Source organism: Schistocerca nitens, chromosome 2, assembly GCF_023898315.1.
Source record: "Schistocerca nitens isolate TAMUIC-IGC-003100 chromosome 2, iqSchNite1.1, whole genome shotgun sequence".
NCBI lineage: Eukaryota > Metazoa > Arthropoda > Insecta > Orthoptera > Acrididae > Schistocerca > Schistocerca nitens.
The window spans coordinates 202691013-202835191 of NC_064615.1; the positions used below are offsets into that span (position 1 = coordinate 202691013).

At 40.0% G+C, this 144179-nt stretch overlaps 2 protein-coding genes across 3 annotated transcripts; one reads left to right on the plus strand and one right to left on the minus strand.

Moving 5' to 3' along the window:
• The first annotated feature begins 3368 nt into the window (after window positions 1-3368).
• On the plus strand, window positions 3369-68208 carry LOC126235905 (protein OSCP1). Of its 2 annotated transcripts, none has more exons than XM_049944852.1 (6): window positions 3369-3538; window positions 12584-12903; window positions 16236-16395; window positions 45187-45340; window positions 61722-61958; window positions 66621-68208. In XM_049944852.1, the coding sequence occupies exons 1-6, from the start codon at window positions 3424-3426 to the stop codon at window positions 66781-66783; spliced, it is 1149 nt and encodes a 382-aa protein (XP_049800809.1). In that variant the 5' UTR covers window positions 3369-3423; the 3' UTR covers window positions 66784-68208. The 2 variants fall into 2 exon arrangements, with proteins under 2 accessions (XP_049800809.1, XP_049800810.1); XM_049944853.1 differs by lacking the exon at window positions 3369-3538 and adding an exon at window positions 6467-6619.
• Window positions 68209-84903: 16695 nt separating this feature from the next.
• LOC126235906 (enoyl-[acyl-carrier-protein] reductase, mitochondrial) lies at window positions 84904-103400 on the minus strand. The gene is made up of 4 exons (XM_049944854.1): window positions 103145-103400; window positions 102813-103049; window positions 99569-99843; window positions 84904-85864 (listed from the first exon to the last, which is right to left on the minus strand). The coding sequence occupies exons 1-4, from the start codon at window positions 103346-103348 to the stop codon at window positions 85459-85461; spliced, it is 1122 nt and encodes a 373-aa protein (XP_049800811.1). The 5' UTR covers window positions 103349-103400; the 3' UTR covers window positions 84904-85458.
• Between the last annotated feature and the right edge of the window lie 40779 nt (window positions 103401-144179).

Consider the following 144179-nt stretch of genomic DNA (forward strand, 5'->3'; position numbering starts at 1 on the left):
GAACTCTGTGTTCCTGTTTTCATCTGCTTCCTTGACTATAGAAAAGCCTTTGACTGTGTTGTCTGGGAAAAGTTGAGGCAGGTGCTTGCAGAGTTCGGTGTCCCACCACACTTGATAGCATTGATTAAAAGTCTAAACAATAATCACTTCAGAGTTGTAAAGACAAGTGGTGGCACATCTGATTCCCTCAGAGTATAGAAAGGAGTGAGACAGGGTTGTATCCTATCCCCACAACTGTACAACGTCTATGCAGAACATGTAATTAGAAAAGCTCTTGATGGTTGGATCAAAGGTATCTCAATTGGTGGGTGAACTATCAGCAACTTCCGTTTTGCTAATGACCTGTGCTTTTAGCCAACAGTGAAGATGAAATTGCTGAGCCTCTAACAAGAATAAAGGACGTTAGTCTAGTATATGGATTAGACATCAACATCAGCAAGTCCAAACTCATAATAATTGATCGAGAAGAACAGATCCAGCTAACAGGTCGATTAAAGGAACTGGAATCGTGCATTCCTTCATCTATCTTGGGTCAGCCATCTGCAGCATGGGAAGTTGTGAAAATGAGATAAGAAGACAGATCACGCTAGGGCGAGTAACTATGAAGAAGCTCACCAAGATCTGGTAGAGCAGAGCCATAACAATTAGCACAAAGATCCGGCTAGTTGAAACAGTTGTGTTTTCTGTCTTCTTTTATGGTTGCGAAACACGGACACTCAAGGCCAGAGACAAACAGTGCATTGATGAGTTTGAGCTTTGGTGCTGGCGTAGGTTGCTACGCATAAAATGGACCAAAAGAAGAACAAATGTGTCCATTACTGAACAACTCGATATCTCCAGGCGCCTTTCTCTTCGAGTCACGAAAAATTCTTCAGTGCTTTGGCCATATTGTGAGAAGAGATGGAGAAAATATAGAAAAATAATTTTGCAAGAAAAGATCGAGGGCACAAGACCAAGAGGAAGAGCAGAGAGCAGATGGATAGATCAAATCAAGAAGATCTCCGGTCTACCTCTTCAGCAGGCACTAAGAGAAGCTGACAACCGTCCGGGATGGAGACACTTGGTTCATGGGGTCACGACGCTCAGCAATGAGCACAACGACTTATGATGATGACTATATCCCCTTAATGCACACAATTAAGAACATTCAGTTCCGCTGCCTTATAAAATTTTACAATATTTGAATGATATTTGTCTATAAGCCACAGCAGGCTCATATTTTTAAGCCAAACCGAATCTGCTCACATCTATAACTCACATAGAGAGATGGACGTCTACTAACGATACCAATATTTCGGCAAAGAAATCGGTGATCGTCCTATTTTCTAAAACCAATTAATGTTCAGGCAGATGACCAAATTCAGTTTGGGAGCTACACCTCCACAATTCAATCTCATGATGGATTCCTGTATGGGATTTTTGACACCAGTAGATCTGGGGCCCTCATGTTCGACTTTGATTATTAAATACATAGAAGGTATAAATATAACTCGCTCACTCGCCTGTGTCTCCTTCAGAATACGTACTCAGGCATTATTAGATCTTGGACTGATTATGACTGTGTGCTACAGCACACTGTTGCACAGATTCTCCTACAATTCACAGCCTTCGTACTTGCCTTGGAGCTATATGATATACACTTAGAAATGCGCTGTTAGTGCAGGGCAGTATTAGTCCAGGGTGGGGGGGGGGGTGGAGCAGGGGGAGGGGGACGCCCCTTAAAATTCTACAATAAATGCTTGCTGACAAATTTTATATTCAAAGCATGGCATTTACGTACAGCTCAGCCTATAACAATTAGGAAAGCTTTCAACATATTAGGACAGCTTCTAACAGAAGAATTAAAAATCCAGTCATGTGCTCTAATTTCAACACATGGTATCTAATCACTTCAGACATTAAACATTCCAATCTTTTACCAGTGTTTGAGTACGATCTAGATGTACTCAGCTTTCAAGTACCAGTATGTTATTTTTAACTGATTGCTTGGGATAATACATTTAATAAACTCAGCTTTAACTTCTACATTACAAAAAAGGCCAGAATTTATTTATCTTTATACTGTAGGATCAGAAAGTTCGCAGGTGGATTATACTGGACGTGCTTCCCAGCTTCAAGTGCAAGAGATAAACAAATTTCCAAAGACAGCTTCTCTATTCGTGGCGGAGGTGGTGGCAATTTTAGAGGCCCTCGAATTTATATTTTCAGCTTCACTCTCTAAGATTTTAATTGTATCGCATTACTGCTTAAGAAGATCGAGAATCGGTGCTAGAATAAATAAACTAACTTATATATTCTGGATGTGATTAAGGAAATTAATCGATGTTATAAGAAAGGACAAATTATTAACCTTCTGGGGGTCCATTCTCATGAAGGTTGAAAATACAACGAGGAAGTGGATATCTTAGGTAAACAAGTGATATCAACAAGCAATATTCTTGACTAAAAACATCGTATACGGTTTATATGCATGACGTCAACCATCTTACCCTACTCCAGTTGCAAGAGAAGTGGAATGAATCAGCACCAGAAAGGTTGTTATTACTCATTGCTACAACCTGAAGTCACCTGCATAACGTGCTCCAGAAGGGCTAAATTGAACCGTTTCACGACATCAACCATAATTTGTCTTCGATTCGACCATGCTTCCTTCCCACTTCAAGTAAAACGAATTGACATTTACAGCTCTCTTGCATGTGATTGTACCGAGCGAGGTGGCGCAGTGGTTAAACACTGGACTCGCACTCGGGAGGACGACGGTTCAATCCCGCGTCCGGCCATCCTCATTTAGGTTTTCCGTGATTTCCTTAAATCGCTCCAGGCAAAAGCCGGGATGGTTCCTTCCAAAGGGCACGGCCGACTTCCTTCCCCGTCCTTCTCTAATCCGATGAGACCGATGACCTCGCTGTCTGGTCTCCTTCCCCAAAACAACCCAACCCCCCAACCATGTGATTGTATCTCTGAGACAATCATGGATGTAAATCACATCTTCTTTTCTTGTACCAGATATGACAACGAATGGAAGGAGTTTATTAAATCGATACAGTCATTGGGTATCAGCTTCCTCTATCAACTGTTCGGGTGTTATCTCCTGAAGACATTCGTCTACATAAAGTAATGGTAATTTCATTTAGAAAATTGGAATAAGTCAATGTGACTGGAATACGTTGAAGTAAACTTTACTTCATATTACTGATATGATCCTTTATATTTTATTAAACACTCGATATTGTTGATTCTTTTCTAAAAATTGTAAATTTGGGCTAAATAGTGAAGATTCTCTGTTGGAAGTTTCCTATCGACTTTTGTTATCGAACTGCAGTACTGTTTACAAACAATAGCCGTGACAGGAAAGGCATTGATAAGGTTGTAGCTGTCGGACTGCGAACGTGAAGAGTGTCCGTGCCTACTAGTTATTTAAAAATGTCCAATATTCATGCACTTCCTCTCTTATTTCTAAATTTAGGAGGAGAAATGATTTACATACTGGAACAGCGACTACATGCTCAACAAATTCCGCAAGACAAATCAGTTAAAGGCGAGTTCCATAGTTTTAAATTTTTCACAGTGATACAAAAGTGTTTGTTGACGTATTCAGCTTGGCAGCTCTGAGACAAAAATCAGAACTTCGGCACAAATTTAGAGGGAGATTTTATAACAAAGGGAATATGTAGTGCTACTGATCTATGTGTTAATAATGTAATATCTTGCTCTGGTCTGTTTGACTATTGGCATCAGGGTATCAGTACATATATTTGTGGCTGATGTAAGAATATTATCCAAAGCGCTGTCAGACTATATCTCTGGAGTTTACACACCACTTTTAAGTGCATGACATCGGGTACTTCTCATTATACGATCTACTGGCGTTTGTTCCCGTTCTATTCGCGTTTGGAATGCAGAAATAATGCCTCTGTGCATGCTGTAATTGGTCTAAATCTTTTTTTCGTGGTCCTTGTATGAGTGAAACATGAAGGATTGTAGTATATTCCTAGATTCCTCACTTAATGGTGATTCTTAAGAGTTTGTGAATAATCTTCTCCAGATAATTTGTATCTGTCTTCAAGCATATGGCAGTTTAGGATTTTCATTATTTCTGAGAAGTTCATCCTTGACTCAAACAAAACTGTGACCATTCATGCTCCCCTTCAATGTGTACAAGATATGTAGTGGACCCTTCCATCCCCCTAGCATTTTTCAGTACGCTGCGCACGTCTTCGTTACAGTCAATTTGTTACCACAACCAGATTTTTCCGCTTTAAAATTCGTTGGCTTTGCCAATTTGTAACTATATTGCCACCTTCCAACCTAACCTAGACCTCGCTTTGTGCTACAGGTCAGTCTGTCACCACAGCCAAGATGTGGATGGGAGGGGGCGTGTCCAGTACATAACTTGACCCACTTTTGTCACCAGAACCAGTATTTCATGGGGTAGGAGAGTTCAGTACATAATTTTAATCTCAGTCAGAGTCTCCTGTAAGTTCTGTTTGGTGTGTGTCCCACTCACTTACACAATATTATAAGATGGGACACAAGAGTGTTTTGTGAGAAGACAGTGAAGGAGCATTTTCCCCAGTATCCTACTAACACCAGCAGCTACACTTGCATCTCAGCATCTGTAATCATTCTATTTGATGTTCCTACAAATTGTTATATTCATGTAATTGTGTGGTTCCAACAACTACGTGATATTGAAGTCATAGGATATCTTTTTTCATTTTGTGATGTGTACAAGTTTAAATTTTGAACATTTAAACCAAGCTGCCAATCTTTGCCCCACTTTGAAATGTCATCAGACCTGTTCATTTTTCCAGCTTTTGAGAACGCCTTTTTTTTCTTTTCTTTTTCCTTCCAAGGGGTGTAAGATATATTATGCTAGCTAATTCTTTCACTATTCTGCACAGAATCTGGCAGGGTTTCCATTCGGCCTTGGAGTTTTCTTTAGCTAATTTTAGTGATTTGAACTGTTTCTCAATGCCATATGATGGCCGCTTAAGCAAGCATTTCTCATGCCTCTTGCATTTAGATGTTAATTGTGGCAATTCAACTACACTGAATTTGAAGCCCTTATAACTTCTCTTAGTGTCAAGAAACTGTAATGTAGCTAACAGCCTCTCCCTGCAGCTTACAGATTCTCTCAAGACTGTATCCTGTTTTTCTTTTTCATTTTTTTTTTTTTTCAAATAAGGAGTGATGATGCTCCACATCTCTGAAAAGTATGTTTCACCCATTATTAGAAAATTCCAAAAATCATTAAATGCTCCTTAAGGAGCAGAAAGTGGGCAAATTTTTTGTCTTTGCATCAACCACTTCTTTGACTGTAGCTTCTTCTCAGTGTATTTTTTTTATGTGCTGCCACCTTGTTAACTCTAAAACAGCCAAGGAAAAACTCAGTTTGTGTGTCTGTGAAATACTAAGTGGCATCTCGAAGTGCAGCCCCAGTGAATGTAAGATAAACAATTTGCGGGCAGCGGTACAAATGGGCTGCCACTGTAATAGATGAATGCTGTTAGTCAGGCAGTGTGGAGGCTGCCATGAAACTGATTGATCAGCTGATAAATCAATGCATGTGTAGGGCCCTTTATTATTGCACTAAATAACAGAGATTGTCTCGACAAAGAACCTCCCATCTTCTCATGGTTGCTGGCTGGTAGTTTGTGGACTGCAAAGATCCACATAAAGTGAAAAAGATGATACCATGTTGCCACAATACCCATTAGCTCAACATTAAACAAATAATGAGATACATTTGTGTAAATATATTGAAGCATAATTATCATACATACAGCCTTCCTTTTTCTTGTGCCTTAGTGCCACACCTATGTGGGGTTGGCATGGTTAGTATTGGATTTGACGTGGTTAATTTAAGGGGTAGCTGGATGCCCTTCCAGTTGCCACCCCATCTGCATGTAGTGGTATTTATGTGAAAGAGTGTGAACAGGTTCTAAGTAATTTCCGAATCATGTAACTGAAGCGAGACTTGGGTACCAACCTGTTATTCACCTACTGGGATGTTGGAAACCACCTAAAAACCACATCCAGGCTGGCCAGGAAATTTGGCCCTCGTCGTTGATGTGCCGGGCAGATTCAGTCTGGATCCAGCAGACAGGCCCAAATCCTGGAAGCAGTGTGCTAAAATATGTGGCCATTCAGTCTGGCAATTATCATATGTGCTAAAAAATATAAAAATGTATGTATTTACCTGTCATCACCCAAGTGTAAATGACAGTATTGTTATTGGCAGTATACTACATAGATATGCAAAATCTCAGAACGAATGTATTCACAGTCAGAATAATTTAGTTCCTTTCACCACACAAGACCTCTAAAATTTGATGGATTCGTATAGTGCATATGGACAACTCACAGTTAACCAAGGAAATCTTTGTATCATAAATGGCACGTAAAAACTGAAGTTTGATGGCTAGCCAATGCACAAAAGGATCACACCGAAGTTGCTGTTGTCCCATGGGTGACTATATGGACTACATACAGGCAGAAGATCAATTCTCATAAGTTCCAAGTCAAACTGCTGACCGAAAGGAGCCTGAAATTCAGAAACACTTGGGAATTAGAAAGGTGAATGACCATAGTGAAAGGAGAGAGAAAGTTTGGGAAGGTAATAACAACAAGCAGACTAAAGCTAACTAATGGCTCTTGATGCTCATTAAAGACTGAAACAAAATAATAATAATTATGTACCTACCCATGTTCTTCATGCAATTATAAGTGTGTCTTGATGGGCATTACATTTTGTTGATACACATCATGATCGTCATCAGATGAGACTGATGCACTGAACTGTCATGGGAACTGCTGCTTTATTTATCCTGCCCCATATCCCCACCTCATGCCCCCATGTGGTCAAGCTGGTGGAGCTCCATCATTCTGTGACTCTTTGTGGTTGAATTACCAATGTCTGATGTCTCCTTTGTCGCCAGAGAGTGCATCAAAGAAGTGTTACTTTTATTTTTATGGTCGCAAGTTCTGTTCCCTGTGTGCAGATGCCATTATTCCTATAGTGATTTGAGCATAGGGCCCCCATGGCTTACTTGTTTGATAAACAGTGCCCTGTTGATCAGGTTTCTCCCAGCTTGATTGTAGTCACCTCTTTAATAATACTTTCCCAAACCCTTGTAGTCTGCTCCAGGATTTCATCTCACCACACTTCACAGAGTGTTTGTATTCCGGACGGTGTTCAGCTACTGCAGGTTTACTGAGTTGTCCCAGCCTAGTGTGGCACTGGCGTTTCACACATCAAACTTCCACTGTTCTGGTTATTTGGCCAATGTATGACACGACACATTCACTAAAGATGATGTTGATGCCTGGCTTTTGTAAGCCTAGGTTGTCCTTTATACTCATAAGTAGACTGCTTGTCTTGGTGACTGGGGATGCCACACATTTTGATGCCAAACTTATTTAGTGTTGTATTGATCTTTGGAGAAACTGTCCCTACATAGGGCATGTACGGAAAATTTTTTTGTTTGTCCTCTTCTGTTTCTTCTTTTTGCTTGGGAACGGACTGACATTGTGCACATTACATTTGGGTCATGGAGTAGCCACTTTTTCGGAAGACCTCCCAGGAGTGTTGAGATATACAGGCCAGACTTGCTTCATCTGATAGGGTACATGTCCTATGTATCAAGGTATTCAACACAACTCTTTTTTTCCATCTTTCTCCAGTTTCATGGTGAATTTGGTGTTAGGGTGGTGTGAGTTCACATGAAGAAGAACTTGTTGAGCTTCCCCACTTCAGGGAGCCATATCACAAACATTTTATCCACATATTGAAAGAAACAGGGTCATTTGTAAGTGGATAAAACCTAGGCAGTTGCCTCAAATCATTTTCTAAACAGTTTTGCCACCAGTGGGGCTAGTGAAAGACCCGTGTTTGTTCATAATATTATCCTTTGCACAAGAAGTAGGTAGATGTTAATACAAGCCGGAACAAATCCGTCACCATAGGGCCAAGTTTCTGCTTATTAGTTCTATCAAATCTTTTAGTGTAACTCTGGTGAACAAAGAAACTATACCATAACTGACCATTATGGCAATATCCAAAAGTTTTTGGTCCTGGAAAACAAGCACGCCATGAAATATGACGAGGTGAAAATACTCGCACCACCTCTTGTGTTCTGGGACAGTCAAGGAGGCAACTAAAAGCAAGCTTGGGGGTTAGGGGGGACCTCATCAATAGAAGAGATGCTGTCTGGCAACTCAGCAAGGCATAGGACCTCACGCTTAAAGCACTGAAGAGTCAATGATTCCTGCATGCAGTGAACAAAGTCTGCGACAATGAAGGTGGCACTTCCTTGGCATATTCCCTTGTGATGGAGATGTGTGCTTGGGTGCAGACCTGGGCACAGGCAACACACAGGAGCCATAGTGGCTGGACCACAGGGGGTAAGTGATGGAGTTATGGGGCAGGTATAAAGGGTGGAGCAGCTCCTGCAGCAGCTCAGTATCTCAGGAGCACCTGGTAATATCCAGGAGGTATTTCAGTAAAATATTGTGCCACCCAGACATGACCATTTGGTGAAAAATCTGGGAAGATTCAAATCATCAATAATTAGTGTGTTCAAAGTTTACGAATTGACTCAGTATTTGTCTGTGAGTGATGGCTTATGTACATACAAAAATGTTGGGTTCTTAACAGAAGTGTAGCTTTTTTCATTATAGCATTATGGGAGGACTTGTTTATTGTCCCTCTCAAATTCATGTGATTGCTTTTATTTTTTGACAATATTATGAAAAGGATAAATTACTATTCATCGTATAATGGGGATACTGAGTCGCAGATAGGCACAATAAAAGACTGTCAAATAAGTAAGCTTTTGGTGCGCGCGCGCGCGCGCACACACACACACACACACACACACACACACACACACACACACACACACACACACACACGAACGACCAGCGACCACATTACACACACACACACACACACACGAACGACCAGCGACCACATTGTCTCCACTATATAATGAGTAGTAATCTGCCCATTTTAAAATATTGTCATTATTCCATCCTGGATTTTCCATTGTTGGTTTTTTATTTTTCCTTTTCTTAGTAAGATACTCTAACTATCATCACTCATAACATCTTTCTACTCCATTTTTATCTTCTGAATAATTAAATGAATGACATCAGTCTTTTTAACAGCAGATTATCCAGGGTTAATATTGATGGTGGCTAGGAGGCTTGGCTGTCTGCTTAGGGTAGCCTTAGGAGGTTGCCTTTCTTATTCTCCTAAGTACAGACATTGCCAAGTATGATAAAAGACCACTGATGTGTGACAATTGTGTCATACTATAACAATTTTAATTGCCGTTCATCATATTTGTCTTCCGTGTCTCACTGTGGGCATCTCCATGATGACAAGAAAGACTGTAGGTTGACCCGAACATCTGAAAGAAGCTGGGCAGGCAACATGGCAGTGATATGGAAGATCAGCTCTCACTGAAAGGCACCTCTCTTCCGCCTTCTAGATGTTGGGATTTCCATATGTGGGAATAGCCACACTATTATTGCTTGTGAGAAAAGGCTTCTTCGTTCAGTTTAATAAATGCACACACTATTCATCAGTCATCATTACCGAATTAAGGTAACAGATTTCACCTTAAGAAGCAGTACTGGACATTGTTATAATGCAATGACAAAAGTTGAAAATTTGTGCCAGACTGGGACTCAAACCCATATCTACCGCCTCGGCTGCTTCGGCCATCCGGATACCATCCCCAACTGGTTCAAATATTCAACTTACCGCACACTGGAATCCAGTGTCTCTCGTCCATTAAACAGTCTACTTGCATATCCTGATTGCTGTAGGAGTTCAGATGACATTTATGCATACACACTGAAACTCCTACAGGAATGAAGATTTCCCAGTAGAGAGTTCAATAGATGAGGGACATTTCATTGCAGTATATGATAGGTTGGAAATTTGAGTCGGTCAGGGTCTGTGTCCGGATAGCTGAAGTTGTTAAGGCAACCACTCGTGAAAAGTGGAAGTCCTGGTTCAATTCTCGACCTGACAAATTTTCAACTTTCGCTATTGCATATCCACAATGCCCTGTGTAGAGAACTGTTATTATTTCCCACCTATCCTTTTCCTTTCCTTCTCTTTCCGCTTCCTACATTCCATGTTTACATTGTATAATTTATCTTGCAAATCTGAGCATTGTGACACTAACAAGAATAGTTTAATCATTTCAGCAACATATTAAATAACTTAAGTGAAAACTACCTTCTTAAAATTAATTTTTTCTCTACCTGCAATTTTCTTCTTCACGTCAATGAGTAGGCTCCTTGCCTGTTTTGATTTCTGTCCAGTCTGCTTCTCCAGTGTCTTTCGGGATCTCATATTCCTTGTGATTTGTGGTTCAATACTTGTTTTGTTACTCATCCTTCCGGTGTGCTATCAGTACATTCTAGTCATTTTGTTTTATTAATTCAGTAACTGAATAAATTCCCAACTTGGCTCTGGTGTCTTCATTTTTTATCTGAGCTCTCAGACTGCAACCTTTTGTGCCTCTTATAAATTTTATTTCAGTAGCCTTTATACATTTTTATTCTTGGTTTCATATTATCCACGACTCTGAGCCATTGCCAAAGCAGGTGTAGCCATTACTTTATAAAATATTATTTTTATTACTTTCCACATTTTGATGTGTAGTATTGTGTGTATTTTATCTGATAGTTATTTAAATTTAATTATTTACTTAAAATATCTAACTGGAAATTGTGCTGAATTAATTGTTAATTAAGAAGAAATTTCACGCACTATAATTTTATATATTGCTGAAATCCCAACGGGTGTTCATTGTTTCTTTGTTTTCAAATCCATAACTTATATTGTATTAGTGAATGAGTGGCCAGTATGTCAACTTCTCACATCCCACTTTATGAGGTCATTCCGAATGAGATCAGAGGTAAATAAGTTTTATCAGAAAAAACAAGCCTGTGACATACATTATTGAACCAGATCAGAGTACCTCAAAGTACTATGCAGAATTTTCACTGTATTACATCACAATATTGGTGCATTTTAATGTTACACATACAATGTAATTTGTTACTTCATTAACTCATTTCTGTGACCTCAACAGAAACTTAATTAACATGCAGAACAGCTGAACACAGAACCTAAGAGCCATATATACTCCAAATATCTATTGCTGTCTATTACATCCATGAATCTCTATTCTCTGAAGGAAGTGTACTTTATCTGAGGAAGCTATTCCAAATAGGACTAACAGGCGATACTAATACACACAGAGAATGGCAGCACACATGGTCACATGTTTGAGAAAAGCATATTTGTACTATCAGCTGTACAATTGTATGTTTATTCTCTGCTGATTTTGATTATTATGATAACCCCCACAGGAGAAAAATAGTGTACATCAATAGCTCAAACATTCTCATTGTATATGAGCCAACCAAATGTGAAACATGTGCGATTGTCATAATAGTCTATCATAACGCTGTCCATACAAACATGCTGTGCCTTGACACAGTTACAGTAAGGCACACTTGGTGATAACTCCACAGTTAATTATCATTATTATTATTATTATTATGCAAATTATCTGACAGATGTAAACAGTCACGTACGAAAAGGTCACAGGTTTGTCTGACCCTTGGGAAAACATCACAGAGATGCCAAAACCTGAACTGGCAGGCACTTCAAGAAAGATACCAATACACCACTAAAGCCTACTTAGAAAATTCCACGAACAAATATTAACTGACGAATCTACCAACATATTTCAATCCTCTGTGTATCACTCCCATGGGTACCACAAAGACAAGTTTAGATGAAAATCTAAGTAGATGTGAGAGATGCATAAATTTGAAAATATTATTTAAAAATTTCTTCTTGACACTGCTCTTGAAAATTTATTCCCCAAGTGCCTGGCCAAGTATTTGGATTTGCTGAACAATGCTATCTCGAAACCTGAATTTATTTTCAACTGAATTTAAGTATCTGTGGCTTTTTTTCTGCAGTTATTTTCAGTGATTAAATTTATGACTGTAGTCAGTAAATTCAAACGAATTTTTTTTTGCTATTTTCAGTGTAGACCATTATGGTACTTGCTGCAATTGCTAATTATGCTCAATATGTAAGATATGTGCATATTTTTTACATTGAATTAATAGTTGTCCCTTCACCTTGTTTTATCCCTGTTCTATTCTGCAATCGTTAAAAATGTTTGATTTAAATATAACAGTCAAGAACTGCTTTAAATAATACACAAATACTGATATCATTTGGCCACTTTGCCTGCCTCTTGTCTTTATAAATGCTCTTTAAGGCTACTTGATGTAATAAATTATGCTGAGGCTCTTGGGCAGTTCTTTGTATGCTGTTACTGAAACTTCACAATATTTCAAGCACTTGGCAGTGATCTTCTGCCAGCGCTGAAAATTGTCACTTGAAGGTGTTGAACACGTACTTTCTGCCAGATTATTGTGGAGTTTCAGGCTTGCCACCTGAGTCTCAGCAGCAAATCTCTCATGCTGAGGAAAAAAATAACACATCTCTTTGAAACTTGGGGTTTTTCTTTTTCAGTTCTGACTGACATTGTAAGTGTGATGCTGAATGAAAGGTTTCTGCAAGAACTCTTCAAGCCACAGGAAATTTATAACAAGCAAGCATTAAAGAAACTATTTGAAGACCTTGCTCATGCTTCAATAATGCGTTTAAATACAGCGAGCATGGATAAATTGTATGATTTAATGACAATGGTGTTCAAGTACCAAGTTTTTATGGCATCTCATCCTCATGACCTAATTCTTATCACACTTAATCATTTAGATGCCATATGGAACTATGTTAGAGTGCCGTCAGTGCATAAGCAGATTGTTATTGTTCATAAAATGATAATGCAAGTTAGTTGAATTATTTTTCAGTATTATTTTTATGCTGCACAGTTCACCATATGTAAAACAATTTTTATGCACTGCTTCTTCCGCACTTGTTTCAGTTTCACCATAATCACAATGTTCCAGTAACTGGAAAATTTAAAGGTATGTAAAATCTTCAGATAAGGGACAGGGATGAGACTATAGATGTGAGTTATGTGACTTATTCTAGTTCTTTTTTTCTCACTGTAAATGAGTGCTGTTTTTTATTGCCCATTGTTTGGAAATCTGCAAGAGTAAAAGTGCAAAAACAACAATTAAAAACAAAGTAACAGAAGAGACACAGCTGACAATTAGAGCAAACTGAAGGAAACTGATGAATATCTGTCTTTCGGAATCTTTGACAAATGAGAGAATTCTGGAATCTGTATGCCAGGAAAGCCATTGACCGACGTTGTTCTTGCAGATATTGGTTAACAATAATAATACCATTCATTAAAGTTGTGCCATGCAGAAAATTCAGCCATCCTATTGGGTTAATGGGGTAATAATTAAAACATTATATTGGTGTTCTGAAATTGTGCTGACATTCTAGGATTAGGCTTTCCATGTGATCTACCAACTAAGTTGGAACCACTGTGTCACTTTGTACATGGGCATGATAGCTAACACGCTGTCTGTCTGCACAACTGTCCCCTTTCCTACTCCCTCTCGAGTACTATGCACATCTATCCTGCCAACAGACTTACCAGTCCTTTCCCTTCTGCCCTCCCCCCCATTTCACTAGCACAGGCTGGTGACAATGCACCTAACAGCCCTATCCAAGTCTTTGCACACTCTGCCTCCTTTTTACTGTCATCACCCATTCCAGCAGATTGCTGCTCCATCAGACACAGTCACAGTTGGACTATTGCACACCGAGAGAGTGACCAAGTCTGTGTAAATTGTGCTTGTGTGAATATATGTGTGTTTTCTATTGCAGGAGAAGAACTTTATCTGAAAGCTTTAATATTTAAGCAGTGTTTTTCATTGTGCCTATTTGCGACTCAACATCTTCTCTGCATGTTAAGTAGCAATCTTTCCTTTCCCTATTGTTATTGTGACATCATGGACTTTTTATTGTTAGATTAAACAGTGAAATTTCATGTAATTGAGGGAATAGTAACTATCTACTAATTTTATTATGTTCTTTTTAATTTGTGTTAGCACAAATATGGTTATAGCACTTTAGAGCTATGTAGTTGTTAATAGAATGTGTAGAAATGGTTTGTGACTGCTGCCATCATTTAGAAATGTATAACTTGACTTGTTCCACAACCGTGAAGGTTCCTCTTCTGATGGGGACTACAGAACATGATGACTGATGGAGTGATAGCACCTCTTCCCAACTAGCTTCACAGTGCGACAATAGTTTCACAGAACTCTGTGCTCTAAATTCACATCCAGTTGACACAATTTCATTGGTTGTTGCTGAGGTTTGCCTAATCGTCCAGAAATCTAAGTGATGACACTTTTCCATCTTCAGTTCCTTATATAATTGAGCTCAGAATATCGGAATGCCAGTCAGTAATTATTTGATTTAATCACAGGTAGTTATGCCACAGTAACTGCTCAACACTTCGTAAGGCCAATGGGCATAGAGTACTGCATACTTATTATTTTGATCGAGGTGGATAATTCCATGGAAAACGAAGGTTTTATTATGTCTGTAACACTTCTTTTTTCTTTGTTTAGTGGCAAATCAATACAGCTGGCATCATGAAACCTTTATTGTATACTTTTTGTATTTAGATCTGTCTGATTTTTTCTTTTTAACACTTCAGTGTAAATTGTACAAATCGTACATCTGTAACCCTAGAATGAATCTTTTATATATTTTTGTGCTAAGAATGGTGGTGGTGGTGGTTAGTGTTTAACGTCCCGTCGACAACGAGGTCATTAGAGACGGAGCACAAGCTCGGGTTAGGTAAGGATTGGGAAGGAAATCGGCCGTGCCCTTTCAAAGGAACCATCCCGGCATTTGCCTGAAGCGATTTAGGGAAATCACGGAAAACCTAAATCAGGATGGCCGGAGACGGGATTGAACCGTCGTCCTCCCGAATGCGAGTCCAGTGTGCTAACCACTGCGCCACCTCGCTCGGTGCTAAGAATGGACTACCACATTAACCATAGTGCCAACATAACATAGTGCTGCTCACAACTACTGCAGTTACACCCATAATTTTGTGAGTGGTTTCCCCATTTGTTTTTCTATAGCCTATTATTTCCTATCTTCCATCAGTGCAATAAGACATGCTCCTTTCATGTAGAGAAACTTGCTGTATCTTGAGGTCAGTTTCGAGTTACTGTTTTGCGTATGTTAGGTCCATGTTTGTTTTATTTTTTGCTGGTCTATTTAACTTAAAAAAAAGCAGTAGTAAATATGCCTATCAAGATTTTATTCACCATGCCTGCAAGACATCAAGAAACAATTTGTGTTTCCAGAATGAGATTTTCACTCTGCAGCAGAGTGTGTGCTGATATGAAACTTCCTGGCAGATTAAAACTGTGTGCCGGACCGAGACTCGAACTCGGGACCTTTGCCTGTGGGCAAGTGCTCTACCAACTGAGCTACCCAAGCACGACTCACGCCCTGTCCTCACAGCCTTACTTCTGCCAGTACCTTGTCCCCAACCTTCCAAACTTTACAGAAGCTCTCCTGCGAACCTTACAGAACTAGCACTCCTGAAAGAAAGGATATTGTGGAGACATGGCTTTGCCACAGTCTGGGTGGATGTTTCCAGAATGAGATTTTCACTCTGCAGCAGAGTGTGCGCAATATCCTTTCTTTCAGGAGTCCTAGTTCTGCAAGGTTCACAGGAGAGCTTCAGTAAAGTTTGGAAGGTTGGAGATGAGGTACTGGCAGAAGTAAGGCTGTGAGGACGGGGCGTGCGTCATGCTTGGGTAGCTCAGTTGGTAGAGCACTTGCCCGCGAAAGGCAAATGTCCCGAGTTCGAGTCTCGGTCCGGCACACAGTTTTAATCTGCCAGGAAGTTTCAACAATTTGTGTGTCTGATGTGTGGGTCTATTATCAAAGTGAGCACAAAACTTTATATGTAGAGGGAAAAGTAGTGAAGCAAAAAATCTGTATGCCACAGGAAAATGTTATCACCAAATGTCACATGATATACATAGTTTTCCCTACATAGATTATCTGCATTCCAGCCCTAGAAAGAGGTGGAGCTTTGCCATTTCTGTGTATTTTCTTGTGTGATACAATATGGGCTGTTCAGTATTTGTTCATATAAATTTTGTTTTTGTTGACAATTATATGCTACAACATTTGAATGACAGATTTCTTTACTTTCTTCACCGTCTAGCTGTATGGCCAAATGTCTGTTGGTGAGCTGCTAGATGTAAGGAAAAGCATACTTAATTTCTTTCAAGATCTTAAAATACGCGTGTCTGTGTTTATGAGACAGAAACTGCAAAACAGTGATGGAAAATTTGTAATTGATCCATCAGGATTAGTACCACCAGGTGAGTACAGATATTACATAAATATAACTGAAGGCATCAGATAATAAATTACTTACTCTAGTAGACAGATTTAAGAAACAGAAATATAACTTTTTTAATATTAGTTTAATATAATTTGTTAATTAGTGGCTGTTCATGTTTTGACACACCAGTCCAGGCACATCTTATATTTAAGAAAATACTGTCTGAATCAAGTGGTTCAGTGTTTAAAACACTAGTCTTGAATTCAAGATGAATCAGATTCAAATCCCTGACTCACGATTCTGATTTGGGTGTTTCATGGTTTCACTACATCACTCGAGAGCTGGTTCCATGAATTTCCTTCAACATTATTGTTCAGTGAAAGCTTCTGCTGTGTCTTTAGAGATATTTTCATCATTAGGGTCTTGAAATTAACTACATTTAATTTTTCTCCCAGAGAAATATCATTGTGCTGCAGTCTTCACACATCATAGGTGCAGGCAGTTATCATAATTGAGCATGTGATTATATGCCACTGAATTTATATCAAAGAGATAAACGAGGAAGAAAAAATCAAATTAAAAACTATGGTTAGTGGGGTTGCAGGAACCACTAGGAATTCTAGTGGCATGTAAAGAGCATGAAGGAGTAGAGGGAAAACATAGCTGCAACTAATACCCAAGGATACAGTACTTCCAAAAGATGGGAAAGAATGAGAGAAGCATTTTATTTTTAGGAAATATAGCCAAAAATGTTGTGTGGGACTGACATGTGAGCTATTCTCTTAATTTTGTGTTGTCAATATCATAGTAACCTAAGTCTCTTATTCTACATTTTCTACCAATTTTTTATTTCTTGAGATTTCCTTCTGACAGCATGTTGTCAGCCTTGTTTTGCTTCGTTTGATCCTCTCTTTATGTGACTATTTATTTTTCAGTACTCTAGTGAGAATTTATTGACTTTGAATGTCTATATTTCCAAATTATTGGTCATGCTGGTGAAGTGGACGGCTCTTATGACCAAATCAGCAAAACATCATCATAAGGAGGGTGTCACAAGACACCTCAGTAACTAGGCACTCTGGCACAAGAACTTGTATTCAACAAGCTGATATCGTGGAAGTCATTGCCCAGGGCTTCTGAAAGGAAAAGATCCATCACCATTACAATACTGCAAGGATTGTGAAATTGATGATGTAATGGGAAAAGTCAAGCAATGATGTCATGGGTGCTCAGTGGTTGACCCTCACACTTTGACTTGGAGGGCAAAATTGCCAGCTGTTCAAATAATTTATGAGAATGCAGCTGGGTGCTATTGCTACTTGCTACAGCAACTGTACAAGGGAATTTAAAACCTCAGTTTTCAGAGAAATTCTGGTAAGATAACACACACACACACACACACACACACACACACACACACACACACACCACTCTCTCTCTCTCTCTCTCTCTCTGTCAGCCTGTGTGTGTGTGTGTGTGTGTGTGTGTGTGTGTGTGTGTGTGTGTGTGTGTAAACACTAGCAACTACAGACCGAAGATGACCAACATCAGAAGTTATTGATAGTGCATTTAATAATCTATGGGTGAGGGAGCATTAACTCTACTCTGCCCCTCTGTTTTATGATAAGGGAGGGAGCAGGATTCCATGTGGAATTTAAAGAAAAACTGCCATTTCTATTTATAAGATTACTCGCTAATTTAATTTCAACAGCTTTCTTAATAATACTGTCGCAATAGTTGAAAGTGCATGCCAGAATATCCATGTTGTTATATTCCATAGGATGACCAGTACCAAGACAATGTTCTACAATGGCCAACTGTTGTAAGTGTGTATGCCACTTACGCTCAGTAGACTGGTCCTCCACAGTCATGATAGTCTGACCAACTACAAGGAATATGGTAGACACCCATCTTATGCCCTCTAAGATCATCCTTTATGGAACCTAAATGGACCTTGATATTAGATGGTGGTCATAGACTTTGGAGCCACCATGATTGTAGACTTCTCTGTCACGTCAGTATTATCATCACTCTCTCAGTGCACAGTTGGTCGATAGCGCAACTACATCTGATCTGTCTTTTACTATAGCCGTTGTGACAAGAGGTGACTTTGAGATGGGCCAACTCAGCTGGGTCCGAAATGACACGGGCCCATCATGTTGAGCCTTCAGATACAAGTCAGTGTGAGGAGTATTCCTATAAACAGCATGTTCCAATGTACCATCAACCCACCTCTTGACCAACACATCAAGGAAGGGAAGAGACATATTTTTCTAACTCTGTAATGAAACAAATATTCGGGTGGATTAAATTCAGTTGTTCTAAAAAGTCATTCAGATCCTCTGTGCCATGAGGCCAAACAACAAAAGTATCATCCACGTATCTGGGGGGGGGAATGCAGGTTTCAAAGCTGCTGACTCCAAGGCACATTCCTTGAAGCCATCCATACAGAAATTGGCAATAGTAGGTGACAATGGGTTTCCATCGCAACTCCATCTGTCTGCTCATAGTACTGGTCATTAAATAAAAAGAAAGTGGAAGTCAACACATGTTGAAATAGATTAATTTATTCAGCACTGAACCTAACCTCCATCAGCCGTAACAAACCAGACAGAGGAATACAAGTGAAGAGAGAGACCACATCAAAACTTACTAGAATATCGGAATCCCGCAAATGCATTCCCTGTAATTGACATAATAAATCTGCCGAGCACTTAATGTGGTGCTCATACTGACCTACTTTAGGGCTCAACAAAGTGGCAATATGTTTTGCTTAATGATATGTCTAAGCACCAATTTTACTCACAATTGAGTGAAGAGCAACCCATTCTTGTCTACCTTAGGGAGGCAATATAACCTGAATGGAACAGCACAATAAGAATTAAGACTCTTGATAGTCTCCTGCGACAGGGAACTTTTCATCAGGAGGCTGTTAGTCTTTCTCTCAACATTTTTTGTGGGGTCAGCACCAATCCTGCAATACACTGAATCATACAGTAAACCGTGTGTGTGTGTGTGTGTTCTCTTTCTGGAGTTTCTCTGAGAGTCATTTTAAATTCCCTGACACAGTGCTTATTTGCTGCAGTTATGTCTTGAAAATGACAGGGTGTGATCCTGCCAAAATATCGGCGGTTGTTGAAGACGTCACCCAGCTGCATTCCTGTACTTTGTTTGAACATGCTGGGAGAAACTCGGGTCTCAAAATTGCTACTGTTTCAGGCTAGTATATATACCATCAAATTTAGGTACGCAGTCTGTCATTGCCAGTGGCTAATCATGAGGGGAAGTCAGCACTAGTCTTCAAGCTGAGACGAGTCAACAAGCTGCCACCACCAGATGCTGTCTTCACCATCCACAGGCCACAGCCTGTGCTAAGTCTGGATGCTGCCAATGTGGCATATTTCCACTGACAGGTCCTCCCACTGGTGACTGACATCTGCTGCCTACCACCTTCCCAGTGGACTTGCACATGAAGCGACTTAAACTTTCTCTCATTGGTGGTCACACAGCCCCAGCAGTCTCTTCAAAAGCAAAGGCCTCGTACAATGCACAAAGCATGATCCAAACGTATTTCCTTCCCTGGCCACACTGTGGGAGGGACACACAATTCTGCCCCGAATACCTGGTCTGTACCAGGCTGAAGGGTACACCATTTTGGCCATGAAGCCTTTATTTTTTTTTTTGTGGTAAACATTGAAGATGAATACAGGGAAGTTTCAGCCATCTCTAAGATGATGAGTGATTCCCTCCTCATTAAAACATCATCTCCTGCCAGTCACAGGCACTGCTCTCTTGTGAAAAGCTGGTTGACATACCTGTGACTGTCACTCCCCTCAAGAGTCTCAGTGTGGTCTAGGGTAGGGGTCGGCAATCTTTTGAGTCGGAAGAGTCAGAAATTACAATTTATAAAATTTCAAAGTTTTTAAAGAGCCACAAACATTTTTCTTGCCAACAATAAATAGTACTTGCATTAATAAAGCTTTTTGACGAAAAAAGCTAATCTATTCATTCACAAGAAAAATATATATTTTTTCATATACTATAAGTAGTGTTTTTCACAACAAATTAGACAATATATATATATATGGTATTATAACATAATCACTTATTATTCAAGCAAAATATTAAAAAGATTAAACATTCGCTTACAACACTAACTTGTACTTCAATAACAAACAATTGAGCAAGCGAATTCAATGGGAGTGATGGCTTTGCATGGTTATTCAAGTAGAAAATTTGAACTTTACTAAACAATGTAACATGTACTTAAAAATGATAACATACATTCGAGCGAACAAATTCAATGGGAGCGTTGGATTTGCATGGTTTTAGAAAGTTTGGATAAATTTGACTCATAACTTGTTGTTATAAGTTTCAAACACGACTCTAAATTTTCATTTGTTAGTTGGCTCCTTACTTTACTTTTAATTATATTCATGCAAGAGAACACTTGCTCGCATGAATATGTCGATCCGAAGATAGTCAGCACTCCAAATGCCAACTTCTTCACGTCACTGTAGCAATCTGGAAGACTATTCCATGCGTCGAATATAAGTGCCTCAACTCGCGGCATTTCATTTAAAGCTGTCCACTTTTGTTGCATTACGTATGTACATTTCTGGACTGCCAACTCTTCCAATTTGCTTTTCAACTCTGTGGATTTTCCACACCACAAAGCTTTACTTTTTAAATCGATCAATTGAGTTTCTAGAGATCTACTATCAAGTCCAAATGGCTCAATGTGGATTTCGTTACTATTTGTGTTGAGAGGATTTATTATGAATGCTAGAATGAATTTGTTGGCTTTGAATTGCTCAAATCTGTCAGCAAATTCTTCTTTCATTTTTTTAACAACTGTGCTGAAGTAACTTGAGTCAACAGTTGCACTGGTTTTATCGCAATATTGCTTTAGAAATTGAAAATGAAGTAATTTGCTGCTCTGAATATCTTCTGCAAAAATAATTATTATTTTTTTTTTTTTTTTTCCGAAACAAACCAATTCTTCTACCAAAACATAGGCTGGATTTCCCTTTCCTGGCAGTTTTAGATTCATCTCATTTAATTTCGCTGTCATATCCACCATAAAGTAAAATTTTTGCAGCCATTTGCTGTTCTCTAATTCAGGGTGATTAATGCCTTTTTCATTGAGGAACGTATTTACTTCATTCAAGCACAAAGCAAAACATTTCAACACCTTACCTTTGGAAAGCCATCGCACTTTATTGTGAAGGAAGAGGTCAGAATACTGAGTCTCCATTTCGTTTAAGAATTCTTTAAACTGACGATGGTAGAGTGCTTTTGACAAGATGCTGTTAACAATCTTGAGTACCAAATTCATGACCTCAACTATTTCGGCCGGAAATGTTTGCGCACAAAGCGCTTCTCGGTGTGTTATGCAGTGAAACGTAAGAATTCCGTGGTTTATTTTGCTCTGAAGAATCGTTGTTGTCCCTTTTTTTCTGTCATACTTCTGGCTCCATCAGTTGCTATTGAAACAATTTTATTTGAATCAATCTTATTATCGTCGAGGCATTTCTGCATGGCACTCGCTATGTGTTCCCCTCTAGTTTGTCCCAAGAGTGGTACCAATCCTAGAAGTTCTTCTTTCGGACCTTGGGAAGACATATAACTCACAAAAAGGGCAACTTGTGCCATGTCTTTTATATGACAAGACTCATTGACAGCAAGTGATAAGGCAGAAGCCAGTTGAATGTCTTTCACCTGAAAATGCGTTACATTTGAAGACATTTTACTTATTCTATCTTGTACTGTTTTAGCGGATAGTGGCAGATCTTCGATTTTTTTTTTTTTCAAGATTTCTGGTTTATTTTTGAAATCACGAAATAGTTCTTCAGATGCACATATGAAGCAATCTTTAACATACTCGCCATCTGTGAATGGTTTGCCTTTTTTTTTCAATTTCTGGTGATACCACGAAGCTTGCCAGATTAACATTACTTGTAGATTGCATCCAGTTACTTAACATGTCACTTGATTGCTGTAGTTGTTTATGGAGCTCGTCGACAGCTTTTTTTTTGTTCTTCGCCACCTGGATATTTACTAGCAAACTATGTATGTTTTGTAGTGAAGTGTCTCTCTAAATTTGATTTCTAATTGTGTGCGAGTTTTTCATGGCAAATGAGACAAGTCGGAAGGCCATATGAGTTGCATATGAAAGCGAACGACTCCTTCCAATCCTGATTGAATTCTCGATGTTCTTCAGTTTTTTGTTTTGTTTTGTAGATGCCATGCTTGCGGTGGAGCTGTGATAAAGAATTTTTAAAATCATTATTCAGGTATCCAAAACAGCAGATGACAAGTTTTGCAATTATTTACTATGTCAACGTATACCTACGTAAATGCATATGAAAAGCTGGGCTTTAAAATATAATCTATCAAAAAACATTTTACATTTATATTTCCCAATTAAAAAAACTTAAATTGTTAGAATAAATAATTCTCCAATAATTGAATTATTAAAATGAGTAATTCAGACACAAAACACTGTTTGTCTCACTCTGTGGTCGCCTCCCATGTGCGGTGATCGCCAACCGGCATGCACGGACTTGTGAGAACTCAGAACGTGCGGGGAGGGGTGCGGTGAAAAACGAGAACAATGGGCTGATTGTGAGTGATAGAAGTGGTGCCTAATCCTCATTAATTGATTCAGAACGATTAAATTTTTTTTTCTTATAAAACAAGTAATATCTGTGTATGGAGCTAAAGAGCCACAGCTTCACATCCAAAGAGCTGCATGTCGCTCGCGAGCCGCAGGTTGCCGACCTCGGGTCTAGGGCATCATATTTCACCATGATCTTCTGCAATCTGACGATGAACTGTGGGCCAACTTAGAGCGACAAGGTGTGCACTTTATCTGTCGTGTCCATAGGGGACCAAGGGAAAACAGAGTTGTTGCTGTGGCCTTCATCTTGGCTTTCAAGGGTGATATGTTGCCTGACAAAACAAGGTGATGGTCTACCTGTGTGACATAAAGCCCGATGTTCCTCCTCCTATGAGATGCTTCAGGCGAATGAAGTTTGGACATATGTGTTCCTGTTGCACTACTACCCCTGCCTGCTGGGATTGTGGACATCTGTTGCATGCGAACATTTCTTGCACCCCTCCCCCCACTTGTGTAAACTGCAGCAAGCTCCAATCTCTCTGCTCACCAGACTGCTCAGTTTTTAAGTGTGAGAAGAAAATCCAGGAGTATAAGGCCTTGAACAAGCCCACGTATCAAGAGGCCAGAAAAAAAGTGTGAACATCTTAATTCCAGACAAATGACACAATCTTTCACTACAGTTGCAGCATCATTGCCTCTCTGCCGATGGTGCCTTCCTCTGTTGCACCAGTTACAATGGGCCCTCAGAGCCGCCCGCTGATACCTGCCCCCATCCCCCCCCACCCCCCAGGCAGTTGGGATCCCTTCTGGTGCTTTCACCGCACCCACTTCAGTAACATTGGCTTCTCACCTGCCGGCGACACCAGTATCCATCCCCCAGCTGGAGGCATCTCACCCTCCTCCAGCTTCTCTTCCTTCCTCAGTATCTGCTGGTCCACAACCAGACACCAGCTGATGACTGAAGGAACCACAGGCTGCTGGCTGTTGGACTTCTCATTCTTCCTCTGTGAAATCAATTCAAGGAAACCTCCTCAGTCCTTGTCTTCTGAGGAGGAGGAGGAGGAGGAGGAGGAGGAAGAGGACAGAAAGAAGCCCTCTAAGAGACAGGAAACTCTGGTGGTCCCCACGTCACTTCAGAACGATTAAATTTTTTTTTCTTATAAAATAAGTAATATCTGTGTACGGAGCTAAAGAGCCACAGCTTCACATCCAAAGAGCTGCATGTCGCTCGCGAGCCGCAGGTTGCCGACCTCGGGTCTAGGGCAAGGTGGAGATCCTGGTGGCACCCTGAGGCACCAGATCTCCCCAGGCATTGCAAAGTATGACAGTACATGACCCTGGGTCATAACCTGCTCCCCCCCCCCCCCCCCTTCAGTACTCAGATAGTCTTATCCTCGAGTGGAATTGTAATGGATTTTCCACCATCTGGCTGAGCTAATGAGCTAAGGCGGGTTCTAAGCACATACCTTGCGTTCTGTATTGCCATCCAGGAAACATGGTTTCCAGAAACTTGGGCCTCGGCCCTTCATGGCTACTGAGGTTATTTTAAGAATCTTACCAAATTTGAGAGAGTATCTGATGGAGTTTGTAAGTATGTGTTGGACTCTGTATACAGTGACTTTGTGCCTCTTGATACACCATTGGAGGCTGTGGTTGTTACGGTATGGGCATGTCAAGATTTTACCATCTGTAATGTTTATCTCCCTCCCGATGATGTTGTGTCCCAGAATGTACTGTCTGCATTACTCTCTCCACTCTCCCCACCTTTCCTAGTCTTCGGTGACTTCCTGTAACCCTTTGTGGGGTTGTACAATGATCACTGACCATCGATCGGAAAGACATCGAAACTTTACTGCTACAGCTTGATCTTTGCCTCATGAACTCTGGTGCCCCCAAACACTTCAATGTGGCACACGGAACTTATTCGGCCATTGATCTCTCCTTTTGCAGTCCTGGTCTTCTGCCATCTATTCACTGGAAGGTCCATGATGACCTGTGTGGTAGTGACCACGTCGCAATCTTCCTGTCCCTCCCTCAGCGTTACTCCCCTGGATACCTGCCCAGATGGGTTCTCCTTAATGCTGACTGGGATGGTTCAAAGACAGTACCCTGGTGGACCCCAGATATCGCTGCTGGCTATTAGAGGTCATAGGCAGGGTCTCCAACACCATAAGCAGCACCCTTCACTGAGGCACCTAATCACCTTTAAATGGCTCCATGCCTGCATCCGCTACCTCATCAAATGATGAAAGCAAGAATCCTGGGAATGGTTTGTTTCCACCATTGGATCACGTACCTCTCCATCACAGGTATGGGCAAAGCTCAGACAACTCTACAGCTTCCAATCCCCTGCGTGTGTACCAAGTATTTCCTTAGATGGTGCCATTTATACTGATCCAGTCACTGTTGCTGAGCATTTTTCTGAGAATTATGCTCACGCATCTGCATCCGAAAATTACCACCCCACCTTTTGGCTCATAAAACAGCAGGAAGAGCGAATTCACTTATCTTTTACTGCCCACCACCTGGAGTCATATAACGCTCCATTCAGTGAATGGGAACTTTCCAGAGCCCTCGTCCAGTGTCATGATTTGGCCCCAGGGCCTGAACATATCCACAACCAAATGCTGAAACATCTCTCAGTGGATACTCAGCGTCACATCCTTGCCCTCTTTAATCATATCTTGAACGGGGGTGAGTTTCCAACTGAGTGGCGAGTAAGTGTGATAGTACCAGTACCGAAACAGGGTAAGAACCCCCTCAAGATGGACAGTTATCACCCAATCAGCCTTACCGATGTTCTCTGTAAGTTGCTTGAATGCATGGTGAGCAAATGGCTATGTTGGATCCTTGAGCCTCAGGGCCTTTTGGCTACATCTCAGGGCAGTTTTCTCAAAGGTCACTCCACTGGTGATAATTTGGTTCACCTGGAGTCACCATGTGGATGGCCTTTGCATGTTTCAGCACCTAATGACTGACTGTTTTTACCTACAGAAGGCTTATGGCATGACATGGCATCACCACATCCTTACTGTCTTACATGAGTGGGGCCGGTCCACTCCCAGTTTTTGTAAAGAACTTCCTGTCGCACCATGTGTTCCAAGTTCAAGAGGGTTCTTCACTCAGTACCCCCCTTATCCAAGAGAATGGGGTCCCACAGGTCTTTTACTCAGCATCCCCCTCTTTCTGGTAGCCATCAATGGTCTGGCAGCTGTGGGGTCTTTGGTATCACCATCTTTGTGTGCTGATGATTTTTGCTTTAATTATTGCTCCTCTAGTGTGGTCGTTGTTGAGCAATGCCTACAAGGCACCATATGAAAGGCACAAGCATGGGCTCTTACCCATGGATTTTGGTTTTCAGCCACCAAGACTTGTGTTGTGCACTTCTATCACCATTGTAGTGCCGACCCCCACACCCAGAGCTTTACCTAGACGATCAGTTAATTCTTGTACTTGAGACACACAGCTTTCTGGGACTAGTCTCCGATTCCTGCCTGATGTGGCTTCCCTACCTTCGCCAGCTTAAGCGAAAGTGCTGGAGACATCTGAAAACACTTCACTGCCTCATTAACACTATCTGGGGTGCAGGTCACTCTACCCTTCTGTGGCTATATAAAGCTCTGATTCAGTCTTATCTTGATTATGGCAGTCTTGCATATGATTCAGCATCACCCACAGCATTGTGGATACTGGACTCCATTCATCATCCGCAGTGGTTAGACACTGGACTCGCATTTGGGAGGATGATGGTTCAATCCCGCGTCCGGCCATCCTGATTTAGGTTTTCCGTGATTTCCCTAAGTCGCTCCAGGCAAATGCCAGGATGGTTCCTCTGAAAAAGCATGGCCGACTTCCTTCCCCATCCTTCCCTAATTCGATGAGACCGATGACCTCGCTGTCTGGTCTCCTTCTCCAAAACAACCCAACCCAACCTCCATTCATCATCACGACAGGAGCCTTCCAAACTAGCCCTGTGAACAGCCTATTAGTCAAGGCTGGAGTACCTCTGTTTCCCATCAGCTGCTGAATTATGCTATACACGTTTGTAGTTTCCCTGAACATCCCAACTACATGCCCTTTTCCGTGGAAGGAAGCTCCACCTCCCACAGCAGCGTCCCAGAACTGGGTTTACAGTTGGTGCATGCCTCCAGTGTCTCTGTTTGGAACTGCAACTTCCTCCACTGTCACCTCTGGTCAGGGAGACATCACATCTGCCGCTATGGCTTGTGCCCTAACCTGAGATTTACCTCAAAGTCTCCTTTGGCCCAAAAGATTCTGTTGCTGCACGATTTTTCACCACCTGTTCTTGGCTGTCTGAGAAGTATCTGAATTCAGAAGCGGTATTCATCAATGGCTCAACAATCGACAGATGACTTTGCATGCACACATGCACAGTGGATTGAACTCCAGTCTCTGCTAAATGGCTGCAGTGTCTTCACTGCTGAATTGATGACCATTAAATTAGTCTGTAACGGTGTTCATTCTTGCACTGCAAGAGTATCTTAATCTGTAGTGACTCTCTTAGCAGCCTTTAGGCTGTAGACAAATGCTACTCTCCTCACCCACTAGTTATGGCTATCCAGGATCTTGTCTCAGACCTCCATCGCGCTGGGCGACCAGTTGTTTTTCTTTGGGCCCCAGATCATGTTGGGATTTTGAGGAATGAATGAGCTGACTGGTTGGCCAACCTGGCCTCCAGGATGCCAGTTCTAGAAATGGGGATCTCAGAAACGCCATCAGTTGCTGGAAGTCTAGAATTCAGAATGGCCTGCTCTGATTACTCAGTGAGGACAATTAAAGAGACCACAGCCACCTGGCAGTCTTTCCTGCATGCTTCTCGCAAGGAATCCACTGCCCTGTGCATTTACCACACTTGGCTGACCCATTGCCACATTCTCAGACATTAGGATTCCCCTCACTGCTTATGTGGAGCTTGTCTGATGGTGGTCTGCATACTCATAGACTGACCTAATTTGGATGCTTTGAGGCGGCATCTTAATCTTCCTGATGCTAACTCTGGTGCTAGCATACAATGCCATCTTGGCTGACCTGGTGTTAAATTTAGCTCACGAAGGTGGTTTCTGTTCATCCCTGTAAGGTAGATTGTCTCTTTTCGCCCCCCCCCCCCCCCTGCTGTCGCCAGGGGTCCCTTGGCGGCCCTTGGTGGGTGGCCCAGCTTGTCCTCTATCTTTTCCACTATTTTAATTCTCTTTATTCTGTTTCATTTCTCAGTTTTAATGGTTTGTCTTGACTGATCTTTTAATGGCTTGTCTTTGTTGTCTTTTTTCTGGGCTTTTCAGGATTTTCCTTTCTCCTCCCTTTGACAACTACTCCTGGTTTGCCATTTAATGCATGAAGGGGCTAATGATTGCAGTTTAGTCTGTTTTACTCCAAACCAACTAACCCAGTGGACTGGGGTTCATGCCTAGACTGTCCGGTCGTCACTGCACAAGTGGGCAAAAACTATTGCTTTTCATTGCCCCGTGCAGATTCATGCTGTCACTGTTCACCATCGCTCTGTGTTGGTACATGCCCCTGTCTTCATCCATGCCAGGGGCCTCTGTTTGATCCCGCCTGGGCTGGTATACTTTGTTGTGATTCAGCATTACAGCTGCCATGCCAATGGCATTACCTTGCTGGCTGCAACTTGTCTGAGCAGTGGCAGCGTTCTCAGTACTGAGTTCACTGCTGTAACTTGTTATGAAATAAAAGGGTTGTCTTCAAAGAATACTGTTTCCATGACCACTTGCCACCACTGCATTGCAGCCATGCCCAAGTTGGTGAATTGCAGACATCCTGATTTATCACAGCCAACCTTACTACTCATCGTAGCAGTCTCTCATACAGGCTGCTAAAAGCGGTATCAGAAGTTTGTAGCTATTACGGATGGCTGGATTTTGGATTTTATTGTCAGCCCCAGCTTGAAGCTTCAACAAACAAATGTGCTGGCACTGTGGTCACTTTACTGAGCAGTGTATAGAATCAAGGTGATTTATAATCAGATGAAAAAATTAACACATTGTGATACTATTACACTTGCATGTTTTGTTCGGGCAAAGATTCTGCAATGTCAGAGTTACGGTGTTTCCTCACAAGATGTGATTCAATGCTTGGTAGATACCTTGAAGCAGATAACTCACAGATGCATAAACAATTAGATGCTATCTCCAGTTTTATCGCTCCTTCATTAGACCCAACTACTGCCAGTATAGTTAACCCCTTTCTGGAAAACACACCAGAGGATGTTTTGGCATTGACAGGTCGTAGTGGTTTGTCTACTTTTGTTTCTTCGTTGATTGTCCTCTGTGTCAACATATTGTGTAGATACACTGGCTGAAAAATGGGGTTTGTAATTTGGACACTGACTACTGTAAATGATGTAGCCGACAGATGCACAGTTGCGTCTCAGGTCTAAGTCTTTATTTTTCACTGTTCACCCCCCCCCCCCCCCAATAATACACAGTTATATGGCCAGTGCACTATTCATTAACCTTCAATAAGCCTCATTAGTAGGTTTCAGGTGAACTTCCACATACTGCTACAATAGTTTACTGTTGAACATCTACAAGCTGTAAAAACCTAACCACACAGTTCACAGCCTTTCAAATAAATTGAACCGTCACTGTCATTGTTTTAACACATGGCCTATTGATGTAACACTTGTTTCACTGTTAAGTTGATGCATTGTTGTCACTCTAACCAACACAGGTTCCTCTTCTGAAACTCTGCCATGGACTGACTGTCTCGTGGCCAAAAATCGGGCCCTTATATGTCATCACAATAATAGGCCCTGAAACTACACATTGTTTGATGTTTAATTTACAGAAATCACAATTAAAACTTAACTCATTAAATTAACTGAATACATAAAAAATTGGTTCCTTTGAACAGTTTCTTCTACTACAAGAGTTAGGCCGAATTATTTGTTTAAATCATGAAAGTAACATATATCATTATGCAAACAGTACTTTTGACAAAACTGCTAATTACATTGGAATTAATTAAGGGCTGGCTTTGCTAACATGTTTTTGAATAGAGCCAAATCAATACTTCAAGAATGCTAGTGTTTTGTCTTCCAAATGTTTATAATTATTATAGAATTTATATTTGTCTATAAGTCAACAGTAGAATTTAAGTTATGAAACAATTACTGATTTCACCCTATAACAAGGATACTAACTAGTAATAGCCAAAATAAATTAGAAAATCAATTACTTACATAAAATTAAGCACAAAATTAGATCTGGTGTTATGTTCTTTAAAACTGAAGGCTAACCTTTCTCTTTTATGAGAATGCAAATTATATTGACATATGTTAGTGGTACTTAATTCAAAAATGAAAAAATGAATTTTAAGGAGGCAGATGGCAAAACAAGAGGGGAAGTAAAATATCCCAGCTTGCTTTGTCAAAAGGTAACCTAGAAGCAACTGCAGGGCTGGGTTTCTGGATAGACAAACAGCTGTTACAGATGACCAAGTTGTGCTTAACAGGTAAAGTAATGGCATATGTGATATATCACGAGGAGTTGAAGATGGCACATACATTCCAGCAGGGTAAGGAAGGGCTTGTGTAGCACAATAAGGAACAGAACAGTAAGAGGTTCTTTTGCAAGCAGCTGAATGGAATGTCATAGAGACAAAATAGATCAGTGGAAAGTTTTCTTTGTCAGATAAGAATGATAAATGCGTGTATTGATGGGGAATGACATGACACACAAGTTAATGTGTCAGGAAACAGAACATAGAGCACTGGATGCTTTCCTAAGAGGGCTCCTACATAATATTTGAAGGGAGGGTGCATACAGAAAACCCCAAAGACCTTCCTGCACCCATGAGGAGAGCCACAGGGGCACAAGATAAAAGGTGTATCTTCTATGCAGACATGGGCATGTGGGCCGCATTCAGAAGCAGTGTCACCAACCAAAATGTAATAAGTGTGGAGTGGCTAGGTACCATGAACAGAATTATAACAGTAAAAAGTGAAATGGGTAAGGGCGAAGTAATCAGTCATTAAACACCATGGGAACTCTATATTCACTGGAAGGCATTTCCAGTATGTTTCATTGCTATGAAGGCATATGCATAGGTGGAATTTTGCTTAATTGGTATAAAAAATAGTAGAGAGCATAAGATAATATTGGACACGGACTCACGTGTCTTTGGTAAGTATGGACCTCTTTGGTAAGAGGGAGTGGAAGCTTCTGCATTATAGGTTATGTAGGATAGTAAATAATAATATGGCATTGCTAGGTTCAGCAATACTGGAGTTTTTTTAGTATCTGACAGTGGTTTGGATTCCTTACCTGGCACGAATATTGGTAGGGAGAACATGTCAGAGGTACAAACAAACCTGTTGGAGTAACATACACAACTGAACATTATAGTAGAGATTGAAAATACTGCTTCAGATGTAAGGTTTTCCACTATTTTGTCAAACACTGACATTTTGAGCCCGCGGCTGTGTACAAAATATTGGTTGACTCTTACATAGAAGATTACAGCAACTTCTTAGTGTGTGAGTAGTGCTTTACATTATAAAAGAGTGCATCATACGGTTTTTGTTACTGCAAGATCATAAGCAGTCTGCACTGGAACATAATGGTGTGTATTCTTCATTGGCACCACTACCCTAAGGAAATTTCGTCAATTGGGCAAACAAAAGGCGAAAGCAAATGTGAAATGTGAACTAGCCATCTGAAGATGAACCCGTCAGTTTGGAACCGGTAACAGCGCTGTTTAAATAGATAAATAGCATTGTAAAAAGTGGCTAGTTGTTGTAATCTTCTATGTAAGAGTCAGCATATAAGGTTTTATATTTTTCAATGCTTAGACCAGTTTCAAACTGTTACATACTCATTATCAGACGTTATACTGAAAATAAACAAGAGACTGAAGCGAATAGTAACTTTCACACAAATTAGGACACATAAGAAAACAAAAAAGAAGTACCTTATGACATTTTAGAAAACAGTGGCTGGGCTAGATGTGGTAAAAGTAAGTCAATGCCAGAATGACAACAGACAATGGAATGGACGACTGTCCGGGTAAAGAAGAATGGAATGAGCACCAGGACACTTACACTTTGTGCTGTGATCCTGAGAGCATGAAGTAGCATACACGGAGAGGATAGTAAACTGGTGAACTAGCCTAGTCGTTCACAATTTGAATTAATAATTTACATGCAAAGGGGAAAAAAAAAGAATTTCAAAAGAGATGTATGAAAAGCGTACGTTATGAGTGAAAAAGGAACATATTGAAACTGGAACAGTACAGAACTGTAGTAAAACTCCGGATTAGGAGCTACTTAAAGCTTATGCATAATCCACAAAAATAAATGAATTTTTTTCCCCTTTTCCATGAGAGGCATACAATTTTTTTTGGGCAGGGGGGAGGGGGGGGGGGCTATATAAGGCGATATGGAATAATGCGCCATTGTTATGAGCTAACAGAAGATAGTTATGTGCCACTCCTATTAAAAAAAAAAAAAAAAAGAATCTTGCTACTAAGCAAAATGGAAGATTGCTGAACTTTAAAGTCCTCACTGTCAAAAGTTCGTATACTGTGTAATAGCTAGCAGCAATAGCAGTAAAGGGACACATTGAAAATAGGAGCAATACAGCAAGGTAATAAATCTGACAGCCAAAAGCCGGTAATTCAACAAGGCCTCCGTAAGATAAGACATAAGACAATTAAATTGTACATCATGAATGAGAGGCAAATTTTAATTTCAGGTATGCAGGACAGAAACTGGAAGGACCTTGAAGTTCTCATTATGGGAATAGGCATGTGCCATTTAGTGGGTATCCCTAATTAAGGGACACTAAAGCATTGGCAGAAAGACTGACCCAGTTAAGAAGAATACATGTTGTAATTTCGATTTCCTCTAAAATATTTAAAATAGACCTCTTACGTTGTATATGTAAAATGCTGCCATCAGTGTTTATAACTGAGCTGGAATTATTATTGTCTTTCAGGTGATTAGTGAGGACAGATTTAGAATTGATAAGTTCCTGATGCTCTCTGAACCATATGCTAAAGGAACAGTCCATTTGGCCTATGTAGGTGGAAGGAGACTCACTACGTTGGATGCGATAGACAGTTGTCATCTCTAGTTTCATGGTGCTTCAGTAGGTGTCCGACCTTATGGGGCATATGTAAGGAGGGTATAATCCCCTCTTTTGTAACCCATTTACTGATCCTAGGAGGTACAACACCTACATATAGGATCCCGCAAAAACATGTTTTGGAATTATCAATACTAGTAGATCATAGGGTAATTTGGAACTGATTGTTGGATGTAACTTTTGATTGCATTGGGCAGAGGAGAATGTCAGTAACATTTGGCTGGTAATCATTAGCATGTACTATAAATTTAATGATATCCAATTCACACTAGTAGTGTTGTGTTGAGAGACGGATTCTAATCGTGCATTAAAGCACTGCATGAAGGGCAGCCATTTGGTTAGCAGTTTTATTACTTTTCTATATTGCTCCTATTTTTAATATGTTGGTGTATTGCTATTGCTGCTTGCTATTAAATATTATAGGGGTTTCCGGCTGTGAGGACTTAAAGCTTAAGCTACCTTCCATTTTGCTTAGTAGGGAAATATATTATATTTTATTTTATTTATTTCTTTTTTTTTAGTAGGAATGGCACATGACTATATTCTTTTAGCTCATGACTGTTGCAAATTATTCCACATCACCTTGTGTGTCCCCATTAAATTAAAATTGCATTCTGCTCATGGAAGAGGAACTCCATTTCTTTCCTGATTCAGTGCTACAGCCGCCATGCAGATGGCATCACCTTGCCAGCTGCTGCCACTGCTTGAGGGATGATGCCACACACTCTCTGTCTGTTTGGGTGCTTCTGATAGTTGTCTTTCAGTATTTTCTTCACTGCTGTAGCTTGTTATGAAATAAAGGTATTTTCTCCTAGCCAATACTCTTGCCATGTCTGATCATTGTCCACCACCTGCCACCACCAATTCAGCCATGCCCGTAGTGGTGAATTGGAAACATCCTGATCTATCACACCTGACATCACCACCCCCTGTAGGGTGACCCTAACCCAGGCTGCTACACTATGGATTATTTAAAGACTCAACAGCTGTAGCTCAGAAGTTGCACAAGATAAGTGTTTCTGCTGAAGCTTCAGCTTTCACCTCCCCTATCTCGCAGTGGCCATTGAGGCCAGAGCCCCCCACCGCAGCCATTGTCTCCTTCCCTACAATGCTGTCTGCACAGATACAGGCCAACTTGTTTCGTGTGCACTTTACCCATGACTTCAGCTTCTTAAATGCCACAGGCTTAGAGGCAGCGAAATCTTCTGAAGTGCTGATAACTTGGCTTCTTGATAAATCATCTGAGTGATATTTATGCTAACAATGCATTGGAGGTAAAATATTGTTGTTTTGGACATATCAGATTTGTGATATATCTAAGAGAGTTACTATTGTTATAGTTGTTAGGTTGAAAATATAAAATTGTTATATTTTCATTTGCTGTAATGATATGTAAGTCATTATTGACTTAAACACATTTTGCCAAGATTTTTTTTGTAAAAAACATGTAAACAACCTTACAGTTTTTAATTTTAAAAAAACTATAAGGCAGGTTACTTACCCTTAACTAATATTAGCCTAGATGTGTCAGAGAGGAAATAGTATTTGGGAATCAGCAAAATTAACATAACTTTACAGTGTCTTAATTTTTTTTATTAGGAGCTGGAGGCACAAATGTGTGTGATGTCACGAAATACCTATACCATCAAAAAGTCAATATGAATTGTGTGAAAAAAATAATTAAGTACTACTTACCATTTGAATGTCAACCTCTGTAACTGATTGGTCAGCACAGCTGACTGTTATGCGGAGGACCGGGATTCAATTCCTGGTCCGGCCAGGATTTTTCATTGGTGAAAGGACTGGTATGGGGTGCACTCAGCCTTGTGTGGCCAACTAAGGAGCTACTCAACTAATTGGTAGTGGTCTCAGGGTCAAGAAACCCGACAATGACTGGGAGGTTGGTATGCTGACCACATGTCCCTCCATACTGCATCTGATGATGCCATTGGCAGAGGATGACACACCACTCAGCGGGGTGTGATTAGAAGGCCAGAATGTGGAACTTTACTCTTTTTTTATTTTACTTACCATTTAAATGAACTGAAGTGGAATTTCAGTGTGGTACTAAAAGTATTTACAGAATCTTTATTTTGCTAAGTTTGACAGGATGTGTGTTGAACATTAACTACTTACATCTAATAACCAGCAAAAGCATACAGAAGATAGTATTATAAAAGCCCACAATATCAAGGAAGTGTATTGGTTTATCAGCAGTATATAGATATAATTTTTAGAAAATGTCAATTTTTCAGACATATTGTTGCCATCTCTACACAGCCGTATGTAAATGAGGTGTGATGAAAAAGTAATGGAACTTCTTTTAATTTCATTGGCTTTATACATCTGATATTCAATTTTTAAAAAATCTTGTTGGTGTTTCCCCTGTATGTTTGCATTTGCAGCTGTTTTGAATATTTATTTTGTTGTCGACAGTCAGAAAGGTTATGCGTGTTTTCAAGAACTTAGCGAATTTTTACTTTTAAAAAAGATGGATCAAAGAATTGGCATTAAGTTTTGCTAGAAAAATGGAATAAAGTGCAGCACCACATTCAAAATGTTGACTGTGGCTTCTGGTGAATATGCTACGAGTAGGACAACAGTTTATCAGTGGTGTAAACATTTCAGAGAGAGTCGAGAAGATGTTGAAGTCGACGACCACCCTGGACGCCCTAGCACATCAATTACTGATGACAGTGTGGAAGATATAAAGAAAATGGTTGTGGAAATCACCAAATCACTATCAGAGAGGTTTCTGAGGATTTCAGAATATCCTTTAGGTCATGCCAGCAAGTTTTGCAGATTTTTTGGGTGTGAAACATGTAGTTGTAATGTTTGTTCTTAAATTGTTGAATTTCGATCAAAAATAACATCATATAGACATCACTCAGTAATTACTAAATGAAGTCGATAATGATACAGAACATCTAAAGAAGGTTATAACAACGAAACATAGTTACATGGGTTTGACATTGAAACCAAGGCCCATTCGACCCAGTGGAAACTGCCTGAAGACCCAAGACAAAAAAAAAAAAAAAAAAAAAAATCTACAAGTTTGATCATATGTGAGGAGTCTCCTCACTGTTTTCTTCGATTACCATGGGATAGTGCATCTTGAGTTCCTGTCTTATAGTCATACAGTCAATAAGGAATACTGTTCGGAAGTTATGTGCTTTTTGTGTGAAGCAGTCTGAAGAAAACAACGAGAATTGCGGGAAAACCACTCGAGGAAATTTTGTCATGGTAATGTGCCTGCTCACCCTTCAGTGTTTCTTCATGCTTGTCTGACAAAAAACAAAATTGTTATGTTGCCTCAGCCACCATAGTCACTAGATATGGCCCTCTGCGACTTCTTTCTGTTTTGAGGATGAAGAGAACCATGAAAGAACGTCGTTTTGCCACCGCTGATGTGATAGAAACAGAAACAACAAAGGAGCTGAACACCATAATGAAACGTGAGTTCCACAAGTGCTTCCAAGAATGGAAGAAGCACTGCACAAGTGTGTTATATCTGAGGGGCATTACTTTGTAGGGGACAAAGTTGATGTTGATGAACAAATATTCTTTCTTGAAAAACAAAAATTCCTTTTACTTTTTGATCACACCTTGTACATTTTAATCTGAATGCTTACTTCTAAATCTCTTACAATTAATTGGTTTCATCCAATCAGCTTGTGCAGGCAACGGCATTGATTGTAACACCAAATGGAACTATACTGCATTTCTGGGCTTTAAACAGTTGTGTAGCTAGAATTGCAATTTTGGCTTCATTGTTTTCCCTGAAATATCTCAGTTTTTGCCATTTAACTGCCATGTTTTGCATTGTGTAACATCTTGTTCACTTTAGGTAAGGTGAAAATTACTCTGGCTACCTTGTGATAGTGTCAGTATTAATGATTTTTTTTGTGTCATAACATAACTAAAATGTGAAACTCAATGAAAGAACAAGCCTCAGATTGAAAATACCTGACAGCACTTCTTGTACCCATGAAATGAATGATGGATCTTCGCAGCCTCAAGAAAATCCAAGTAATGCAAGACGAACCACTGATAAAGGACAAAAAACTAGAACTGAAAAAAAGATAAAAACACGTTGGGAGTGAGAACATTAAATGTAGTTATGTAGACAGAAAAGAGTGAATAGATTGTAGACAAGATGGTGAGGAGAAAGAATCATATCCTTGGAATGAGTGTGACCAAATGGAAGGGAAAGAACTCAGAACTGCTCAGAGGTGGGTACAAATTAAACTGGCTTGGTCACGATAAAGTGGCAAAGAATGGAATGGGCCTTGTTTTTCACAAAGGCATTGACCCCATGACAGATGTAAACTTTATAAGTGAAAGGATAAATACAGAGTGCACATGGGGAAGAATAGTTTCACTATACTCCAAGTTTATGTGCCTTAGTGAGGGTGCAGTGACAATGAAAAAGTGAAGTTCTTGAAGAACTGGAAGACAAAGTAAGAGAAGATAAAATAATGGTAAGTGGGGATTTGAATGCTCAGATCAGCATTGATAAAAATGAATATGAGGAAGTGATGGGACCTTTTGGATATGGAAAAAGAAATGTTGAAGGTTTAGAAATTCTGAATCTGTGCATAAGGAATAAGCTTTTAATAAAGAATACATTCTTCAACGAATGAGATAGCTATAAGATTAATAGTATGGCTGGGATGGAAAATCTAAGACAGTTATTGGCAATGTTTTGCAGACAAATTAATTGGAGAAAAGTGCGGGACTCTAAAGTTATACCAAGGAAGTGGTTGGATAGCGATCACAGATTACTAGTAGCTGATCTAAGTTATAAGGTTAAAAGAGTGACTGCTCTACAAAGAATGCTTGAAATCAAGGAATGGAAGCTGAAAGAAGAAGAAAATAATAAGGAAAGTTTTCAAAAGTTTGTAGCACAAAAATTGCCAGGAACAGAGACTGGCAGTGTGGACAAAGAATGAAACCTGTTTAGAACATCAATATTCAGTGATGCCGTGTAAATATGTGGCAAAACAAAATGTAAAGTAAAGGACAAAGAAACAGTTGGTGGAACAATAGAGTGTTGTTGCTGTTGTTGTTGTGGTCTTCAGTCCTGAGACTGGTTTGATGCAGCTCTCCATGCTAATCTATCCTGTGCAAGCTCCTTCATCTCCCAGTACCTACTGCAACCTACACCCTTCTGAATCTGCTTAGTGTATTCATCTCTTGGTCTCCCTCTACGATTTTTACCCTCCACGCTGCACTCCAGTGCTAAATTTGTGATCTCTTGATGCCTCAGCATATGTCCTACCAACCGATCCCTTCTTCTAGTCAAGTTGTGCCACAAACTTCTCTTCTCCCCAATCCTATTCAATACCTCCTCATTTGTTACATGATCTACCCACCTAATCTTCAACATTCTTCTGTAGCACCACATTTCGAAAGCTTCTATTCTCTTCTTGTCCAAACTATTTATTGTCCATGTTTCACTTCCATACATGGCTACACTCCATACCAATACTTTCAGAAACGACTTCCTGCCACTTAAATCTATACTCGATGTTCAGAAATTTCTCTTCTTCAGAAACGCTTTCCTTGCCATTGCCAGTCTACATTTTATATCCTCTCTACTTCGACCATCATCAGTTATTTTGCTCCCCAAATAGCAAAACTCCTTCACTACTTTAAGTGTCTCAATTCCTAATCTAATTCCCTCAGCATCACCCAACTTAATTTGACTACATTCCATTATCCTCATTTTACTTTTGTTGATGTTCATCTTATATCCTCCTTTCAAGACACTGTCCATTCCGTTCAAATGCTCTTCCAAGTCCTTTGCTGTCTCTGACAGAATTACAATATCATCGGCGAACCTCAAAGTTTCTATTTCTTCTCCCTGGATTTTAATACCTACTCCAAATTTTTCTTTTGTTTCCTTTACTGCTTGCTCAATATACAGATTGAATAACATCGGGGAGAGGCTACAACCCTGTCTCACTCCCTTCCCAACCACTGCTTCCCTTTCATGCCCCTCGACTCTTATAACTGCCATCTGGTTTCTGTACAAATTGTAAATAGCCTTTCGCTCCCTGTATTTTACCCCTGCCACCTTAAGAATGTGAAAGAGAGTATTCCAGTCAACATTGTCAAAAGCTTTCTCTAAGTCTACAAATGCTAGAATCAGGTTTGCCTTTCCTTAATCTTTCTTCTAAGATAAGTCGTAAGGTCAGTATTGCCTCACGTGTTCCAACATTTCTGCGGAATACAAACTGATCTTCCTTGAGGTCGGCTTCTACCAGTTTTTCCATTCGTCTGTAAATAATTCGTGTTAGTATTTTGCAGATTTTCACGTCTGTCAACACCTGCTTTCTTTGGGATTGGAATTATTATATTCTTCTTGAAGTCTTAGGGTATTTCACCTGTCTCATACATCTTGCTCACAAGATGGTAGAGTTTTGTCAGGACTGGCTCTCCCAAGGCTGTCAGTAGTTCTAATGGAATGTTGTCTATTCCCGGGGCCTTGTTTCGACTCAGGTCTTTCAGTGCTCTGTCAAACTCTTCACGCAGTATCTTATCTCCCATTTCATCTTCATCTACATCCTCTTCCATTTCCATAATATTGTCCTCAAGTACATCGCCCTTGTATAGACCCTCTATATACTCCTTCCACCTCTCTGCTTTCCTCTCTTTGCTTAGAACTGGGTTGCCATCTGAGCTCTTGGTATTCATACAAGTGGCTCTCTTTTCTCCATAGGTCTCTTTAATTTTCCTGTAGGCAGTATCTATCTTACCCCTAGTGAGATAAGCCTCTACATCCTTACATTTGTCGTCTAGCCATGCCTGCTTAGCCATTTTGCACTTCCTGTCGATCTCATTTTTGAGACGTTTGTATTCCTTTTTGCCTGCTTCATTTACTGCATTTTTATATTTTCTCCTTTCATCAATTAAATTCAATATTTCTTCTGTTACCCAAGGATTTCTACTAGCCCTCGTCTTTTTACCTACTTGATCCTCTGCTGCCTTCACTACTTCATCCCTCAGAGCTACCCATTCTTCTTCTACTGTATTTCTTTCCCCCATTCCTGTCAATTGTTCCCTTATGCTGTCCCTGAAACTCTGTACAACCTCTGGTTTAGTCAGTTTATCCAGGTCCCATCTCCTTAAATTCCCACCTTTTTGCAAATTCTTCAGTTTTAATCTACAGTTCATAACCAATAGATTGTGGCCAGAGTCCACATCTGCCCCTGGAAATGTCTTACAATTTAAAACCTGGTTCCTAAATCTCTGTCTTACCATTATATAATCTATCTGATACCGTTTAGTATCTCCAGGATTCTTCCATGTATACAACCTTCTTTTATGTTTCTTGAACCAAGTGTCAGCTATGATTAAGTTATGCTCTGTGCAAAATTCTACCATACGGCTTCCTCTTTCATTTCTTAGCCCCAATCCATATTCACCTACTATGTTTCCTTCTCTCCCTTTTCCTACTCTTGAATTCCAGTCACCTATGACTATTAAATTTTCGTCTCCCTTCACTACCTGAATAATTTCTTTTATCTCATCATACATTTCATCAATTTCTTCGTCATCTGCAGAGCTAGTTGGCATATAAACTTGTACTACTGTAGTAGACATGGGCTTTGTGTCTATCTTGGCCACTATAATACGTTCACTATGCTGTTTGTAGTAGCTTACCCGCACTCCTATTTTTTTATTCATTATTAAACCTACTCCTGCATTACCCCTATTTGATTTTGTATTTATAACCCTGTATTCACCTGACCAGAAATCTTGTTCCTCCTGCCACCAAACTTCACTAATTCCCACTATATCTAACTTTAACCTATCCATTTCCCTTTTTAAATTTTCTAATCTACCTGCCTGCCCGATTAAGGGATCTGACATTCCACGCTCCGATCCGTAGAACGCCAGTTTTCTTTCTCCTGATAACAACGTCCTCTTGAGTAGTCCCCGCCCGGAGATCCGAATGGGGGACTATTTTACCTCCGGAATATTTTACCCAAGAGGTCGCCATCATCATTTAATCATACAGTAAAGCTGCATTCCCTCGGGAAAAATTATAGCTGTAGTTTCCCCTTGCTTTCAGCTGTTCGCAGTACCAGAACACCAAGGCCATTTTGGTTAGTGTTACAAGGCCAGACCAGTCAATCATCCAGGGGGGGGGAGAGAGAGAGAGAGAGTGAGAGAGAGAGAGAGAGAGAGAGATCAGAACAAAAGACGAGCATAAGGTGGTGATACTGGAACAGGTATATCAATAGAAGAAACTCCAAGCGAAGATAATAGTGAAAGAAAAAAGAAAGAGTTGGAAAATATTCACCAAGGAACTAGAACAACACAGCAGGAGGCCTAAAAACTATTACAAAGGTTGTTGAAAAGTAAAAGATCTGACAAAAAAGATATAAAAGCGACTGAAATAGATGATGGGAATATTATCAGGGACAAAGAAGGCATCAGGGAAGTGATGAAAAATTATTTTGAAATCTTACTGAATGGATAAAATGACAAGAAGAACAGCATCCAATTTCTTGGGCAGAAACTGAAAATGCCCTGAAACAAATGAAATGTGGGAAGGCAGCAGGAGTCGATGGGCTGACAGTGGATATGATGATTAAGGCAGCTGGAATCCAAAGAATACAATGGTTATGTCAGATGTTGGGGTTGATATGGAAAAAGAACAAAGTGCCGAATGATTGGGAAAATGGAATTATAATACCATATTTTAAGAAAGGAAATAGAAAGACATGCACAACTACTGAGAAATCACAATGCTATCATATTGCCTTAAGGTAACGGAAAAGTTCATAGAAAAGAGACTGAGAAAAATCCTAGAACATCAGTTTGAGGAACAACAGAACGGATTCAGAAATAACGGGGGAGTTAGACTTCATGTTTTTCCTCCATCCGTTAATGGAAAAATATTGGGAAAAAGGAAATGAGCTGATAATAGTGTTCCTGGATTTGGAAAAAGCATACGGCAGTTTACCAAGGGGTAAAATATGGAAATGTTTGAGAAAACATAATGTCCCTCCTTCATTAATTTAATAAGTTCAGATACTATATGATAGTTGTAAAAGCAGTGTACAAGTAGGAGGTAGAAGATCAAAATGGTTTAAGACAGAGAGAGATGTTTAGCAAGTCAGTTCACTTTTCTTGTTTCTCTTCATTATACTCATGGGCACGATCATGAAAGAAAACGAGGAAGATCTCAAAATGAGCTGCACCATATGTTATTGACACACTTGTTTTAATATTGTAAAGGAAAGATATCTCTACGTGATTCAAGCGATCGGAAGACAACTGTCGGTCGTCGTCTGCATAGGGTCTGTATAGGGAACGATTTCCTGACAGGCATCATCCGTCACGACGAGTGTTTATTTCTCTCGATCGACGAATGCGGGAGAATTGTTCTTTCGAAAGAAGAAACGAGGGACCTGGCAACATGAGGATCATACCAGGGATATTTGTCAGAGTGCGGCAGAATCTTGTTCGCCGATGCCATAGTTGCATTGAATTAATGACCGTCAGTTTAAGTACATTTTGTAAGATGCAGTGCAAATGGTACATTCATTGTGTCACTGATGGTATTTGGAGTTAATTGTAATTAATGTAAATAAAAAAAGTACACAGTAATACGATTTTATTCGTCTTATCTCATTAAGCTGGCTTCTCCGACCCCAGGATCCCTACCTCCAATTGTTCAGTGGAGCATCCTCTATATGTCCCGTTAATTTTTTTCACGCTCTTATGGAAACACCCTGTATAAAGCGTGTGGGAGGACGCGGAAAACAGTGCAGTCGTTGTCGTATTGCGGAAACGGAGCGATTTATCTAACGCCCAAAATGGAATGATCACCAGCTTTCGGACCACAGGTGGAAGCATTTCAGAAACGGCAACATTCGCTGAACGGTCGTTGAGGATAGAATGTTGCCGGCCGAGGTGGCCGACCGGTTCTAGGCGCTACAGTCTGGAACCGCGCGACTGCTACGGTCGCAGGTTCGAATCCTGCCTCGGGCATGGATGTGTGTGCTGTCCTTACGTTAGTTAGGTTTAAGTAGTTCTAAGTTCTAGGGGACTGAGACCACAGCAGTTAAGTCCCATAGTGCTCAGAGCCATTTGAACCATTTTTTTGTCACGGCCGGAGGAGGGAACTTTATGGTCTGGGGAATGGTTTCGTGGCATTCTTTGGGTGATCTCGTCATTCTGGAAGGCACAATGGATCTACAAAAGTATCCATCTATTCTTGGGGACCATGTCCACCCTTACATGCAGTTTGTTTTTCCTCGGCATGACATCTACCAGCTGGACAACGCAACGTGTTACATAGTTCGCAGTGTATGCGCTTAGTTCGAAGATCACCAAGGTGTGTTTACTGTACTACCCTGACCACCAAACTCATCGGATTTAAATCCAGTCGAGAATATGTGTGACCACCCTGATCAGGCTGTTCGTGCCACGGAACATCACGCAAGAAACCTAGCGTGGCTGGGCACGGCACTGGAGTCAGCACAGTCCCACATCCCTGTCAGTACCTTCCAGAATCTCACTGACACTGCAGACCATTGTAATGTACTTCCCCATACACAAGACGCATGTCAGCGAGTTCTGTGAAACCGTACCGATACTGGTCCATCGTATTGTACGAGGTGCATTCAAAGTTCTAAGGCCTCCGATTTTTTTTCTAATTAACTACTCACCCGAAGTCGATGAAACTGGCGTTACTTCTCGACGCAATTGCCCTGCAGACGTACACATTTTTCACAACGCTGACACCATGATTCCATGGCAGCGGCGAAGGTTTCTTTAGGAGTCTGTTTTGACCACTGGAAAATCACTGAGGCAATAGCAGCACGGCTGGTGAATGTGCGGCCATGGAGAGTGTCTTTCATTGTTGGAAAAAGCCAAAAGTCACTAGGAGCCAGGTCAGGTGAGTAGGGAGCATGAGGAATCACTTCAAAGTTGTTATCACGAAGAAACTGTTGCGTAACGTTAGCTCGATGTGTGGCTGCGTTGTCTTGGTGAAACAGCACACGCGCAGCCCTTCCCGGACGTTTCTGTTGCAGTGCAGGAAGGAATTTGTTCTTCAAAACATTTTCGTAGGATGTACCTGTTACCGTAGTGCCCTTTGGACGCAATGGGTAAGGATTACGCCCTCACTGTCCCAGAACATGGACACCATAATTATTTCAGCACTGGCGGTTACCCGAAATTTTTTTGGTGGCAGTGAATCTGTGTGCTTCCATTGAGCTGACTGGCGCTTTGTTTCTGCATTGAAAAATGGCATCCACGTCTCATCCATTGTCACACTCGACAAAAAGAATGTCCCATTCATGCTGTCGTTGTGCGTCAACATTGCTTGGCAACATGCCACACGGGCAGCCATGTGGTCGTCCGTCAGCATTCGTGGCACCCACCCGGATGACACTTTTCGCATTTTCAGGTCGTCATGCAGGATTGTGTGCACAGAACCCACAGAAATGCCAACTCTGTTGGCGATCTGTTCAACCGTCATTCGGCGATCCCCCAAAACAATTCTCTCCACTTTCTCGATCATGTCGTCAGACCGGCTTGTGCGAGCCCGAGGTTGTTTCGGTTTGTTGTCACACGATGTTCTGCCTTCATTAAACTTTCGACACATCCATAACTCCATCACCACATGTCTCATTCAACTGTCGATGAATTTCAATTGGTTTCACACCACGCAAATTCAGAAAACGAATGATTGCACGCTGTTCAAATAAGGAAAACGTCGCCATTTTAAGTATTTAAAACAGTTCTCATTCTCGCCGCTGGCGGTAAAATTCCATCTGCCGTACGGTGCTGCCATCTCTGGGACGTATTGACAATGAACGCAGCCTCATTTTAAAACAATGCGCATGTTTCTATCTCTTTCCAGTCCGGAGAAAAAAAATCGGAGGCCTTAGAACTTGAATGCACCTTGTATTTAATCTGCCAGGACGTTTCATGTATGTTGTTGTTTCAACATACTTTTGGATGTAGTCAACTTTCTCTTATTCCTCAGTTCACTGTGTAGCTTGTTTTCTTCTGTCAATATTTCAAAATATACAAAACATTTTCCTCTTATATACAGGGTGTGATATTCCTGGTGAAATACGTTCATATGATGAAACTGGTGAAATAAAGGATGTAACAAAATTTGATGGTTGCGGAGATTACCAAGGCACCAGGCAATTGGGATCATTTGACATTCATGGCAATAGGAATACAGATTTGGGCTGTAATATGTAAGTATTCTTTGCCCCCTATCATAAATTGTTGACTATATTAATGTTCTGCTATGATCTCTTATCTGAATTCAATAAACTTCTCATTTATGTATAATTTTTATGTTCAAAAATTTATTTCTGAACAAATTTTCACATACAAAATGTGGTGCGATTTTCCTTACTGCCGTCGTAATTCTTACAACAATGTAGTTAATACTGCAGAAATCTGCTAAGATGGCAGTATACAACTTGAAGATGTCGCGAAAATATATCCTCCCAAAAGTTAACAGTTTGAGACTCACCACTGCTGAATAATCTAGTTTTAAATTGTATGATGGGATTTCAAAAAGTTAGTTACACATTATCATGGCAGGCCGAGTACAGTGCTGAAGGACTTCAATTGGTGTGTTCTTTAACAAGTCAGTTACCTTATTTTGAATGTTATTCAGTCTGGAGTTTTCAAAGATCCCAGTCACGGATTCCCCAAGTTTAACACAAAATGTGATGGCATAATGTTACTCCAAATTCCATTGTTCCATTTTTATAACACACAAAAAAACACAGCTTCACTGACGGTACTCTCGAAAACCACATGATAGCTGTATGAAGCTGAAACTTGGACTGAGCATTTGGAAGGATGAACACACCGGTCTACACAAGCAGAACAACACAGCAGTGCCAGGTTGCTCACAGTGTTGTCAGTCTCATTACTTTTCTCATACACCCTGTACATTGAGTGATGTGCTACACTTGAGAGACATGGATACATTAACCATATATTAGACAAAGATACATTAACTCTGTAAGCAAGTCAGAATGTTCTACCAATAGTTCAATCCCCTGATGATAGAAATTCACACCTTAGTCAGAGTTCCATCCATGAACCACTGTGAGGATCCTCATCATTGGAAAATCTCTCTCCTCCTAGATGTTTTTTCAGCTTGCCAAAAAGTGGAAATCTGATGATGCAAGATCTATACTTCCCAATAAGCATCACCGTCTGTGCCAAATTGTTAATGTTTTACTTCAGCTGGATGTGACCTTGCGTTTGGTCCATATACCACCAGATATTAATGGTGAATCTTTTCGCAATTTAGACTTTTGCCCACAAGAATTGTACAACACCGCATACTTCAAGTTTGGACTATGTTTCCAAGTGCTGCATCATTTGAGTCACATGCTTTGATGCATCTGTTGTCTGTATCACAGCAGAACTGTCTCTGCAGGAAATGTACTCTCTTCCGACAATGTGCCACTCTGATTGTGGAATGATCTTAGCATGGGAAGATGTGTGTAAGTTACCTATCTGACATCGTTTTCCAAAATTTTTGAGAAAGTGATATATTCTAGAATAGTATCTTACTTGAGTAATAATCAGTGTGGATTTCATATGAGTTGTTCTACTGAGAATGACATTTACATGTTCACTCACCAAACTTTACAAGCATTAAATAATAAAATAGTGCCAGTTGTATTTTTTGCAGCCTGGTCTAAGGCATTTAACTGTGTGAATCACTATATTCTCCTAGACAAATTGAAGTTATGTGGGATTGACGGTATAGATTACCAGTGGACTAACGTCGTACCTAACCAAAAAAATGCGGAAAATTGTACTTAGTAATTCAGGCAATGTAGTGTGGAGACTTTATTCTGACTGGGGAGAAATCACGCTCAATCTTAGGCGCACTATTGTTCCTCATATATGTAAATGATCTTCCGTCTTTTATACTACAAGCAGAATTATTTTTTTTTTGCAAATGACACCAATATTGTAATCAATCCAAGCATACATACAGAAACAGAAGAAATGGTAAATAATGTTCTTAAAAGTATCATTGACTGGTTTTTGAGCATGTAGCAAATTTTTAAAAATTATGTTGTGATGTGTGTGCAAAATGACTTGTTCCACATCATTATAATTGATCATGCAAATGGTCCATGGAACATGAAGACAATTTACTAACTTTCTGAAGTCTCTACATACAACACACTATCTGTATTTCTTTAGGGCCGGAGAATGTGGGATGCTTTATGTCAAGGTAATCAGCATTCTGTTTTTGTATGAACACTGTCAGTGATTTAAGGGCAGAGTAGATACTATTAGACAACAAACAAACTTTTGCATGTGCTTTGATGATCAACTTATACCATGTAGGAAAACAAAAGAAATATTTTTTTAAAATAGATTTTCCATTTTACCACCAACACATCAGACACATTTGTCTTTTCTGCAAGTGGTGCTCATGATCCAGACAAATGGCTGAAAGAAAATGAACAATGACATCTGGACAGTTTATAAGTGCCATACATAACATTACAGTAATACTCGTTCTGTAGATCATGAATATGACATTTCATAATGATGTGGAACATGTCAGTTTAACATAAGTTTACTTTACACAATATAATTAATAATTTTTTTTTACAGTTACTACTTCATATTGAAAATTCATCTCTTGAGTAGAAGGAGTTGCCATTCAGAAATTCTTTTAATTTGTTTTTAAAGGTTGGTTGGCTATCTGTCAGACTTTTAATGCTATTTCACAAATGACCAAAGATTTTTGTGGCAGCACAATTCGCCTCTTTCTGTGCCAAAATCAGATTTAACCCAGAGTAGTGAAGATCATCCTTCCTTTTAGTGTTGTAGCTTATTTGTATTGTGAAGGTACTGTGAATATTCAGAGTTCCTTAAATAAATGTCTGCAAGGTGATCTTGGGTGGGCTCTAGCTAATATTCTGATTACACGTTTTTGTGCAATGAATACCTTTTTCCTTAATGATGAATGACCCCAAAATATGATGCCATATGAAAGCAATGAATGAAAGTAGGCATAGTAGGTTTTTTTACTGGTATATTTATCAACAAAATTTGCAATAACCCTAATAACATAAGTAGCTGAACCTAACCGCTTCAGCAGATCATCAATGTGTTTGTTCCAATTCAAGGTAATCAGCATTCTGTTTTTGTATGAACACTGTCAGTGATTTGAGGGCAGAGTAGATACCTCAGACAGCTGATTGGCTTTGTTGGTTCCAATTCAATTTCTCATCAATGCATACACCCAGAAATTTCGAATATTCTGCCTTAGCAACAGACTTTGTTTCAAAGTCTGTGTGTATCAGGGTTTTTTTGCCATTTACTGTACAGAATTGTATATACTGTGTTTTCTCAAAATTTAGTCAGACTCCATTTGCAGAGAACCATTTAATAATTTTCTGAAAGATATTATTTACAATTTCCTCAGCTCATTCTTGTTTGTTGGGTGTGATTACTATACTTATATCATCAGCAGAAAGAACTAGCTTTGCATCTTCATGAATATACAGTGGCAAGTCATTAATATAAGTGACACCATTCTTGAGACTTCCTCAGTTAGAGAACTCTGCAGATTTTTGCAGACTATGTGTACTGTTAATTTCTTCCTTCTGCATTCTTCCAGTTAAATATGAATTAGACAATTTGTGCACTGTCCCATTCGTACTACAATATTTAAGCTTATCTAGAAGAATTTCATGATTCACACTCTCAAAAGCCTCTGATTGATCATAAAATATTTCAGTGGGTGATGTAAGATAATGAAAGGTAATAATGTCAGATCTTCATTCCACTGTATCGAACACTTTATTTTCATACTCTGTTCGTGCACAACTGATTTCAAGACTATATAGTCTCATCAGGTACAAATTCTCTGGTACTTATTTCTTGAGGCACGTTTTTGACCTTACGATGAGATTATGTAGTCTTGAAATCGATTTTACATCAAAATAAACTGTGATACAGTTGTGTGAATATACTGATTCTATGACTGAAATAGATGAAACAGCCAAAAAAAGTTCTTACGGGTCAAAGGACTTCATGAAAATAGTATCTGTTTCTTTCAGAACAGATTTGATGGATTATGTGAAAGGAATCAGATTTCCTCATGATTGTCTTCTTATTTTAGTTATTGATACATTCAAGTAGTTGTGGCAAAAAGCAAGGAAACTGAATTGTTTTCTGGATGTCGAAAACTATGATTGACAAAATTACGTGCTACTTAAAATGACACTGATTTTTGTTATTTTAGAGACCAATTCACTGAATATCAGTGTGAGCCCTGGAAAAGGAAAGAGCATCAAAGGACATAGTGGATGTAGGGAATTGAACTGAGCTATTAATAAAGAAACGAGACCAACAACAGCTCATGGTTTATGATCAAACCAGCCATCTTCTTCAGGTGTGTTATGTGTACACTGTTATGTGTACCCGCTGCTGGACTCCAATCAACCATTGCAATACTAAATTGGTGATCCCTCGATGTCTCAGTACATGTCCTACCAACCGATCCCTTCTTCTAGTCAAGCTCCTCTTCTCCCCAATTCTATTCAATACCTCCTCATTAGTTATGTGATCTACCCATCTAATCTTCAGCATTCTTCTGTAGCACCACATTTTGAAAGCTTCTATTCTCTTCTTGTCCAATCTATTTATCGTCCGTGTTTCACTTCCATACATGGCTACACTCCATACAAATACTTTCAGAAACAACTTCCTGACACTTAAATCTATACTCAATCTTAACAAATTTCTCTTCTTCAGGAATGCTTTCCTTGCCATTGCCGGTCTATGTTTTATATCCTCTCTATTTCGACCATCATCAGTTATTTTGCTCCCCAAATAGCAAAATTCATTTACTACTATAAGTGTGTCATTTCCTAATCTAATTCCCTTAGCATCACAGGACTTAATTTGACTACATTCCATTACCCTCGTTTTGCCTTTGTTGATGTTCAACTTATATTCTCCTTTCAAGACACTGTCCATTCCGTTCAACTGCTGTTCCAAGCCTTTTGCTGTCTCTGACAGAATTACAATGTCATTGGCGAAGCTTAAAGTTTTTATTTCTTCTCCCTGGATTTTAATACCTACTCCGAACTTTTCTTTTGTCTCCTTTATTGCTTGCTCAATATATAGATTGAATAACATCAGGGATAGGCTAAAACCCTGTTTCACTCCCTTCCCAACCACTGCTTCCCTTTCATACCCCTCGACTCTTATAACTGCCATCTGGTTTCTGTACAAATTGTAAATAGCCTTTCGCTCCCTGTATTTTACCCCTGCCACCTTCAGAATTTGAAAGAGAGTATTCCGGTCAACATTGTCAAAAGCTTTCTCTAAGTCTACAAATGCTAGAAACGTAGGTTTGCTTTTCCTTAATCTATTTTCTAAGATAAGTCGTAGGGTCAGTATTGCCTCACGTGTTCCAACATTTCTACGGAATCCAAACTGATCTTCCCCGAGTTTGGCTTGTACCAGTTCTTCCATTTGTCTGTAAAGAATTGCGCGTTAATATTTTGCAACTGTGACTTATTAAACTGCTAGTTCAGTAATTTTCACATCTGTCAACACCTCCTTTCTTTGGGATTGGAATTATTATATTCTTCTTGACGTCTGAGGGTATTTCATACATCTTGCTAACCAGATGGTAGAGTTTTGTCAGGACTGTCTCTCCCAAGGCTGTCAGTAGTTCTAATGGAATGTTGTCTACTCTGGGGGCCTTGTTTCGACTGAGGTCTTTCAGTGCTCTATCAAACTCTTCACGCAGTATCTTATCTCCCATTTCATCTTCATCTACATCTTCTTCCATTTCCATAATATTGTCCTCAAGTACATCGCCCTTGTATAGACCCTCTATATACTCCTTCCACCTTTCTGCTTTCCTCTCTTTGCTTAGAACTGGGTTTCCATCAGAGCTCTTGGTATTCATACAAGTGGCTCTCTTTTCTCCGTAGGTCTCTTTAGTTTTCCTGTAGGCTGTATCTATCTTACCCCTAGTGAGATAAGCCTCTACATCCTTACATTTGTCGTCTAGCCATGCCTTCTTAGCCATTTTGCACTTCCTGTTGATCTCATTTTTGAGACGTTTGTATTCCTTTTTGCCTGCTTCATTTACTGCATTTTTATATTTTCTCCTTTCATCAATTAAATTCAATATTTCTTCTGTTACCCAAGGATTTCTACTAGCCCTCGTCTTTTTACCTACTTGATCCTCTGCTGCCTTCACTATTTCATCCCTCAGAGCTACCCATTCTTCTTCTACTGTATTTCTTTCCCCCATTCCTGTCAATTGTTCCCTTATGCTGTCCCTGAAACTCTGTACAACCTCTGGTTTAGTCAGTTTATCCAGGTCCCATCTCCTTAAATTCCCACCTTTTTGCAGTTTCTTCAGTTTTAATCTACAGTTCATAACCAATAGATTATGGTCAGAGTCCACATCTGCCCCTGGAAATGTCTTATAATTTAAAACCTGGTTCCTAAATCTCTGTCTTACCGTTATATAATCTATCTGATACCTTTTTAGTATCTCCAGGGTTCTTCCATGTATACAACCTTCTTTCATGATTCTTAAACCAAGTGTTAGCTATGATTAGGTTATGCTCTGCGCAAAATTCTACCAGGCGGCTTCCTCTTTCATTTTTTAGCCCCAGTCCATATTCAACTACTATGTTTCCTTCTCTCCCTTTTCCTACTCTTGAATTCCAGTCACCTATGACTATTAAATTTTCGTCTCCCTTCACTACCTGAATAATTTCTTTTATCTCATCATACATTTCATCAATTTCTTCGTCATCTGCAGAGCTAGTTGGCATATAAACTTGTACTACTGTAGTAGGCATGGGCTTCGTGTCTATATTGGCCACAGTAATGCGTTCACTATGCTGTTTGTAGTAGCTTACCCGTACTCTTATTTTTTTTTTATTCATTATTAAACCTACTCCTGCATTACCCCTATTTGATTTTGTATTTATAACCCTGTATTCACCTGACCAGAAATCTTGTTCCTCCTGCCACCGAACTTCACTAATTCCCACTATATCTAACTGTAACCTATCCATTTCCCTTTTTAAATTTTCTAACCTACCTGCCTGATAAAGGGATCTGACATTCCATGCTCCGATCCGTAGAACGCCAGTTTTCTTTCTCCTGATAACGACGTCCTCCTGAGTAGTCCCCGCCCGGAGATCCGAATGGGGGACTATTTTACCTCCAGAATATTTTACCCAAGAGGATGCCATCATCATTTAATCGTACAGTAAAGCTGCATGCCCTCGGGAAAAATTATAGCTGTAGTTTCCCCTTGCTTTCAGCCGTTCGCAGTACCAGAACTCCAAGGCTATTTTGGTTAGTGTTACAAGGCCAGACCAGTCAATCATCTAGACTGTTGCCCCTGCAACTACTGAAAAGGCTGTTGCCCCTCTTCAAGAACCACACGTTTGGTTGGCCTCTCAACAGATACCCCTCCGTTGTGGTTGCACCTACGGTACGGCTATTGTATTGTTGAGGCACGCAAGCCACCCCACCAACGGCAAGGTCCATGGTTCATGGGGGCAGCTAGATAGTCTATTCAAACAAATTTATTAGGATCTCACTGGCTGTCACATGCACCAGATTTGGGAAATGCTGAGAGAATTTGTATTTCACAGAACATCAGTGTGAGCTGTGGAAAATGTAGGGACATCAAGTGGTGTAGTGGTGTCAGAAATTGAACTCAGCTATTAAGAGCAGCACAAGACCAAAACAGTTCAGAGTCTGGTTGGAGTCCAGGCAGGGGTACACATAACAACAAAACTGCAGCTCCAAGAAGATAGCTGGGTCTGCCGTCAACATATTGTGCATAAAATGAAAAACCACTAATACGATTATTGTTTCTAAATGGATCAAGATGCTCTGATGTCTAACTTCAAACGGTATCTTACCTGGATCCAGAACCTCCTGATTCCATTGTCATAAAAAAAAAAAAAAAGAAATGATGCAAGGAATATTCTTGGAGTGTAGAAACAAGAAAACCTCATTCTAGAAATTATTAAATTTACTTAGAGGCATAAAGGCAATTCAGTATTTATCTTTAGTAGGCCCAACTCCCATTATAGCTGATACAGAATGCAAAAAACTACGCATTACTACAAACCTTCAAAACCATAGGCTACTGCTTCATGACAAGAAAAACGTGTTACAGAGAGTCTGGTGAATACACAACATCAGTTAGCATTGTGTCAGCATCAGTTCAAAGATTATTGGATAGAATAAAACAAAATAAAGTGCAATAAACAGAGAAATGGGGGTGGGCAGGAAGCAACACCGAGAAGTATAAATAAAATATATAAAAATAAAAACACTAATGGCACCAACAAAGAAAAGAGGGGGACATAGTTAAAGTAGATTAAGTGTAGAAAGGTGACAGAGTGAAAAGACATACCAAACAACAAAAGTTATTTATGTTTGCTTCTCCTCTAGGTTCCTCCCTTGTACACTTCTTGTTACACTCTAATTGTCCCCACTTGCCGATATTTATTTCTTCTGTTCCATGTTTACTTCTCACTCTATCACTCCCTTTCTCATGATTTACTTGAAGCTGACATACCTTCTACACTCTGTGATGACCTTTATTTCAATTTTGTAGTCTTTCCTTCTCAGACAAGATGGATTCTTGGGAAACGTGCACTCTGTCCCACCCTTTCAATGTTGACAAATAATTTTTCCTCCATGAATAATGAACCTGTGCAAGTTCAAAAGTTCAGTCTTCATTTGTATGTTGGGTCTGCTGAAGATAAGTACTGGGCAGTTTGTCAGTATCTCTGTGAATTAGTGAAGAATTTCTCAAATTGAGGCCTGAACTGACATCAGCTGTGACTGTCCTAACTTCTGCGACATACAGCAGAGTCCCGCTAATCCGAACTTTCAGTTAATGGGACATGAAAAATGTTAGTCAAAGTATGGAAAACTGTGTGGTAAACTGCTTTACATACACATTATTTTAATTTACACAGTACAGGAAACATGTATTAGAAAAATTGGCAAGAAAACATTAGGTTTAAACAATGCAAGAAAAGCTGTCAAACTTACTAAAATACGGCAGACATTTCATCCCTACTTTTTAGATGACAAAAACTCAGTCATTGTTTTTTTAGTGTAATGAAGACAGTCTTTTATATGATGCTTAGTTGCGCCATCATCTCATAAACATCCAATGAGCAGGTGTAGCAGTGGGCTGTTGCTCCCAATAAGGTAGCGCGAGGTCAAGGGCTTCTGCTACCTCACAGTGTGGCACCAGCTCTTCTTTGTCGCTTTCAGGCTCATTGTCACATCTGTCACAACAGTCCACTTCTTGCTGTCTCGAGTAACAGCAGCAACTAAATCAGCGTCAGTAAGGTTCTCCACAGATGCCGCATCCGCTGCCATTCACTCATCTATCTCTCCTTCACTAGCTTCTTCACATCCAGGGATTGTATCATTTGTAGCAGATTTTCCTCTTCATTTTCAACTAGGTTGTGCTGAAATTCAAGAGGTGTCCACAGTTTTCTCCACTATTTTCTCAGAATATTTTCTTAAATATTCTGCCATGCCTCAGTGGCCCAATAAACAACATCCTTCACACTGGTCTTTTTTATTTTGTCCACTAAAGGAATGCTATCATCTTGGATCAGCATTCTTTAAAACTGTTTTCTGTGAATCAGTTTTAATGTTTGCAGTATGCCCTGGTCCATTGGCTGTAGAAGTGGTGTAACATTCGGTGGCAAAACCTTCGCCAAGATTTCTCCATCACATAATTCCTGTGCTGGGGTGGAATGGTGCATTATCAATCAAAAGGATTGCGCGGGGAGACAAATGATTTGCTTTAGAAAACCGTCGAACAGAGGGAACAAACTGGCCGTGAAACCATTCTTTGAACAGCTTACCATCCATGCATGCTTTTATCTAGTTGCGATAATATGCGGGCAGGGATTTCATGTTGCAGTTTTTAAAAGCTCTGGGCTGAGCAGCTGATCAGCATTAAAGACAGCTTGTGATTACCAGCAGCATTGCTGCATGCTTATAAAGTTACACAATCTTTGCATATTTTAAAACCAGGCACATGGTCTTCTGCTTTTGATGACAGGCTTTTTGTTGGCAGTGCCCTAAAATTAAGGCCAGTCTCGTCAACATTATAAATTTGTTGGGGAGAATACTTTCATACTCTTATCATTTTTTCAAACTCACCCAAGTATTCCATCACTGCATCACAGTCAGAAGAAAGCTTCTCTCCAGTAATTGTTAGCTGACAGATTCCATGACGTTTTTTGAATCTGTCCAACCAACCCGTACTCGCACTAAAAGACTCATCACCATTCATTAACTTGTTCAGGTAAACAGCCTTCTCCTGAACCAGTGCTCCACTCAAAGGAGTTCCCCTTTCTCTTTCTTACATAAAGCAAAGGAAAAGAGCTTCATCCACTTTATCATACTGGGACTGTTTCAAAGTCTGCCGAATTTTGAGCATTTTTCCCCGAAGACGTTTCACAGGATTGTTCAAGCTTTACTCAGTTCTTCTTCCAATCACAAATGGTTGCTTTACCAAAACCCAGTTCTGTTGCCAATGTAGATTACATTATCACCATTGTCAATCTGCTTCAAAGCATTCAGATTTTCTTTGAGAGTTAACATTGTATGTTATCATTTACTCATGACGAAAATACGTACACCACTACACCTGAATGAATACAATACAACTGTTAAGCGTGCCAGCGATCGATAACTAACATAACCAAGCACTTTGCGAGCCAACTGGCAGTGCACTGATCTTAGACACTTTGAAGGTCTCAACAATGCACAACAACAACAAGGGCAGGGAGTGAGGATGAGCCATTGTTCCCACACGTGTTCCCATTTGTTACGATGGTGTACCTACTTATTAGCTTGGTATACTTTATTCTAGAAAATTAGTCACCATAATTCCGGCTAATCCGAACAAATCGGTAATCCGAAAAAGGTCCGATCCCAATTAGTTCGGATTAACAGGACTCTACTGTACTAAAACCATTGTCTCTACCTGTACAGTTGTTACCATTTTAAAACATATTCATTCTCGAGCTTTTTACATACGAATGGACACACAACTGTACATCTTCAGGACAGCCAGTACGAGTGCTCTACAAAAACACTCAACAGACAATAGTTCTGAAAGTTAGGATTAGTATTTTACCACTTTCAAGTATTCCTATTGGCGGTACAAGAATTTTTCTTCCTGGTGGTATTACTGGATAGGCTACTCTGCCTCCTTGTAATTTAACAGTTTTCTCAATTGGATTTTCTTACTGATACAAACAATTTATTAACAAAAATATTCAATTATTGATAATATAATGTAAACAGATGGATAAAAATGTCTACCCACCGAGCTGTGGCAGGGGAACACACACACAAAAGTATTTAACTTCCATAAGCTTTTGGAGCCAATGGCAGAAGAATTGAAGGGGAAGGAATAGGGGTAAAGGGAAAGGACTGGAGAGGTTTAGGGAAAGGGGTACAGTTTAGAAAAGTCACCCAGAACCCCAGAAACCTGGAGACTTAGTGGACACACACACACACACACACACACACACACACACACACACACACACACACACTTGTAATTTACTATATGAACTTTGACAAACTTATGTTCAGTGTGGGTATCAGAGTACAACTAAAATAATCTAACAGCTCCTCATTTGATTAATACAGTTGTCATATACAATATACATTCCTCTTTGGATATTTTTGATCTTGTCTACTCTGAAGGGCCCTTTTAGTGCTCGTGTGGTGTTGGAAGCATGATGACATACTTGCTATGACATAATAGCATCCGCTAGTAAACTCCAACTGTCACACACAGCCTAAGGAGCACCTCTAGCAAATAACATTATAACACAAATATCTGCACTAACATAGGGTATCCTATGCAAAAATGTGAACCTGGGTGCTATTTCAGATATCCCTTTAGTAAAACAGTAGTAAATGACGTGGTTACTCATTGATATATGACGATGAGGGTTCTTTCTGACTTTTGAGGGAAATATCCAAAATTTAACTATGCAAAAATTGTGTATTCTCACACTTATCAACAGTGATGTGTTGATGTTCAGTCTTCCTTTCTTGTCTCACTGTAGAAATTATTAATTGATTGTCTTAGATAACTGTGGAATTTTGTGGTAAGAGTTGATAGCTGGCCTATATGAAAGAAACATCCCCCCCCCCCCCCCCCCCAATGGAGTTGCATACTTGCATTCATTGATACAGGCTCCGAGGGCCAATGTCTGGATTTGAAATTGTGTACTGCTAACAGTTTATACACTCCCTCTTAGCATCTTTCACTGATCATCTCAAGCAAGACAAAACAGGAATATTGTTCAAAGTCCATCAGTCGCAAGACACACAAAAACACAAGACATCCAGCTTCCTCAGAAACAGATGGAATTCACAGAATTCAGTTATATTCTGCCAAGTTTGCCTCAGTCATTAAACGCCACCTCCAGCTAGTTATAGCAGTAGTGATCTGATATAAAGCATCCATCTACTGAACATGTGGATGTCCATGAAACCACAACACTTACCTAGATGATCAGAAAATGATTAATTATAATCAATGCCTGCACATGATAAAGACACTTGGTCATTCATTTAAGCTTTCCATATTGAGAAAATAACTTCAATGATCACTCACTCTTGACATAATATTCACTATACTCTTGAAATGTCGCTTCTACCACACAGGGCCAAGACTTGTGACCTACGCTTCACCTTCGAGGACTGCAAGCAGAGTCCCTCAGTTTTATGAGTTCCAAGCTGCTCCATGAGATTGTTCCAAGCTGTTCCAAGAAATTGTTGGATCATTTAGACCTTTCTGCCAATCTAAGGAGGAGAAATGCAGACATTTCATTGGCCAATTCATATGCAATCTTTCCTTTGACATGTCATCAGTGATGTTGTTCTCCCTGAAACTGTGTTTTATTTTGGGATTTAGATTGCAGTTGTAGGGCGGGAAGCAGACTACTTCGTGGCCTCTGCTCTCAGCTGTTTTATCCACTACATACACTTTCATGGCTGGTTTGTTTCCCTTTACTTTAGATAATTGTTTGGCTTTCCTTATTGAGTTGCTGCAGTTTGTCTATCTTGAACCACTCTAACATCGTAGTCCTGAAATCTTATTTATTAGGCACTTTGTTGAACTTCCCACTGTGATGTTGTGCATTATCCATACATCACATAATTGGGTGGAATCTTAGGAACCACCATATCTGCAATCTCCCCATCCCCTCCCGTCGACATCCGCTAGTTTCGTCAACTTCAAGATGTTTGCAAGTTAGTAGAAACAGTTTCTTGCATGAAATTTCTTGACAAATTAAAACTGTATGCCAGATCAGGTTCACAGGTCTGAGTCCCAGTCCGGCAAGCAATTTCAATTTGTCACAAAGTTTCTGGTCATGCACACTCAACTACAGAGTGAAAATTTGTTGTAGTTTCTTGTATGTTGCTGCAGGTACCTATCAAATTTAGTTCATGGAAGTTTTTTTAAATTTACAGAAGTTGTTTGTGTTCAGTACCAGTGTGAGAACATCACTATCGAAAAGGAGAATGGGACAAAGACGGATGGGTTGAAACAAATGCACGATTGCAACCCCTAAACACATACAATTGGCACCGCCAGTCAAACAAGTGCGAAATGAGTTTACCAATCAATTTGTTTTAGCAGAAGGGAAGGTAGAATGGCGGTTCAGATGCCTTTGAATTTTAGCTGTTTTTTTTTTTATGTTACTGTAAACATAAACGCATTACAGTTGTGATAAAAGTAGTAAATACTGCTTGCAAAAATTAAAAATTAAAATGCAGTCTCTTGGTGAGATACCACACTGCATTTTTGTGTCCTGTTATCAAATATTTGATTATACAATAGACAAGAGATGTTCAAAATGTGCATACGACATCCTCAAAGTTTTTAATCTAAGTCCTCTGACTTTAGTTAATGGAATAGTATGAGGGTGGTTTGAAAAGTTCTCGGAATCACCACGAGAGGTCAGTGCTAGCGCAATGAGTTGTTCACATGATATTCATTGGACTGTTGCCTGTAAACATGTGCCACATTAGTGCTCTTGGAAGAGAGCTGTGGCAGTGATGTGGCTCTGTTGCTGTTCCCTCATAGTGATTTGCAAAGATGGAAAACGTCAAGATTCGAGCATTAAGTACTTCATAAAGAAAGGTATGAAAGCAAAGGACATTCATGCCAATTTCCTGAATACACTGGGGGACTCTGCTCCTTCATATTCAACTGTTGCCAAGTGGACAAACGAATTTAAATTTGGCTGGGAGAGCTTAGATGATGATCTGTGCAGCAGTCGGCCAAGATGTGTCACTGCTCCATAAATCATTGCAAAAGTGTACAAAATGGTCATGGAGGATCGCCAATCGAAAGTGCATGAAATTGCTCACGCTTGCCAGAGGTCATCTGAAAGGGTATATCACATTTTAACTGAAGAATTAGAAATGAAAAAAATTATCTGCAAAATGGATGTTGCTTGATCAAAAACGCATGAGAATGGACATATCGGAACAATGTTTGGCCGGTTTTAGGAGAAACGAACAAGATTTTTTGTGTCGGTTGGGTGCACTGCTATACCCTAGAGACAAAACAACAGTCAGAGGAGTGGAACCATGCTGATTGTCTGCCACCAAAGAAAGCAAAGACAATTTCTTTGATGGGAAAGGTCATGGCATCAGTGTTTTGGGATTCGAAGGGGTTTCTGTTTGTAGATTATCTCCCCACTGGGCAAACAATTACTGGAGAATACTATGTTAACCTCCTGGACAAATTGCAACGAAAGATATTAAAAAAAAGGGAAGGTCTTGCAAGGAAGAAAGTCATCTTCAATCACGACAATGCGCGCCCGCACACATGTGCCGTCTCCATGGCAAAATTACATGAATGAAGGTCTGAATTGTTGCCACACCCGCTTATTCACGTGATATTGCTCCGTCAGACTTCCATCCTTTCCCAAAACTGAAACTTTTTCTTGGTGGACGGGTTAGGTTAGGTTAGGTTAGGTTGAAGATTCACTTCAAATGATGAATTGATAGCCAGAGTTGACAACTATTTTGCAAGCCTGGAGGAAACTCATTTTCGAGATGGTATCAAGGCACTGGAACATCGTTGGACCAAGTGCTTAATCTACAAGAAGACTACATTGAAAAATAAAAAACGTGACAGTGATGTAAGTACTTTTTTTCTAATCCATTCCAAGAACTTTCCAAACCACACTTGTATTTCTTGGTAACACCAGTATGTACTACCCTAACATTTTTTTTATTTTTGTGTTATGCCACAATTTTTATTCATTAATAAAAATGAAACAAATACTTTGTGTCTGGGGGCAGCTTGATGTTGGCAGTGCTTGCAGCAAATGAATGTCTTTCAAGTAGTGCTAATTTTCTCCGTGTCTGGCAGCACTTGTAAATTTTTTATTTTTTTAATTTTCTTTAAAGGTGGTGAATATTTCATCTATTGTGACCACGAAATGTTTTTCACACACTTTGGATGACTTTAGGTTTTGGGTTCTGCTATCATTCTTGTAATGCTGTCAGTACCATTTTATTGCATTTAATAAGATTATTTCTTTCCGTATTATTCTTAGATATCATAGAACCACTTTCCATTTATTTGAGATATATGTTCTTTAATAAACATTAGTCAACATCATTCTTTGCATCTACATCAGATAGAGACATTAGAATAGAACCCTTTTTATTAATTATTCATTTATCTTTTATTTAATATGTCTATTTATTTTATTAATTCACAATTCTAGCCAATGCATGGACTGTTTGACTGCAGGATCACAACTACAAATTATTATTTGTAGCAAGTTAGCTGCTGGGCATGAAAGCAGATTTGTGGGACTCAATTATTGAGCTAGTCTTTTTCAACAGAGCCATACATAGCTCAATTACCTAAAGTACAAGTAACCACAGGTAAAGTCGCAATTGGTTTGCTTCTGTAGGATGCCGTGTGGAAAAACTACTACTCAGAACAATAACCATTACTTAAATTTGCATGCTGCTGCCACCCAGGACTTCTCCCACAAGTTCTAGAAGGTAGTAATTCTTAAGCTAGACAAACAGGTCCTGATCACATCCTACTCAGTAAAGTCAGACCCAACTTTGGCGCCCACAATAACCAGGAGGACAAGTACATAGATGCAGTCAGCAATGTTATGTTACAATTTAAATGGCCTGAGGTATTCAGGACTTGGCACTATGTAACACATGACTGCAAATTTTGGAAGAATTATTCCAGGACAAGTAACAGTAAACTTGTTGTATTTTTTGGCGAGCTGGATTCAAGCAGTGAGCTGGAAGGAAAACATCAACTGTATGGATGTTTAGATATACCTCATAAAAATATTAATAGGTATATGGCTCTAGTGTATTTCAGTTATGAATAAATGCACTTACATTAAACCGTCTTTTATAGTACCTTCAATATACACTTTTCAGATTTCCTTTCAAAAAGGCAGTGTTTGTTTGTATCTGCATGTATCCTGAATTGATCTTGAACTGAATTGTTTCCAGATATGCATCTGCACCAGGACACAGTGACACTTGTTCAGTTTCTACTTGCCACACTGGAGAAGTGCCCTCGAAGCCAGCATCAGGCGGCTGTTCCAAAGGAGCAGCTAGTGTGAAAGCAGCACAAGGAGAGCTTAATCTATTAATGACACAGTTATTAGGAAACAGAACAGCTTTTGACTGCAACTCAACAAAAGACCTAATACATATAACTTTATTTGGTACAGAGGTGAATGAAAGGTAAGTAATGCATGTGTGCATCTACACCCAAATTTAAACACAGCAAGCAACTGTATGGTGTTTGCCAAAAGGTACATCATAATAATATACGACTCTCAACCCTCACCCCCCTCGACTCTCAACCCCCACCCCCTTCTTTCCCCACCTCTCCCATTTGTGATCTGTGTGTGAGAAGAAGAAAAGAACAAATGTTTGTGCACTATAGTTGAGATTTCTCTGATTTTATTCTCATGGTCATATTGTGAGACGTATGTAAGAAGACTGATCAGCACTACTCAACAATCAGTTTTACTAGAGTTTCCAAGCTACTTCCCACCGCAATTTTTTCCTTATGACTCTGTATCAGCAGACCATTAATCTTGACAACTGTAAACACAGAACAACTGATACAGCTCAAAACATTGTGACGAACAGTCAGAGAATCCAGCAGACAAGCGTGTTACATAATGTTCAAGGACAGAAAGTGTCATAAGGAATAAAAACAAAAGGCAGTACAGTGGATATTCAGTGATAGAAAAAGAGAAAATAAGAGCAATTAATAATAATACTGTGTTCATTTATCAAGGAAAAGCAGTCAGAGTTATAGTAGTATGTAATTCCATGTGTTATTTTTGGTCAGAATAAGCAGATATTTTTCCATTTTCATCTAGACTAAGACAATAAATTCTAAAGAAAGGATGATGCTCAGAATGAAAGGAGTTGACCCAGTGCATTTGGTGCTTTGCATGGAAATTTTGTTTTGCCCAATCATTCTGTCATCATTGGAAGAGATTATAATCATCCGACAATGAACTGGAAAAAATTACAGTTTTGTAAGTGGTGGGCATGATATTATGTTCTGTGATACATTACTAAATCTTTTCTCTGAGAGCCACCTAGAACAGATTGTTTGGAAGCTCACTCATGATTGAAATATATTAAATCTAATAACAAAAAATAGACCTGGTCTCTTTGAGGATGTTCACAGAGAAACTGGTATCAGTGACATGGGACAATTGTAGCAACAGTGATTACCAAAGTATGGAGAGCAATTTAAAAAAGTAGAAGGGTTTATATTTTCAGCAAACTAGATAAAAAGGTAGAAGTGATATCTCAATAAGGAACTAGAAACATTTATCTCTGGAGAGGAGCATGTACAAGAGATGTGGCTCAGGTTTAGAAGAATAGTTGACTATGCACTTGATAGATATGTAACTAATAGAACAGTTCATGATGTGCATTTGTATACAGTCACTGTAAAGAAACTTCTAAAGAAGTAAAGTCTACTGCATAATATGTATAAAACGAAGCAAAGGGCTAGAACAGGGAGATGCTGAATGAAAATCTTCTAGCTGTCAGCAGGGCGGCGTGTGAAGCATTCAGTGACTACCATAACAGATTATTATTGAAGGATGTCAAAAACCCTAAGCGATTCTGATCATAAGTAAAGGTACCAAAGTTAGTGTGCAGACACTCATGGGCAAGACAGGGACTGAAAGAGGGCAGCAAAGCAGGAACATTGAACTCAGTTTTCAAATCCTCCTCTACAGATGAAAAATTCAGGGATACTGCTCTAATTAAATTCTTGCACCACTGCAAAGATGAGTGATATACATATTACTGTCAGTGGTATTGAGAAGCAGCTGAAATCATCAAACTTGAACACGGCTCCAAATCCCGACAGAATCCGCAGAAGATTCTACACTGTATTTTCGACTGAGTTAGCCTCTCATTTATCTCTTGAACAGGAAACAATGCCAAGTACTTTGAGAGTAACAATAACAATCTCCCCCTTGCAGCCTCACTCTTCTCCCTCATATTTTCCACTTGTTCAGGCTACTCAGAGACGAGAATGCTATTGATGACCTCTAAGAACAGCTGAGACTGCAACCACAAATCAACCCTGCTGCTGGTTAAAAAGATTAATGAATCAATGGAATAAGTGCCTCAATGTACAGCAAGTGTAATTACTTTTTTTACACACAGATAGTTAGTTGCACATTCCATAATTCTGATCTCTCAGTATGATATAATGTTTGATGATAACTGAAATAAATGTCTGATGATTACTGTGAGTACTGTTGTGACTATTATTTCTATAGTTCACATTTTGGCATACCTCTTTATGACAATGGGAAGATTTCTGAGAATTGCTTCAGTAATATGTTGAAAGATAAAAGCTTCAGTTAAAACTGTTACTTTAAATGTGCTTCATGTACAGAAGCCAAGTGCATAAAGATCTGTAGTGGGGAAAAACAGAATTAACAAAGTCAGCTTCATTTTTTGTAAGCATATAAACTAAATGAAAGATTCATTATAAGTAATATTTCACAACTCAAGTGTTATATAGCCTGTTCACAAGAAAAAGAATGGATTCTGGGGGTTGTGCAGGGAGTGGAGGAAGCAAGCTCCACCCACTGATTTCCAGCATGTTGGGTGAGAGCCAGTGCAAAGGGGACCAAACAATGCCTGAGTCACACAGTACTGGCATTACACTTGTGATCAAGTATCAATTTATGCTCCAAGTGGCACTGACAGTGCCTTCCATTGGCCATTGTACCAGCTGTCAACTGCTGTGTATCGCGCAGCAGTGAAAGTAAATCCTGAAACATGCGTAACAAAAGCTTACAGGATTTGTGAAATCGAAATTGATGGTTTCATGCTGAATAATGGCAACAAAGAGAAAGGTTTGGATTTTGAGCATTTATTAAAAATGAATGCTGAATTGTAAGTAAACATAAGTCACTCAGAATCAGTCTCATTATATTCGTCATTGGCACATGAGTCATTATTACTGACACTACTGCCCGATTTATCTGTATCGATAAAGATTTCAACTACGGCTCCTGTGTACTTAACTGTTCGTTTCACTGAGTGAGAGAGATTGTGGACAACTCTTTATTTTTGCTGTCCTGCTTGCAACGTTCAGGGACAGTGTTAATTATTTCTCTTGCTCCATACCATCAAGTACTACTGATGTCTTGTCAACAGATGTATTAATTTGCAACACAGCACAAAAACCACTTCACAATGGCTACATACACAAGGTTTCATATTAAATTGCTGAGATTGGCTGTGGCTGGACACACAACATGAGTGGGCAAAGTTATCTGATTTATGCCAATTCACAACTAGGGAGTCCTAGTTCCTCTCTTTGTGAGCAGACTATAATTATATAGCAATATACACTACTGGCCATTAAAATTGTTACACCACAAAGATGACATGCTACAGACGCGAAATTTAACCGACAGGAAGAAGATGCTGTGATATGCAAATGATTAGCTTTACAGACCATTCACACAAGGTTGGCGCCGGTGGCGACACCTACAACATGCTGACATGAGGAAAGTTTCCAACCGATTTCTCATATACAAACGGCAGTTGAACGGCGTTGCCTGGTGAAATGTTGTTGTGATGCCTCGTGTAAGGAGGAGAAATGTGTACCATCACGTTTCCAACTTTGATAAAGGTCGGATTGTAGCCTATCGCGATTGCGGTTTATCGTATCGCGGCATTGCTGCTTGCATTGGTTGAGATCAATGACTGTTAGCAGAATATGGAATCGGTGGGTTCAGGAGGGTAATACGGAATGCCGTGCTGGGTCCCAACAGCCTTGTATCACTAGCTGTCAAGATGACAGGCATCTTATCCGCATGGCTGTAATGGATCGTGCAGCCACGTCTCGATCCGTGAGTCAACAGATGGGGACGTTTGCAAGACAACAACCATTTGCATGAACAGTTCGACGACGTTTGCAGCAGCATGGACTATCAGCTCGGAGACCGTGGCTGCGGTTACCCTTTATGCTGCATCAGACAGCACTTGCGATGGTGTACTCAACGACGAACCTGGGTGCACGAATGGGAAAACGTCATTTTTTCGGATGAATCCAGGTTCTGTTTACAGCATCATGATGGTCGCATCCGTGTTTGGCGACATTGTGGTGAACGCACATTGGAAGCGCGTATTCGTCATCGCCATACTGGCGTATCACCCGGCGTGATGGTATGGGGTGCCATTGGTTACACGTCTCGGTCACCTCTTGTTCGCATTGACGGCACTTTGAACAGTGGACGTTACATTTCAGATGTGTTACGACCAGTGGCTCAGCCCTTCATTCGATCCCTGCGAAACACTACATATCAGCAGTATAATGCACGACCGCGTGTTGCAGGTCCTGTACGGGCCTTTCTGGATACAGAAAATGTTCGACTGCTGCTCTGGCCAGCACATTCTCCAGATCTCTCACCAATTGAAAACGTCTGGTCAATGGTGGCCAAGAAACTGGCTGGTCACAATACGCCAGTCACTATTTTTGATGAACTGTGGTATTATGTTGAAGGTGCATGGGCAGCTGTACATGTACATGCCATACAAGCTCTGTTTGACTCAATGCCCAGACGTATCAAGGCCGTTATTACGGCCAGAGGTGGTTGTTCTGGGTACTGATTTTTCAGGATCTATGCACCCAAACTGCGTGAAAATGTAATCACATGTCAGTTCTAGTATATTTGCTCAAGAACACCCGTTTATCATCTGAATTTCTTCTTGGTGTAGCAATTTTAATGACCAGTAGTGTAATTGAGATTGTAGATTAGAAAGAGTTGCCATTATTTTCATAAATGCTTTTGTTTAGCTGTAACTTCCAAACTCCTGGTGTGCAGTACCTTTCTTTTTCAGAGAGGAAGACGTTCAGTTGAGCATAAAAAAAGAAATAAAGATAGATGCACGGAGACAGTCCAACTTTGCTGAATTGGATGCTGTTTCCAGGGAAATGACAGTTGATGATAACTGTGAAGAAACTCCTGGGGATTTACTTGAACTTCTTGACAGTCTGAACTGAAAGCTGTTTATTTGTATTGATAACATCCCTCAACAAATATATTTCCAGAGTATTAAGAAAGAAGAATAGAAAATGTTAATGAAAAACCAGTTTATATATATTTTTACCCTGTGCCTCAGAAGAGAAAAAGGTGTGAAAAGAAGTCCAAACAGAAGCAGGCATTTGTTTGTTTCCAATCTTCATTAGTATAATCTTTCATAAATATAAGTCATAATATAGTTAACACTCCTCAATTTCTTTGAAACGTTGATATAAGGCTTCTGTTAAGGGGTAGCACACTGGTTTACTGTTTGCTTGAACATTCATTTGTTGTCCAGTGCACAAAATAAAAATTAATTTAAGCACTAAATGTGAGTTTCCATGGACCGTACTTCAGGGTGATGTGTGTTTATGATAGTATTACTGCAATATATGACAATATTATGGTATGTGCTTGCAGTATTGCTAATGGAGTGGGCTATTGCTGAGGTATTGCCCACAAGGTGTGGAGAACATTTTTGTATGGCCATGCCATATGTGGCATTGCCCTTCTCTAAAAATGCTTCCCTCTTGTTTCCTCTTTCTCACGATGAAGTGCTGAAGTGTATAGTAATGTAATCTTAACTGTGAAACAATATTTCACTGCAGTTCAAAAGTTGGTGAACATACACAGAGGCACTTGATTGGTTTGTTGTCTGCAGGAAACTGGAAGTGGACACATGAGACAACCATCAATCTCATAAATGTGATACTTCGATCATCAGAACTATGGATCATAGAAAGTAATATACATACAGGACAGGATATTCTCACTGCTGCTTTTACATCAGAATATCTGCAGCAGTGAGCCGTTAGTTTGCATGGGTTCTGAAGACTTCAAAACTATATGTTAGTTTCACAGTGTATGTTTCTCCATTCATGTGCAGCAACTTGGCAACTTTTTCCTGTTTCTATTTTTTATTGTCTCTTACCACATTCAATAACTTGGTTGTAAATTACTGCATTTATGAAATTCATAGTTCTCTCACTGTTCTGGTAAGCCACAATAAAATTTTAAGGTTGATTATTATTTAAAATTTATCTTAATGAATTTGTTGAGGGTGGTGGTGGTATGTAGAGGGCACTTGACAGCAAGGTCATCATTGTGAATTCCTTGAGCCCTTCTACCAAAGCATTACAAACTTCTGGGAACTGGAGGGACATTGGCGAGAAAAGCAAATGCATGCATGGATCACCAGTAGCCAAAAACTGAAACATGATCATCAGTCTGGTTGCAGCTGATATAAAGTCTCTCTCACATTGGTATTGGCCTTATCAATTCTCAGACGAACTGCATTTATGATCTATCCTAAAGAGCATTTCGATATTCCAGTGAAATTGTGGAAAAGGTATATATCTGACATCAGTTTTAAAGTGTCAGGAGCAATTCACTCACTAGAGAGAGGGAGAGGGAGAGGGAGAGGGAGAGAGAGGGGGGGGGGGAATACAGCTACAAAACCTATTTTTATTTTTCTTGCTAACAGATTTCCTTTGTGGATTGCAAAAGCAGGGGACCCACAGTCACTTCCAATAGTGGGTTGGGGTTTCTCTGCCCAGGGACTGGGTGGGTGTTTGTGTTGCCTTCATCATCATCATCACTCCTGACAGTGGCTAGATTGGACTGTGTAAAAATTGGGACTTTGTATGGGTGCTGGTGACTGCATAGTTGTGCACCCCACAAACCAAACATCACCACCACCACTTCACTTCCAATTGTTCAGTTTCATTCATCTTGTGGCAATACTGTGACCTGTGTAAAGCATTTCTGGCGTGTTGCTGAAGTATTGTGAGCAGTTTGAATTTTCAATGGCCTATGCAAACATTCAAGCATATTAATAGAAATACTTAACAGAACATCCATGTGCACTTAATATCAAGCATTAATTAACTTGGATAACAGTGTATCTTTGCTATATCAATGTTTATAATGAGCAAGACTAAATTAATACAAAATTTAGAACATATTTCTGCCAAACATGCTTGATGCATTAAACTAATGTGGAAAATGCCCATTTGTAAAACAGTATATAATTTTGATTGTGATTATTGTTAGCAATGGGAAATCTTTATTGTACAGATGTAACTTCTTGCCTCTACATTCTCATGAAATGGTTCCCAAAGAGAGTTTTGAAAAGTATGTTATTTGGACTATAATACATAAAAAGGTTTTTTTAAAAAGTAATCGATCATTTTCTACAAAATGTTACAAATGAGCAGCACGAAGGTAGAGGAATAATTTTAGGTTTTATTTGTGAAAGAAACAGTGTTAATAAAGGTTTTATAAAAATTGCTTTGAAAGTTTCGGCAGAATGTAACTAATTGAGGACTAAAGGTAGCCTGTAAACAACTCAATGCCTCTCCTTTGTGGTGAGTTGTTACCTTTACTTGTAAATTATATAACTGAGGTTTTGTAATTTCTCAGGTTTTCTCTGGCTGACACTCCATATGAGTAGTCTGGTGACAAGCGTATTATTTCATTATCATGTAGCACCTGATGGTGGTGAAGTACTCTGCTAGAAATATTTTACCATCAAGACACTAATTCCTGGCTACACACTTGGGAAGTACATAAACTTAAGTTTCACATTTTTAAAACAGCAGATCCTGTCTGACTAATTACACACATTATCAGTAATTTTTGCCACTTGCTCTTTTTAGCTTTACCATTTGATGACAAAGAATATTTTGGAAACAAAATCTACGGTTTGCACTTATTCAGAAATTAATGGTAGAAAACTGATGAGCGTAACAGAACTGCACAGACAGTTTATCACAATTCATTGTACATTATGAACAGAAGTAAGTACTTTTAACTTTTGAGTTTATTCGAGTAATAAAAGTAATCTGGATATCCATGTTTTATATTGGTGCAATAACTTGGTGTATACCTAGAGGAATGATAAAGCTGAAGTCACATACAGTAAACAGGGCAAGCTGAAAATACCTGAAGGACAATGTATCTTTTGCATTAGCACCAGTTAACAAAGATAAATGTGTTAATATGAGGGAAAAATCTTTCAGCTATATTGGACTTGCTGCAGTCACTGTCAGCAATTCCATCTTTAAGGTGAGTAGCAAGCTTTGTATCTATCTTTTCAGAGCTGTTTGTATTAGGATACCTTATTTTTACTTCATTTTGCCACTTCAAGTTCAAGACAAGTCATCTATAAATAAGAGATTTCTCTCTCACTTTTGTAAGTGATCTGAAGTAATTTTATGTAAATCATGCCTTATAATAGCTCACTAGAATACTGGACAATACTCTATATTTCAGAAAAGTAGTGTCACAATATTAAATTTTCCCAATTTTAATATAAATCATGGTCATCTATAAAAATCATATGACACACCAGTGATAATTGCTTATTTCCTTATGCATACATATTATGAGTACAGAGCAAAGTATATTACACAAATGATTGTAGTGGTATTTAACTATATTTCATTGTTAGCTATAATAAAATGTAGTAGGACTACTCACATGGCCTCAGGATCAGACATATTATCTATTGAGATTTTACACCGAGTGCACTGCAAAATTAGTCTTTTTTTTCTTAGTGCATGTTTATCGAGAGACACTTACGGAGTGGCAGAAGTGCAGGTGTCTCCTGTTTCAGAAAAGGATAAGAGACTGTACACATGAGGCCGTATGAATAAAAAAGAGAACATTCTCTGAAAAAGTTATCAGCTTCATGTGATAAAAAAATTTGAAGCATGTTCTCTGGCCAGGGACTTCTTTCTCACTACTTCTCCTCTTGAGAAGGTCCTCAGTGCGTGTGTCTGCCTGCTGCATCTGGCACGAAACACATGCATAACCGTACATATCATTCAACTCGCTCAAACAGACAAACTATCACTGTACAAGTGTGGAACTGGTATTGGCGTGTTCCAGAAGAGTGCTACTAAATTTTGATTTTACTTTTATGTCCAGCAACAAATTAGTAAGACAATTGTGGACAGTCTACACAAATGCATTTCGGGCAATGTATATCTTTTTTTGCCTTCGGGGCTACAGAAGTTTCGCCATTTTTACTAAAAAACATTGTAAAACTTCACCTCTACAGAACTTTCAGAGCTCACTTCAAAGAACAGAGAATGCTCTTCACTTGCGAGAAACTTCTCTCTAGTTTTATTCATATGAAATCAAAGAATGTTCTTCACATTGAGCAACTTGCCCCACCCTTTTACTCAAGCTGTGAGAGCATTCTCAGGTGAAGTATATTCTCTGACTCTCTTTATTCATGCAAACCTGAGAATAAAGTAAATTCTCTGTTTTATTCATTTGACCCATTATTACATATCAATATAACTAACATCTGTCTGTTGTATGATCATAGAGCATGTTGTGAGCTTGTACGTTTTAACATTCCTGGAGAAAACAAAGCTTCTCTCAAAGAATTGAAAAGAGATTCAAGTAAGAGCACTTTTGTTAAAAACATTTTACTTTAGTCACATACAATGTATTGAATATAGTGGATACAGCTGAACAGGTAGACAGTCTTCTTAGGTCTCCAAAAGGTATTAAACACTGCCAACTGATGACCAAGTTTTGATAATGTAGAGTAGCTTCATAATATGTGATCAGCTTGAGAATCTAACTAATAGAACAGAGTATGTTCAACAGATATGAAACTTGGGTGTACCCAAGAAAGTGTAGCAGAACTGCTAATGGCCACATAGGGTCAACAGCACACTGAAATGGTCAGTGATAATGGTTCTGTCTACAGGAAAGTATCATTACTGGATGATGATATGTCACACAGTTTCTTACAATAGATTTTCATTTGGTGTATTAAATGACAGCTTTCTAAATGTGGAAATGCTTACCACAAGCAGAAATAACTCAACAATAATCAGTTAGGAGCCAATATATCCACCTAAGGATAAGTCTACAAACACATGAAACACACGAATGTAACAGGCCAATAGAAATTGTAAAAAAGTAACAGAACTGAAGTGGGAATATGTATGACCAAACAATGGTCAAGAATTTCTTTTTAAGTTACATGTAAGTTGAGATGGGCAAAAAGATTATCTTGAGTGAATGGAAAGCACTAGAATATCGATGGAATGTTTTCTTCTTCTTCTTCTTCTTCATGAAGTCTAGTGCTGAATTTCTCAACAACAAAGATGATAGGTCAAAATTTTAACACAGGTTGAATACAGAGCAAAACAGGAAAAATGTTAATATATCAATGAAAATAATTTTCAACTTTGGAAAATCCAAGACAAAATGAAATTATCTGAATTGGACGGAAATCGGTAGATGTGATCTACATTTGCAGACAAATAAATGATTACAATTTCAGAAAAAAAATGGCTGATCTATTAAAGAAAGCGCTTCAAAAATTGAGCAAGATTTACATGTTGATTCACCTATGGCCCTCATGCAAGCAGTTACTTGGTCTAAATCTACATCTACGTGATTACTCTGCTGTTCACAATTAAATGCCTGGCAGAGGGTTCAATGAACCACCTTCAAGTGGTCTCTACCATTCCACTCTCTTACAGTGTGCGGAAAAAACGAGCACTTAAATTTTTCTGTGCGAGCCCTAATTTCTTTTATTTTATCGTGATGATTATTTCTCCCTATGTAGGTGGATGCTAACAGAATGTTTTCGCAATTGGGGGAGAAAACTGGTGCTTGCAATTTCATGAGTAGATCCTGTCGCAACAAAAAACGCCTTTGTTTTAATGATTGCCACTCCAATTCACATATCATGTCTGTGGCATTTCACGATAATACAAAATGAGCTGCCCTTCTTTGTACTTTTTCAATATTGTCTGTCAGTCCCATCTGATGCAGATCCCACACCGCACAGCAATACTCCAGAACAGGGCGGACAAGCGAGGTGTAAGCAGTCTCTAGTAGACCTGTTGCACCTTCTAAGTGTTCTGCTAATGAATCGCATTCTTTGGTTTGCACTACCCACAACATTATCTATGTGATCGTTCCAATTTAGGTTACTTGTAATTGTAATTCCTAAGTATTTAGTTGAATTTACAGCCTTCAGATTTGTGTCACTTGTCGCACAATCAAAATTTAGCAGATTTCTTTTAGTACTCATGTGAATAACTTCATACTTTTCGCACCACACAGGTATCTTATCTAAATCATTTTGCAATTTATTTTGGTCATCTGATGACTTTACAAGATGGTAAATGTCAGCATCATCTGCAAATAATCTAAGAGGGTTACCAGATTGTTTCCTATGTCGTTAATATAGATCAGGAACAATAGAGGGCCTATAAAATTTCCTTGGGGAATACCAGATATTATTCCTGTTTTAATCTATGACTTTCTGCCTATTACTACAAACTGTGACCTTTCTGACAGGAAATCACGAATCCAGTCGCACAACTGAGGCGATTTTCGATAGGCACGCAGGTCGGTTAGAAGACCCTTTTAAGGAACAGTGTCTAACGCCTTATGGAAATCTAAAAAACATGGAATCAATTTGACACCTCCTGTCGATAGCACTCATTACTTCATGAGTATAAAGAGCTAGTTGTGTTTCGCAAAAACGATATTTTCTGAATCCATGGTGACTACATGTCAATAAGTCATTTTCTTCGAGATAATTCATAATTTTTGAACACAGTATATGTTCCAAAACCCTACTGCTAATCGATGTTAGTGATATAGGCCTGTAATTCTGCGGATTACTCCTATTTCCCTTTTTGGGTATTGGTGTGTCTTGAACAATTTTCCAGTCATTAGGTATGGAACTTTCTGTGAACGAGCAGTTGTATATAATTGCTAAATATGGAGCTATCGCATCAGCATACTCTGAAAGGAACCTGACTGGTATACAATCTGGACCGGAGGCCTTGCCTTTATGATGTGATTTAAACTGCTTTGCTACACCGAGGGTAACTAGTTCTATGTTTCTCATCTTGGCAGTTGTTCTTGATTGGAATTTAGGAATATTTACTACGTCTTCTTTGGTGAAGGAGTTATGGGAAAACCGTGTTTAATAACTCTGCTTTAGTGGCACTGTCATCAGTGACTTCACCGTTATCACGCAGTGAAGGTAATGATTGCGTCTTGCCACTGGTGTGATTTATGTATGACCAGAATCTCTACCAGATTCTGAGACAGAGTTTTGTTGCGGAAATGATTAAAATCATCTAACACTGAAGTATGTGTTATATTTTGAAGTTCTGCAAAACTTAGCCATTCTTGGGGAGTTTGTGTTCTTTTAAATTTGGCAAGCTTTTTTCATTGCTTCTGCAACAGCTATCTGATACATTTTGTGTACCATGGAGGATCAGTACCATCACTTATTAATTTACATGGTATATATCTCTCAATTGCCATCGATACTATCTCTTTGAAATCATTCCACATCTTTTCTATGCTTATGTGATCAGATCAGGAGGAGTCGAGACTGTCTCTTAAAAAAGTGTAAGAGCATTTTTATCAGCTTTTTTAAATAGATGTACTTTGCGTTTCTTTTTTATTTGTGTTACGGTATCCAGTCTTGCAGCAACTACCTCGTGGTCGCTAATCCCTGTATTTGTCATGATACTCCCTAATTTTCCAGGATTATTTGTTGCTAAGACATCAAGTATGCTTTCACAACCATTTATGCTTCGAGTGGGCTCATGAACTAATTGTTCAAAATAATTTTCTGAGAAAGCATTCAGTACGATTTCAGATGATGTTTTATTCCTGCTGCCGGTTTTAAACGTATAACCAGCATATTGAAGTCGCCACCGACTATAATTGTATGAGTGGGGTACTTATTTGAAATGAGACTCAGGTTTTCTTTGAACTGTTCGGCAACTATATCTTCCGAGTAGGGGCATCGGTAAAATGATCCGATTAATAGTCTAGTCTGATTGTCAGGTGTAACCTCTACCCATGCTATTTCTCAGGAACTATCTAATTCAATTTCACTACAAGGTAAACTACTTCTGACAGCAATAAATATTTAATCTATCCTTTCTGAACACTCACTGTTAGGTCGTTTGAAAAAATTTCGGATGAACTTATTTCTGGCTTTTACCAGCTTTCCATATCTATAACTATTTGAGCCTCAGTGCTTTCTATAAGGGCTTGGATCTCTGGTTCTTTCGCAACACAGCTATGACAATTTACAACTATAATACTGATCATTTCTACAACTACCTTACTGTGTTTTACCTGCCCCCTTTTAGATGGATGCCCTTTCTGTGGTTTCCTGAGACCCTCAACCTAAAAAACTGCTCAAGTCCCTTCCACACAGCCCCCACTACCTGTGTAGCCGCTTCCTTTGTGTAATTGACTCCTGACCTGTTAAGTGGAACCCGGAAACCCACCACCCGATGGCGCAAGTCAAGGAATCTGCAGCCAACATGGTCACAGAGCCGCCTGAGCCTCTGATTCAGACCCAACACTCGGCTCTGCACCAAAGGACCACAGTCAGTTCTGTCAACGATGCTGCAGATTATGAGCTCTGCCTTAATCTCGCAAGTAAGACTGGCAGTCTTTACCATTTCCGCTATCCGCCCAAAACCAGAGAGAATCTCCTCCGATCCAAAGCGATGCAAGTCATTGGTACCGACATGGGACACCACCTGCACCCAATACTCTTCATGGCATCCAGAAGCACCCTTTCCACATCCGGAATGACTGTCGCCCCCCCCCCCCCCCCCCTGGCACGCACAAAGAGTGCACACTGGCAGCCATGTTCCTAAGGGGCCCCATTACGCGCCTAATGTTGGAGCTCACAACTACCAGGAAACCCACCCTCTGTGAATGCCCAGACCTTGCAGGCCGAGAAGCTCTAGCGGTTTCCGGCAACTAGAGGGAGCAGTGTGGTGCTGGTGTGCCAGACTCCCACTCCCACTGTATTATTGAGCTTACATGGAGTTGTTTCATCGATCTTCTTTTCAGGATAGCCGGCTGCGATTGCCTGCCCAACTTCTTCTCCGAAGATAATATGCCGACAATCTAGAAAAAAAAAATATGCCGCCAATCTAGAAAGCTCTAGCAAGTCCACCATCTCGACCTCGCGAAAGTAAGTGAATAAAGGAAGTGTCTTATCTTTTCTTTAACAACATTCAACTGTTCTCAATAATGACTGACGTAGCACCGTCACGGAGTACGTCGTGTTTGCTCCTTGTGCTGGGCGTGTAACTTCTGAGGCGAGTGCTGCGACTACCTGCCCATGCCGATCAACCGCCCGATACACGCCAGTCTTACACACACACAATCATGGCGCAGAAGACAAAGTTCCACTTTCACACACTCATCTTTAAAATAATGCGTGTTCGAGACTGTGGAAATACAAGTGTGTCTAGAATTTACCCCGAAATTCTTGAGGCACTACATATCCCTCCCCTTAGCTTGAACGCATGATATTTTATACGAGGTGTGTTTTTTAAGTAACGTTTTGCCACAGCGCTGTGGTCGGTGTTCTGTGCATGCGCACTGGGTACCTACATCTGTTTTCTATGCACTGACACCATTACAGTCGGATTATTCCTTGTTTACGTTGTGTTCCTGATCTTGAAGAAACACCTGGGCAGTCAGTGTCTTCAAGATGATGACGAAGTCAAAACAGTGGTGATGCAGTGGTTAACAAGTTAGGCAGACTTCTATGAGGAGGGCATTCAAAAACTGGTACAACATTATGACAAGTGCCTCAATATTGACAGAAATTTTGTAGAAAAGTAGATTAAGGTACAGGCTTTCATGTAAAAATAAAATTATTGAGATATCTTAGCACGTCTTTTTTTAATTTCAAAACGGTACTTACTTAAAAAAACATGCCTCGTAGATGTTTATTATGTACATCAATATTGTATTCATATAATATTAACTTACAGTTCAATCAGTTTGCATGACATTTCTTTTAACAATTGTGTGCTTAATCTATAGCTCTCCTTTTTTTTGCCATTTTACTACCATTATAAAACTTGAGCCTTTGATCAATGTTGCAGTCAGCTCTTTCAAAATCTAAAATTCGTGAGGACAAGAATTTTTCCGTTTTCTGTTTCCTTTTCCAATCGTAAATTCCAAGTGTGCATGACCCATGCGTATTCTGTTGTTTGCTCTTACTTTGCTTATTACTTTGTCTAAGTATGTATTTATTCCTTATTACAATCTGGAGGAACTCTGGGTAAATAAAGGTGGCTTTTTTCGACCCTTGTAACTTCACATAACAGTGCTAGTGGAAAAGAAATTTAAACTAACCAGAAAACTCTCTACCAAAATGTATGACTTTTGTCACAATACTGCGGGTTGATACTATGAATGCATTCCCTCCTTCCGTTTTGGTAGGCATGCCCCTTTAAACAAATTCCTAATATACTATGGCATAGGTCAATCCCCTTCTTCGTGCCACTGCCCGCACAGAATAGGTCAGCCCTTCTTAGGTCTGTGCCTACCTGCCCGTTTCCATCTAATCACTGCTGGGTGTTCCTTCCTTCTCCTTCCTGAGTAGGTTTCATAGTCCATTGCCCTAGTATACATCTTTATGTACACTGTAATTCAGAACTACCTCGAAGAAAAACTAAAACTCTACTTTACCCCTCCCACTTGCTACTCAATACTTCCTTTAACCCCTTAGGGTCCCCCCTTACTCTTCCAGTCCTAAGTTTCCAATAGACACCACACCTGGAAATAATATATATAGGGAAACATTCCACGTGGGAAAAATATATCTAAAAACAAAGATGATGTGACTTACCGAACGAAAGCGCTGGCAGGTCGATAGATAGATATACATATATATATCTAAAAACAAAGATGATGTGACTTACCGAACGAAAGCGCTGGCAGGTCGATAGACACACACACAAAATTCAAGCTTTCGCAACAAACTGTTGCCTCATCAGGAAAGAGGGGAAGGAGAGGGAAAGACGAAAGGATGTGGGTTTTAAGGGAGAGGGTAAGGAGTCATTCCAATCCCGGGAGCCGAAAGACTTACCTTAGGGGGAAAAAAGGACAGGTATACACTCGCACACACACACATATCCATCCACACATATACAGACACAAGCAGACATATTTAAAGATAAAGAGTTTGGGCAGAGATGTCAGTCGAGGCGGAAGTGAAGAGGCAAAGATGATGTTGAATGACAGGTGAGGTATGAGTGGCGGCACAGGGTGTCTGCTTGTGTCTGTGTATGTGCGGATGGATATGTGTGTGTGTGCGCGCGAGTGTATACCTGTCCTTTTTTCCCCCTAAGGTAAGTCTTTCTGCTCCCGGGATTGGAATGACTCCTTACCCTCTCCCTTAAAACCCACATCCTTTCGTCTTTCCCTCTCCTTCCCTCTTTCCTGATGAGGCAACAGTTTGTTGCGAAAGCTTGAATTTCGTGTGTATGTTTGTGTGTCTATCGACCTGCCAGCGCTTTCGTTCAGTAAGTCACATCATCTGTGTTTTTACAAATATATAATTATTCATATCCTCCAATAGTTTAGGCCCAAATCAGACCTAACTGTACACTGGTTGGCTAGGCAAAAATATGATCTAACTATTCGCGGATGGCAGGAGAGACTGGCTGGTTAGGCAAAAATATGACCTGACAATCCATGGAGACTGCGTGGGCTGCTGTCGACACTACAATCGAGACCCCCAGGACAAGTCACGTAGACCAGCAATGGCACCCCTGGAATAACCGAGAACGACGTCATAAAATGTTCCAGCAGGTATAATTTTTTTTTTTATCCGTTGCCATCCATGAATACCTCTGCGCACAGGTTTGTATGGAAAACTGGTGAAGAGATTACATTCAAAGACTACTTTCGACAAAAATAATACCTAAATATGATCGGATTCGAGATCCTTGATGGTTGCTGTTAACTCACCTTTACATCAAGACTAGAGCAGAGCATGTGTTTGACTAACATATTACAAAACATTACCAAATGCTTCAGTCTTGACTTGATATAACAACTAATCCATCAAGGTGATTATATAAGTGGGGATCCTAGCACCCGTAAAACAAGTAAGACTGCGTATAATGACAAGCTCACTTACTGCTACCTCAAGAAGCAGTATGACTTTGATATCAATGATTTGCTGCAACTCTTGCATGTTGGTCTGCCATGTCAAGACAAGTATGCTGAAGTACTAAACTATATGACAGTGTAAGAGGATGAGAACAGAATAGTATAAGACTTGAAGAGAATTCGGTGTGGGAAAACAAATATTGTAGTAACACCGAACCCAACTCGGGATCTGATGGTCGTCACAATGCCTGTTAACACAAAATGTTAACATCCCTGGAAAAAATACCACTTTATATCCTTAACATTATATTTCCCTTTTTCTTCTCCTGTTGTAGGATCCACTAAAAATAAGGTTTTTTGGTGGATTACCTATTGCACCCACTAAGGCCCCACATACTTTTGAAAAAATTTATGCATTTCTTTCTTCAGGGCAGAGCTCAGAAGATGCTGTTTTACTAGGACTAGATCATCGACCATATACTGAGGTTATGTTTGCTTACTTGTTGTTGTGCTTTCTTAACTAAGTTCTTAGCAACTATCATTTGATTCAGTTGGTAATTAGTAGTAGGTTGTTCTGGCCACGTAAAACACTTAATAAGTGGTTCACCTACAAAGGGTTTACCTACTACTTCCAAAGGAGTTAGTCTAGTTGATAAATGTGGTAACTCATTTAAAATAAGCTTGAAATATTTAATTTTTGTCACCCAAGACATATGGCTTTCATGGCAGTAAGTTTCCCAATTTCCTTCATAACTGTTTCACATGGGTTAGAAGACGGGTTATAGTTGGATATTAATATTTGACAAATCCCTTCCCATGCTAAAATCACTCTAAAGCTGTTACTAGCAAATTGAGGTCCATTGCCAGAAAGAAATCGTTTTGGTTTGCCTACTTTGAGAAAGTATTGTTGTAGACAATGTATCACTGTCAGTGTGTTTGCTTTCTTAGTAGGGTGGAACTTCACATACTTCGCCCAACATTCTATGAGGACAAAAATGTAAGCTGCTCCTTTCTCTACCTTATTCAGGATAAGTTTAAACTCTATCCACAAATTGTCCATGCCTTTCTTAGTATCAGCAAGTTCTGAAGCTAAACGTGATGGAACGTTGTCCGGGTTTCCGCTCTCGACAACTTTTCAGTTGATCAACTCCTCTACCTGTTCTTCCAGACTGCTTACATTTATGGTGTCTGAGGTTGCTAGCTTTTCCTTAAAATTTCTCTCCACATAATCTAATCGAGTTTTGACTCCTGCAATTTGCAATTGGACAATGGGGATCAGTTAATCCTCTCTTTTGATGCTATCTTTTAAGGTGTGTAGTTTTTGTCTCACTGCACAGAACGTACCATTACATATGTTTTGAAATGATTGTAATTTTTCATTAAATTCAGACTCTATATTGTTATACTTGTCTTCAATATCAAATTCTAATTTCTGGGTCAACTGCTGAAATTGATCATCCTGCTTTTGGTTAAAGTCCGTAAACATTTGATTTATTTGTCCAGTTAAAGAATTACTTAATCCATTCTTTATATCTACTCCTAAATTTTCACCTTATCATTTAACACTTCAAATTTAGAATTTAAAGCTTCACTCTGCGCTTCTAATTTTTCACTTAAAGTTGTACTTATCTCATTTCTCAAGGAGTCAATTTCAGCAGTTGCAGCTACACTTTGTCCCTCTATTTTTTCCCTTAACAAAGCATTTTGAGCATTTGGTTCTTGTTTTAAGAAGCTGAATCTGCATCTAATTTTTCACTTAAAGAGGAAATTTGAGCAGTTATTAAATTTGCTAATTTAGTCCAATCTGGGATCTCTCTATTAATTCTTATGGCCATGCCTGGTATGGAAGTTTCTATAGGTTGTTGTTCCTGCTCCATATTTGTATTCTTTTTTGACCTTGTGTTCATTAAAAAAATCACCTCTGTGAATAATGACAACACTACTTCACATTCAAATAGTTATTGTCTTTAGCTCACCCGGCATTGAGTTCTAAGCTGCGTCAGTGAGGTGTAGAATCAGCACTGGTGAATAGCATGGGCGCCGGCAGTGTCGAACGTTGGTCACGGCAGTGGCAAGCAACTCAAATGGTAACCAGTAACGGTGGTGGGTTACTGCTTTGGCGTCGGCTGGTTACTGTGTGTGTGTGTGTGTGGATTGCTTCCTTCCCACACCCAAATCTTCTTAATCAAATCCTACGAACCAATTTCTCCGTCTTGTTATTAAGGGTTGCTATGGCAACTCTCAACTTCTTGTCTCAGTTTACTCCAAAAAATTCCTCGAGTCCTGATCACTTTGGTCGCCATGTTCTGGCAGTTTCTGGCGACTAGAGGGAGCAGTGTGGTGCTGGTGTGCCAGACTCCCACTCCCACTGTATTACCGAGCTTACGTGGAGTTGTTTCGCTGATCATCTTTTCAGGATAGCCGCCTGCGATTGTCTGCCCGACTTCTCCGAAGGTAAGATGCTGTTTTGGAGGAATTTTTTATACTCTTAAAATAACTCTGTACACTCAGGATACTTTTAAAACAATCTCACTATATTTTCGCTTCCACAAACAAGACACCATATAAATGATTCATTTATTGTAAGCCCAACAATTACCAGTCCAACAGATACTTTGTAACAAATACATTCTAGCAAGTCCACCATCCGGACCTCATGAAAGTAAGTGTCTTTTCTTTTCTTTAACAACATTCAACTGTTCTCAATAATGAATGACGTAGCACAGCCACGGAGTACGTCGTGTTCGCTCTTTGTGCTGGGCGTGTAACTTCTGAGGCAAGCGCTGCGACTACCTGCCCGCGCCGCTCAACCGTCAAATACAGTCAGTCCTGCACACACATAATCGTGGTGCAGTAGACACAGTTCCACTTTCACACACTCATCTTTAAAATAATGTGCGTTCAAGACTGTGGAAATATGAGTGTGTCTAGAATTTACCTCAAAATTCTTGAAGCAGTACAAATCTTTCTCTGGAACAGTGTGGACTGCATCTGGCTCAGAGACCTTGTCAGCCACAGATAACACCCGAAACCTGTTTGTCAAATGACCTGGGGAGGCCCTACGAACGGCCCTCGGAAAGTATTTCGCTGCCTGCCAGAGTTTGGAACAGTCTCCCATTCAACCACGGGTGAGGAGCAGGCAGTACTAGGACAGACACAGCAGTGGACCAATCGGGGAACATGTGGGCCTTGCTTGACATCCCTCGCATTCCTACATCCGAACCCCCTCAGTGATACCCCTTTGCAGCAGCCTCAAACTGTGTGATGGAAGACAACACTGCTTGGAGCTGTGAGTGAAGGGTCACCAACTCAACTTGCATCTGTACACACCAGTCACAGTGCGTATCCATTACTGAAGTCACTCCTGTTTGAAACTCCAAGCAGCTCTGTCACTGGCAGTCTAACCGACACTGAGCTGTTCTAAGCAAAACAAACAAAAGCCTGTATGATACAAGGGTCAATAGCAATGGTGGTACAGTATGCTACACTGTTTTTAAAATAAACAGTTGTCCCTAGAAACCACACAAGAAATTACAAAAATATACAAATAACTACACAGGTAACTGAAAGTAAGTCACTCCTATTTGAAGCTCATAAAAATATGTAATAAACAAACATGTACTCACTTGATTGGCATCAGGAACACGCAGTGTTCTCTCACTGACCGGCTAACCGACCTGAGTCATCGTGCCAATTCTGTCCAATTGGCACCGAGCGAGGTGGCGCAGTGGTTAGACACTGGACTCGCATTCGGGAGGACGACGGTTCAATCCCGCGTCCGGCCATCCTGATTTAGGTTTTCCGTGATTTCCCTAAATCGCTCCAGGCAAATGCCGGGATGGTTCCTTTCAAAGGGCACGGCCGACTTCCTTCCCTAATCCGATGAGACCGATGACCTCGCTGTCTGGTCTCCTTCCCCAACACAACCAACCAATCTGTCCAATTGGCGAGTTAGACTGTCAGAATCGTGAAATGGTTGGAGGGCCCCTGCCCATAATGCCCCAACCGTTCTCAAGTGGGAAGATATCCAGCAACCATGGCTAAGACAGGGTTTGGCAAGCATAAAGACAAGCAGTAGAAACTCTTGCTGTGTGCGGACAGGCATTACCTTGATGAAATTTAAGTCCAGGGTGGCTTGCCATGTAGCCCAACAAAACAGGGTGTACAATACCATTGACTTGTGCTGTAAGGATGCCACAGATGGCAAATGAAGGGGTCCTGCTGTGAAAAGAAATGGCACCCCAGACCACCATTCCTGTTTATCGGGCTGTATTGAGGGTGACAGTCAGGTATCCTATCGCTGTCTGTGGCGTCTCCAGACATGTCTGACTGGAGTAGAAATGTCCTCAGTGACAAGTTCTGCTTCGAACCCGATGATCTCAGCAGATATATGTCTGAAGATGTCCCAGACAGTGGCAGGATACCAACCTAACTGTTGCCTGCCATATGGCCCAACAACAATTTGGTTGTCATCTGCAGCAACCTTACATTGTTGCCCTTCATGACAAGCCATCTTGCACCTACATTTCAGCAAGCTAATGACCACCTGCACGTGGTAAAAGTTTCTACTGCTTGTCTTCATGCTTGCCAAACCCTACTCTGGCCAGCAAGGTTACCGGATCTCTCCCCAACTGAGAAAGTTTGGAGCATTATGGGCAGGCCCTTTCAACTATCTCAGGATTTTGACGATCTAACGCACCAATTGGGCAGAATTTGGCATGATATCCCTCAAGGGGATAGCCAATAATGCTGTCAATCACAGCCAAGCTGAATAACTACTTGCATAAGGAGCAGAGGTGGACCAATGCATTGTTGACTTGCTCAATTTGTGAAGCTCTTTCTCTTGAATTAATCAGCCAATTTTTCTGAAATTGTAATCATTTGTTGTTTGTGTGTACATGTACATCACTGCTACCGATTTTCATCCCACTCAGGTAATTCCTTGGGGGTTCTTTTTTTTTGTTAGCGTGTGTAATGTAACTGGATAGACAGAAAAATCTACTCAACAGCTGAAGGAGGGAAAAACAAACACACACACAAAGTAAAGAAATTGGAAAACTTTTGGAGTGTCAGTGTCTCCTCGTTCTTGTAGAAGAACTGAAGAGGAAGAAGAAGGACTGACAATGTTTAGGAAATGGGGACAGTTTGTAAAAGTCGCCCACAACCGGGGAGAAAAATGTTCAGGTCACAAAAGCAGATATAGCAAACTAAACGGGAGAGAAGACAGGAATAGTTACTGAGAAGAAAAGCGGCTAGGTGGATGATGAGAACCAAGCATGTGTTGTAACCCCAGTTCCCAGCTGGCCTTAATTTGCGTTAATTTTTTCAGTCCCGGCGTTTCTTCTCGGTAACTTTTTCTTTCTTCACTCCATTCCAGTTTCCTATACCTTTTTTTTTCTGACCTGTATATTTTTCCCCACCACCCCATGTCTACCACATACAATGCACTTAGATTTCTGCTCTTATTAACTCTTGAACAATGTTTTGTCAGTCAGGTTTCATATCTTGTCCAGTGCCGCCCCCAACAACCAGTCTTTCCTTCTAATCCTGTCCAGTAAATTGCCCTTTATCTGGGGTTCTTGGTGACTTTTCCCAACTCTCCCAATCTCCTAAACATAAACATTTCCAGTCCTTTTTCTTCGTCCCTCTTCCTCCCCTTTCAACCCTTCTGACAGAAGGAGCCAATGGCTCTGAAAGTTTGCAAAATTCCCTGACCTTTATATGTGTGTGTTCTCCTGCTGCCTTCTGATAAGCAGATTTCTTTGTCTGTCCAGGAAAATGGTTAAGTTACACATGATTTCAGATCAGAGAGAAAAAGTCCAACACAATTTGCACAAAAGAACTGAAGAGTCAAATTGTAGGGACAATTATCATCAATGTGACAGTCTTGTGAAAGCCCATGTAAGTCTTGAATGACAAGGTTACACTGAGTATTTTGCATGCAATGGTTACTTACCAGTTTCGTATTATTGGTGTATTTTTCTGCACAGAATCTTCTCTATTGGTAACCTGTTAACAAATTTTCTGCGCACAAGTCCATTCAGAATTATAGCACTAAGTACTGTAGAGGGAGCGGGATAACATTGTTACAGTCATTACAATGCTAAAAAAAAAAGGGTCAGTTTGACTGTGCAGCATACAGAGGTAAAAGACTGAAGTGTACACCATTTTATTAACAGTTACAAAAACCATATATTTCCTTCTGTCAGATGAAATTACAATACAAAATAATAAAGATTTCATCAAGACAGTAGCTAACAGTAATCACAGTTCTTTGAGTGACCAGTGGCGTACCTGAAGGTGTATTGCAGGTACTATGTACATCAAGAATGTTGATTTTACTTGAGAATTGGCTTGCTTATAAAAAAAGTGTGTTACAGTATTAATCTGTGGTATTATACCATCTACATATATCTCATAAATCATAAACGCATAATGGAATCAATATTAACACCAAATACACTGTTTTTCAAGTGTAAGATGACAAGCTCTTAATTAGCAGTTGATTAAACTAATGAATGAAATAGCTACATTATAAAATTAATCAGTCCTCAAAGATTATTGCAGCGCAATCAATATAGTATGCTTATTGTTTTCTGTGCTTAGACCACATTCTCTCCATCCTTGGAGGGACAAAACTGAATAACTGGTAATTATTCACATAAACTGTACCAAACACCAAACTGAATTTTTGACAAGATGTTTTTAGATTATTTTTGGAAGTCAAAAATATATTTCATCCCTACAAATCCTTTGGTTGACATTGCATTTGACAATGCTTCCTTGTATCTTTCAAATCCAATCAATGTATGTTTTGGAGGATTCAATTTCCTTTCGATTATAAGGTTGGTCAACTCTTCAAACATTCTAGATCTTTCAGGGCTGTTAGCATTTTCATTACTCCATCTTGTCATCCAATATCCACGGACAGTTATATTCTTAAATATAAGAGCTGATGTAGGCACAGTCACAGGTTCTCGGGACATCCCCCCATATGTAACCATAACACCACCACTGTCCAAATGTCTCATCACTTCAAGTGCATTTTTCCCTCCAACACAATTTAGTGCTAATGTTGGTCTTACTATAACACCTTTCTTGAAAAGATCTGTAGTCCTGAAAATATTAAGTATTTTAGAGTCTTTCTTAGATCAGAACATGTCACCAAGATTATTTACCATATTATACATTAAAGGAAAAATCCAAGGAGGAATATGATATGCACAAGAGAATAGATCACTGTTCTCCAAATTCAACAGTTGAACACAGGATGGATACATAAAAAGAGCAATTATTTGCTTCCTTAGTATGTAGAACAGCGGTATTTTGGTCTAACATTCCTGATACAGAGAATGATAAAACCAAAATTCCTGTAACACATACTGGCTGATGAAGAAGCAACATAAATCAGTGCATCATGTTAATGAAATTAGTTAGCAGTGTAATCCCAAAACTGTACAATATTTCTATCTTTCATTAATCCTTAGGCAAAGCAGAAATGTACAGATACTACAAAAGTTTTGGAGAGTTTCACTGAATTCGCTTAAGTCTTTTTATTTGGTAGCATTTAAGTTCAGAGGAAGTGAAGATATGAAGAAGTCTGCAGAATAAAGTGCTAACCCTCAGCTTAGTAATGATTAGTCTGATCATGTTATCTGTTATGTTTCGAATGCTTCACACTGGGACGTAGTAGACACACATGTAATATTAAAATAGCACTCTCTGCTATGTAATTTCTCCCACCTCTTTGTATTTATGTTCTAGAATCTGAACTTAACCACACATACAGCATACAATGTCTCAAAATACACCTTGTGGGTTAGTACTATCTTCCACTGATCCTTTTATATTTAAATTTATGTACATTACTCTGTGATCAGTTGAGGATTGCAACTGTATAACATAAGTTACAAAACTTCACTTTCCTTTCATTTCAAATAACAGTTTGGCATAAAGCATTCCAATAACACACTGCCATATTCATGTGCCCATTATTATTATCATTACATTATTTTGTGTAGAACACACTTCGGCATGGCAAGTGAAAAAACTCTGCATTGCAAGTAAAAGGAATGTGTACTAAATGCCAAAGTATCACAAACACTTTGTGCTGTACTATCATTGGTAACAAAATAGTGACTAAAGGAAAAAATTGTGAAATTTTGTATATATACAAGGTGCGGCTAGAAAAAAACCGGACTGATGCTGGAAAAAACATTTATTTACAATTTCATGTTATCTCCTTCAATGTACTCTCCTCCTCGGTCTCTACACCGCTCCATACGAATTTTCCACTGTTCATAGCAATGCTGCAGATCATTTTCGGTAAGTCCATACATTACTTCCATCGCTTTTTCTTTTACTGCTTCAACAGTCTCAAATCCAGTTCCTTTCAAAGCTGACTTGACTTTAGGGAAAAGAAAAAAGTCACAGGGGGCCAAATCAGGTGAGTAGGGTGGATGATCTAAGATGGGAATGTTGTGTTTTGCCAAAAACGTCTTCACTGACAACGCACTGTGAGCTGGGGCATTGTCTTGGTGAAGGATCCATGACTTTTTTCTCCACAAATCGTTCCGTTTTCTCCGTACTCGTTCACGTAGGGTAGCCAGGATGCTAATGTAGTAATGCTGATTCACTGTTTGTCCCTCTGGTACCCAATCAATGTGCACAATCCTTTTGATGTCAAAAAAAAAAAAAAAAAAACAGTCATCATTGCCTTGAATTTCGATTTTGACAGTCGTGCTTTTTTTTGTCGTGGAGAACCAGGAGTTTTCCAATGCGTCGATTGGCGTTCAGTTTCGGGATCGTAAGTAAAAAACCACGATTCATCGCAAGTAATAACATTTTGTAAGAAGGTGGAATCACTTTCAATGTTTTCCAGGATGTCAGAACAAATCATTCTTCGGCGTTCCTTCTGTTCAATTGTGAGACACTTTGGAACCATTTTTGAACACACTTTGTTCATGGTGAAACTTTCACGAAGAATCTGCCTAACACTTTCCTTGTCAACTCCTGTTAACTCAGACACTGCTCTGATTGTTAAACGGCGATTTTGTCGAACAAGTTTACCGATTTTTTCAATGTTTGCATCAGTTTTTGCTGACAATGGTCTGCCAGTGCGAGTGTCATCACTGGTGTCTTCGCGGCCATCTTTAAATCGTTTAAACCACTCAAACACTTGTGTTCGCGATAAACAATCATCGCCGTACACTTGTTGTAACATTACAAACGTTTCACTTGCAGATTTTCCTAGTTTGAAACAAAATTTGATGTTAACACGCTCTTCTTTCTGTACACTCAACATTTTCCGACGCACAGACAAAACGTCAACTACTTAAAACAGACGCCACGGGCAGACTGAGTGCAGGAGGCAGATGAAACTCGAGCAGTAGGCGGAGCGAGTGTCACGTGACAGGCCACGCGACTTTTAGCCTTATTGCATTCGTTTTATTGTTTCACCAGTACTAGTCCGGTTTTTTTCTAGCCACACCTCGTACATATATATACAGGGCTATTACAAATGATTGAAGCGATTTCATAAATTCACTGTAGCTCCATTCATTGACATATGGTCAAGACACACTACAGATACGTAGAAAAACTCAAAGTTTTGTTCAAACGCCTGGAATCCTTACCCAATCTGTTACCCCCGGAAACCATCCTTGTAACCATTGGTGCCACTTCCTTATAAACAAATATTCCGCACGTCCAGGGCCTCGCTGCGATGGAGCACTTCCTTTCACGCCGATCACCTGCCACCCTACCTAAAACCTCTTTCCCTCATTACCTTAGCCAGCTTCATCCGGACCCACAACTTCTTCACTTTTGAAGGCCAGACATACCAACAATTAAAGGGAACAGCCATGGGTACCAGGATGGCCCCCTCGTACGCCAACCTATTCATGGGTCGCTTAGAGGAAGCCTTCTTGGTTACCCAGGCCGCCAACCCAAAGTTTGGTACAGATTTATTGATGACATCTTCATGATCTGGACTCACAGTAAAGAACTCCAGAATTTCCTCTCCAACCTCAACTCCTTTGGTTCCATCACATTCACCTGGTCCTACTCCAAATTCCATGCCACTTTCCTTGACATTGACCTCCATCTGTCCAATGGCCAGCTTCACACGTCCATCCACATCAAACCCACCAACAAGCAACAGTACCTCCCTTATGACAGCTGCCACCCATTCCACATCAAACGGTCCCTTCCCTACAGCCTAGGTCTTCGTGGCAAACGAATCTGCTCCAGTCCGGAATCCCTGAACCATTACACCAACAACCTGAAAACAGCTTTTGCATCCTGCAACTACCCTCCTGAACTGGTACAGAAGCAAATAACCAGAGCCACTTCCCCATCCCCTCGAACCCAGAACCTCCCATAGAAGAACCACAAAAGTGCCCCACTTGTGACAGGATACTTTCCGGGACTGGATCAGACTCTGAAAGTGGCTCTCCAGCAGGGATACGACTTCCTCAAATCCTGCCCTGAAATGAGATCCATCCTTCATGAAATCCTCCCCACTCCACCAAGAGTGTCTTTCGCCGTCCACCTAACCTTCGTAACCTCTTAGTTCATCCCTATTAAATCCCCAAACCACCTTCCCTACCCTTGTAACTGCCCCCGGTGTAAAACCTGTCCCATGCACCCTCCCACCACCACCACCACCACCACCACCTACTCCCGTCCTGTAACCCGGAAGGCGTACATGATCAAAGGCAGAGCCACATGTGAAAGCACCCACGTGATTTACCAACTGACCTGCCTACACTGTGAAGCTTTCTATGTGGGAATGACCAGCAACAAACTGTCCATACGCATGAATGGACACAGGCAGACAGTGTTTGTTGGTAATGATGATCACCCTGTGGCTAAACATGCCTTGTCCTTTTTTCCCCCTAACGTAAGTCTATCCGCTCCCGGGATTGTAATGACTCCTTACCCTCTCCCTTAAAACCCACATTCTTTCGTCTTTCCCTCTCCTTCTCTCTTTCCTGATGAAGCAATCGTTGGTTGCAAAAGCTAGAATTTTGTGTGTATGATTGTGTTTGTTCGTGTGTTTATCAACCTGCCAGCGCTTTCGTATGGTAAGTCACACACACACATATATATATATATATATATATATATATATATATATATATATATATATATATATATATATATACTGTGACTTACCAAACGGCAAAGCGCTGGTAGATAGACACAATAAAAAAAACACACAAAATTTCAAGCTTTCGAAACCCACGGTTGCTTCATCAGGAAAGAGGGAAGGAGAGGGAAAGACGAAAGGATGTGGGTTTTAAGGGAGAGGGTAAGGAGTCATTCCAATCCCGGGAGCGGAAAGACTTACCTTGGGGGGAAAAAGGGACACGTATACACTCACATACAGAGTACATTCTTCTAGACAAGCCCTCAACCGGCATTGACAGCCTGCCAGTTCCCTCCAACCCTGTGAACCCTTATTAGCAAGTAAAGTGTCTCCTGCTGTTGTATAAGAAATCAGACAAGATTTGCACCAAATGAGGTAGCCCAGTGGTTAGCACACTGGACTCGCATTTGGGAGGACGATGGTTCAAACCCTGTCTGGGCATCCTGATTTAGGTTTTCTGTGATTTCCCAAAACGCTTGAGGCAAATGCCAGGATGATTCCTTTGTGAAAAGGCAGGGCCGACTTCCTTCCCTAATCCGATGGGACAGATGACCCTGCTGTTTGGTCTCCCCCCCCCCCCCCCCTCCAATATCAATCAGTCAACAAGATTTGCAGAGTTAACAATTGCTTAATTGTTTTCTCTGAGTCTGAAATCATCATATTTATATACAGGGCGAACCACCTAAAACTAGCACCACAAATATTGCAAAAATGGAAAGTCCTGTTGATATGCGGTTTACACAGAATGCGTTGGTAGTTAGGGGCCCACATTGTTAGAAATCAGCAGATTGATTTAATACTTAGAAAGCTTATTTTTGTGTAAACACACACTGTTTCAAAAGGAACAATACCTATTGACATTAACTAAAAGTAGAATAAATTAGAATGTCAGTGATGTTTGTTGCAAGATTCTAGTGTGAGTCACTTATGAGATACCGTAGTTTGAAAAGGTCCCACACCGACACTTGTATAATACCTTTGGCACCTGCTAAAGAACAACATAAGTGCATACGCTGGTTATGTGGATTCTGACCAGTAATGAGACAACTGACCATCACAGGTTGTGTTCAAAATGACCACCAGCAGCAGCAATACGTGCTTCCAGTCTGGTATGGAGTGACTACTGTAACTTGCTAGCATTCCAGCGGAGATGTCTGAGCAGGCTTCAGTAATACGTCGTTGTATGTCATCAGGTGTAGTTGAGTCCTTGTTGACAGTGTCTTTCCTACAGAAAAATGCCTGGAGGTGCCAAACCCAGAAAAAGGGCCAGCCAAGGTACAGGGTCCTCTGTGTCCAGTCCAACTACAAGGGTGATTTTGAAAAGTTCCTGGAATCACCACAAGAGGTCAGCACTAGCGCAAAGAGTTGTTCACGTGATATTCATTGGACTGTTGCCTGTAAACACGTGCCACATCAGTGCTCTTGGAAGAGAGCTGTGGTGGTGACGTGGCTCTGTTGCTGTCCCTGCATAGTGATTTGCGAAGATGAAAAAAAATCTAGATTTGAGCTGTGATTAAGTACTTCGTAAAGAAAGGTATGAAAGCTAAGGACATTCATGTCGATTTCCAGAATACATTGGGGACTCTGTTCCTTCATATTCAACTGTTTCCAAGTGCACAAACGAATTTAAATTTGTTTTGGAGAGCCTAGATGATGACGTCTGCAGTGGTTGGCCAAGATGTGTCACTACTTGAGAAATCGTTGCAAAAGAACACAACATGGTCATGGAGGATCGCCAACTGAAATTGTGTGAAATTGCTCACACTTGCCAGAGGTCATCTGAAAGGGTATACACATTGCAACAAAAATACATGAAAAAAGGCCAGATTTAGCAAGGAAGAAAGTCATCTTCCATGAAGACAATGCGCGCCCACACGTATGTGCCATCGCCATGGCAAAATTACATGAACTAAGGTATGAATTGTTGAAACAACCACCTTATTCACCTGATATGGCTCCGTCAGACTTCCATCTCTTCCCAAAACAAAATTTTTCTTGGTGGATGAAGATTCACTTCAAACGAATAATTGATAGTTGGATTTGACAATTATTTTAGAGGCCTGGATGAAACTCATTTTCGAGATGGGATCAAGGCACTGGAAAATCGTTGGACCAAGTGCATTACTCTACAAGGAGACTACACTGAAAATTAGAAAAAGTTTCAATGATGTAAGTACTTTTTTCTATTCTGATCTGAGAACCTTTCAAACCACCTTCGTATTTGGAAACAATTCATGAAGACATGCTCTAGTACTTTTTGCACAATGGGCTGGACAGCCATCATGTTGGTACCACTGGTTACTCCTAGTCTGCAGTGGTATACCTTCTAGCATCAATGGAAGATGGTCGGTCTGTTAGGAGGCTGCAATCGTTGCAGACATTCAATGTTCCGTCAATAAAACACAGGCCTATGAACTGTTGGTTCATTATCCCACACCATATGTTTACATTCGATGGACACTGACAGTCCACCTGATGAAGCCAATGAGGATTGTTAACAGACTAATAGTGCATGATTCAGCAGTTTGCCTGGCCATGACTGGTAAATGTGTCTTCATCACTAAACAAGATACACGATACGTCTAGTGTATTCTGTCACAATGCCCATGTGCAGAAGTTAACACAATTCTCATAATTGTTTCCATTCAGCTCTTGATGGAGAGAGAGATATGATAGGGATGGAACCTATGTCAATGGAGAATGTGTAGGACACTTGCCTGACTCGTGCCACTTACTTGTGCGTTTGCACGGGAGTTGATGTACGTATCAACTGCAACAGCAGCAAGAACATTAATTTCCCCCTCTTCTGTCATCACTTGCATCCTTCTGTTATGTTGTCAAGATGTTACATTACCATTTTCATGTAAATGGTTGAAGAGGTTGATAAATGAGTGCAGAGATGGTTGACGTCTACTGGAATACCTACACTCTCCATATACTGTGAGCATGTTGGCTTTTTCTGCACTGATAAATCCCTTTGTCCACTCATGACCTACTGCTTGGAGTGTTACACACTAACTGATTAGCAAACTGCAATGCACTTAAGGAACACTGTAAGCAAAAGTTACAACATTGTACCTAGCAATTATGCAAGATGAATGGCACAAACAACTGTGAGTCTGGAGACTTGATAAATCGTAAATGACTTGCACTAGAACCTTGCAACAAACACCACTGACATTCTAATTTACCCTAATTCTAATCTGTTACAGTCAACAGGCAATGTTCCATTTAACAAAGCGTACGTATGTACAAAACTTCAGTTTTTACATATTATTACAATCTGTTTACTGGCTAAAAATATGAACTTCTGATTACCAATCCATTCTGTGAAAACCACACAACAGCAGTTTTTATTTCCGCCATGCTCGTGGTGCAAGTTTTAGGTGAAATCCCCTGTATATTCAATGCCACAAATTAGACATCAGTTATGAAATAACTGTATAAAGATTAATTTAGAGAAGTGAGTGTGAGTGAGTGTGTGTGTGAAGAGAGAGAGAGAGAGAGAGAGAGAGAGAGAGAGAGAAGCTACTTTTTGGAGACTGACATTCCCTTGCCTGGAGCCAAAGTAACTGGATGAACTGATGCTACTTACAAAAGTGGCTAATGGGGACTATGCTCTTTTGTGGTATCTACATAGTACCATGGATTAAGCAACCACAAATTGATGACAGCTACATCTCAGTTAATACAAACAGGGGTAAAAATTGTGCCTGCCTTTGTAATGTTGATATTACCTGCAACTTAATGGAATGCGTCAAGTTAATATGCGCAAGAACATGGAATTTAAATTGTGTACAGCTTTATTATGGTCTGGGAATGGCTATAACTTTACTGACTGCACGGGAATGGCTTTAATTTTAATGATTGCACGGAATGGAATTTTAATTCTAAAACTAGTTAAATCTACAGGGGCTAGCCATTTTTTACCTACAGGAGGCAGAAATCCCTGCTCAAATGATAAAGACATACAATGAATTAAAAACATTATATGCCTACCTGAGAAAAAAGTATTTACGTGGATGAGGAGGGGACAGCAGGTCACTTAGCAGGCAGGTTAATGGAGGTGCACAAGATAAGAGAAGGAGAAAGGGAAGCATAAGTGAAGAAAGAGGGCAAGATCAAAAGATGTGATTCTACACATCTGCTTTAACTATGATGTCATCAAAATGGCGCACACCACTATTTCCATAGACCATAGATAGCTATGGTCTGTGCTTGTTTCAAGTGTATACAATGATGGCACTCATTACATGTGCAACCAACCACAAACAACATGTGAAATACTTACACCAGTCATAAAATAAACTAGTGAGACAACTGGTGGAACTAGGGAATTTTGGGCAGGTTAGATTAGATTAGATTAGATTAATACTAGTTCCATGGATCATGAATACGATATTTCGTAATGATGTGGAACGAGTCGAATTTTCCAATACATGACATAATTAGGTTAATTTAACAACATACTTAAGTTAATATAACAACTTTATTTTATTGTGTTTTTGTTTTTCTTTATTTATTATTTTTATTTTTTAATTTTTTTTTTCTTAATTTATATCTAAAAATTCCTCTATGGAGTAGAAGGAGTTGTCATTCAGAAATTCTTTTAATTTCTTCTTAAATACTTGTTGGTTATCTGTCAGACTTTTGATACTATTTGGTAAGTGACCAAAGACTTTAGTGCCAGTATAATTCACCCCTTTCTGTGCCAAAGTTAGATTTAATCTTGAATAGTGAAGATCATCCTTTCTCCTAGTATTGTAGTTATGCACACTGCTATTACTTTTGAATTGGGTTTGGTTGTTAATAACAAATTTCATAAGCGAGTATATATACTGAGAAGCTACTGTGAATATCCCTAGATCCTTAAATAAATGTCTGCAGGATGATCTTGGGTGGACTCCAGCTATTATTCTGATTACACGCTTTTGTGCAATAAATACTTTATTCCTCAGTGATGAATTACCCCAAAATATGATGCCATATGAAAGCAATGAGTGAAAATAGGCGTAGTAAGCTAATTTACTAAGATGTTTATCACCAAAATTTGCAATGACCCTTATTGCATAAGTAGCTGAACTCAAACGTTTCAGCAGATCATCAATGTGTTTCTTCCAATTTAATCTCTCATCAATGGACACACCTAAAAATTTGCAATATTCTACCTTAGCTATATGCTTCTGATTAAGGTCTATATTTATTAATGGCGTCATACCATTCACTGTACGGAACTGTATGTACTGTGTCTTATCAAAATTCAGTGAGAGTCCGTTTACAAGGAACCACTTAGTAATTTTCTGAAAGACAGTATTGACAATTTCATCAGTTAATTCTTGTTTGTCAGGTGTGATTACTATACTTGTATCATCAGCAAAGAGAACTAACTTTGCCTCTTCATGAATATAGAATGGCAAGTCATTAATATATAATAAGAACAACAAAGGACCCAAGACTGACCCTTGTGGAACCCCATTCTTGATAGTTCCCCAGTTTGAGGAATGTGCTGATCTTTGCATGTTACGAGAACTACTTATTTCTACTTTCTGCACTCTTCCAGTTAGGTAAGAATTAAACCATTTGTGCACTGCCCCACTCATGCCACAATACTTGAGCTTGTCTAGCAGAATTTCATGATTTACACAATCAAAAGCCTTTGAGAGATCACAAAAAATCCCAATGGGTGGTGTTCGGTTATTTAGATCATTCAAAATTTGACTGGTGAAAGCATATATGGCATTTTCTGTTGAAAAACCTTTCTGGAAACCAAACTGACATTTTGTTAGTACTTCATTTTTACAGATATGTGAAGCTACTCTTGAATACATTACTTTCTCAAAAATTTTGGATAAAGCTGTTAGAAGGGAGATTGGACGGTAATTGTTGACATCAGATCTATCCCCCTTTTTATGCAAAGGTATAACAATAGCATATTTCAGCCTATCAGGGAAAATGCCCTGTTCCAGAGAGCTATTACACAGGTGGCTGAGAATCTTACTTATCTGTTGAGAACAAGCTTTTAGTATTTTGCTGTAAATGCCATCAATTCCATGTGAGTTTTTGCTTTTAAGCAAGTTTATTATTTTCCTAATTTCAGAGGGAGAAGTGGGTGAGATTTCAATTGTATCAAATTGCATAGGTATGGCCTCTTCCATTAACAGCCTAGCATCTTCTAATGAACACCTGGATCCTACTATATCCACAACATTTAGAAAATGATTATTAAAAATATTTTCCACTTCTGACTTTTTGTTCGTAAAGTTTTCATTCAATTTGATGGTAATACTGTCTTCCTCTGCTCTTGGTTGACCTGTTTCTCTTTTAATAATATTCCAAATTGTTTTAATTTTATTATCAGAGTTGCTGATTTCAGACATGATACACATACTCCTGGATTTTTTAATAACTTTTCTTAATATAACACAGTAGTTTTTATAATTTTTGATAGTTTCTGGGTCACTACTCTTTCTTGCTGTCAGATACATTTCCCTTTTCCGGTTACAAGATATTTTTATACCCTTAGCAAGCCATGGCTTGTTACAAGGTTTCTTACGAGTATATTTAACTATTTTCTTGGGGAAGCAGTTTTCAAATGCATTTACAAAAATGTCATGAAATAAATTATATTTTAAATTGGCATCAGGTTCACGGTACACCTCATCCCAGTCTAACTGCTGTAGGCTTTCCCTGAAATTTGCAATTGTTAAATCGTTGACTGGACGTACTACTTTGGAGGACTGTTTAGTATTGCTGAATGGAGCTATGTCATATATTGTAACTAGCTGTGCACCATGATCAGAAAGACCATTCTCAACAGGCTGAGCATTTATCTGGTTAAACTTATCTTGGTCTATAAAGAAGTTATCTATCAGTGAGCTGCTATCCTTTACCACCCGAGTAGGAAAATCAATAACGGGTGTCAAATTGAAAGAACCGAGTAATACTTCAAGGTCATTTTTCCTATTACCCTCTTTCAGAGAATCTACATTGAAGTCCCCACAAATAATAATTTGCTTCCCCCTGTCTGACAGATAGCACAACAAGGAGTCCAAATTTTTCAGAAATAGATGAAAATTTCCTGATGGGGACCTATATACAGTTACAATTATAAATGTGCCTTTATTTAATTTAAGCTCACAGGCACATGCTTCTATATGTTTCTCTACACAAAACTTTTTTGTTTCTATACTTTTTGCACAATGATAACTTTTGACATATATGGCAACTCCTCCTTTCTCCATATTTTCTCTCATTACATGTGCAGAGAGCTTATATCCACTTACATTTACCTTATCCATATCAGTAACAATGTGATGCTCAGACAGGCATAGTATATCTATTTCATTCTCAGCTTCTAAATCTTCTAAACAAACTAGAAGCTCATCTACTTTATTCTTTAAACTCCCAATATTTTGATGAAATATACTTACATTATTTTTAATTATACTTTTATGAGAACCTTTCCTTATTCTAACATTTGCAGTACTCTCCTGTCTGAGTTTCTCATTGTGCTTAGGCCTAGTTCCTATACCAGTGGTCACACGGTGTTCAGAGAGGCAGATTATGTCAACTGGGTTGGGTGACTTTAATTCATCAATGCAATTACCTAGGACTGAGATACAACTTGGTGGAGATAAAATTTCTGGTGATTGGTGAAAATTTATAATTGATAGCTGTGATTGGTGATCCAATGTGCTAGAATTGTGCTGTTTAATTTCTTTCCTAAACTGAAGATTTGTTTCAATCCTGACCTCTCGTAGAACTTGACATCTTTCTGTCTTACCTATCCTAAAAAAGGTGCTGCTCCAACACCTGTAACCACTGGTATTTTACCATTCAGGGAGAAACTAAATATCTAACAATATGAGTAATGACACCATTCCAGAAAAAATATTAACAAAAAATCAAGCACAACCAAAAAATGCAAAAACAACCCATTGGTATTGTGTATTTTGCTTGTCCTAGTCAGGTCAAACATAGCCCACAATATCACCAACCCACAACTAGTAGAACTAACTATTATCAAAACCTAACCAGACCAAAATAACAACACACTCCACAATCCCCACCACTACAACTACTAAATATGAACTTCAACTACCAACATAAACCACAAAATCCCCAAGAAAATTAAGCACACAAAGAAACATACTACACTAAATAAGAAAGTCTACCATACTTTGTTGTGAGATCCTTACCTAGTACCAAATGGAAAAAAATAACTTTCAAACCATGAACAACATGACAAACTAACAATATCAAAACTGAAAACAAATCAGCAACCTTCAGCTAATAACATTAACCTATCTCACTGACAAGGCAACAAAAGCCAACTCCCAAACCACTAAGTGACACACAGCACTAAGCCCAACACCGCACAAACATCTCTCTGACAATTAAAGACATAAACATCCCACACTAGAATGTGCCAACACTTATTCCAACATGCCCTCTACAAACATAATCCATTTCAAAGACGCCGCACCACAGTGACGTTACACAACAAAACACAGTTATGTCATGGGTCAAAGCACATGGGTGGAATCAGAATATCTGGTTAACCCCAAAAAAGGTATGAAGATCTGGGCGGTCAAAGATAATATATCGGTAATGCCTGGGCCAGTTCCTGTTCAAAGCTATCAGAAGGGAGGGATAGAGTGAGAAGTAAATATGAATATAAAAGAAAAGAAAATAGACTGGAAAGGATAATAGAAATACCGTGTAATAAATAACTAAACAGAGTTAACTGGAAGTGAAGGAAGTTGAGTGGTGGGACACTATTTTACAATGGGTCTGCAATGATGGCAGAATAAAAGGACATGTTGGAGTATAAGTTCATGTCTCCAGAGTTCAGAGAAACTGCTGTTGGTTGAAAAGGTTTAGATGACGTATGTGGTATACCACATATGCAGGTTTATGGAGTTTGGAGAAACTGCCGTTGGGTGGAATGGTTAAGATGACATATGTGGTATAACGTGTATGTAGGTTTACAAAGTCATTGTGTAATACGCAATCCATGATCATTACTGCCACCCAGAAGATGGATAGTGTATGTCCATTCATTTATTTTCCGGTTTACATAAAATATGTTGAAGTGAGCCCATGTCTGTTGGTAATTTGACTAGTTTTGCAGGTAGCTCTGGCTGTAATGTCATATGAATACTCAACAGTGGCACTGGAGTAGGTGGTGGTTGGTGGGCACATTAGGCAGGTTTTTCTGTAGTGGTTCCAGGGCTGTTAGCCTTGAGGCAGTGATGATGATCTGCATTATTAAAGTATTTTCTGCCCTGCCCCTTCCCCCACCCCACTACCACACCAAAATAAAAGTGAATAACAGTAGGTCAAAGTTCAACAGCTTTAAATTGTAGTATGCACTGTTCAATAAAATTAAGTTAAATATTAATAATACAGCAGCATATCAAGCCATCTTATAATGAGTAGATTTTGGAGAATTTTTAAAAGTAATTCTGGAGAATCGCGTAGTTCAATTGAATGTTTTCATTACCAAATACCAAGTACTATGTTACAACCTGAATACAGTGGTGTGATACACTGGCAACATATGAGTGATTTTTACAACTTCACTTGTGAACAGCATAATGATCTTATCTGGTTAGTATTATCAACAGAATGATAATTTGCATAGAACAAAATAAATATTTTCATACCTGAGTTCTTCCTCTGTCAGTACATATGTAGCTCCAAGCTCTGTCAGAAACTTCTTCAGTTCATCAATATCACTCCTGTTCCGAACAATATTGACAGATTTTATCCCCCAAGCTTTGCACAGCTGTATCACATTTTGCCCCGCTGCACTATTTGCACCATTTTGAATCACTGAATCTCCTTCAGATAAAGGTACAAAGTCTTTCAGCATACGGTATGCTGTACAGGGGTTAACAGTAAGTGTGGCAGCTTCCACGATGCCAATCTTGTCAGAGATCTATAAAAAAAACATGCATACCATAAGGAAGGGGGACAAAGAAATGACCACTTTTTCCACATCCAACTGACACCCATGATTCAAGAATTCCATAAATAATGTAGAGACACATTACTTGTGAACATAAACCACAATCTTTTCGGCTGACAGTTATTTATACGATTTCCTAATATTTTATCCATGTGGTTAAGTGGTTTTAGTTCATAAATATCCTAACTTTCTATGAGGGATAATACAGTGAAATTGCTGGAAATCAAAGGAACAACAGATTTATTGTACGTGAACCTAGTGACAGACAGTAACAGTGTGTTTTATACTTAACTTTTTCAAGAATCATATATTGCTAGAGTACTGCTTGTGTCATCATGTATTATAAGAAAGTGTAAGCTGACCCCAATGCTTTGGCCACCAGCCTTTTCTTTCAGGTAAGCTTAGGGCTTCATCAGCCACCACCAAGCCTAGCAGCCACCAGGGCAAAGCACCGCAGCATAACCTCATACCACATGAGCCAGAGATTGGCACCCGACCACACCTGTGGGATGTGGACCATCCAGTGGTGGTCACAAAAAACCAACCACATCTACATTTTGTGTAAAGGCTATGTGCTTTGCCTCCACTCCTAATTCTACTTACATGGAGCTCAAGTACTGGGGTCTTGGGAAACTCCAGACTCTGGACCTCAGCATATGAATGGTGGTTGGTTACGAATGACAGTTACCCGGTGTGTGCTGTATGGATGGATTCAGCCTCCAGCTGAAATGGGCAATGCATGGCGACTGTCTGCTCAATGCCCTGGCGACTGAATTAGTGCAAATAAATAGTATCTTGGCGACTGTTTCCCTGCAGCTGGAAAGAGCATCAAGCAGTGACATTGCCCCAGCACCCTGCATGTTATGTTGCTACAAGGCCATCATTATAAGAACAATGGTCAATGCTTCAGCGATATTGTCAGATGTGAAGTAACTCTCACAGTAGGAGCTAAAAGTGTACTGTACCGGGTCTTAACATTAAGAATTTAGGTGGATGACCAGTATTTGTTCCATGTGTACAGTGTTGGTGTTTGGATTTCTAAATCCTGTCCATTTTGGAAACAAAGCTATATGTTGAAACCAAACAACGGAATGTCCAGGTTAGAATATCAACAATATTACGTAAAGGATAAACTGCTACACATTGTAAAGATGACAGAGTTGCAGACATGCACAGCAAAATGACTGTTACATATTGAACTATTGGCCCAAGCCTTCTCCAGAAAAGAAAATACAGACATATTCACACAAGCAGGCGTACCTCATGCACATATGACCACATCTTCACCCAATGCAGCCAGAATACAACTCTTGTATTAAACAAAAGAAAGATTGCTGCCTTTGTTCAATGTGAGAATTGAAATATGCGTTCTGGCCGCAGTTGCTTGTGTGAAGGGGTGCGTGTTTCCTTTCCTGACGAAGGCTTTGGCCAAGATCTGAATGTATAACAGTCTTTTTGTTGTGCCTGTCTGCAATCCAGTGTGCCATCTTTACGGTAAGTAGCAATCTATCTTTTTCATAATATAGTTCACATTTCAACTATATAGTGAGTTGTATTCTTTGTTCCTCCAGTTATTTGTTTTCCATCTTGGACTTGAGAAGTACAAACAAAATTATTTTTCTGTAATAAATCTAATGTTATGAAAAACATTGTACTTTCATAAGTGTGACATATGGGAACAGTTAAAAGCTGCAAGTATGAAATAGGAGTGACCTGATTTGCACAAGTGTGCATTAAACGCATTCCTTGGTAATCTTTTTCTATTTATCATTTACCAACACAGGGGACATTTTTCAGTCAGTGTGTGTGTGTCTGTACTTTGGAGATTACTCTGTTTACCATTGAAGTCACACAAGTTTCAGCCTTCAATGAACACCTTTTTCATCTATGAAATTTTAAAACATTCATGATCCTTGTTGAGCATCTGTTACCTTTAAGAATGTCTCTCCCCCCCCCCCCCCCCTTTTCTGTTGTTTTTTTCTATACCAGTCTGTGTGGTTGTCTTTTCACATACCAAGTAATCCAGGGCTTTATAATTTATTCACCGAGCAGCAGAAGAACATACACATAAGGATTATAATTAGGCAAGCTTTGGAAGCCAGTAAATACTCCTTCAGGCAGAAGAGTTCAACCTTTCAAACCTTCTGCCTGAAGAAGAGCCACTGCCTCTGAAAGCTTGCCTAATTACAACCATATTTTATGTGTGTGTTCTGCTGCTGCTTGGTGAGTACATTTTTGTCCATTCAATTAAATTATATCGTCAAAAATTGGTTGTTTTCGGTTATATTAGGGGTTTATAATTTCTCATAAACAATCTGTCTAGACAACCAGCAGTTGATTAAGTATTTCATCATTGAGTCTATTATTTGGTGCAGATTTCATACAACACATCAGTTTAAAAAAAAAAAGAAAACTTGGGGGTGTGTGAAGTGTACCCCTCCAGCTCTGAGCAGTCTTGTAACAAAATGGAGCATGGACTTCACCTTTATGACAGAAAACGACTGCAACATTGCAACACCATTAGGGCTAGTAGGAACTGAAAAATTGTTGGCTGTACCCCTGTTACCATTATATCTTATTATGGGATCAATTCCATTCTGCTAGTAGAATGGCTACAGTTTGATGCTTAAAGACATGAAAGCCGAAATCTAATACATAATGTAGTCTGTGAGTATAGTGGTCACTGCTAGGGAGAAAAGCAATTCATTCTAGAAGCTTACCCGTTTTCATCACATAAACTGAGGGGCTGACAAAGAGAACAGCCTTTCAGACAGATTATCTATCAAGTCCGCTAACATCTTTACGAATAATTTTACTATACTGCAATGCAAAATGTCACCGTCTCTCTTTTCTGTTAGAAGGAGACCACTTTCCGCTAACAAAAAGACTACAATTTATCACCGGTACATAAAAACGCTGTATTTTTGAATCACACTTACTTTAATTAATTCATCCGCTTTACAGACTGCGTGTGTTCGCCATGTACCCCAAGCATTTAATTTTGGTACGACTCTATCGCCGACTTTCAAGTCGGTGACTCCATTGCCTACATCTGCAATTTCTCCAACACCTTCATTTCCCGGTATAGAAGGCAATTTTGGTTTTACAGCGTAGACACCCTGAATAGTGTTGATATCTGCGGGGTTTACAGGTGACGCCAACATGCGTATCATAACCTGAAATGATTATGGGCGTAGTACGCGGTACATAGTACAAAAAACTGCACGAAACATATTTTTGGGCAATTAGAAGTGAATATGATTTATGTTACTTCATGTTCAGCAGGGTTTCTTAGCTCTTCTTTTTCTTGTCGTACGACTTTTGGTGGGTCACCGTATTCTGAGTACACAAGTTTAGAGGAAAGTACACTCTGATTTCTGGCGAAAGTTACTATTGCATTATCATGACTAGCCTGTGCAACGAAGCTTGTCATGTTCCTCGATAAAAATTTCGACACACCCATCTTCCACACCATTCTAACCTCAACGCTCAAACTAACATATATATATCAAGTTTATACAATATCGATATCTCTGTTACTCATTTGTTCATGAAAGAAAGCCAGAATCGAGAATCGATTTAATGCTGAAATATTCGAGCAGGTGATATCGATGAAATATCGCGCAAATTTAGAATCAACAAAATTTTAGTTTACCGTTTGTTTATGATTTGATTCTGTAGAGTGTTTTTTCATAATTTCATATCTGCTTTGTGAATGATAATGGGTGAAAACTACATCTTCTTGAAAACCAATTACTATAACGAATGGACATGACATAAAATTGGCGGAAAGTTTTGCAATTATAAACGGTAAATAATAGATGAAACACAGTCAGGTCATCAAACTGCTGTGTCACATCGCAAACATATTGATCTACTTCCTAAGCAATTTCGAGTACATTATATTAAATTTCAGGGAAGTCATGGAAACTACAGGCAGTTTTGCGAGTCGTGTGTGCAAGAAAAGGCTACTAGACGAATTGGAGAGGTTGGAAAAGGAGCGCTCTTCTAGTCTTCGCCTGCTTCAGGCATCAAGAAATCTTTTCCAAAAGAGATATCACAAATTTACCTTGCCGTTATCTAGAAGAGGATCTGAGGTTCAGCTTTCAATTAGTTGTAGCTGCAAATGAGTATTTAAATCTTTTCAGTATATCAAGAAATAACAGTTTAACTCGAAAACTGTGATGCAAATGTGACATAAGAAACAAAATACTTATTTACTTGGCTGCGAATTTATTTTACTTGACTTTGTCAGTACTATCATTATATTATTTATAACTGTATAACTATGGAAATTCTGAAAATACTATCTAGATGTCTTTACAGAAATAATTTACATAGCAAATGTAGGCATCGCCTGCAGGGGAAACTGCGACCGTTGTCATTAACGTACATATAAACGGCTTTAAGTTTTCAATGAATTTCACAGATGATTCACAGTGAATGTCAGCATCGATCATTTGAAAAGGCTACAGTCGTTTTCCCGCCTTGTCCTATATATGCATCTACATCTATACTCTGCAAACCACTGTGAAGTGCATGGCTGAGGGTATGCCCCATTGTACTAATTCTTAGGAGCACCCCCATTCCATTCATGTATGGATCACAAGAATGATTGCTTAATTGCTGTAATTCCTCTAATCTTTTCTTTGTGGTCTCTGTGGGACGATACATAGGCGGGGTAATATATTCATAGATTCATATGTCATACTGGTTTCTAGAACTTTCTAAGCAGGTTTTCACATGATAGTTTGTTAGATTAGATTAGATTTACTTTCATTCCAATTGATCCGTAGTGACGAGGCCCTCCAGGATGTAGAACATGTCAGAAAAACAATAATACATTACAAATATCTGCAACTGAAACAAATAACCTAATATACCTTCCACAGGTCCCAAGTGGAATGATCGTCATTTTTTTAAATGAAAACTATATGAAAGAATCATTTTACAAACACTCACTCACTAAGATCGCATTAATGCACTTAATTTAAAATTAAAAAAATGTTTTCTTTTTTTATAAGGTAATAAGCATATAACAGAACTACTACAATACTTATTTAAAATTAATGTGTTTTCTTGATTAATGCACACCTTTTTGTACAAGAGTATATGACTTTAAATCCTTGTGAAGATTATTCTAATTTCTAGTATTCATTCCATGAATTGAGCTGTTGGTCTGGAAAACTGATATATTTTTAGTGAAAAATTTCATCAAGGAATAAATATATTGTGAAGCAGTAGTTAGTATCCCAAGTTTCATAGACAGGCTTCTGCAGAATGTTCTTGAGTTCACACCACGTATAACTCTTATTGCACGTTTTTGTGCCCGGAAAACTTAAGCTTGGCTTGATGAATTACCCCAAAAATAATCCCAAATGACATTATGGAATGAAAGTAAGCATAGTATGCTTTTTCATTTTTATATCCACTATGTCTGACACAATTCGCATTGAAAGTAGGGATTTGTTAAGATGCTTCAGCAGTTCTGTGGTGTGCTCCTCCCAGTTGAATTTATTATCAAGCTATAATCCCAAGAATTTAACACTGTCCACTTGTTCTATCTGCTTGTCATTATATATTGGGTATATATACTCGTGGGACACCCCTTACAAGTTCTGAAGTGCATGTAGTGTGTTTTTTCAAAGTTTAGTGACAGAGAATTGGGCAGGATCCAATGATTAATGTACAAAAATATTTTGTTAGCCGATCTTTCGAAGACTACACTTGATTTGTTATTTATTGCAAAGTTTGTATCATTGGCAAACAAAACACATTTGGCATCTGGTAATGTTACTGATGAAAGGTCATTGATATACACAAGAAAAATGAAGGACCCTAAGATGGAACCTTGTGGGACCTCACATGTAATTAGTTCCCAGTTGGATGATGCTTGATAGCTTAATACATGTCTCTTTTCTAATAATACCCTTTGGTTCCTGCCAGAGATGTAAGATCTGAACCATTTTGCAGCATTTCCTGTTACACCATAATATTCTAATTTACTTAAAAGGATACTGTGATTTACACAGTCAAATGCCTTTGGCAGATCACAAAATATAACAGTTGGCTGCAAATTTTTGTCTAATGAATTAAGTACATTTTCACTGTAAGTCTAGATAGCCTTCTCAATATCAGAACCCTTTAGAAATCCAAACTGCGACTTTGACAGTATGTTATTTGTGATAAGATGGTTATAAAGCCGATTGTATATTACCTTTTCTATTGAGAATGCTGGCAAAAATGAAAGCTGGCAAAAATGAAACTGGACGGATATTTGATGCTATTTCTTTATCTTCCTACTTAAACAGTGGCTCAACTTCAGCGTATTTCAGCTATTTAGGAAATATTCCACTGATAAACGACTGGTTACACAGATAGCTTAATACGTTACTTAACTCAGAATCATTCTTTAATTGACTTTGTTGATATTTCATCATACCCACTACATGTTTTTGATTTTAAAGATTTTATGATGTACATTACTTCTGCTGGGGTAGGGAGGGTCAAATTCGTATTATAGAAGTTACTTGAAATATCTGGTCAGAGGTATTCCATAGTGGCATCTACAGAACCTGACAACCCCACACTTTCAGTAACAGTTATAAAATGTTTGTTAAAAAGTTCTGCAACACTATACACATCTGTCACGAATGTACCATTTACTCTTAATGCTATTTGTCCCTCTTGATATCTGGTTGTACCAGTCACCTCCTTCACTATATCCCGTATTGCCTTTATTTTGTTATCTGATATGACTATCTTTTCCTTGTAATATATTTGCTTTGATGTCCATATTACAGTCTTTAATAGTTTGCAGTATTTCTTGTAACGTGCTATAGCATTAACATCACAACTGTTTCAGATTGACAGATACAGTTTTCTAGATACCTCTATTCCTTGAGTAATCCATGGCTTCTTTGTAGATTTTGCTCTAACCTTGGTTAGTTTTGGGGAAACAGTGTTCAAATAATGTAAGCGCTTTATTAGTAAAAGTTTTATATTTTCCATTCTGCCATGAGCACTGTAAACATCACTCCAGTGAATGTCTCTGAGGAGTGTCCTAAAATAATCAATTTTTGGCTTATTGATTACCCTCTTGAGCTCAGATTTAACAGATTTTATGTCCTGTTAAGTATTAACATTGAACAGAAGGAAATGTGTGTCATGGTCTGAGAGGCCATTGACTGTTGTTCATTGGACTTTTCTGTAAAGATATTATCAATGGCTGTTTGTGAGCAATTGGCTACCCTCGTGGGGAACTTTACAGTGGGAATTAAGTTGAATGATAGTGTTATTAACCCAAATAAGTTCTTATTGTCAGAGTCTTTCAGGAAATCTACACTGAAGTCCCCAGAAACCACTATTTCTTTGTTTTTGGTTGTTGAATCGGCCTGTACAGCTTCAAGGTGGTTTATAAACAGATTAAAGTTAACTGCAGGTGCTCGAGATACACTTAATATTATGAAGGGTTTTTTGTGAAATTCTCTTCTGTTGCGCATGCTTCCATATGCTGTTATAGGCAAAATTCATGAATGTCTATGTTCTTAAATTTATGACAGATCCTGATGAATATGGCAACTCCTCCTTTCTCCATTTCTGCTCTACAAAAGTGAGATGCTAACCTAAATCCTGTAACACTTAAAAATTCTATCTTGTGTGTATCTTCAGGCATCTGCCAGTTCATTTCTTACAGCATCTTCGTGACTCTCTTCTATGGGTCAAACAGATCTGTGACCATTCATGTAGCCCTTCTTTGTATCTGTTTAATATTCCCGTTAGTCCTGTTTGTTATAGGTCCCACACACTTAAACACTATTATAGGAAGGATCACGTAAGTCTTTTTTTGTAGACTAACTACATTAGTATACTACCAATGAATCGCCTGCCTCCTGCTGCATGCCGCCTGCCTTACCTACAACTGAGCCTGTGTTGTTGTTTCATTTCGTACCCCCATAACTTGCTACATCCAGATATTTGTAGGAGTTGACTGAGTCCAACTGTGCTTCGTTGATATTATGGTCATTGGCTACTATGTTTTTTCGTTTTGCGAAGTGCAGAGTTTTAAATTTTTGAGTATTTGAAGCAAGTTTCCAATCTTTGCATTACTTTGAAATCTTACCAAGATTTAAGTGAATATTTGCACAGCTTCATTCAGACAGTACTTCATTATAGATGCTTGCATCATCTGCAAAAAATCTGAGATTACTATTAATATTGTTTACAGTATACAACATGAAGAGCAAGGATTCCACACATTTCCCTAGGACACACACTAAATTACTTCTACATCTGTCAACGATTCACCATCCAAGATAACTCTGCTGCGTCCTCCCCATCAAGAATTCCTCAATTCAGTCAGAAATTTCGCTTGATACCTCATGTGATCCCTGTTATGATGATAAGCATTAATGCGGTGCTGAGTCCAATACTTTTTGGAAATAGAGGAATACTTTATCTACCTGAATGGCTTCTTCCAGGCGCTTTCAGTATGTCATGCAAAACAATACGAGTTGATGTTCATATGACCTGTGTTTTCAGAACCCATGGTTGGTGGCATGGAGGAGGTCATTCTTTTCGAGATACCTCTTTAGGTTTGAGATCAGAATACGTTATACTATTCTGCAACAAATGGCTGTCAAGGATACTGGATCACTCCTGCTACCATTCTTGTAGATGAGTGTGACTTGTGGTTTCTTTCTGCAGGCTTACAGAAGGTATCTTTTTTAAACATAACACTATCAAGACTTTTTTCATTTTGTATATGATTATACTCAGTAGCTTTGAATTTTATCAAGTAAATTGTTTAATAAACCTTGCATTCATCCACTCAAGCTGTTTCAAAATACCATGCTTCATTTCCTTGTGTACTAGAGTATATGTATTTAGGCTCTTTACATTTGCCTTTGACTGATGCAGTCACGGTGCAAGTCATCGGCCTGTGTTAGATTGATTTATGGTAAATCAGGCTGATGGTGATTGATTTCCTAAATGTGAATCTGATGTCTTAAAACGTCATTTTATTTCTTCATTTTTTAATGGCTTTATTACAGAAAACGGTATTATTGTACTGGCAGTGGTTAATGTATATGGCATGATACTGCATGGCATGGACAAAAATCTGTCACTACAGTAAGTCAGTGTTCTCTTATACTCCAGTGAAAACTTGCTTAGAAAATTCCACAACTTCCTTTCAATGTGGAAACTACGAATATTACACAGTCCCCACACAACAAAAGAGAAGGAGGATAAGGGCCTGTCATCTCTTGAACTGAGTGGCAATTAGTTAGAAATAGAACATAAATTCGCATTACTCATCACTTGTGTATTTTCCTGGAAGTTGTAGTGGCAAACTCCTTAGGTTATGAATGAAAACTACATAAAACATAAACTGGAAAACCTGATGGGACTTTGAACCCCACTCCTTGTGAAATCATGTCTAATGTTGTAACCATAGTGCCACCTTTCTTGATTCCTTGTTATTGTTCCCATAGAGATTGTGAAGATAAACTTACATTTTGTGCAATGGTCACAAACAGTTACTCTTCCTGCATTCAATCTATCAGTGGAACAGGATGAAAGTTTATTATATAATACAATACCTGTAAAGTGAAACCACCATTCACTGGATCTGCATAAAAATGTGCACAGAATGAAGTAAGTCACTTCTATAGACATGTGCAGTCATAGACATGGGTGTCTATGTGACCTCCTCAATATATGTCACCATACACGTAAACCTCATCTCTACCAAAGATATTTGTTTCAAGGAAATTTGAGAGATGTACTTGAATTGTTCCGAATATTTTTCGCGGATTAACGTGTGTGCGGAAATATGAAGGGTGGTGATTGCAGGTGTAGAGGAATCTGTCAATGGACAACATTCTCTTGGTAGCAAATAAAGGTATGTAATGTGGTGGTATTCGGATTTTAGGTGGAAGAATCAAAACAGATGTGAGCCAACTTGGAATGTGGCCACCCAACAACCAGAAGATGACTTGGAAGAGATGTTGGGACTCAATAAAATGACTAAAAATTCGTGGCCAGGTTTGTGTGTTATACATCTTCAAGAAATTAGTTAGTTACATGTTCCATAGATTCTGTTATCGAAATGATGTGGAACGAGTCAGTTTGCATTACAGAATGTACATATGGTAAGTGTTAATGTTTATGAATGCATTATTAGTTTTAGCCCCACTCATGTAACTACACTTTTTTAATTTCAATTATTTTTTGTTTTTTACTTGCTACCAGTTTTTAAGTAGACATTCATCAATGGAATAAAAGGAGTTGTCCAGGAGAAATGATTTTAAATTAGATTTAAAACTTGTTTCGCTACTTGTTAGAGATTTTATGTTATTTTTATTGCTGCATACTCAACACCTTTGCGAATCACTGACAGCTTTAACAATGGATAATAAAGGTCATTTTTCCACTCTGGTGTTCTCCTCAAATTGTGATGGATTATTTACTACAAATTTCATTAACCAATATATGTCTTGTGATGCCGCAGTTAAAATGGCTAGCTCGTAGAAGAGGTACTTATATGACACCTGTAGGTGATCACTACATATTATTTACACTGCTCGCTTTTGTGCAATCAATATGTACATCCAAAAATTTGTATCATTATATCCTATTTCCTGACTCTTTGTCTATGTGGTACATCAGTATGTTAAATTGGAGTCTCAGACATCTTGATGGATGCCTTATTTGATGCATCCTGGACCAATGTTTTCAATGATTTGTTAATGAAACATGATTGTATAAAGATGAAGACCATAAGATTTGAAGAAATTCTTTTAAGTTTGTTTTGTCTAAGGAAACATTTGCTACATGTAACAAATATAGTGACAGATCACAAAAACTGATTAAGGAGATATCTGGGGCAACAAAGGAACTGTTAGCATCAGATTAAATATATTTGACTCTCCCATGTGTATATGTAGTGAACTGTCCTTTAACTCCACATGAGCCCTACCTGCGAGAAAGGATTACTGATTATAATACAATAATTAGCGAATAGGTCTTCAAAAAGAGAGAGATGAATCATATACTTTATCATGATTAAGTATTCTGGATTGGTAACTTGAATTTTCGAATAGAAGATGATCCTACTTTGCCAGCAGAGAAAATTGGCTCACATGTAAGGAAAGGTGATCAAGAAACCGTGTACAGCCTGCCAGAGACTTAAGTGTGAAATGCAGAGTAGTCATGTGGATGTAGATGACAACAGGATATGACTTTTATCTAACCAAAATGGTTTGTTGACACTTTGCAAACTAAACCAGGACTCATCCATGACAAGAACAGTCCTTCACTAGCCTGCTGTACAAGGTTGCTTTGGTCGTAGGCTTCTTCCTCTAATGAAGGTCCCATTACATTACCTTAGATGTATTGCATGGGTTCTTTGGAGGGTGTCAGTGGATATTGAAAGTAGTCGAATATGTACGTTTCATTTACATGCAGTATAATGAAATGGCTTAACATTATAAAATGTTTGTTGTATTACAATACTAATGTTGATTGCAAAAAAACCTACAACATTAATTATAAGAGTTTCTGTAAAGATACTCTTCAGTGAAGTAGAAGGAGTTCCCAACAGAGTCTTATACTCCATCACTTTACCCACAAGACATGTAAAACGCTGCAGTACATTGTTGAAAGCATTCCAATTCAACTATATAAGTTCTTTCTTTCCTGTTACCATCCTGAAGTCTTTGCAGAAGTTGTTTTACTCCTATTAATATTCATGCTCTTCGCTACTTTTTCAGAAAATAGGAATACTGGTTGTTACAAGAGACATCAAAACATTTTGTATATACACTGATGGAAAAATCGAAACACCAAGAAGGAATTGTGCGACATAAACGAAAATTGGTAGGTGCGTTTCTACATTTGAAGGATGATGTCTATTCAAATTTCGCGCCTGTTGCGTAAGACAGCCGTTATTAGCGCCACTCTGAGGATGCAAATCAGGTTTGCTTCACATACATGCTGTACAATTGTGAATGTTAGTTACCTTTGAGACTGGACGTGTTGAGATGATGCTGGTCAAGAATGTCTTTCAGGCGACGAAAACGCCATTATCAACACCGCACTGAGTTTGGACGTGGTCGTTTAATATGGCTAAGAGAAGCTGGATGTTCCTCTGCGATACTGCAGAATGACTTGGCAGGAATGTAGTCACTGTACATGATTGCCGGCACCAGTGGTCACGGGAATGTGCGGTCGCAAGAAGACGGGACTCCGGACGGCCACGTGGCACTGCCGAGAGGGAAGACAATTATGTTCGACGTATGACTCTGGTGCATCGTATAGTATTTGCAGCAGCAATTCGGGGAGCTGTTGGCATCACATTGACACAATGAACTGTTACAAATGGCTTACTTTAAGGACAACTCCGAACTAGACGCCATGTAGCGTGCATTCCACTGACTCCAGACCACTGCAATTTGCGACTTCAGTGTCAAGCGAGAGCTCACTGGAGGGCAGGGTGGAGGTCTGTCGTCTTTTCTGATGAAAGCTGTTTCTGCCTCGGTGCCAGTGATGGACGTGTGTTAGAAGGGGACCAGTAGAGCGCATGCAACCAACCTGCCTGTGTTGTGTACACACTGGACCTACAGCTGGAGTTATGGTCAGGGGTGCGATTTCGTATGACAGCAGGAGCACTCACTTGGTTATCTCACGCAGCCTGACTGAAAATTTGTAGTTAATCAGGTGATTCGATCTGTTATGTTGCCATACATGAACAGCATTCCAGGGGGTGTTTTCCAGCAGGATAGCTCTCGCCTGCATACCGTTGTTTTAACCCAACATGCCCTGCAGAATGTTGACATGCTGTCTTGTCCTGCTCGATCACTTGATCTGTCTTCAATCGAGCACATATGGCACATAATCGGACAACAACTCCACTGTCATCAACAATCAGTATTAACCATCCCTGTATTGACCAACCTAGTGCAACAGCCATGAAACTTCATCCGACAAACTGACATCCGGCACCTGTAGAACACAATGCATATATATCTCCACGCTTGCATTCAACATATTGGCTGTGGTTATTAATGTACCAGCATTTTATATTTCCAATTGCTTATCTTGTGCTTACATTAACGTATGATCTTGCAGTGTTAAATACATAAATATGTTAGCCAGACAAACGCATTCCCGAAATTTCATTACTCTACATTAATTACGTTTTGGTGTTGCGATTTTTGTTGTTGTCAGTGTATTTACTGTGAAGCAGTTGTCAGAGTACCTCCTCAGCTTGCCCCATAGGACTGAGAACTGTAAGCTCTCCCTAAATGGGTCAGGTGCGCATAACATATCAGAGGCTGCTACCCAGGTGGGGGATGCACAGATGTTTTGATTAGACAACTCTCCATCCATTCCCAGACAACGACAGCTGGAGGACACCCAGAAGTATAAGTAAGGTCGAAAGAAATACCTCCCACAGGTGAGAGATTAAAATCCTAGTGGCTAACTGCCGAAGCATTCGCAACAAAGTTCAGAGTTTGAAGAACTCAATAAAAGCAGTGAAGCTCACATAATACTAAGTACAGAAAGCTGATTGAAGCCTGAAATTGACAGCAGTGAGATTTTTGGGGAAAGTAAGTGCTTATCGAAAGGACAGGCCAATGGGAAATGGAGACGGTGTGTTTGTCGCAGTAGAAAAAATACAGATCCTATGAGACAGAAATTGAAGCTGCATGCGAGATGGTTGGGACGAGATTCCGTACCAGGAGTAGGCATAAAATGATTAGTGGATCCCTCTATTTGCCCACTAGACTCACCTCCTGATGGGACCATAAACTTTAGAGAAAAACTAAATTCCCCAGTAATACAACAATCATCAGTGGTTACTTTAATCATCCATCAATCAGTTGGGGAAAATTGCAGTTTTGTTAGTTATGGGAGTGATATAACACCCCGTGAAATATTGCCAAATACCTTCTCTGAAAACTGTCTAGAACAGATAGTTTGGAACGCTACTCATGATGGAAATATAGGCAAAGGACAACGAAAACAAGTAGAAAGATGCATATCCTCAGTAACCTAGATAAAGAAGCAGGAGTGTCATATCCCAACGAAGAACTTGAAACTTTCGGTACTGGACAGGAGCATGTAGAGGAACTATGGTTAAGTTCAGAAGATTGGTTGAACATGCACTGAACAGATATGTACCCAATAGAACAGTTCATAACGGGGAGGGACGGGGGGGGGGGGGTTAGGGGATCCTCCATGGTATACAGCCACTGTAAAGACGCTTCTAAAGAAACAGAAACTACTGTATAATAGGTGTAAAACAAAGCATAGGGCTATAGATAGAGAGATGATGAATGAAACATGTTTATCTGTCAAGAGAGCAATATGTGAAGCGTTCAACGATACCATAGCAAAATACTGTCAAAGGATCTCTCACAAAATCCAAAGAAATTCTGGTCGTATGTCAAGGCTGTTTGTGGCACCACAGTTAATGTCCAGTCACTCGTGAATCAGACTGCAGACAGAATTGAGGGTAGCAAAGCAAAACCTCAAATGCTTAACTCCGTTTCCAGATTATCTTTACAAAGGAAAACCTTACCCCAACTGAATCCTCGTACTACTGAAAAAATTAATGAAATAAGTTTTGCGTGTCAGTGGTGTTGAGAAACAGTTGAAATCGTTAAAACTGAACAAAGCTCCAGGGCCTGATCTCATCCCTATCAGAATCTATACTGAACTTGAAGATGAGTTAGCCCCTCTTCTAAATATAATCTATCATAGATACTTCGACCAAAAGACTGCCCAGTTGTTGGAAGAAAGTACAGGTCACATCTGCTTACAGAAAGGGTAGCAGAAGTGATCCAGTATTCTTAACATCCATTTGTTCTAGGATCTTAGATCATATTCTGAGCTTAAACATAATGAGGTATCTCGAAAGGAACCAGCATGGATTTCGAAAATATCTATCATGCAAAACCCAACTCGCACTTTTCTCACACGACATAAAAAAGTCAGATAGATGCAGTATTTCTTAATTTCCAAAAAGCTTTTGTCTCAGTACCACATCTATGCTTATTGTCTAATGTACGATCATGGGTATCAACGAAATTAGTGACTTGATTGAGGATTTTTTGGTAAGGAGGACACAGCATGTTATGTTGTTATCTTGGATGGAGAGTCATCGTCAGATGTAGAAGTCAATCTGGGTGTGCCCCAGGGAAAGGTGTTGGGACCCTTGCTGTTCATATCATTTATTAAAGACCTTGCAAAATATGCAGTTATCTATAGTGAAGTACTGTCTGATGATGATGATGATGTCCCATACTCCTTGACAGAGCAAAGGGGAGCAATGTGGGAGACCCGCACCGCCATACTAGGCAAGGTCCTAGTGGAGGTGGTTTGCCATTGCCTTCCTCCGACCATAGTGGGGATGAATGATGATGATGAAGACGACACAACAACACCCAGTCATCTCGAGGCAGTGAAAATCCCTGACCCCACTGGGAATTGAACCCAGGACCCCATGCTCGGGAAGCGAGAACGCTACCGTGAGACAACGAGCTGTGAACTGTACTGTCTGAAAGAGCTGTATAAATATTCAGTCAGATCTTGATATGATTTGAAAGTAATGCAAGGATTGGCAACTTGCTTCAAATATTCAGAAAGGTAAAACTACGTATTTCACAAAACGAAAAAACGTAGTAGCCAATGACTATTATATCAGCGAGTCACAGTTGGAATCGGCCAACTCGTACAAATATCTGGGCATAACACTTTGTAGTGACATGAAATGGAATGATGATATAGGCTCAGTTGTGTGTAAAGCAGGTGATATACTTCGGTTTATTCATAGACTACTGGGAATATGCGGCCAATCTACAAAGGAGATTGCCTACAAATCACTTGTGTGAACCATTCTGGAATATTGCTCAAGTATGTGGGACCCATACCAAATAGGACTAACACTGGATATTGAATGTATACAGAGAAGGACAGCACATGTGGTCACAAGTTTGTTTGACCCATGGAAGAGTGTCACAGAGATACTGAAGAAACTGAACTGGCAGACTCTTGAAGATAGATGTAAACTGTTCCAAGAAAGACTACTTACAAAGGTTAAACGAGAACATTTTAGGTTAGGCTTTACAGTGAATGTCGTATCTACCTGTCTGTCTATCTATCTCGGGGCCTTTGTCCTGCTTAAATGCGAGGTCACCCATGTTACTATCGATTTGGCATTGTTAGTTGCAGAGGGTAGCCAGATGCCCTTCCTGCCACCACCCGAACCCCTCCCCCCCCCCCTCAGGATGGAATTAGTATGCCCTAGCTGTGCACGTCTAGTGTAAGCCATGTAAGAGTGTGGACATTTTCGGATGTCTGCGAGTCATGTGACTGAGGCAGAATGTGGGGACCAGCCTGGTATTCAGCTAGTGGGATGTGGAAAACCGCCTAAAAATCACATCCAGGCTGGCTGGCAAACGCCTGCACTCAGTAGTTGAATGAAATGGGAAGAAACCCTGTAACTGGTACAATAGGATGTACCATCCGCCATGCACTTCACAATACCTGCAGAGTATGGATGTAGATGTAGAAGTTTTTTTTAAGGAATCTCTCATGATATTCTAGATCAAACACAAGATGTTATTCTTATAACACATTTCTGTGTTCTGAAAGACTCTTCTCATAAGTTACTTTTCTCAAAAAAAGATAAAGTAACTCATTAGTGAATGGCAATACATAGAATAAACTATTTTCTTCGTTTCTAAATTATGTATGTTAGTAGCTATGTAGCTAAACCGAATCACATCTTTAATTCTAGGCAGTGGGTTTTCCAATTGAAGGTGTGATCTATCTGTAGTTTCACAACCCCCACACCTTTTTCTTGGTATGTAGACTGTTTCTATAGCTTATGGAGTTCTATGCATAGCACTGAACTGTATATACCAAGTCTTGTAAAATATAATGGTGATGTGTAAATTGAATCATTTGTTGATGTTTCCAAATATTTCGTTAACTGCCATTTCAATAAGTGAACTGGTACTACTTTTTATTTTTACACATTTGTGATCTGCAAAAGTGACAAAATGCAGATGTAGAGTAATATATGGTGCAGCAAAACAATGCTAAGAAACTTGTAGACAAGTTGGCTGAGAAACAGAACACGAAAAGAAGAGTTTTTCTGCTAGCTAACATTCATGGGAAGGGTGTCTGCCAGCAGCTACAGGAAAAAATAGGTGCCAGGTCACCTGCTTTGTGAAACCAAGTGTTAGTCTTAGGTTACAGGTTACAGAAAATTCAGGGGAAAAGTGTAAGTTTTCAATAAAGCGGATCCAGTGTTGATAGTCAGGGGAGCTGGAAATGAAAAATATAGGTGTCAGGTGGACAAAATGGAAACAGCTACAGAGAGCACACAAATGTAAGTTTTGTGGAGGTTGTGTGGCACTGTGACCAGTCCTGGGTTAACTCTCATGTAAAGTGGGTAAATATGGAGCTGAGCTCATTCAGATGGATGCAAAATCTCATATTGGTGACATTCCAGAAGTTGCTTTAGGAAGATGGGTACTCTACAGCTGAATAGCAGGTCTATTCTCAGAAAACACCACGTAGTCTACAAGCACACAAATGAAAAACCCCAAGGCTGTTGAAGCATGTGAGACACCAATGTAAGGCCAAAATCAGAATTCAGGCAGACAGCATTAAAGGAAACGAACTGGGCAAAGACTTGCAGTTCATCTTATAAAACAGGGAAAAGTGGAATCAACATACTTCATCAGAACCCTAGGGGGGTAAAAAATAAAGTAAATGAGTTGTTAATTTGTCCTTAGTATTTTAGTAGTTGGAAAGAAATTGATGTCATTTTTCTGTCTGAATACCATATAACTAAGACATGTTAAATATTAATGAATGTTTTTTTTGGCTGGTTAGAACAGCTCAGTGTTGGTTAGACCATCAGTGACAGTGCAGCTCGCGTTCCTTCTGCTAATAAGCCAAGTACACCGTTGTTTTTTACATATTTTTACGAGCTTGAAACAGGAGCGACTTCAGTAATGCATAGGAACTGTGATAGCTATGTGCAGATGCGAGCTGAGCTGGCGACCCTTCACTCGCAGCTCCAGGTGGTGTTGGCTTTCGTCACACAGCTTCAGGCTGCTGCTAAGGGGCATCACTGTGTGGGGTCGAACGCGAGGATGCGAGGGACGCCAAGCGAGTCCCACATGTCCCCTGATTGGTCCACTGCTGTGGCTGCCCCAGTACTGCCTGCACTGAGGTTGACCCCTGACCCGTGGTCGAGTGGGAGATAATTCCTGACCCGTGGTCGAGTGGGAGATAATTCCAAACTCTGGCAGGCAGAAGAGACTTTTCGAGGAGCTGATTGTAGGGCCTCCCTGGTTCGTTTGATGAACAGGTTTCGGGTGTTATCTGTGGCTGCGGAAGTCTCTGAGCCAGATGCAGTCGTCCACACTGTTCCAGAGGCATCGTGCAAGATCTGGGCATTCACAGAGGGTGGGTTTGCTTGTAGTTGGGAGCTCCAACATTAGGCGCGCAATAGAGTCCCTTAGGAACATGACTGCCAAGGAGAGGGGGGAAGCCAATGTGCGCTCCGTGTGTTTACCAGGGGGGAGTTATTGCAGATGTGGAAAGGGTGCTTCTGGATGCTATGAATAGCACAGGGTGCAGCTGACTACAGGTTGTGGATCATATCGGTACCAATGATGTGTGTCACTTTGGACTGGAGGAGATTCTCTCTGGTTTCAGACGGCTAGCGGAAATGGTAAAGACTGTCATTCTTGCTTGCGAGATTAAGGCGGAGCTCACCATCTGCAGCATTGTCGACAGAACCGACTGTGGTCCTTTGGTACAGAGCCGAGTGGAGGGTCTGAATCAGAGGCTCAGTTGGTTCTGTGACCTTGTAGGCTGCAGATTCTTTGACTTGCGCCGTCGGGTGGTGGGTTTCTGGGTTCCGCTCAATAGGTCAGGAGTCTACTAAACACAGGAATCGGCTACACGGGTAGCGGGGGCTGTGTGGAAGGGACTGGGCGGTTCTTTTACGATAGAGGGTCTCAGGAAACCACAGAAAGGGCGTCCGTCTGAAAGGGGGCAGGTAAAACACAGTAAGGTAGTTGTAGAAACGATCGGTATTGTAGTTGTAAATTGTCGTAGCTGTGTTGGGAAAGAACCAGAGCACCAAGCCCTTAAAAAACCACTGAAGCTCAAATAGTTATAGGTAAGGAAAGCTGGATAAAGCCGGAAATAAGTTCATCCGAAATTTTTAAAAACGACCTATGAGTGTTCAGAAAGGATAGATTAAATACAGTTGGTGGAGGAGTATTTATTGCTGTCAGAAGTAGTTTACCTTGTAGCGAAATTGGATTAGATAGTTCCTGTGAAATAGTATGGGTAGAGGTTATACTTGACAATCGGACTAAACTATTAATTGGATCGTTGGACTCAGAAGATATAGTTGCTGAACAGATCAAACAAAACTTGAGTCTCATTTCAAACAGGTACCCCACTCATACAACTAAAGTCGGTGGTGACTTCAATCTACCCTCGATATGCTGGAAAACTTATACGTTTAAAAAGGCGGCAGGCATATAACGTCATCTGAAATTGTACTGAATGCTTTCTCAAAAAATTATTTTGAACAATTAGTACATGAGCCCACTCGAAGCGTAAATGGTTGCGAAAGCATATTTGAGTCTTAGCAACAAATAATCCTGGACAAATAGGGAGTATCGTGACGAATACAGGGATTAGCGACCACAAGGCAATTGCTGCTAGGCTGAATACCGAAACACCCACAACCATGAAAAGGAAACGCAAAGTACATCTATGTAAAAAAGCTGATAAAAATGATCTTAACGCCTTTTTAAGAGACAGCCTCCACTCCTTCAGATCTGATTACGCAAGCGTAGAAAAGATGTGGAATGATTTCAAAGAGATAGTATCGACGGCAGTTGACAGATATATACCACATAAATTAATAAGTGATGGTATTGATCCCCCTTGGTGCACAAAACGGATCAGATCGCTGTTGCAGAAGCAACGAAAAAAGCGTGCCAAATTTAAAAGAACGCAAAATCTCCAAGATTGACAAAGTTTTGCAGAAGTTCGAAATATAGCGCGTGCTTCAATGCGAGATGCTTTTAATAATTTCCACAATGAAACTCGGTCTCGGAATCTGGCAGAAAACCCAAAGAGATTCTTGTCATATATAAAGCACACCAGTGGCAAGACGCAATCAATACCTTCACTGCGCGATAACAACGGTGAAGTCACTGATGACAGTGCCACTAAACCAGAGTTATTAAACACGGTTTTCCGAAACTCCTTCATCAAAGAAGACCAAGTAAATATTCCTGAATTCCAATGAAGAACAACTGCCCAGATGAGAAACATAGAAGTAGAAATCCTCGGAGTAGCAAAGCAGCTTAAATCACTTAATAAAGGCAAGGCCTCTAGTCCAGTTTGTATACTAGTCAGATTTCTCTCAGAGTATGGCGATACAATAGCTCCATACTTAGCAATTATATACAACCCCTCGCTCACAGAAAATTCCGCACCTAAAGACTGGAAAACTGCTCAAGTCACACCAACACCCAAAAAGGGAAATAGGAGTAATCCGCTGAATCACAGGCCCATATCACTTACGTCGATTTGCAGTGGGGTTTTGGAACGTATACTGTATTCGAACTTTACGAAGTACCTCGAGGAAAACGATTTATTGACACTTACTCAGCACGGTTTCAGAAATATCATTCTTGTCAAACACAACTAGCTCTTTATACTCATGAAGTAATGAGTGCTACAGACAGGTAATGTCAAGTTGAGTCCGTATTTTTAGATTTCCAGAAAGCTTTGACACCATTCCTCACAAGCGTCTTCTAACCAAACTGCGCGCGTATGGGTTATCGCCTCAGTTGTGCGACTGGATTCGTGGTTTCGAGTCAGGAAGGTCACAGTTCGCAGTATTGACGGAGAGTCATCGAGTAAAACAGAAGTAATATCCGGCGTTCCCCAAGGAAGTGTTATAGACCCTCTATTGTTCCTGATCTATATTAACGGCATAGGAGACCATCTGAGTAGCCCTCTTAGATTCTTTGCAGATGATGCTGTCATTTACTGTCTTGTAAAGTCATCAGATGAGAAAAAAGAATTGCAAAATGATTTAGATACGAAATCTGTATGGTGCGAAAAGTGGCAATTGACCCTGAATAAAGAAAAGTGTGAAGTTATCCACATGAGTATTAAAAGAAATCCTCTAAATTTCGATTACGCGATGAGTCACACAAACATGAAGGCTGTAAATTCAACTCAATACTTAGGGATTACAATTACAAATAATCTAAATTGGAACGATCACATGGTGTTGTGGGTAGAATAAACCAAAGACAGCGATTTGTTGGCAGAACACTTAAAAGGTGTAAAAGGTGTATTAAAGAGATTGCTTACACCACGCTTGGCTGCCCATTCTGGAGTAGTGCTGTGCAGTGTGGGATCCACATAAGGTGGGACATACGGATGACATCGAAAAAATTCAAAGAAGGGCAGCTTGTTTTGTATTATCACGAAATAGGGGAGATTGTGCTATAGACATGATACGTGAATTGGAGTGGCAATCATTAAAACAAAGGCTTTTTCGTTGCGACGGGATCTTCTTATGAAATTTCGATAACCAGTTTTCTCCTCCGACTACGAAAACATTCTGTTGGCACCAACCTACATAGGAAAAAATTATCATCGTGATAAAATAAGAGAAGTCAGGGCTCGCACAGGAAAATTTAAGTGCTCGTTTTTCCCGTGCGCTGTTCGAGAGTGGAACGGTAGAGAGACAGCTAGATGGTTGTTCAGTGAACCCTTCTGCCATTCACTTTATTGTGAATAGCAAAGTAATCAAGTAGATGTAGGTCTGTATTCATGTATATCCAGTATGGATAAATGAGGAGCTGTCACATTCTTAAAAAGGAGTGTAATACTGTAATGTAGAAATAAATAAACTCTGTGTAGATCAGGATATTTTTGATTGCTACAGTATGCCAGTCTCCATTGGGTAAATGGGAAATTTTCATGAAAAACTTCGATGACTTATTGTACTGCCTGACATACAGAAGGAAGGGATTAATAATTTGTGGTGATTTTAATGTAAATTTCTTGAAGGAATCTAGCAGCAAACGTGATTCAGAGTTGCTTTTAGCCACTTTCAGTTTTGTATCAGTCATAAATTTCCATACTAAAGTTGCTCATGTAGTATTCTTATAGAGATGTTTTCATTCAACAGGCAGAAATTAAAGAGACACATGCCTATCCAGTGGTAATCAAACACGTTTTTACTGGTGTTGAACCACAGTCATGGAATACTTTTGAAAAGAGTGAAATGCCATTTGAATGTGTATTATTATATTTATCTTCTATACAAGCCAGATTTTAAGTCATATCTGTTAAGGTAGTCCAAAACAGGTAAACAAGGCTAACACATATCTTTAAGATGTAAATCAATCGACAGTTACATCTGGCCAGGTAAGCAAGGCTAACACATTTCTTTAAGATGTAACTTAATCGACAGTTACATCTCAAAGACATGTGTTAGCCTTGTTTACCTGCTTTTGACTGCCTTAGCAGAGATGACTTAATAATGGTGTAACAAATTTTAGCATTGTACCTGATAATGGCATTAAAGCCGGAATCTGGGTAGCGCAGAAGATAAATATAACAATACACAGTCCAATGGCGGTTTACTCTTTTAAAAACAGTGGTAATCAGATTGTCAGGTCACGATGCACAGTTTGTCTCATCATATAACTTAACCCCTTGTTTGGAAACATGATAAGAAAACAATGAGGCTGATTAATGATGGAACTACTGAAGTTTTTAAAGAAAACTTGAAACGTCTTGAGTGTGGTGATGTTTACAAGGAACAAAATGCTAACCTTAAATTCAATATTTTTCTTAATGACTTTGTACCCATTTTTCAAAAGAGTTTCTGCACAAAGATAGTTAAATATAACAATGCAAGTCATCAAACAAACCTTGGATCACTACAGGTATCAGAATCTCCTCACAACAAGAAAGGACTTGTACAAAATAGCCAGAACAGCTAATCACCTAGAAATATCGTCTTACTGTAAACAGTACTAAATAAAACTCTAAAACAATACAGGAGTATGCACATCTTGTATGAAATTGACAGATCAAATCAGTTTAGTATATTGTAAAAAGGGAGACAGGGAAATAAGCTACAGAAGATGACATTAATTATGTTAATGAGAACAGGAGCATGCTAAGAAACAATTCATGTGTAGTGGATACTGATAATAATTACTTTTTAAAAATAGGGGATAAAATTGATACATGTGGTGGCTCAGAAGAGAAAGCAAAACATTACACTGAAGAAGCTAAAGGCTACATAAGACTTTTAGTAAATTAAAAATTAATTTCACATTCCCATCATGACTCTAAAAAGTAAAAGTTCATGTGGTATGGATAATTTCTCAAATAAGACACTAAAAGCTGTGGTCCTATAATATGTAATGTTCTTAGTCACTTATGTGGTGTATCATTAAGTCAGGTTGTTTTCCCAGAAGGATTGTACTATGGTATTGCTAGGCTTCTCTACATACGTAAAAAAAAACCTACCATCCACTGCCAAACCATTTTCTAAAATTTTTGAGAGCATACTGTACTCCAGGATTATCACCCACCTGTTTAGCAGTGGGATAGTTAGCCAATCACAGTTTGGATTTCAAAAGGGCCAATGTACTGAGCCAGCTATTTATACATTTAGTGAGTTAATAATTCATAATAAAACCTTTAAATGATAAAATGTCACCAACTGGAGTGTTCTTTGACTCATCGAAAGTGTTTGATTGTGTCAGTCATAATATTCTATAAGAGAAGTCACATTGTTTTGGAATATTTAGTTCAGCAAAAGCCTGGTCTATTTCTTGTATAAAAAGCAAAATTCAGAAAGTTGCTCTAAATTGTTTGAATAATACAAAGAAGGATGCCATATCATCTGCATGGGGAGCAATTACAATGGCAATCCTACAGCATTCGATTACTGGCCCTTTACTGTTTTTGCTTCATACTAATGATCTGCCAGTTTATTTGAACCAGGAAGCAGAATTAATCCTGTTTTCAGATGATATGAGCATTGTTGTGAAGCCAAGCAAAACACATCAATAGATAAAATAGTAAATGACGTTTTTGTAAAAGTTACTGAATGGTTTAGCACAAATGGGCTAGATTTAAACTTTGAAAAAGTGCAGTCCATCCAATTTTGTACTGTTAAAAAGTATCCCACTTCCTATTAGCCTAATGTAGCCTACCAGGATTTGATAATAGACAGGGTAGGGAACTGTAAGTTCTTAAGTGTGCATATTGGTGAAAACTTAAACTGGGAAAACTTTATAGCAGACCTATTAAAATCTTTAGGTTCAGCACGTTTTCTGTAAGAATAATTGCCAACTTTGGCGATGTAAAAGTCAGTAAGTTATTTTTCGTATGTTGTTGTTGTATTGTTGTGGTCCTCAGTCCTGAGACTGGTTTGATGCAGCTCTCCATGCTACTCTATCCTGTGCAAGCTTCTTCATCTCCCAGTACCTACTGCAACTTACATCCTTCTGAATCTGCTTAGTGTATTGATCTCTTGGTCTCCCTCTACGATTTTTACCCTCCACGCTGCCCTCCAATGCTAAATTTGTGATCCCTTGATGCCTCAGGACATGTCCTACCAACCGATCCCTTCTTCTAGTCAAGTTGTGCCACAAACTTCTCTTCTCCCCAATCCTATTCAATACCTCCTCATTAGTTACGTGATCTACCCACCTTATCTTCAGCATTCTTCTGTAGCACCACATTTCGAAAGCTTCTATTCTCTTCTTGTCCAAACTGGTTATCGTCCATGTTTCACTTCCATACATGGCTACACTCCATACAAATACTTTCAGAAACGACTTCCTGACACTTAAATCTATACTCGATGTTAACAAATTTCTCTTCTTCAGAAAAGATTTCCTTGCCATTGCCAGTCTACATTTTATATCCTCTCAACTCGACCATCATCAGTTATTTTACTCCCTAAATAGCAAAACTCCTTTACTACTTTAAGTGTCTCATTTCCTAATCTAATCCCCTCAGCATCACCCGATTTAATTTGACTACATTCCATTATCCTCGTTTTGCTTTTGTTGATGTTCATCTTATATCCTCCTTTCAAGACACTGTCCATTCCGTTCAACTGCTCTTCCAAGTCCTTTGCTGTCTCTGACAGAATTACAATGTCATCGGCGAACCTCAAAGTTTTTACTTCTTCTCCATGGATTTTAATACCTACTCCGAATTTTTCTTTTGTTTCCTTTACTGCTTGCTCAATATACAGATTGAATAACATCGGGGAGAGGCTACAACCCTGTCTCACTCCTTTCCCAACCACTGCTTCCCTTTCATGCCCCTCGACTCTTATAACTGCCATCTGGTTTCTGTACAAATTGTAAATACCCTTTCGCTCCTTGTACTTTACCCCTGCCACCTTCCGAATTTGAAAGAAAGTATTCCAGTTAACGTTGTCAAAAGCTTTCTCTAAGTCTACAAATGCTAGAAACGTAGGTTTGCTTTTTCTTAATCTTTCTTCTAAGATAAGTCGTAAGGTTAGCATTGCCTCACGTGTTCCAACATTTCTACGGAATCCAAACTGATCTTCCCCGAGGTCCGCTTCTACCAGTTTTTCCATTCGTCTGTAAAGAATTCGCGTTAGTATTTTGCAGCTGTGACTTATTAAACTGATAGTTCGGTAATTTTCACATCTGCCAACACCTGCTTTCTTTGGGATTGGAATTATTATATTCTTCTTGAAGTCTGTGGGTATTTCGCCTGTCTCATACATCTTGCTCACCAGATGGTAGAGTTTTGTCATGAATGGCTCTCCCAAGGCCATCAGTAGTTCTAATGGAACGTTGTCTACTCCCGGGGCCTTGTTTCGACTCAGGTCTTTCAGTGCCCTGTCAAACTCTTCACGCAGTATCTTATCTCCCATTTCATCTTCATCTACATCTTCTTCCATTTCCATAATATTGTCCTCAAGTACATCGCCCTTGTATAAACCCTCTATATACTCCTTCCAACTTTCTGCCTTCCCTTCTTTGCTTAGAACTGGGTTGCCATGTGAGCTCTTGATATTCATACAAGTGGTTCTCTTCTCTCCAAAGGTCTCTTTAATTTTCCTGTAGGCAGTATCTATCTTACCCCTAGTGAGACAAGCCTCTACATCCTTACATTTGTCCTCTAGCCATCCCTGCTTAGCCATTTTGCACTTCCTGTCGATCTCATTTTTGAGACGTTTGTATTCCTTTTTGCCTGCTTCATTTACTGCATTTTTATATTTTCTCCTTTCATCAATTAAATTCAATATTTCTTCTGTTACCCAAGGATTTCTATTAGCCCTCGTCTTTTTACCTACTTGATCCTCTGCTGCCTTCACTACTTCATCCCTCAGATCTACCCATTCTTCTTCTACTGTATTTCTTTCCCCCATTCCTGTCAATTGTTCCCTTATGCTCTCCCTGAAACTCTCTACAACCTCTGGTTCTTTCAGTTTATCCAGGTCCCATCTCCTTAAATTCCCACCTTTTTGCAGTTTCAATCTGCAGTTCATAACCAATAGATTGTGGTCAGAGTCCACATCTGCCCCTGGAAATGTCTTACAATTTAAAACCTGGTTTCTAAATCTCTTTCTTACAATTATATAATCTATCTGATACCTTTTAGTATCTCCAGGATTCTTCCAGGTATACAACCTTCTTTTATGATTCTTGAACCAAGTGTTACCTATGATTAAGTTATGCTCTGTGCAAAATTCTACAAGGCGGCTTCCTCTTTCATTTCTTCCCCCCAATCCATATTCACCTACTATGTTTCCTTCTCTCCCTTTTCCTACTGACGAATTCCAGTCACCCATGACTATTAAATTTTCGTCTCCCTTCACTACCTGAATAATTTCTTTTATCTCGTCATACGTTTCATCAATTTCTTCATCATCTGCAGAGCTAGTTGGCATATAAACTTGTACTACTATAGTAGGCATGGGCTTTGTGTCTATCTTGGCCACAATAATGCGTTCACTATGCTGTTTGTAGTAGCTAACCCGCACTCCTATTTTTTTATTCATTATTAAACCTACTCCTGCATTACCCCTATTTGATTTTGTATTTATAACCCTGTAATCACCTGACCAAAAGTCTTGTTCCTCCTGCCACCGAACTTCACTAATTCCCACTATATCTAACTTTAACCTATCCATTTCCCTTTTTAAATTTTCTAACCTACCTGCCCGATTAAGGGATCTGACATTCCACGCTCCGATCCGTAGAATGCCAGTTTTCTTTCTCCTGATAACGACGTCCTCCTGAGTAGTCCCCGCCCGGAGATCCGCGTAGGGGACTATTTTACCTCCGGAATATTTTACCCAAGAGGACGCCATCATCATTTAATCATACAGTAAAGCTGCATGTCCACTCATAAATTTTCTTACGGCATAATAATCTGGGGCAACTCCTAGCTTAGGCAGAAAGTATTAATTGCACAAAAGAAAGTAATTGGAATTATGTGTGGAGTTTACACATGTGGAACCGGCAGCAAGCTGACGAAAATAATAAAAGTTTAGGCATTCATGGTGATGTCACAAACAGAAAGTGAAAAGACAGAGAAAGTGTATGAGAGTATTGAACGTGTAATTCGGTCTATAAAGGGAGGAAAAAATGTAATAAGGATGAGTGTTTGGAACGCTGTAGGAACAGAAGACAGAGTTATGGGAGAATGTAGACTCAGTAGTAGGAACGAGAGAGGAGAAAAAACCATTCAGTTGGGCAACAGATTCAACGTAGTAATAGCGAACACACTGTTTGAAAATCACAAGGGGAGGAGGCATAGGGGACACAGAAAGATTCCATCTGTATTATATTATAGAAACAGAGATTCCAAAATCAGGTTCTGAATTCTAAGGCGTACCCAAGAGCAGGTATACACCCAGATCACAACTTAATAATGATGATGAGCAGACTGAAGTTTAAGAGGCTCCTCCGAAAGAATCTGAGGAGGGAAGAAGTGGAATAGTGATATACTGAGAAATGATGAGGTGCGTTTGAAGCTTTATAACGCTTTATACGGGGTGTTACAAAAAGGTACGGCCAAACTTTCAGGAAACATTCCTCACACACAAAGAAAGAAAATATGTTATGTGGACATGTGTCTGGAAACGCTTACTTTCCATGCTAGAGCTCATTTTATTACTTCTCTTCAAATCACATATTAATCATGGAATGGAATCACACAGCAACAGAACGTACCAGCGTGACTTCAAACACTTAGTTACAGGAAATGTTCAAAATGTCCTCCGTTAGCGAGGATACATGCATCCACCCTCCGTCGCATGGAATCCCTGATGCGCTGATGCAGCCCTGGAGAATGGCGTATTGTATCACAGCCGTCCACAATACCAGCACGAAGAGTCTCTACATTTGGTACCGGGGTTGCGTAGACAAGAGCTTTCAAATGCCCCCATAAATGAAAGTCAAGAGGCTTGAGGTCAGGAAGGCGTAGGGGCCATGGAATTGGTCCGCCTCTACCAATCCATCGGTCACCGAATCTGTTGTTGAGAAGCGTACGAACACTTCGACTGAAATGTGCAGGAGCTCCATCGTGCATGAACCACATGTTGTGTCGTACTTGTAAAGACACATGTTCTAGCAGCACAGGTGGAGTATGCCGTATGAAATCATGATAACGTGCTCCATTGAGCGTAGGTGGAAGAACATGGGGCCCAATCAAGACATCACCAACAATGCCTGCTCAAACGTTCACATAAAATCTGTGTTGATGATGTGATTGCACAATTGCGTGCGGATTCTCGTCAACCCACACATGTTGATTATGAAAATTTACAATTTGATCACGTTGGAATGAAGCCTCATCCGTAAAGAGAACATTTGCACTGAAATGAGGATTGACACGTTGTTGGATGAACCATTCGCAGAAGTGTACCCGTGGAGGCCAATCAGCTGCTGATAGTGCCTGCACACGTTGTACATGGTACGGAAACAACTGGTTCTCCCGTAGCACTCTCCACACAGTGAAGTGGTCAACGTTACCTTGTCCAGCAGCAACTTTTCTGACGCTGACATTAGGGTTATCGTCAACTGCACGAAGAATTGCCTCGTCCATTGCAGGTGTCCTCGTTGTCCTAGGTCTTCCCCAGTCACGAATCAGAGGCTGGAATGTTCCGTGCTCCCTAAGACGCCGATCAATTGCTTCGAACGTCTTCCTGTCGGGACACCTTCGTTCTGGAAATCTGTCTCGATACAAACGTACCGCGCCACGGCAGTTGCCCCGTGCTAATCCATACATCAAATGGGCATCTACCAACTCCGCATTTGTAAACATTGCACTGACTGCAAAACCACGTTCGTGATGAACACTAACCTGTTGATGCTACGTACCGATGTGCTTGATGCTAGTACTGTAGAGCAATGAGTCGCATGTCAACACAAGCACCGAAGTCAACATTACCTTCCTTCAATTGGGCCAACTGGCGGTGAATCGAGGAAGTACAGTACGTACTGACGAAACTAAAATGAGCTCTAACATGGAAATTAAGCGTTTCCGGACACATGTCCACATAACATATTTTCTTTATTTGTGTGTGAGGAATGTTTCCTGAAAGTCTAGCCGTACCTTTTTGTAACACCCTGTGTATTTAAATGTCGTGTATATTCGAATCTTTCAAGGAAGGTAACTGCGAAAAAGACTTTTGGTAGTAGAAGAAATATTTCAATTGATCGACAAAAGAAGAAATTACAAAAAGGTCCGGGAATAGATAAGAACACAGAAATGTAAGTAACTTAGTACCGAAATAAACAGGAAATGCAGGGTAGTTAAGGCGAAATGGAAACATGAAAAAGGGAAAAAATGGTCGTCGGAAGGACTGATTCAGCACACACGAGAGCGAAAATACCCTTCAGTGAAATTAAAAGCGTCAACATTAAGAACGCTAGGGGAATTACACTGTTAAACACAGAGGAGACAACGGACAGATGGAAAGCGTAAATTGAAGATCTCTATGTGGGGCCGAACTGGCTGATTGATGACATGATAAAAGAAGATATGAATCGAATTTCAACATAAATTTGGAAGGCTTGTAATTAATTTAGGAGAGAGTGATATGTAACATTTCTTCAGATTTTTTAAAATAATTGTGGGAAGTAGCAGCCAAAAGACTATTCAAATTGGATTGCAGAATCTGTGAGTCTGGAGACATACCATCACACATTCGGAGAAAATATTATTTCACTCAATCCCGAAATTAACAAGGGCAGATAAACGCGAGAGCTATTGTATAATCAACTTAACATCTCATGAACCTAAGTTGTTGACAATATACACAAATTGAGGATCTATTAGATGACGATCAGTTTGGTTTTAGGAAAGGTAAACGCACCATAGAGGCAATTCTGGCTTTGCCCATGATAGTGGATGCAAAAATTAAGAAAAATGAAATCACTTCCATAGGAAGCGTCCTGGCAGATTAATACTGTGTGTTGGACTGGGACTCGAACCTGGGACCTTTGTTATTCGCAGTCAAGCGTTCTATCGACTGAACTGTCCAAACATGACTTACGACACGTCCTCGCAGCTTTACTTACGCCAGTACCTCAAACCCTTCCTTCCAAATTTCATGGAAATTCACCTGCATACCTTGTTGATATAGAAGTCTGGAAGAAAGAATATTGTGGAGGCATGGCTTAGCCACAGCCTACGGAATTGTCCAGTAAAGTATGCAAGAGAACTATGGAGTTTGGAAGGCAGGAGATGAGATACCGGCGGAAGTAATGAATCGTGCTTGGATAGCACAGTCGAGAGAGAACTAATCCATGAAAGGAAAACGTCCCACGTTCGAATCGCGAGCCGACACACAGTTTCAATCTCCCAGGAAGTTTCAGATCAGCAGACACTCTGCTGCAGAGTGAAAATTCATTCGTGTTCATGGAATCTGTGGAAGTTGAGAAAACGTTCCGCAACGTAAATTGGAGGAAGATGTTAGAAATTCTCAGGAAAATAGGTGTAAGCTATATGGAAAGACAGGTGATCCACAGTATATCGAAAGAAAAAGATGTGAAAATAAGTATGGAAGACCGAGAACGAAGTGCCCCGATTAGAAAGGGTATAGGAGAAGGATGTGTTTAGTCTTTCGCCACTACTGTTCAATCTATAAGGCGAAGAAGCAAGGGCGAAAATAAAAGAAAGGTTCAGGAGTAGGATTAAAATTCAGGGTGAAAGGATATCACTGAAAAGATTCACTGGTGACCTTTCTATCGTCGGTGAGTGTGAGGAAGGAATGCAGGATCTGTGGAACGGATTGAACAGTCTGATGAATACACCGTATGGATTGAGAGTAAACCAAATAGAGACGAAAGTAATAAGGAGCAGATGAAGTGAGATTATCGATAGACTGAACATCAAAATTCTGGGCCACGAAGTAGCCGAAGTGTAGGAATTTTTCTTCCTTGGAAGCAAAATAATCTCGGTCGAAGCAAAGAGTTCGTATAAGGCAGACTCGTACAAGCAAAGACGATAATATTGTCCAAAAGAAGTCTACTAGTATCAAAGATTGGCCTCAGTTTGAGAAAGAAACGTCCGAGATGTACGCTTGGAGCACAGAATTGTATGGAAGTGAATTAGGAACTGTGGGAAAACAGGAAAAGAAGAGAACTGAAGCGTTTGAAACATTTTGCTGTAGGAAGAGGTCGAAAATTAGGCGGATATATAGGTTAAGAAAAGAAGACGTTCTCTGCTGCATGTACGGGGACAGGAGCGTGTGGAAAACATTGACAATCATTATCACAATCATTCATATGGCACACAAATGCACTACATTTATAATATGATAAGAATATCACTGCATAAAACAAAAATAAATCGACTGAATATCAGTATCCACAATTCTAATCCATTCCACCACTGTGGCGTTGGCATTCATAAAATCATTCCATGTGCCATTATAGCACCATAAGATGCAGCCTCTCTTATATGCCTGACAGATTGTTTCAGTGCACCACAGTCACAACTCGGAGACTCCACAATACCCCATTTGGTGAGTCACGAGCACCGACCACATCCAGTACCGATTCCATTTAATTTGACCCACAGTTTCCTGTGAAGTTTTACTCTCACAGTATCACTGTTATATTTCTTGAACGATTCCCGTTCTTGGTAATTTACGATGTGTTTGCAGTTCTTGTTCCAGAGATCTCTTACTTTGGTGTTCAGCATACTGTAGTGGCGGGTGTCTTCCTCGTAAGACAGGTATGTCTTGATGAATGGGTAGTTCCTTATTTTCTTGTATATTGTGGTTATCTCTCAGAAGTTCTACGAAACTGTGGTGGGTGGATATTGCTTAGAAGGGGAAGCACATGTGCATCATGTTCCTGAGCTCTGCATCGATGAGGCCAGTATGACAACTATTACGCCACCACCAGTGCAAAAGCCAATGTATGGAAAATCTCCATTGAAAGCCCCCCAGGTTGTGCCATACGGCCTCTGAATGATGTTGCAGGTTTATCTTGGCTGATGTGTTTTCCAGATTTTTTTGTGTCGGGTACAGCTGGCTCGAGTGTGGTGCCAAGATATTTGAGGTACTCGCTGTAATGGAGAATAATATCACCACGCTGTACCTTGAACTTAGTGTTAACTTGCTTGTTTAAGATGAAACGCACAAACCTCGCTCTTACAGGTACTGGGCTTCAGCCTCCATTTTTTGAAATATGAGTTAATGGTCGCTAATTCCTCAGTTTTCCCTCTGAATAACCAAGCTCTTTTGATTGACAAACAAGAGCGATATCGTCTGCGAAGAGAATTGCCCTGAAGATGTTTTTGGAAGGTGAGAAATACACTCCTGGAAATGGAAAAAAGAACACATTGACACCGGTGTGTCAGACCCACCATACTTGCTCCGGACACTGCGAGAGGGCTGTACAAGCAATGATCACACCCACGGCACAGCGGACACACCAGGAACCGCGGTGTTGGCCGTCGAATGGCGCTAGCTGCACAGCATTTGTGCACCGCCGCCGTCAGTGTCAGCCAGTTTGCCGTGGCATACGGAGCTCCATCGCAGTCTTTAACACTGGTAGCATGCCGCGACAGCGTGGACGTGAACCGTATGTGCAGTTGACGGACTTTGAGCGAGGGCGTATAGTGGGCATGCGGGAGGCCGGGTGGACGTACCGCCGAATTGCTCAACACGTGGGGCGTGAGGTCTCCACAGTACATCGATGTTGTCGCCAGTGGTAGGCGGAAGGTGCACGTGCCCGTCGACCTGGGACCGGACCGCAGCGACGCACGGATGCACGCCAAGACCGTAGGATCCTACGCAGTGCCGTAGGGGACCGCACCGCCACTTCCCAGCAAATTAGGGACACTGTTGCTCCTGGGGTATCGGCGAGGACCATTCGCAACAGTCTCCATGAAGCTGGGCTACGGTCCCGCACACCGTTAGGCCGTCTTCCGCTCACGCCCCAACATCGTGCAGCCCGCCTCGAGTGGTGTCGCGACAGGCGTGAATGGAGGGACGAATGGAGACGTGTCGTCTTCAGCGATGAGAGTCGCTTCTGCCTTGGTGCCAATGATGGTCGTATGCGTGTTTGGCGCCGTGCAGGTGAGCGCCACAATCAGGACTGCATACGACCGAGGTACACAGGGCCAACACCCGGCATCATGGTGTGGGGAGCGATCTCCTACACTGGCCGTACACCACTGGTGATCGTCGAGGGGACACTGAATAGTGCACGGTACATCCAAACCGTCATCGAACCCATCGTTCTACCATTCCTAGACCGGCAAGGGAACTTGCTGTTCCAACAGGACAATGCACGTCCGCATGTATCCCGTGCCACCCAACGTGCTCTAGAAGGTGTAAGTCAACTACCCTGGCCAGCAAGATCTCCGGATCTGTCCCCCATTGAGCATGTTTGGGACTGGATGAAGCGTCGTCTCACGCGGTCTGCACGTCCAGCACGAACGCTGGTCCAACTGAGGCGCCAGGTGGAAATGGCATGGCAAGCCGTTCCACAGGACTACATCCAGCATCTCTACGATCGTCTCCATGGGAGAATAGCAGCCTGCATTGCTGCGAAAGGTGGATATACACTGTACTAGTACCGACATTGTGCATGCTCTGTTGCCTGTGTCTATGTGCCTGTGGTTCTGTCAGTGTGATCATGTGATGTATCTGACCCCAGGAATGTGTCAATAAAGTTTCCCCTTCCTGGGACAATGAATTCACGGTGTTCTTATTTCAATTTCCAGGAGTGTATAAAGGGTGAACAGGAGAGGTATGAGAACTGAGCCCTGTGGCAGGCCATCATTTAGTTTCCTTATTGAGTTTCTATTTTCACCCAAGGGAACCTGAAAGTATTGATCACTTATCATGTTATTAATAAGAGATGCTGTTGTTTGGCATTTAATTATTTTCAGTAATTTGTAAATTATCTCTATATCGCACGTGCAACCTGGTAACGCTAAATGAGCTGGAGTGTCTCAGCAGCCAGACTTTTATTGGAATTCCTTGCTACAAGCATACAGACTTACTCAGGCAACCAAGCACTGGCAAAAAGCTCTTCTCAGGACCAAATGACTAAAAACCTGGGATCTTCTGTTCTTGTTTGCCAACTAAATATAGAAGGATTTAGGGAAGATTAAAGTGATTACTTCTCAAAATTTCTTTTAAATAATACTGACAAGAAAAAGTAGAAGAAGGGAGAGGACGATAGAACATGTGTTAAGACATCATGGAGTAGCTTCCATTGTACTAAAGGGAACTGCAGAGGGTACGAACTGTAGGAGAAGACAATTTGGAATGAATCCATCAAATAATTGAGGACATCGTGTATTAAGTGCTACTTTGAGATGAAGAGACTGTCACAAGAGAGTGATGGCGGATCACATCAAGCCACTCAGAAGACTGATGACCACTTATTTTTAAGAGGGTTGATAATATAAAAGCTTCTTTTGAAGATATAATATGTAGACGAATTTTATCAGATTTCACATATGGCTTGTCCTTATGCAGGCAACCTGTATCAAACCTTCTAAGCACCATATCCGATGTAAGTCTTCCCATGGTTGCAGAAAGGACAGCTTGTAATTGGGAGGGGAGTGAATAGCAGAAAATTTGATTCACTGGCGTATTGTAATCCTCGTTACAGTTGGTTAGCATTCTCGAATGTGACCCTGCGAGCAGGAATCGCCACAACAGTATATGAACAACTGGAGAACTAATTGTACATGGGTAAAGAGGGGGGAGAGGTTGTTGCGTCCGACTTATGACGACAATGTACAAGAGGTCGAGCGGTCGGGACTTGTGACTGGGCATCCAGGGCCTCGGTTCAGAAAGGCAGGCAACTTGTGCCAGTAGGCACAACGGAAGGTGCTCTGCGAGAAAACTTGTAAAGATTTCACTAGGGCCTCTGAAATAATTTTTTTTAAAACCAGTTCCCTAAAATATTCCCTAACTGGCTGCCACCCTGTACATTCCAGTAAATGACTTATAAATCAAATGTAAATCTGGAACGGGGGAGGAATGTACAGAGTGGCAGCCAGTCAGGGAATATTTTAGGGAACTAATTTAAAAAAAATTACACCTGCAGCCCTGTGCTGAAATTCCTAGCGAATTCACGCCATCGGTTTTAGCCAATAGCGTGCATGTGATACAGGTCACATGCGTGGTCTCTGGAGCATTCTACAGTGCAGAACACAGTTGCTTCGCTCTCCTGTGATTCAGATCTCTTGCAGCAGAACAGACGCCTTTCTTGGGAGGCAGAGCCTCCGGCTCTGCGCCCCATGACCGGTCACCACCATAAATTAACATGAACCGCCTCCCTTTCCGCTGTCCACTTGTTTAGTTGTTCGTCCTCCAAGACTGGCCTAAATCTGGTAACTTCCTTCCTAGGCGCGCCCCTTGTATACCGTACCTTGAAATATATTCCCTTTATTTTACCTAATTTTCTGTTCTGTCATTTAACGGCAGCCCTGGATGCTACTCACATGTCCTGACCGTTCGACCTCCTGTGCTTTGTCGTCGCAAATCGGATGCAATAATCTCCGCTCGCCCCCCCCCCCCTCACCTTGCTCGTGTACACAATATTCGACGAGTGGTTTACTTTCGTTTGAGTTTGATCCGCGTCCATTCTGTGAAAAGGAAGATCTTCTTAGAGAGAGGTCAAGAACGAAGAAGGAACCATCTTGGTGTGGTATGCCTTAAGTGATTTTGAAAGAAGAAAACACAGAATACAAAATCTGAACAGCTGGGGATATGAACCCCAGTCCTCCTCGGTGTGAGCCGACGACTTAGATAAAGCTTCACATCGTTGTACTGTTGGCACTTCACTGCATCTGGCTTAGTAGATGGTTCTTCGTTGTTATTCGACCTTGGCTACTCTCGATATCTTCTTTTACTCTCACAGTACCAAGTATATACCGATGATCCGGGCGGATTGCAGTTCCGTAATTTGCATACGATCAGTTCATGTAGCAGTAGTGAGATATTCAATATACTCACTTTCGTATTATTTACGTTTTCCCAAATAATTTCGTTTCTCTGTGATTTTTATCTGATTTATGGCGAGGAGCAGAAGGAAGATAAGCGTCTAATGGTGGACAGGGTATGATACTATGATAACAGCTCATTTTGAAGTAGCGTTGATGTGCTTGAATCTTTCAGTTTCAACATATAGTTTACTATTGATTTTGTTACGTAGGCGGCAAGTATTCAGATGTTCGAGACACACTCTCCCGGTTTCTGCTACCGCCGTAATGGTGATTGTCGAAGTTCCGACCGCCTGCAGCAGAAGGAAACTACGTCGCTGACAGACGCTCAGGTAAATACCTATCCAGTACCAGACTGACATAACTATATTAGGGGTGTCTGACAAAATAACTGCATCAAATTTGGTATTACATTTATACCTCTTAAGTTCTCAAAATATTTGATTTCCCGTTTTGGATTACAAATATTTGTTGAATATTCGTCCATGTGTTGTGTGTGTATAACGCTACCTCCATAAGTAGACATCTTTTGAACAAAATTCCTGTTGGGTACTGTGCGTTTTACTTGTAATTTTCATACTATCATTAAAAAGTTTTCGGACATAATATTTGACCTGTGTGCTTCTGATTAGTTTCATTCACCTACTTCCGCTTGAACTGGATTGCTTACTTGTGGCAATGTAGTTCTTACTAGTATTTAGATTAACTACAACACTTTGTATTAATTAATATTCCATTCAGAAAAGTTGCAATTCTGTACAGTATTGATCACAAAATATGATTAATTTATGCCAGCACAGATATACAATTAAAATTTCTGGTTGATATAATAAAATTACTGCCCAAAAAAGCAAATGTGATGTGGCGCTTCCATTGACTACAAAACGTTTAATTGAGACATTGACTGTTTTTCTTATGTGGTTACTGGTTTATTTTAGTTTGATTTGCTTAGTTACTCATTGTGCGAGTTGTTTATATGATACATCATAATGATAAGGAATGAATCAATTTGCAAGCAAGTTATAATAACTACAGAGAACTACAGAGAATTTTCGGCTCATGCAAGACACCATTTGTAGTTATGTTATTACTCAAGCATGTTTCAGCAGCTTATGTGCTGTATTCAGTGGGATGTTTATGTGTTAAAGCACTTATTTCTTTTACTGTTGTATTTCTTGCTGTTACATACACATTTGATACAATTTATCATCAAAGTACAAACTGAACTTCGTGGAACTCATTTCTCTGTGCTGAGAGAAGTCTCCTATGTCTAGATCCGTTGAATTATTTACAACAAGTTTCTTTATTATTACGTTCACTGTGAGAGTTTTGTTTGCTAAACCATAAATTCCATAAAATCCCATTTTTCTAGAAAAGTTTTGATTTACACAATCAAATACCTCTGATGGATCACAAGAATGCTTTTAAGACTTGGTGAGTGAATTTGAAATTGTCATTCTCAGATGAAAATTACTCCTGAGACCATAATTGTGAATGACTAATGTTTTCTTACATGATTCCACAAATGATTGGTTCTAGCATCTGAGGACATACCAAACTGTTCAACCAAGCGATATTACCGACACATATCTCACTGATATCAGATTTAGTCCAGCAGATGTGTCATGGAAACTTGCTACTACACGTTGCTGTAGCAGTGATTTACATTAGTGAGAGAGTTGCAGACTCTCTCCCACTGAAGCCTGATACCATAGTAAAAGCTTTTACTGTTCTCACTGGTCAACGGGACCTAATTTGGGTGATTTAGCGGCGCAGGTAAGAACGACGTTTAAGAAAGGATCGTTCAGATATTTCTCAACGAGACACTATAACAAACAGTCCCTTGCCACTCACCAGTCGGTGTCAACCGCATTGCTCTCGACAGCCTGGCTATTCATGAAAGATAAGCAAATAAGTGACTGTTGGTATGGATATGGGTAACTTTCGTACGAATTACACAAATTGATTGTAGGAACTCTCAGCATGTGCGAATATCCTCAGAAGTTCAGATACAAGAGTTAATATTTCGCCTGCTGCACGTCATTCTCTAAATAATAATTAACTAAAAGTTCAGCGAACCTGACACAGTTGCTTGAGATGAACACCACATGAAAAGGTTTATGGGTTGGCAGGAATGGCTCCGCCAAATATTAGAAGAGAAGTTAGGTCTATGAACGAGAGATGTAAAGCAGTTACCTCATATGCGAACCGATTCTGTGGATATCAACGTGCCCACCAACGACAGAGATGCAGGAAGAATTACCTCGATACAACCGAAAATCTAATAGGGCCATCTCCGACTGCAAGGTTAAGATTATGGAGGACGAGAAATACTGACCTAGATGATTGGGTGCTACCAGTCGAACATCCCCCCTCCCGACCTACCTCGCCCCCAGCCCCCAGTACATGAGGAACACTGGTCTAGGTGGAAATCGTTACTAAGACTTCGTATCCACTAGGAGTCTATCAGAGTGGGCACTACACTTGACCTGGCTCAACCCAATGAGTAATGTGGGTACAACACAGGACTTAGTATATCTGATCACTCACTTTACGCGACATAGTAAGTAGAACAGAAGCAGATCCACAATGAGTGTGATTGAGTGGGGATCTCTCCTAGTCCATCTAGGCTCTGCAGATGTGGCGAAGATCAGACAGCAACCTACTTCATCAAATGCAACAACTGCCCTTTGACAGGCCCATTGGAGGATTCGATGGTAGCGACAACTAATGCCTGTGATTCGGCACGATTCTGACAGACACAGTCTGATATGTGTTATACACTAAAGCGCCAAAGAAACTGGTATTCCAATAAAGATATATGTAAACAGGCAGAATACGGCGCTGCGGTCTTTAACGCCTATACAAGACAAGTGTCTGGCGCAGTTGTTAGATCGGTTACTGCTGCTACAATGGTAGGTTATTAACATTTAAGTGAGATTGAACGTGGTGATATAGTCGGCGCATGGGCGATGGGACACAACTTCTCCGAGGTAGCGACGAAGTGGGGATTTTCCCGTGCGACCATTTCACAAGTGAACCGCGAATATCAGAAATCCGGTAAAACATCAAATCTCCTACATCGCTGTGGCCAGAGAAACATCCTGCAAGAACGGGACCAACGACGACTGAAGAGAATCATTCAACGTGACAGAAGTGCAACCCTTCTGCAAATAGCTGCAGATTTCAATGATGGGCCAGCAACAAGTATCAACTTGCGAACTATTCAACGAAACATCATCGATATGGGCTTTCGGAGCAGAAGGCCCACTCGTGTACCCTTGATGACTGCACGACACAAAGATTTACGCCTCGTCTGTGCCCCCGTCAACACCGACATTGGACTGTTGATGAGTGAAAACATGTTGCCTGGTCGGACGAGTCTCGTTTCAAATTGTATCGAGGGGATGGACGTGTACGGGTATGGAGCAGACTTCATGAATCCAAGGACGCTGCATGTCAGCAGGGGACTGTTAAAGCTGGTGGAGGCTCTTTGATGTTGTGGAGCGTGCGTAGTTGGAATGATATGGGACCCCTGATACGTCTTGATACGACTCTGACAGGTGACACGTACGTAAGCATCCTGTCTGATCACCTCCATCCATTCATATACATTGTGAATTCCGGCGGACTTGGGCAATTCCGGCAGGACAATGCGACAGCCACCACGTCCAGAATTGCTACAGAGTGGCTCCAGAAGCACTTTTCTGAGTTTAAACACTCCCGCTGTCCACCAAACTCCCCAGACATGAACATTATTGAATATATCTGGGATGCCTTGCAACGTGCTGTTCAGAAGAGATCTCCACCCCCTCGTACTCTTACGCATTTATGGGCAACCCTGCAGGATTAATGGTGTCAATTCCCTCCAGCAGACAAAGGTCGAGTCTATGCCACGTCGTGTTGCGACACTTCTGCGTGCTCGCGGGAGCACTACACGATATTAGGCAGGTGTAGCAGTGCCTTTGGCACTTAGGTGTATGTTTAATCGTTAAGTGTCATTATGTAATGTAACTGGAATTTTTAACAGATTAGACAGAAATATACGACTATATTAGAATTCTTTATAGTAACGGTACAATAAACTCAGGGGTGGTATCAAAATCCTAGATGAGTTGAATGGTTCTGTCTCTCAACGCCCAGGAATACTCTCCTCAGAAGCCAAACATTCTATAGGCAAAATGAAAAAACGGAGCTGCTCCAGGTAGTGATGACGTCTGAGATGAGGAATCTGTGAAGAATTTAGCTACATTTTCAGATTGTTTGCTCGTCATAACATGACCAAGAGATTGGAATAAGACCAAAATAATCCTAACACATAAGAAACGTAGTACTAAAGACGTAAAGAACCATCGTTCTTCCAGACTTCTGACCATACTGTACAAAGTTTCCATTAGGATTCTATATAAGTGGGCACTACACTTGACCTGGCTCAACCCAATGAGTAATGTGGGTTCAACACAGGACTTAGTACATTTGATCACTCACTTTACGCGAAATAATAAGTAGAAAAGACGCGTACCTTCTATCTCTTTGTCTTTCCTTTATAGATTTTGAAAAGCCTTCGATTCCATCAGTTACCTAGCTGTGTCTGATGGTCTGCAGAACAAGGAATATAACAAGGCTATATTCAAATCTTGTATAACATATACAAAACTTCCACGGCGTTTGTGAGCGTTGTTGAAAAAACAAACAATTTCACACTGAGTAGTTGTAAAACAAGGTGACTCTATATCTCCAAAACTATTTTCAGTAGTCCTACAGAAAGCAAGGTCTAAACTGAATTGGAAAACAACAGTATCCCTCTGAGAAATATGTAGACGAGTCTTTGTCAAACGCTGCTCCCATCTGTATCGCTAAATCACCCAAAATAGAACGTGCAGTGTAGTGAGCACAGCAGAAGCTGTTACTATGGTATCGAGCTTCATAGGGAGAGAGGTAACAACTCTCTTACTGACGTACATTACTTCAGCAGGAGCTTATGGTAGTAGGTTTCCATGACTTGTCTGCTGCCTAAATGTGATATCAATGAGAAATGTGTGGGTTACATCGTTTAGTTGCACACTTTGGCATGTAATGGAGATACCAGCACCAGCCGGCTGAAGAATCATCGTTAGGAAACATCAGTAATTCACAATTACAATCTCTGAAGAAATCCAATTTCATGGAAAGAAATTAAAGAATTTGAGACTTGCTGATTATATTGTTCTATTTACAAATAATATAGAAGAATTTAAAATATTACACTACTGGCATTTGAAATTGCTACACCACGAAGATGACGTGCTGCAGACGCGAAATTTAACCTACAGAAAGAAGATGCTGTGACATACAAATGATTAGCTTTTCAGAGCATTCATACAAGGTTGGCGCCGGTGGCGATACCTACAACGTGCTGAGATGAGGAAAGTTTCCAACCGATTTCTCATACACAAACAGCAGTTGGCCGGCGTTGCCTGGTGAGACGTTGTTGTGATGCCTCATGTAATGAGGAGAAATGCGTACCATCACGTTTCCGACTTTGATAAAGGTCGGATTGTAGCCTATCGCGATTGCGGTTTATCGTATCGTGACATTGCTGCTCGCGTTGGTCGAGATCCAATGACTGTTAGCAGAATATGGAATCGGTGGGTTCAGGAGGGTAATATGGAATGCCATGTTTGATCCCAACGGCCTCGTATCACTATCAGTCGAGTTGACAGGGATCTTATCCGCATGACTGTAACGGATCGTGCAGCCACGTCTCGATTCCTGAGTCAACAGATGGGGACGTTTGCAAGACAGCAACCATCTGCACGAACAGTTCGACGACGTTTGCAGCAGCACGGACTATCAGCTTGGAGACCGTGGGTGCGGTTACCCTTGATGCTGCATCACAGACAGAAGCGCCTGGTGTACTCGACGAACCTGGGTGCACGAATGGCAAAACGTCATTTTTTCGGATGAATCCAGGTTCTGTTTACAGCATCATGATGGTCGCATCCGTGTTTGGCGACATCGCGGTGAACGCACATTGGAAGCGTGTATTCGTCATCGCCAGACTGGCGTATCACCCGGCGTGATGGTATGGGGTGCCATTGGTTGCACGTCTCGGTCATCTCTTGTTCGCATTGACTGCACTTTGAACAGTGGACGTTACATTTCAGATGTGTTACGACCCGTGACTCTACCCTCCATTCAATCCATGCGAAACCCTACATTTCAGCAGGACAATGCACGACCGCATGTTGCAGATCCTGTACGGGCCTTTCTGGATACAGAAAAGGTTCGACTGCTGCCCTGGCCAGCACATTCTCCAGATCTCTCACCAATTGAAAACGTCTGGTCAATGGTGGCTGAGCAACTGACTAGTCACAATACGACAATCACTACTCTTGATGACCTGTGGTATCGTGTTGAAGCTGCATGGGCAGCTGTACCTGTACACGCCATCCAAGCTCTGTTTGACTCAATGCCCAGGCGTATCAAGGCCGTTATTACGGCCAGAGGTGGTTGTTCTGGGTACTGATTTCTCAAGATCTATGCACCGAAATTTCGTGAAAATGTAATCACATGTCAGTTCTAGTATAATATATTTGTCGAATGAATACCCGTTTATCATCTGCATTTCTTCTTGGTGTAGCAATTTTAATGGCCAGTAGTGTAGTTCAAGTGTAAGATGTGAAACGTCCTCTTTGAACAATTATACATGACTGTGCTTAAACTGACACCCAATACTTTTTGCGCAACGCAATCTGACTTTCAAAAATCCTTACAAAAGAATGGCCCTCACTAACATTAAACTATACCTTTCACAAATCACTTACCTGACCAAAAATCTTCGTTACTCGAACTACTGCAATACAGCGAGCGCCACTACTGCCAGCTAAATAAAAGATTCAAACTACTGAAGGCACTAACTACTAATAGGCATAGTTAGGAAATGAAAGATTTTGATAGAGAACAAACAATGTATTTACCTCAATAGTGTTCAAAAGTCATAATGTATATAGCAGTTCATGACATCCAGTCTTACAAATTTCAAAACTCCGCCATCTCTCTCCCCACATCCACCACTGCTGGCGGCTCACCTCCAACTGCGCAACGCTACGCGCTGTTAACATCCAGCGCTCAACACTACAATGGCGAGTATTACAACAATGCCAACCAGCCACTGACTGCACACAGCACAGCCAGTGATTCTCATACAGAGCGCTACGCGGCGTTACCAATATAAAAAACCTAAACAGCCTACTTACATAGCCCCCATGCTCCCCACAAAAAATTTTACAAATTTCTTTGGGCAGTGGCCAATAATGATTTGATACAATTTTTCATAATTACAATAACAAATATATCAAATGCACACGCTTATTGATACAATGTTGGTTAAAAGCTGAAATTTTCTCACAGTTCATAAAGACAGTCCTGATCATTCATTACAGTAAAATTGCAGTGTTTTTCTCAAAGTCTGAGCATTAAAAGAAAATGCACATAGAAGTAGTGGATTTCCATGCAGTCTTGAAGAAGTAGTGTTGTCCTTCCAACGGAAAGACAGTGCTGACTCTTGACATGCAGACAGGTAATGGGCCACACCAGAGCAAACCCACAGCAGAGTCAGTCCAAGTTCAAGAATATTGGTAGGTAGGTCATCACAGAGTAGACCCACTGTAGTCTTGTTACAGATTACGGTATTTGTGGGCCACCAGAGGAGCAGACCCACTGCAGTCCTTGTAGAAATAATGGTA

Excerpts from the sequence above, each read along its gene's own strand:
- LOC126235905 (XM_049944852.1), top strand. The coding sequence starts at position 3,424 with ATGTCCAATATTCATGCACTTCCTCTCTTATTTCTAAATTTAGGAGGA. Across the intron at positions 16,396-45,186 it reads ATCAGGATTAGTACCACCAG|GGTGTGATATTCCTGGTGAA; the intron begins GTGAGTACAGAT and ends TCTTATATACAG. Across the intron at positions 61,959-66,620 it reads GGTACAGAGGTGAATGAAAG|AGAGGAAGACGTTCAGTTGA; the intron begins GTAAGTAATGCA and ends TTTCTTTTTCAG.
- LOC126235906 (XM_049944854.1), bottom strand. The coding sequence starts at position 103,348 with ATGGTGTGGAAGATGGGTGTGTCGAAATTTTTATCGAGGAACATGACA. Across the intron at positions 103,050-103,144 it reads GAAACCCTGCTGAACATGAA|GTTATGATACGCATGTTGGC; the intron begins GTAACATAAATC and ends TAATCATTTCAG. Across the intron at positions 85,865-99,568 it reads CTGACAGAGGAAGAACTCAG|GACTACAGATCTTTTCAAGA; the intron begins GTATGAAAATAT and ends TAATATTTTCAG.